At 40.7% G+C, this 120,121-nt stretch overlaps 14 protein-coding genes and 1 long non-coding RNA gene across 22 annotated transcripts; 6 read left to right on the top strand and 9 right to left on the bottom strand.

Annotated features, from left to right (window-relative positions):
• Positions 1-316: 316 nt before the first annotated feature.
• Positions 317-13,495, top strand: polr2a (RNA polymerase II subunit A). Its single transcript, XM_020629237.2, has 29 exons — positions 317-657; positions 1,482-1,614; positions 1,718-1,854; positions 1,963-2,136; positions 2,249-2,530; positions 2,614-2,775; positions 2,956-3,176; positions 3,263-3,395; positions 3,501-3,625; positions 3,891-4,101; positions 4,210-4,419; positions 4,511-4,679; positions 4,777-4,871; positions 4,994-5,197; positions 5,287-5,509; positions 5,635-5,818; positions 5,956-6,127; positions 6,230-6,335; positions 6,921-7,126; positions 7,210-7,473; positions 7,619-7,826; positions 7,907-8,007; positions 8,092-8,196; positions 8,287-8,469; positions 8,551-8,754; positions 8,847-9,033; positions 9,128-9,241; positions 9,333-9,482; positions 9,889-13,495. Exons 1-29 carry the CDS (start codon positions 571-573, stop codon positions 11,034-11,036), a joined length of 5,898 nt encoding a protein of 1,965 aa, XP_020484893.1. The 5' UTR covers positions 317-570; the 3' UTR covers positions 11,037-13,495.
• Positions 13,496-15,315: 1,820 nt separating this feature from the next.
• On the top strand, positions 15,316-25,099 carry capgb (capping protein (actin filament), gelsolin-like b). The gene is made up of 9 exons (XM_020629144.3): positions 15,316-15,471; positions 20,308-20,501; positions 22,023-22,177; positions 23,053-23,211; positions 23,304-23,453; positions 23,757-23,840; positions 23,941-24,073; positions 24,448-24,539; positions 24,745-25,099. Exons 2-9 carry the CDS (start codon positions 20,309-20,311, stop codon positions 24,808-24,810), a joined length of 1,032 nt encoding a protein of 343 aa, XP_020484800.1. The 5' UTR covers positions 15,316-15,471; position 20,308; the 3' UTR covers positions 24,811-25,099.
• A 1,792-nt stretch (positions 25,100-26,891) lies between these two features.
• Positions 26,892-31,751, top strand: si:dkey-219e21.2 (butyrophilin subfamily 3 member A1). Its single transcript, XM_020629135.2, has 10 exons — positions 26,892-26,992; positions 27,715-27,772; positions 27,957-28,108; positions 28,234-28,332; positions 29,000-29,131; positions 29,296-29,415; positions 29,536-29,664; positions 30,348-30,426; positions 30,521-30,547; positions 30,662-31,751. The coding sequence occupies exons 2-10, from the start codon at positions 27,739-27,741 to the stop codon at positions 31,192-31,194; spliced, it is 1,305 nt and encodes a 434-aa protein (XP_020484791.2). The 5' UTR covers positions 26,892-26,992; positions 27,715-27,738; the 3' UTR covers positions 31,195-31,751.
• LOC109980671 (CD209 antigen-like protein E) lies at positions 31,517-32,813 on the bottom strand. The gene is made up of 4 exons (XM_020629137.3): positions 32,697-32,813; positions 32,451-32,611; positions 32,212-32,336; positions 31,517-31,995 (listed from the first exon to the last, which is right to left on the bottom strand). Exons 1-4 carry the CDS (start codon positions 32,716-32,718, stop codon positions 31,878-31,880), a joined length of 426 nt encoding a protein of 141 aa, XP_020484793.2. The 5' UTR covers positions 32,719-32,813; the 3' UTR covers positions 31,517-31,877.
• Positions 32,704-45,993, bottom strand: LOC109980682 (receptor-type tyrosine-protein phosphatase eta). Its single transcript, XM_020629147.3, has 12 exons — positions 45,709-45,993; positions 44,260-44,348; positions 42,663-43,449; positions 40,813-41,061; positions 39,923-40,171; positions 39,515-39,635; positions 38,492-38,631; positions 38,104-38,358; positions 37,033-37,299; positions 35,815-35,912; positions 33,721-35,726; positions 32,704-32,828 (listed from the first exon to the last, which is right to left on the bottom strand). Exons 1-11 carry the CDS (start codon positions 45,755-45,757, stop codon positions 35,655-35,657), a joined length of 2,376 nt encoding a protein of 791 aa, XP_020484803.2. The 5' UTR covers positions 45,758-45,993; the 3' UTR covers positions 32,704-32,828; positions 33,721-35,654.
• Positions 45,994-46,123: 130 nt separating this feature from the next.
• tp53 (tumor protein p53) lies at positions 46,124-51,646 on the bottom strand. Its single transcript, XM_020629140.3, has 11 exons — positions 51,494-51,646; positions 50,506-50,634; positions 50,381-50,429; positions 50,098-50,280; positions 48,775-48,967; positions 48,568-48,680; positions 48,269-48,378; positions 48,012-48,136; positions 47,830-47,921; positions 47,673-47,743; positions 46,124-46,973 (listed from the first exon to the last, which is right to left on the bottom strand). Exons 2-11 carry the CDS (start codon positions 50,595-50,597, stop codon positions 46,877-46,879), a joined length of 1,125 nt encoding a protein of 374 aa, XP_020484796.1. The 5' UTR covers positions 50,598-50,634; positions 51,494-51,646; the 3' UTR covers positions 46,124-46,876.
• A 5,157-nt stretch (positions 51,647-56,803) lies between these two features.
• On the top strand, positions 56,804-68,114 carry LOC109980674 (solute carrier family 2, facilitated glucose transporter member 4). Its single transcript, XM_020629139.3, has 11 exons — positions 56,804-57,169; positions 59,124-59,219; positions 61,184-61,344; positions 63,486-63,610; positions 63,721-63,836; positions 64,147-64,309; positions 65,092-65,279; positions 65,391-65,495; positions 65,989-66,090; positions 66,171-66,374; positions 66,521-68,114. Exons 1-11 carry the CDS (start codon positions 57,137-57,139, stop codon positions 66,743-66,745), a joined length of 1,518 nt encoding a protein of 505 aa, XP_020484795.2. The 5' UTR covers positions 56,804-57,136; the 3' UTR covers positions 66,746-68,114.
• Positions 58,525-65,298, bottom strand: LOC136177381 (uncharacterized). 2 transcript variants are annotated; one of them, XR_010664998.1, is made up of 6 exons: positions 65,069-65,298; positions 64,124-64,373; positions 63,940-64,026; positions 62,929-63,025; positions 61,255-61,336; positions 58,525-58,874 (listed from the first exon to the last, which is right to left on the bottom strand). It is a non-coding gene; the product is annotated as an uncharacterized lncRNA (long non-coding RNA). The 2 variants fall into 2 exon arrangements; XR_010664999.1 differs by having other exon boundaries at positions 65,076-65,298.
• A 402-nt stretch (positions 68,115-68,516) lies between the features above and the next one.
• LOC109980676 (Y-box-binding protein 2-B) lies at positions 68,517-73,018 on the bottom strand. 2 transcript variants are annotated; one of them, XM_020629142.3, is made up of 10 exons: positions 72,845-73,011; positions 71,836-71,899; positions 71,685-71,718; positions 71,517-71,606; positions 71,184-71,420; positions 70,872-70,951; positions 70,531-70,780; positions 69,650-69,793; positions 69,470-69,546; positions 68,517-69,159 (listed from the first exon to the last, which is right to left on the bottom strand). In XM_020629142.3, exons 1-9 carry the CDS (start codon positions 72,921-72,923, stop codon positions 69,508-69,510), a joined length of 1,017 nt encoding a protein of 338 aa, XP_020484798.2. In that variant the 5' UTR covers positions 72,924-73,011; the 3' UTR covers positions 68,517-69,159; positions 69,470-69,507. The 2 variants fall into 2 exon arrangements, with proteins under 2 accessions (XP_020484798.2, XP_065806564.1); XM_065950492.1 differs by lacking the exons at positions 69,470-69,546; positions 69,650-69,793 and having other exon boundaries at positions 72,845-73,018.
• A 3,095-nt stretch (positions 73,019-76,113) lies between these two features.
• LOC109980705 (eukaryotic translation initiation factor 5A-1) lies at positions 76,114-84,165 on the top strand. 3 transcript variants are annotated; one of them, XM_065950154.1, is made up of 6 exons: positions 76,114-76,512; positions 78,329-78,498; positions 78,995-79,099; positions 80,726-80,857; positions 82,426-82,498; positions 83,399-84,165. In XM_065950154.1, exons 2-5 carry the CDS (start codon positions 78,331-78,333, stop codon positions 82,486-82,488), a joined length of 468 nt encoding a protein of 155 aa, XP_065806226.1. In that variant the 5' UTR covers positions 76,114-76,512; positions 78,329-78,330; the 3' UTR covers positions 82,489-82,498; positions 83,399-84,165. The 3 variants fall into 3 exon arrangements, with proteins under 3 accessions (XP_065806226.1, XP_020484845.1, XP_020484844.1); XM_020629189.3 differs by lacking the exon at positions 83,399-84,165 and adding an exon at positions 82,715-83,322 and having other exon boundaries at positions 78,326-78,498; XM_020629188.3 differs by having other exon boundaries at positions 76,117-76,512; positions 78,326-78,498.
• gps2 (G protein pathway suppressor 2) lies at positions 84,161-90,073 on the bottom strand. 4 transcript variants are annotated; one of them, XM_020629184.3, is made up of 11 exons: positions 89,902-90,072; positions 89,400-89,517; positions 87,856-87,965; positions 87,589-87,704; positions 87,397-87,476; positions 87,207-87,286; positions 86,928-87,099; positions 86,680-86,763; positions 86,494-86,570; positions 85,519-85,614; positions 84,161-84,907 (listed from the first exon to the last, which is right to left on the bottom strand). In XM_020629184.3, exons 2-11 carry the CDS (start codon positions 89,491-89,493, stop codon positions 84,815-84,817), a joined length of 1,002 nt encoding a protein of 333 aa, XP_020484840.1. In that variant the 5' UTR covers positions 89,494-89,517; positions 89,902-90,072; the 3' UTR covers positions 84,161-84,814. The 4 variants fall into 4 exon arrangements, with proteins under 4 accessions (XP_020484840.1, XP_020484841.1, XP_020484842.1 ...); XM_020629185.3 differs by having other exon boundaries at positions 87,592-87,704; positions 89,902-90,071; XM_020629187.3 differs by having other exon boundaries at positions 84,768-84,907; positions 85,519-85,565.
• A 902-nt stretch (positions 90,074-90,975) lies between these two features.
• gabarapa (GABA(A) receptor-associated protein a) lies at positions 90,976-93,817 on the bottom strand. The gene is made up of 4 exons (XM_020629230.2): positions 93,568-93,817; positions 92,342-92,420; positions 92,132-92,250; positions 90,976-91,971 (listed from the first exon to the last, which is right to left on the bottom strand). Exons 1-4 carry the CDS (start codon positions 93,655-93,657, stop codon positions 91,891-91,893), a joined length of 369 nt encoding a protein of 122 aa, XP_020484886.1. The 5' UTR covers positions 93,658-93,817; the 3' UTR covers positions 90,976-91,890.
• Positions 93,818-96,202: 2,385 nt separating this feature from the next.
• On the bottom strand, positions 96,203-107,499 carry LOC109980665 (CTD nuclear envelope phosphatase 1A). The gene is made up of 8 exons (XM_020629129.3): positions 106,741-107,499; positions 103,739-103,805; positions 99,449-99,567; positions 99,277-99,348; positions 98,928-99,044; positions 98,705-98,816; positions 97,777-97,861; positions 96,203-97,502 (listed from the first exon to the last, which is right to left on the bottom strand). Exons 1-8 carry the CDS (start codon positions 106,843-106,845, stop codon positions 97,442-97,444), a joined length of 738 nt encoding a protein of 245 aa, XP_020484785.1. The 5' UTR covers positions 106,846-107,499; the 3' UTR covers positions 96,203-97,441.
• A 1,260-nt stretch (positions 107,500-108,759) lies between these two features.
• elp5 (elongator acetyltransferase complex subunit 5) lies at positions 108,760-110,952 on the bottom strand. Its single transcript, XM_020629203.3, has 8 exons — positions 110,645-110,952; positions 110,475-110,535; positions 110,275-110,355; positions 109,922-110,133; positions 109,563-109,738; positions 109,389-109,475; positions 109,180-109,280; positions 108,760-109,089 (listed from the first exon to the last, which is right to left on the bottom strand). The coding sequence occupies exons 1-8, from the start codon at positions 110,697-110,699 to the stop codon at positions 108,981-108,983; spliced, it is 882 nt and encodes a 293-aa protein (XP_020484859.1). The 5' UTR covers positions 110,700-110,952; the 3' UTR covers positions 108,760-108,980.
• A 167-nt stretch (positions 110,953-111,119) lies between these two features.
• phf23b (PHD finger protein 23b) lies at positions 111,120-114,728 on the top strand. Its single transcript, XM_020629202.3, has 5 exons — positions 111,120-111,667; positions 113,136-113,167; positions 113,280-113,372; positions 113,488-114,103; positions 114,264-114,728. The coding sequence occupies exons 1-5, from the start codon at positions 111,640-111,642 to the stop codon at positions 114,455-114,457; spliced, it is 963 nt and encodes a 320-aa protein (XP_020484858.1). The 5' UTR covers positions 111,120-111,639; the 3' UTR covers positions 114,458-114,728.
• The last annotated feature ends 5,393 nt before the right edge of the window (positions 114,729-120,121 follow it).

Genomic DNA, 120,121 nt, shown 5'->3' with positions numbered 1-120,121 from the left:
AATTGAATATTCAAACAGCGCATGCAAAGTATACATCGAACCGCCTACTCTGTTTTAATACTACCAATCAGGATGGGTTAAGATAGAATCAATGCCCACCTTACGTTTTGATTTGTTACCATTTTAAACGTCCTCTCTGATTGGCTGTACGTTCCATTCAATCACTTGTTCGTTTAACTGTCTTGAATGGCCAATGAGCGTTTTACTACAGAGCTTCATGTCCCTCCTCCCAGAGAAACAGCCCGTGACTTTTTGAGTGTGTAACCCCGTAGTCAGCAGTCAGTCTATATAACCAGCCGTTGAGCCAGTACACGCTCAGAAGCGCTCAGAGCGCTCCACGGTGTAGATCAGGAAAAGGGAGGGGAACAGTCGGTAGCCATCTTACTTAGTACCAAAACATAAATTAAAAGGCTATAGAGGCAACCGACCGCAGAGTTCCGTGGGATATTGCCTTCGGAGACTTTCCGGTCACCGTTGGCGGCCTGACCAGAATCGTGGGGGCAATTTGAAGGCTGTTCCTGCTCACAAAGCGGCGTGCCGAGGAAGGACGCGTCTCTTTGAATAGACAGGATGCACGGACCGCCCTCCGGCGACAGCGCATGCCCATTGCGCACGATCAAGAGAGTTCAATTCGGCATCATCAGCCCAGATGAACTTGTAGGTTTTCCTTCTGGGGGAGTGGGGTATTTAATTATCTACCTGAAAGATCACATATCACTCTTACAGCTGCTTGAATTAGTGTGTAGTTTTATCGATTTGGCAGAGACATGGCATTGTTTACAACGGAAAGTGCTCGCTGTTAGCCTAGCCTAGCTAGCTGTGTCAGGCTGGTGAAGCTTGTGCTAACTAGCATGTAGCAGGAAGTTTGAAAAACTTTAAGCACAACATTGTCTAAAAGGATCCATGCTGTTACATGAATTAAACCCCCATTATATTCATGCGATGTACCCTGCAGACCCATTATTGAGTAGATATTTTGTTTCATGATAGCGAATTGTTATGAAACAGCTTGTTTGGTTTTTGCCATCGATCGCTTTCGTCTGGTCACGTACATAACTAATAAATAAATAAAGGGGTATTTAAAAAAAGTCAGACATGCATGTTTTCTTTTACTTGGGATTGGACGTATGAAGTTTGAATGATTAATGAATAAAATATTTTGTATTTTTATGCCATGGCAAAGGGATTTCTTATTGCAGTACATGATTATGATTTTCTTACAACATACAGCCAACCTTTGATTTATCTAAACCATTTAACATTTATTGATGCCATTTATCACCCTACATATTGGATGTAGGTGTGAATACATTAAGAATCTGTCACTGATATGGCGAAATGGTTGAGAAAAAACTGAATTCTTAAGATGTTCATTTAGACAACTCACTGATTTTAAACACTTTTAATATGCTGCTGCTTAATGTTGCATTGAGTGCTTTGTTTTAATGAAACTTATATAAAACTATGTTTTTCTTCTCTAGAAACGGATGTCCGTTACAGAAGGGGGAATCAAATACCCCGAAACAACAGAAGGAGGACGTCCTAAACTTGGTGGCCTTATGGACCCAAGACAAGGGGTCATAGAGCGAAGTGGAAGATGTCAGACATGTGCAGGTACGCTGTCATGTAATCAGAAATGTTCAAATATATTGACCGTCAGCGCTGTCCCTGTCTTATCTTATAACTTAATTTTGTGGCTTTTTTTTTTTTACTTCAGGCAACATGACAGAATGTCCGGGCCACTTTGGACACATAGAACTGGCAAAGCCGGTTTTCCATGTTGGCTTTGTATCAAAGATAATGAAGGTCCTTCGATGTGTCTGCTTCTTTTGCTCTAAGCTATTAGTGGATTCTGTAAGTATTTTTCAGCATCTTACAGTACATAACATTTCAACTCAGCTGATGTCTTGTTCTGAGGTTTTGCTGTTTTATATAAACTCCCAATCATTCTGTTTCCTTTAGAACAACCCAAAGATCAAAGACATCCTGATAAAATCTAAAGGGCAACCAAGGAAACGTTTGACACATGTGTATGAGTTGTGCAAAGGAAAAAATATCTGTGAAGGAGGAGAGGAGATGGACAACAAATTTGGAATGGAGCAGCAGGAGACTGAGGAGGACATTACCAAGGAAAAGGTAATTTTTGGTCTTTTTTTGTCATGGCTAATGAACCTTTCCACTCTCAAAATTCAAGGCAATAATGAAAGTTATTTACTGTTTCCAACTCTTCCTCCTGCTCCTCTCGCAGGGCCATGGTGGCTGCGGGCGCTACCAACCGCGCATAAGACGCTCTGGCTTGGAGCTGTTTGCTGAGTGGAAGCACGTTAACGAGGATTCACAGGAAAAGAAAATCCTCCTGAGTCCTGAGCGTGTGCACGAGATCTTCAAGCGCATCTCTGATGAGGAGGACGTCATTTTGGGGATGGATCCAAAGTTTTCCAGGCCAGAGTGGATGATTGTGACAGTGTTGCCCGTTCCTCCGCTGGCCGTCAGGCCCGCTGTAGTCATGCAGGGCTCTGCTCGCAACCAGGTAACAAAATATGATCGCGTACTAAACGTGTGGTTGTGAGACTGCCTTGTTCCTGACCTAACCAATTTACTTCTGTTTTAAAGGACGATTTGACCCACAAACTTGCTGACATCGTCAAAATCAACAACCAGCTGAGAAGAAATGAGCAGAGCGGTGCTGCGGCTCACGTCATAGCTGAAGACGTCAAACTGCTTCAATTCCACGTGGCCACCATGGTGGACAACGAGCTGCCTGGCCTTCCTAGGGTATTTTTGCGCTTCTTCAGCGCCTCTGATATACCGTTTGATTTCTACTAAGCACATGAGTCACTAAGGTTCAGTCAGAAATACAGTCTAATTTCATTTTTTTAATCATAGTTTTCTCTACCACAATTTTGCAAACTATAATGACAGTTTTGAAATTAAGATTAATGTCTCCTTTCACAGGCAATGCAAAAGTCCGGCCGTCCTCTTAAATCAGTCAAACAGCGCCTAAAAGGGAAAGAGGGGCGAGTCCGAGGTAACCTGATGGGAAAGCGTGTGGACTTCTCCGCTCGAACTGTCATCACCCCAGACCCCAACCTGCAAATCGACCAAGTTGGCGTACCGCGATCGATCGCAGCCAACATGACCTTCCCAGAAATAGTCACACCCTTTAACATCGACAGGTGCGTGTTCAACACCACATGATGTGTGAAACCATTCCTTTTTAAAATCATGGCGTCAACTCATTCTCTTGTAACGACCATCCTAGACTACAAGAGCTCGTGAGAAGAGGCAACAGCCAGTACCCAGGAGCCAAATATATCATCCGAGACAATGGAGACAGAATTGACCTGCGATTCCACCCAAAACCAAGCGACCTTCACCTGCAGATTGGCTACAAGGCAAGCCCAAAATGAACACAAGACCTAAACGTATATCTTTTTGAGATGACACTGCATAGTATATTTTATTCTCACTATAATTGTTTTTTTTTTTTTTCTACATAGGTGGAGAGACACATGTGTGATGGAGACATCGTCATCTTCAACAGACAACCTACACTACATAAAATGTCCATGATGGGGCACAGAGTCCGGATTCTGCCATGGTCCACTTTCCGTCTCAACCTCAGGTACTAAATCAAGACGAGACCCTTCCTGAATTTATTTCATTAAGAATGTGTGGTAGCTTTTTATGGAAATAATAAAAACCAATAATTTAGTGTATTCTTCAGTTTCCTTTAAGAATAATTACATTCTGAATTCATTGCGCTGTCTTAAATTCAAACGCGGCGTGACGTCATGATGACTTTCAGTCTGTATAATTTTCCGGTACAGTCTTGATTTAATCCATGTCTGAAATAAAATCTTACCTCCTGTCCTCTTGCCTCCGTGCAGTGTAACCACCCCATACAACGCTGACTTTGACGGGGATGAGATGAATCTCCACCTGCCTCAGTCGCTGGAGACGAGGGCAGAGATCCAGGAGCTGGCCATGGTTCCCCGTATGATCGTCACACCCCAGTCCAATAGACCCGTTATGGGTATTGTGCAGGACACACTCACAGCTGTCCGCAAATTCACCAAACGAGATGTCTTCTTAGAGAGGGTAGGTCGATTTTGCAGTGATCACAATCTGCTGCTTTTTTTTTTTTTTTTTTTTTTTTTTTTTTACTTGCTGTGAAAGACTTTTAACCCACCTTTTTCTTCACCACAGGGTGAAGTGATGAACCTCCTCATGTTCCTCTCCACATGGGACGGGAAAGTGCCTCAGCCGGCCATCCTTAAGCCACGTCCTCTGTGGACAGGGAAGCAGATCTTCAGCTTAATCATTCCTGGACACATTAACGTGATCCGCACACACAGCACCCACCCTGATGATGAAGACAGCGGCCCCTACAAACACATCTCCCCCGGGGACACCAAGGTGAATTCCCTGGTTAACCTTTCATCGTTTAAATGTAGAGACAAATACACAGACGATGAAAGTAACCAAATGCTTCATTCGTAATTCACAGGTCATCGTGGAGAACGGCGAGTTGATCATGGGAATCCTGTGCAAGAAATCTCTGGGAACGTCGGCCGGCTCCCTCGTCCACATCTCCTACCTTGAGATGGGCCACGACATCACCAGGCTTTTTTACTCCAACATTCAGACGGTGGTCAACAACTGGCTGCTCATCGAGGGTAATAAAACGTTCAAAGTCAACCATGAAATGTTTGAGGTTTTTTTGGAATCTCTTTCTCTTGATATTTACAAGTGAACTCGCGCTGTTTTCTCCAGGTCATTCCATTGGTATCGGTGACTCCATTGCTGACGCCAAGACCTACCTTGACATTCAGAACACAATCAAGAAAGCCAAACAGGATGTGATAGAAGTAAGCACACATTATCTTCATCGTAAACATCTTACCTAAAACTCATAGAATCATTTTTATGCCGTAGTTTCACAGTTTTTAAGTGGAGTCAGTGTATAGACAAAGTTTCCTTTGTCAACCAGGTCATTGAGAAAGCCCACAACAACGAGCTGGAGCCGACCCCAGGTAACACCCTGAGGCAGACCTTTGAGAACCAGGTGAATCGTATCCTCAATGATGCTCGAGACAAAACGGGATCCTCAGCCCAGAAGTCGCTGTCTGAGTACAACAACTTCAAGTCCATGGTGGTGGCTGGTTCCAAGGGTTCAAAGATTAACATCTCACAGGTAAAGAGCTCAATCCGACTGTTGTGAATGGATTGAAGACATATGCTGTGTTGGTGTTGTCTTTGACGTCATGTTCTCTCTGTATTCAGGTCATTGCCGTGGTGGGGCAGCAGAACGTGGAGGGTAAACGTATCCCCTTCGGCTTCAAACACCGCACGCTGCCTCACTTCATTAAAGATGACTACGGCCCTGAGAGCAGAGGCTTTGTGGAGAACTCCTACCTGGCCGGTTTGACGCCGACAGAGTTCTTCTTCCACGCTATGGGAGGCAGAGAGGGTCTCATCGACACAGCTGTCAAGACTGCTGAGACTGGTAAGTCCAGGGAGGGTGACGGGAGAAGTAAATTAGACATCATGTTAGGCACCCAGGTCAAAAAAAAAAAAGAAGAGTTTTGATGGATTATGTTTTAATTTGGTGTGTCTGGTCTTCCTCACCAGGTTATATCCAGCGTCGTCTGATCAAATCCATGGAGTCTGTGATGGTGAAGTACGACGGGACGGTGCGTAACTCCATCAACCAGGTGGTTCAGCTGCGTTATGGAGAGGACGGCCTCGCAGGAGAGAACGTGGAGTTTCAGAACGTGGCTACGCTCAAACCCTCACACAAGGCCTTTGAAAAGAAGTAAGTCACACAACAACGTCAGGATATTTAAACTTGGTTTCTTATAGCATTGTGTGAAATAAGAAGCTGGTTTCTGAGGTGTGATTAGTCTTATATCACTGGCTTAATTTTTCCTTTTTTTTTTTCTTTTCTTCTAGGTTCAAGTTTGACTGCACCAACGAGCGTGCACTGAGGCGGATGCTGCAGGAAGATGTCGTAAAAGACGTCCTGACAAACGCCCATGTGCAGAGTGCTTTGGAGAGGGAGTTTGAGAAGATGAAGGAGGACAGGGATGTCCTCAGAGCCATCTTCCCCACTGGGGACAGCAAGGTGTGCAATGGTCACATTTTCACACACACCTCTTCCCTTTCATAGTTCCTAAAAAAGAAAAAAAAGAATACTCATTCTCACATTTTGTCCGCTCACCTGCAGGTGGTTCTGCCATGCAACCTGGCCAGAATGATTTGGAACGCCCAGAAGATCTTCCGCATCAACATTCGAACTCCAACCGACCTCAATCCTCTGAGAGTGGTCGAAGGTAAGCTGAGGGTTTCTGAACCGTGTGGAAGAGTGTCTGTCTTAGTATTAGAGCAAAGGAGGTCATGGCCTGACCTCAGGTGCGCCTTAAAGCTTCATAAATCCACCTCGGGAGTCATTGGAATTTTCAGTACAAGTACAGTTCAAGTCAGATCCCTTGGCTTTGCTAGAGAGGGAAAAGACTTACTTGAAGCATAAATAACGTAACAGTATAGTGGACCCATTCCCAAATATAACACCCCATAACCTAAGAAATGTTCATTACCATGAAATGATCATTCCAGCAAGATGTTAAAATGTATAAATCAGCAAAACAATTGCCAGGAGTACGGTATATTTTTTAATCGAAAATTTAAAAAAAAAACTCTAGTAGCCCAATTACAGTACCTCAGCAGCACAGAAGGGGGCCACTAGAGGAGTCACTAGTAAAGAGGATCACTTACTGTGTACATCAAACATACAAGTATACAGTAGGGAAAAGGTTTCAAAAGAAGTTAATAGTAGATTGAAGATTTGAATTAAACTGAAAATGTCTAACGTCTATCTGTGCGAATATTCATCCTTGGCTGTTGTTTTGTATCTCTAGGTCTTCAGGACCTGAGTAAGAAGCTGGTGATTGTGAATGGTGAAGACCCACTCAGCAGACAGGCCCAGCAAAACGCCACTCTGCTCTTCAACATCCACCTGCGCTCCACGCTTTGCTCCAAACGCATGACGGAGGAGTTCCGCCTTTCCACCGAGGCTTACGACTGGCTGCTTGGAGAGATCGAGACCAAATTCAACCAATCCATTGTAAGTTAGGAGTCTTTTCCTTGTCATTTTCTTGTAGTAGTCAGATTTATTTCCCAACAAATCATCATCATTTCCCTCTGCAGGCCCATCCAGGGGAGATGGTCGGTGCTCTGGCCGCTCAGTCGCTGGGAGAACCAGCCACCCAGATGACCCTGAACACTTTCCATTACGCTGGTGTGTCCGCCAAGAACGTAACACTCGGTGTGCCTCGTCTGAAGGAGTTGATCAACATCTCCAAGAGGCCCAAAACGCCCTCTCTGACCGTGTTCCTGCTGGGTCAGGCTGCACGTGACGCAGAGAGGGCCAAGGACATCCTCTGTCGACTGGAGCACACTACACTAAGAAAGGTGGGATGAAGAAACAACTTAAGCAGCCACTCCTGCTTTCATTTCAATTCATAATCGCTCTAACTGTGCCACCTCAAATCCAATAATGGCGATAAAGAGAGAGACTCTGTAACGTTTAAGATGTGACTCTTTTCTTTTTCCATAGGTTACAGCCAACACTGCCATCTACTACGACCCAAATCCTCAGAACACAGTGGTGGCTGAGGATCAGGAGTGGGTGAATGTCTACTATGAGATGCCCGACTTCGATGTCACTCGAATTTCACCGTGGCTGCTGCGCATCGAGCTTGACCGCAAACATATGACTGACCGCAAGCTGACCATGGAGCAGATTGCAGAGAAGATCAATGCAGGTAGGTTTAGAACACATGTACTTTCAAAGACAGGTCTTTTGAAAAGAAACAGGAAGATGACAATTTGATTTTTCTGCAAGGATTCGGAGACGACCTGAACTGTATTTTCAATGACGACAATGCCGAGAAACTGGTCCTGCGAATCAGAATCATGAACAGCGACGAGAACAAGTTCCAAGAGGTAAGCTGTGGCTTTAAATGTATTCGATTAAAGGATCTTTGTGAATTTCTATATTAATCGATACTTAACTTTTGTTGTGTTCAGGATGAGGAGGTGGTGGATAAAATGGACGACGATGTGTTCTTGAGGTGCATAGAGTCCAACATGCTCACAGACATGACGCTGCAGGGCATTGAGCAGATCAGCAAGGTAACGAATGAAAACAAACACACCAGTACTCGTTTCAAGGCATAAACTCCACTGCAGCTGTAAGTCTAAGGGGACACTCTTCTCCTTCAGGTGTACATGCACTTGCCCCAGACGGACAACAAGAAGAAGATCATCATCACAGAGGACGGTGAGTTCAAGGCCCTGCAGGAGTGGATCCTGGAGACGGACGGAGTGAGCCTCATGAGGGTCCTCAGTGAGAAAGACGTGGACCCCGTCAGGACCACCTCCAATGACATTGTGGAGATCTTCACGGTATGAAAGCACAAACAATTGTTTATTGTCTTATCTGTAGAATAAACTTCGATATTAAAACAAATGTCCTCTTTAACAAAGGTGCTGGGTATTGAAGCGGTGCGAAAGGCACTTGAGAGGGAGTTGTACCACGTCATTTCCTTTGACGGCTCCTACGTCAACTACCGTCACTTGGCTCTGCTTTGTGACACCATGACATGTCGCGGTCACCTGATGGCCATCACACGTCACGGCATAAACCGTCAAGACACAGGACCACTCATGAAGTGTTCCTTTGAGGAGACGGTAAGAAGACATTCAATCAACTTACGTTTGAGGCTATGTTACCAGGGAAACAAGGATTCATTTTCCATGTCTTGTTGGATTTCCTTCTCCAGGTTGATGTGTTGATGGAGGCGTCATCCCATGCTGAGAGTGACCCCATGAAGGGCGTATCAGAGAACATTATGCTCGGCCAGCTCGCTCCCGCTGGTACAGGCTGCTTTGACCTGCTGTTGGATGCTGAGAAGTGTAAATATGGCATGGAGATTCCTACGAACATACCTGGCATCAGCGTGGCAGGACGTAAGTGGGGAGATGTTCGGGCGCAGAGTTTATTCTATTGCAGATATATTATGAGCAATGTTATATTCATGTTCTGTATGTATCCTATTCACAGCCACTGGTATGTTCTTTGGCACGGTGCCAAGTCCCATGAGTGGTATGTCTCCTGCCATGACCCCCTGGAACACCGGAGCGACACCAGCTTACGGTGCCTGGTCCCCCAGTGTTGGTGAGTGTATACCCACGATGCTTTGGCATGACAGCTTTGAATGCTTTTCAAGTTTTAAGCGAAATATTTTCTTTCCTCATTGTGTCTGCAGGGAGCGGAATGACTCCTGGAGCGGCAGGTTTCTCTCCCAGTGCAGCATCAGATGCAAGCGGTTTCTCTCCGGGCTACTCCCCAGCCTGGTCCCCAACTCCAGGGTCTCCAGGATCTCCAGGCCCTGCAAGCCCATACATCCCATCTCCAGGTAAAACACTGCTGAAATGAAAATATTACATGAAATAAATGAAAAAGAATGAATAACACAGATCAAGTTACTTTCTAAATTGAATATATATATATATATATATAACTTATTAAAATAAAAATACAGTGATCAAATAGTAAAGAGTTCATTAGGAAAAAAAAACAGCAATCTGCTTATTCAATAACTTTGGTTGTACCGATATATAGGAAACAGCCAACTGTCTTAGCTGTGTCAGCTTCTTTATTAAATGACTCATAAATTAAATTATGGCAGTTATATATTATGGTAGAATCTATATTTCAAACTGTTTTGGAATGAAATGTGAAATATAATTGTCCAAGAATGGATCCCTGAGGTACTCCAATTTTTCTGCAGCCTTTAATAGTTTTTCTTTTTTTATTCTTAGGTGGAGCAATGTCACCAAACTACTCCCCCACCTCCCCCGCCTACGAGCCCCGTTCTCCTGGAGGCTACACCCCACAGAGCCCCGGCTACTCCCCAACGTCTCCCTCCTACTCCCCCACTTCTCCTTCTTACTCCCCCACCAGCCCCAACTACAGCCCGACATCTCCTTCCTACTCACCCACCTCCCCGAGTTACTCCCCGACCTCCCCGTCCTATTCGCCAACTTCTCCATCTTATTCCCCAACGTCTCCCTCTTACTCCCCCACCTCCCCATCCTACTCACCCACATCCCCATCCTACTCTCCAACCTCGCCGAGCTACAGCCCAACATCGCCAAGCTACAGCCCGACGTCACCCAGCTACTCCCCCACCTCGCCGTCTTATTCACCCACATCCCCCTCCTATTCTCCAACATCTCCCTCTTACTCCCCGACATCTCCCTCCTACTCCCCCACTTCTCCCTCCTACTCGCCCACCAGCCCGAGCTACAGCCCCACATCACCAAACTACACGCCCACTTCACCAAGTTACTCCCCCACCTCTCCCTCCTATTCTCCAACATCGCCCTCCTACTCGCCAACCTCCCCCAACTACACCCCAACCAGCCCCAACTACTCCCCCACTTCCCCCTCTTACTCCCCCACCTCTCCTTCCTACTCGCCCTCCAGTCCACGTTACACCCCGCAGTCGCCCACCTACACCCCAAGCTCCCCTTCATACAGCCCCAGCTCCCCCTCTTACTCCCCCACCTCCCCCAAATACACCCCGACTTCACCCTCATACAGTCCCAGCTCCCCGGAGTACACTCCCACCTCCCCCAAATACTCCCCCACCTCGCCAAAGTACTCCCCAACGTCCCCGAAGTACTCGCCTACTTCTCCCACCTACTCCCCAACAACTCCAAAATACAGCCCCACTTCTCCAACCTACTCCCCAACCTCCCCCACCTACACCCCTACAAGCCCCAAATACTCCCCTACTTCTCCTACTTACTCCCCAACTTCCCCCAAGTACTCACCTACATCTCCTACTTACTCGCCAACTAGTCCTAAAGGCTCCACGTACAGCCCAACTTCACCGGGATACAGCCCCACCTCCCCCACCTACAGCCCTGCCATCAGCCCCGACGACAGCGATGAGGAGAACTAAAGAGCAGCGGAGGAGAAGGGGAGGCGGCTGAAGAAACCTTGTCACCTCACCTGAAGGACAGCACCTTTTAGCCAGCTGGAGGTGGCTGTGCTTCTAGCCACAGAGGTCCCATTTGTGATTCTTTTCTTTCTTTTTTGGGACCTCTGTTTTGCTCCAATCCGTCACCAACCCGAGCCCTCCATCCCCTTTACAACAAGACCTTGTTGAAGCGATGATGTGAAAGAACTTGAACTGCTTTGCCTGAAGGAGGAAAAGAAAAAAAAAAAAAAAAGGCTGCCTTTTTGAAATAGTTTTTTTTAATTTTCACATGGGGTGTCGGAGCAAAAACTGCATATCCCACCAGGGGAATTAAAAAGAGAGGAAGATGTGGTGAACACATGACAGGGGAAGAAAATGTCCCTTTTTAACTTTATAGTGTACTGCATCCAGTCTCTCTCTCATTCTTTAAACGTTGGGTGTATAGTCGTGGAAAGCGTACATATTGCCAAAAGCCTTTGGAGAAGTGGATTGTATTCATCACTAACGTCTAAAGAAAATCAAGGAGTTAAGGTTTAGACTTTGTTTACTGCATATTTCACCAAGGTGTATCTTGTTAGACCTTCTGCTGCTTATGTTCAAACTACAGTTGCCGCCAGTTTGAGGGCATTTAGTGGATCAAAGATGGAGAAAGAGGAGTGTTGGATTAACGGCAGATAAACCTACATGATAGGAGAGAGGCACTGGCTTGCTTGAAGGAGATGTCCCTCTACAACATGATTGAATTCATAGGTTTATGTACCCATCGCCCTCTTCTTCCTTCACACCCCAAAGACAAACAAACCTGAAAGATGTCATGAAAACACCCACCAGCATCCTCTTGTCCTCTGACCATTTTTGGATACTTGTGCATCTAAAGGAACAAAAAAAAGAAAAAACACTTTTCCAGATGAAATTATTTCCATTACTCTGGGAATTAAAAGATTTATATGAAAAAGAAGTAATAATCAGAAGGATTATTGTCTTTAATTTTGATTCTAGGAGGAAATGGAGCAGATATTGTCGAGGGATACTAGTTTGACGTTGCTGCTTTTGTCATAGTTTGCATGAGTGGCACATCTTAACACATTTAATCAAGCTTTAGGTTGACATTTTTTCAAATCCCTCCCATTTGTTGCCGATCTTTGTTCCATTTCTGATAGCTGACGTGTACACAAGTTAATTTGGACTACACCATTTATTTAAGAAAGAACGTTAACTGCTATTCTGTGCGAATATGAATAGAGGAAAATTAAGAATGTTGTTATTTTTTATTTTTTGTTGCTTTTCTCTAGTTTGCTTCTGGTGACTTTGTGAAGCTGTTTGCAGGAGGCTCATGTTCATAAACTGTGGATGAAGGGGCAGAGGATCCCCCCCCCCCCTCCCCTCCGAGTTATTTCAAAGCTGGTGACTGCTCTCTTACAGTTGCAGTAAACACATTGTTGCACGCTGTCACCACAATGTGACATTGCATTAGTTGAAGTTAGAAGGACCAAACATACAGTCCTTAGTTCAATCCAGTAAGTTTGTTATGACACAATACATCTTTTTCCCCAGTCCGCCTTTTCCTTCACTGCAGCTTGGAACATTTTCTTTGAAGTAGAGATTGTCCAAAGAAACAGAACTTTAGGGCCTCTCTACTTAAAAAAAAAAACCTTACCCACTACATTAGTGTGACCTTTTTTCAAATATGGGTGCTTTTTTTGTTCTTCAAACATGACTCAACCTAGTTTGACTCTGTAAGAAATCCATCGGTACAGCTGACGGCAACAAAACAAAAAAGTTTTCTTTCCCTTCGCGTTCCTGATCTCAACATTGTGTCTGAATTTGAAGCTGGGTCCCCTCCCTCTTCATCCATGAGTGATCCTCATTTCAAATCAGTGTTTGTTTTCTTTTTCTACCAGTGTATGTATCTTTGATGTTGGGGAATCATGGGGAGGGGGGCGGGGTGTATTTGATCAGGCTGGGAGTCCTGAAGAGAGAAAAACAAAAAAAATGTGTTCAAATGAATTCTAAACTTTTTTTTGGAACATTGACTCCAACACGATCTTGAGTTGAAAGGACTGCATCTTCTGGCCTTTGAGATAAAGCAGGTTTTGATAATTGCACTTAGTAAATATTGTGGTGGACCTAGGCCCAAGACATTGTGATATTTTGTCCACTCTGCTTGCATCAAATCCTGTTGTCTTAATTTAGTGCTGTCCAGTCAACTCAGAAAACACCAGGACTCCCGGGTGGTGTGAATGTGTGCGAGTGTGCAGGAAAATGTGCGTCTGAGGGCGAGACAGGGTTCCAAACTGAGGAAAGACTTCACATGTCTGGGCAAAGGAAGGTTCAACTTGAAATTGCCACTGTATAGAAATCAATCCATTATCTCATTCTCTGTATCTTTGTTCTGTTTGTTTTTTTGACTTGGGAAAAAAATGAATAAAAGTTTTACTACATGTCTTGACACTTTTTTTCTACATGACTGAAGCATGATGAAAAGGTCACTGCAGGCTCTGTGAAATAACAGATGCTCTAATATACTGCATTATGTAGTTATTAGGGTAAATACCTGTTTTTTTTCAATGTTTGAACAGTTGTGGAAAATGTATTACATTAATAAGTTATAGTACTTTTAATGAAGACCATTTTTTAACTCCATTTTAACCAATTATTCAAATGTATTCCAAACCTTGGAAAACAAATCCACTTGAATATATACTGTATGTTTATGTATATAAAAAAATTCTGATGAGAAAAACTGAGGCAACACAAGAAGCCTTGATGATTCGGAACACCTGATAAGATAAAACAAGATAAAACACTCCTGCCTCTTGGGGACGCTCTCATCTAACATTGAGCTCACCTGCTCACTGAAACAATAGTAGACTACACACCTGAAAGGAAGTGAAAATATAATTAAAGGCTACTAAACAAAGAGAAACAGCTACGAACATATTGAATAATAGAACTTTAAATCAATAATGTTTTGACCAGAAGAGGATAGGTTTTCTGTATTCATATTTGGATACATGACACAATGCCATTTTTAAAGAACCTTGATTTACAGGTAGAATGTTTTTGTTTTTTTGCTATAATTACATTCCCATTCCCCTATACCCCAACACCACAAACCTTACAATTATAATAATATATAGATAGCTAAAGATAGACAACTATATCTCAGAACCTAAAGATGTAATGGCTTAAGTAAATATTATCACGTAGAGTGGCAAAACTAGGTTTTTTTTAAGTAAGATGGACACAAAAATGGAGGATTAAATTGTTTTAGGTCATTTAGGTGAAGAATGAAAAAGTAGGTTATGCACTATAGTCAGCTGGACCGATATATCTATGTGTGCTCTCTGTTTTACTCCCTAAAACAGCACATCAGAGAAATGCAGATCATAATAATTGTAGGAGCTTCTCTTCTCATCTGTGCCTTCTTCTCACTCTCTGGCCAGCAGGTGGAGTGAGGGCTCACCCATGGGAGTCTGCTTCAGACCACAATGATTAAGAGCTCCCTTTGACGAGTATACCCTCATACAGAAGAGAGCATTCATAATACATAGGTGAGGCTTTTTTTTTTATTTAGATAAGCCAATATGATCTAGATGATATCAGCTGAATCAGTAAATTGTTCAATTGGGCCAGATTTAAAATAAGTACCTTTTTAATTATGAATACCTATTTCTTCTTCACACAAAAAAACAACAGAAAACATTGAAAACAAAGATTCGTATTTGAAGGCCAACATTCAGTGAAATGACTTGATTTAAAAGCAAACCTTGTACCTGTTCACACCTGATGACTCATCAGTTTTTGTCTGACTCCTGTGCATGACTTGTATAATGATGTGTGTCTGCATGCCGTGTATCAGTGGGGGAATCCATATATGACTGGAAGTGTGTTTGGATCTGTTGCTATGGCAATATTTACCAGCTGTGGAGACCTTGATGTGAATCATTCTTGCAGACACGTTCAAAGGTGATTTGACATTGTAGGTGGAATAATTTAAACATTTTGTGACAGTCAAAGCTGAACGATGAATTTAGTTTGTTGTCATTTTTGCATCATCCATACAGAGACTAATCAAATAGTTTCAAAGTGCTGGTTAAAAACATTAGCTATTGCATCACTTCAACAATATATACACCATTTGGAAAACAAAGTGTGACCAGATTTGATTTGAATTCTTTCTCCACTCTCCGTCCTGATTCTGTCAAGTTTCTTTTTGCTTCCTTTGTGTTTGAGTCAGAGGGCCGGGCTAAGTTTACCCCAGACAGAGGCAGGAAATCTCTCGCGTGTGTGTGTGTGTGTGTAAGGGGGGGACATATTTGTCTGTCTAGAGACGTGTTTCACCTCGCACCACTGCTTCTCTCTTCACTCTCTCTGCTCACACGTGTTGTCTACCACCACTTACTCTCTATCCAAGGTAAGTTTGGAAAAACTTTTTGCACTTTTCTTTTTGCTTCACAATCCGACTCTAAATGTGTTCTGTATCTCTCTTACTTTTTTCCATTTCTTTGTCTTTCACAAGAAACATTTTCTGTTTTTCTCTCCCTGCTCACTCAGCACATTCCTGCTCCTGAAATCATCCTGAAATCAGACAAAGGGTCTTTAGTTTAAATTTGTGCGACTTGACTACATCCATGTATTAATTTAAACCCTGAAATTATTCTTTTCTTTTTTTTGCCCAATCAGTCTGTCTCTGTCTGACTTCCTACACATCATCCCGATCTTATTTCCTGCTCTTTCACAACTTCCTCAAGGTTAGGGTGGGGTTTTAAAGCGGTATCAGCCTCAGATCTTGTGACTATAGTTCAGAAACTTAGCTTGCTATTCGAAACTATTTTTGTGCCAGCTTGAAAGTGTCAGTCAATCATCATCTTATAATGAAGTTCTTTATTTTAGTCTTGTTTGTTTGTGCGCTCGTCTCTATTTCTCGTCTTCATCACTGTCTTGATTTCAGACTTCTGATCTCTTAAATATACAGAGCCACCACACAGACACATTTGCGCACTGTATACACTCACCCTCGGATCACACATTGTTTTCAGATCCCTCCTCAACACCTACATATTGTCTGCTCTCATATTTCTGTCTGCTTCAGAGTGCATGAATGGTTGATGTAGTCAGTGACCTGTGTAGCCTAGCTGTGACCTTTTGTCTCCACCTGAACACCTCCATCCTTCTATTCTCTCTCTTTTTTTTTTTTCTGCCTTCCCTTCCAGCTCTACATCTCTTGGCCAAAATCGCGAGTTTCATCCTCGAAAGTCTCAAAAAGTCTCAAAAAGTCTCGTTACTGACTTCACTCCTCTCTACAACTCAGTAGGATGACAGATATTCATGAGAATGATTGTCATTTTTTCAGATTAACTACACAGAACAATGATAAAAGAAAAAGAGCACACTCCAGATTGAAGAATCAATGCACAGCAAACGACAATTTCTTAAATTTACATTTTCATCCATTGACTTGTACGCTAATAATTTATACTGACTATGAAGAGCAAAGCAATAGATTATACTAAATGCCAAGCTTTTGTCTTGTATGAAATGTTTGAGGTTTAAAATGTGAGAGTGAGAAAGCAGACTCTGAAGACACGTGGGGGAGGGGTCTCTTCCATTTTTGATGTCATGAAGGGAAAATCTCCAAACGGCCTGTTCAAGCACTTTTTTTGTAAAGTGAAGCGGGCAAAAAGACGGAGAGGATTTCCTTTTCTCGTCATTGGGGGGTTTGTAGACAGACTAGTGAAACAATAGTGTTAAATAAAACATGGTTAAATGTATTTTTTCACAATATGTGACCTTTAAAGGCAGCATGGGGTTGATAGAGGTGGGTGTTCAGGGTCTCCTCCTGATCATGTTTTGAGGGATTATGATTCCTAGACGTTTGACTGTCTGTGCAGAGGGAGGTTATGCAGGATCAGGGTAAGAGTGGAGGAAGAGCTGGAGTCGGGGGAGGAGTAGAAGAGAGGAAAAGATGGAGGAGCCAGCAGCTTGCTCTCCCAGTAATTATCCTCTTGGTTTTTAGCTTTAGCCAGGAACCAGGAACCCGACTCTTACCTCCCCCCAACAGGCCGCAGGTAGGCTTTCATCACACCGGCTCCAGTTACCTCCCACATATAAGCTAACCAGGCCAGGTGAGCGCAAACACTCCTCCACGCCAGACCTCTCGATTCCTTACAACCTCACACACACATACACACACACACACACACACACACACACACACACACACTTCAGTGGACACACAGAATGGAGCCGGAGTCAGACAGCATGCTGGAGGTACCAGTCGAGATCATACAGTTAAGTGGAACGGGTCTTTTTCTCTGCGTCTTTACTCACTCCTAAAGCGGCTGTCCAAGCATTGTAACTTTAACCCCTAGGGCCTTTGCATGAGCCTCCTCGGGCTCTTCCTCCTTCTTTCCTCGCTCCCTCACCTCCTCTACTCCTCTAATCTACCATTTGAATACTTTCAAATACCAAGACCTGCATTTACTACATCTTAATCTGTCTGCAGAAAAATCTAGTCATTGATTAGAGCTAGCCAGAACGTTGTAGAGTTAAACATCAGAAAAGTTGAGTGATTGAGTCATCACTCTGTCTTTCAAACTAAAAAAAAACCCCACAAAAAACAAAAAGGGGGCGGAGCTGCTGCTGACATCTTGTTTAACTGACTACAACACTGACAATATGTGTTAAAAGTTTTAGCTTTTCTGCTGACTAATGAGAGATTTTCAACACAGGATGTAGGAGAGTTTGAGAGATATAGGAGAGTTTGAGAGATATAGGAGAGTTTGCAGTAATATCTTATATGTGGCATCAGAGTTTTCTTTTTTCATATCTCAGTCACGGGAAGTGAAACTGCTTACTTGTGTAAGAGTCTTTCAAGAAAGTGTAGCAAATGCATCGCCTGAATCATTTTCATATTTATGGTAACAATATTATATTTCTATGGAAGTGTCATGCTGCCCGGGATTAATAAGAAGATGTCACAACAAATCATAAATCTGCTGCTGCTCGGTAGAAACAACATTTAGATAAGGTTCAAATGCTGTGCGATGCCGTCCAGGGAAAGCTGTTTGATTTTTCTCTCGAAGCTAAAAAACTCCAAAAATATCACACATGGTTCAACTTTGACCAGAAAAGGAACTTCGAGCAAAATTAACAAATACTGCTCCGGTCTATCACAGTGAGCAGCTTCTTTTGTTCTCTAGAGCTTAAGAAAATGATCCTGTTTTTACAAGAAAAAAAGGATTGTTGTCTGGAGACAATAAGATACATGAATCCATAATAATAAGAAAGCAAGCTTTTTTTTATCAAGAGAAAACTTGGGGCTTCCGTATTAGGTTCATTTTTGATTATTGTAACTTTCTTTTGTAACCTAAAACTTTAGTTTCAACTTGATGTGTTTTTCTGGAGCTTTCATCTGCCTTAGTGAAATTTAGCTGAGTTAATTATACAACCACAGTGATGTAGCATACTCCAGGAGCTTAAGTGGCCTATTACATTTAAAAAAAAGAGATGCTATCTTCATCTGTAGAGGAAACCATGAGCTATGACTGAAAGTTACATTTCAGGAGAACGTTTTTTCGTGGATACTGACTTCAGAATTTAACTTTAAGCTATGATAAAACTGGGTTGATTTCTCTGATTTATCCAAGACAAAAACTGAACCAGTCTGTTCCCCTTCCTTCATATTTGATGTATAAGGTTGGTTCTCTAAGTTGTTCGAAGGACAGAGGCGACATACTGTATGGACCACATGTGGGCTTCAGAAAAAACGGTTGTTCACATTTTCATTATCTCTACTCATTACTATCTAAACAAACACCTAGTTGCTGTATTATATGGGACACATAGACTATTATCTAATGCAACAAGTGTGCAATAAATGCTGCCTTCAGGTAGCTTTTGAATGTCTGGTTGTTGACAGAAATCATAGGCTGTGGCTCAGTTGGTAGAGTAGGTCTTCTCTCAACCAGAAAGTCAGGGGTTCAATCCCCAGCTCCTGCAGCCACATGTCCGATGTGTCCTTGGGCATGACCCTTAACCCCAAGTCACCCTGCTTGGTCGGTGGGAACTTTGTGAACGGGAGATGGACACCTAACATGGCATGCTATCAGTGTGAGTGTGTAAGTGTGGCCGACGGTGTAAAAGTACTTTGAGTAGTCAGAAGACTAGAAAAACACCTAACAAGCTCAAGTCCATTTAGCACTCACTAAACCTTCCTGTTGAACTGTTTCATTCAAATATATCAGAGCAGACGTCTGCATTTCATTTTGATCACAGTAGCAGCTGTTCTTACGCAGCAAAATGAATCAGGATGGTCTCTTCTTTGACATCTTTCCATTTCTCTAAGTATTTCTAGAAGTGTATTTATGAAGCTTTGAAGATGCTTTTATCTTTAATCCAAGCTGAAAGTCATTGCATTACATTTTTGATTAAAGGAGTCAGACATTTAATGGTGAATGTATCTCAATGTTGGCACCAACCACAGTGTGAGGCGATCGTGAGAGAAAAGGGAAGAAGCAAGTTTCTCTGGCTTGTTGATGTTCTAACCTCACTTTCTCTCAGCCCCGCAGTCACGATAAGCTTGAGACAACAGGAAGGTGTGGTTGTGTTACTTGTTTATTTCAAGCTGCAAAACCGCCTTTTTTTTCTCTCTTCTTCTTCCTGTGTGGCAGGATGTAGAAACTCTGTTAAAAGAAGAGAGGAAGAGATGCATGTCAGAGTGAGTCATCCTGGCTCGTCCTCACCTGTGACATGATCCAGCTCGCTCCCTGGCCCCGCCTGGTTCTGTGCAGCGACACTAGTGTAGCGGCCTGCTCGGTGTTGTGTTGCATAAAGTGATGTAATGTAGCCTGTGGTTGTTGAGCAGCAACAAAACCCTTCATTTTGTGTTAAGGATGAGTGTTATAGCGCCCATCACACCAACCACCCCTTCAGTTTCTGTCATTACAGACACACATCTCTAAAATCCACCTGTTTGTCAGCAACTTTAAAGAAGAGTGTGGAAAAAGAAGTGCACCCTCTTCTTCTGAGGAAGATTGTGTGCGTCAATTGTCAGCCACTTTTGGGTTAGACTTCTGCTTTTACTTCTCCTTCTTCAAACCAAATATGACCATCTCGTCCCACAATGGAGACAGTGACACATCTCCACGTATTTTACGTTCCGCTTTCAGCAATCGTCTCCCCCTTCTATCGCGCCGTGAAATCTTCTTCCTCCCTCCTTGTCTCACTTCTCCCTCTCTTCTCCCCGCAGTATGCTCCCCTTCAAGGCAGCTCCGGGTCAGTTTGGTCCCGAGGTCCGGGAGCTGGGTCTTCGAGTGTGGAGGGTGGAGAAGATGAAAGCGGTGCCGCTGGATGCCTCCGAGTTAGGAGCTTTTTACAATGGAGACTCCTACCTGGTGCTGAGTAACCACGGTCCAGGAGAAGTCCAAATCCACATCTGGTTAGGTGAGAGACCGGCAAAACACAGGAGGAGCATCTATAAACTAACCATGGGTTTTTTTTTTTTTTTTGGTGTTTATTTTTGAAAAACAGAATCTCAGTTTGAGCAACACAGCTCAAAATGTTTGGCAGCATATTCATCTTCAAACAAAGCGATGACACGGTCGGGTTGTGCAGACTAAAGTTTGTTTACTATGTTGGACTCTCATGAAAGTGTCAAATCAATGTACGGGTGACAGTTCTAATCATTGTCCGGTAAACATCTTCTCCTGGTGCTGTGCTGCACTTTGAAAGCTAGTAACCCTCCCACTAATGATGATGATGACACATGAGACACAGCACTGACCGGCAGCATCTTTGTTTAGAGAGAGAGAGAGAGAGAGAGAGAGAGGGAAGGAGGGATGATCGAGGAGAGATAGAGGTCCCGAGGGAAACTGGGATGGCCTTTAAAAATGCAGGAGGACTGTTACAGTACTCAAATGTGGCTGTTGTTTCCAGCATGTATCCGGCTCTTAGGTAACACTAAGCTGATTGTCACAGGTCGCAGAGGGCTCTCTGTGCTCAGGCATGCATCACCCTCAGGCCTCACTTCCTCCTCCACCTGTTTCAGATGGGTGACCCCTGTTTCTCCTGTTTGATGTGACGACCCATGCCTTCTCTTCAGGGCCTGTTTTGTTATTTAAAACTGTGTTATTTTACCCTTTCAGACATCTAACTGCTGCCTTTCATTTATTTTTATTTTACGTCTCGAGCTTCTTTAACATAGTCCAGTGAGCGAAGGCTGCTGAGGCTTTATTTTTAAGTTTTGTTCGTCAGAAGTTATTTTGACTTTAAGGTCCACCTTCTACCTTTTTTTTTTTGACTTTTTGGTTGAATTTGGAAGTTCATAAAGCCTTACAGTATATCATCCAGGGGCAGACACCAGGATTTCTTTCAGGGCAGGGGCAAAACAAAATATGAAAAAAGAATGCAGAAAGTCGTGATGCTTTTATATTGAAACTCTTCCAAACTGAATAGAATCAATAAAGTTTTTTTTGCTTCGTTCAGTAAACAAACCTCTGTGATAAGAACACTGAAAAACATTTTTGATTTTGGCCAATATCGTCTGATACCGCTGCATCCCAAGATCATTGCTGGGTCTCTGTGAATAATGTAACAGAGAGTGCTGCTCTTTTTGTTAATTGTGTTGAGATAACGTTTGTTATGAATGAACATTAGTTATTCAACTTAAAATGTAATGAAAAAGTTGTTTGACAAAACAGTCAAGACTGCAGAAGAGCTTTTAAAACTCTCTGAAAGATTTAATCAATCAACATATACAAAATGCACATTTCTGAACTTGTCTTAAAAAAAATAATTCATGTAAAGTGAAAAAAATAAAGTCGATCAAATCAAACACGGAATGAAATGAAATCATCAAACAGATATTCAACAGAGAAGGAAATACAATGAGTTTCATCATTCATTGTTTTAAATATCCTCAAAGTTTCTCTCATTGACACATACCTCGTCCTCTCTGTGTTGTAGGCGAGAAGTCGTCTCGGGATGAGCAGGTGACGTGCTGCGTGCTCGCCACGCAGCTCGACAACTTCCTGGGCGGTGAACCGATTCAGCACAGAGAGGTTCAGGGCAACGAGTCCATGGAGTTCATGTCTCTGTTTCCCAGAGGGGTCAGCTACAAGGTGAGGAGGGGGGGAGGACACACACACGAGATCCTGGATGTAAAGATGCTTTAAACAGGAGAGGAAATAAAATGACTGAAATCTCTTGAGTAAAGCAAAAACATTTTTATCATCTGCTGCTCAGATAATGTTTTAAGTCCTACTTTATTTACAGCTCCAGAGTTTGTGAATACTTTTGTTTATTATTCCTTTATGTATTGGTGCTATTATATAATAAGAGTAAAGTTCTTATTTTGAAAGACAAAGTGCACGACGACAAGAAAGAGAATGAACAGCACACATTTGAAAAACACAAAATTGTATAAAAAGGAAAAAAAATAACAGAGCACCAGTATAAAATATATATTTTTAGATTTGGCATGAATGGACCTTCACATGAACTCGCTTCTCATTTTTTAGTTTCTGATTTTTTCTCCAGAAAGTGTCTTATTTTGAAATTTCAGAAGCTGAACCAGCTATAACAAAAAAATAGATATTTAAGACACTAATAAGACACTGAAGCTTTTCATCGATCACCAATAATACATATCAAAGATTCAACTGTTTCTTTAATTCACTGGCAGCATCAACTGTCAGGTTAACTGAAATGATTTCTAAAGTTACGAGTGAAAGATGAGGTACTGAGTGCTATTGCGATGTTCTCATGTTGTCTAGCTTTTTTTCTATTTCCCGATAAATCCCCTCTCAGTTTTTACAGCTCTGGATGTTATGGCGTCAGTGACAAAGCGTGGTCATATCACTCTGTTTGCACGGCCTCCAATTGGAGCTTGTGAAACAGCCCAGGAAGTTAAACTTGAACCCTCTGTGATCTCTCTGCAGCAGAACAACAAACGTAATAAATTCAAAAATGCAAAATAAATGTTTTGAATCAACAGGAGGGTGGCGTGGAGTCGGGCTTCAGGAGGCCTCAGGGCTGCGGGACGGTTCAGAGGTTGTACCAGGTCAAAGGCAAACGAAACATCCGTGCCAAAGAAGTGGAGCTGAGCTGGAGCAGCTTCAACAAAGGAGACTGCTTCATCCTCGACCTCGGGGAGGTGAGCTATGAATCCAAATCAAACTGATTCTTGCACGGATCAGCAGTTCTACCCTTGCTGTGATTTGACGACGCTTACTCCTCGCCCTGTAGACCATCGTGTCGTGGATCGGGTCGCAGGCCAACATCTTCGAGAAGCAGAAAGTGCGCGAGATCGCCTCTCTGATCCGTGACGCAGACAGACACGGGAAAGCCCGAATCGTTGACACCAACGAGGGGGAGGAGCCAGAGGAGATGCTCAAGGTTAACAAAAAGATATTAAACAACCAACATGTTCGAATGATTATTATTTTGAGTTTTAAACAGCCAGAAGACGAAACATGTCAATGACCACTTCAGAGGGGTTCGAAGGTGGAGTTAAGTTAAGCTAAGCCACCGTCATGAGGACTATAGCCTCCATACATGGGCAGCACTTCATCACCCTGTCTTTTTACCCAACATTTTCTTTAACTATTGTTGCCATGTTTGCTACCATTAATGTAAAACACGTTAGGTGATATTGATGAAGTTGTGTTTCCTGAGCTTCTTGTTGTGTGGTGTGAACAGGTCTTAGGAAAGATGCCTGAGCTGTCAGAGAGCACAGAGGAAGACACCAAAGCAGACGCATCAAACTCTGCCTCCCTCTTCAAGGTGACTTCATCTGCAAAGCCTTTAAAACTCCTCCATTAAATTATTTTAAAAAAAATACCATTAACAATAAAGCCTAATGTACCTGTTTGCATCTCCACAGGTGTCCAATGCGACAGGTTCCATGACGACGACCAAAGTGTCGGAGAAGAGCCCGTTCGACAAAGAGCTGCTGGTTCGGGACGACTGCTTCATTCTGGACAACGGCGCCAACGGGAAGATCTTCGTCTGGAAAGGTGAGGGAACGCCACGTGACCATGAAACAGCACCACATCAGAGCGGCAACGTCCAGTGTTGAAAATGAAGAGGATGCAGAAGTGGGAAAAAAAAATCTGCAGTTCCTCAAATGTCCACTTGAGGCTGGCTGCAATAGTCAAGGATACCCAAGAGGTCTCGTGGTTAAAAGCCCTTTTTTTTATATCCTGGTACAATAAACAGTCCTGGTCCCCTACAGCTAATTTCTTTATTAGTTAAAACTGTACCAAGTAGAATATTTATAGGTATTACGGCTAAGTGTTTAAGATAAGTTGGCAACATTAAGCGGCGTGCGTACAGCATGCTTCTTTTCTTAAACTTCTGATTCTAATGTGATTCATTAATCGTCTGTCAGGTAACGGAGCGAACGCCGAGGAGAAGCAGGTGGCCCTTCAGATGGCGGACAATTTCATCGACCAAATGCAGTACAACCGGATGAAGACCCAGGTACTAACCATGACTCTTACTAAAATCTGAAAGTGTCACACATACAGTAAATGTCATTATCTGAGAGTAAATCAGCTGCTCTGGGTCCTGCTGACTTTACAGCAGCGTGTGATGATTTTGAAGGGTCATTATGGCCTCCCAGCACATTTACTGTAACCCTGCCTGTGTGCGCTAAGCAGTAAAATGTAATGTGTCTGTGCTGCAGGTGGAGATTCTGCCTCAGGGGAAGGAGACGATCATCTTCAAGCAGTTCTTCAAGAGTTGGAACTAAACGTTTGAGGGCAACATTTGATCTGCCCTGGAGGAGAAAATGAAAATCTGACAAACATTTTTTTATATGAATTGAGCGGCTATGTACATATTTGTTAGGTACTGACACAAGCTTGTTTGGACTTGGTAGAATCAGAAATGTTACTTTTATATACAAAGTGTCATGGTTGAAAAAACACAGATATAAAGAGCTTTAAAAAAATCGTAAAGGTATTTTTTTTTTTTTTACATTTGTTTTGGTGTCACATTTGTCTGCATTAGAAAATAAATCTGAAGTTGTGACTTGTAAAGGGAGTCCTCTGATTTTTTTTTTTCCCTCCAGCACACGTTGACATGTGAGAGATGAAACGTGACGAGACTTTCAGCCACACCTCGGCTTATAACCGGTATATAACCTGGCACAGTAAGCAAGTTCAATAAGGTTCATGGTTCTCTGTTATCAGTGATGGAATTTATCAACGTGGATTTACTTTAAGGTGCTCTTATGTAAGCATTTGCAATCCTCTTCCATACATCTCAGAAAGGCTTTTCATCTGAAAACAAAGAGACATTCTTAATCCTCAAATAAAACGTGCACTACTCAGCTCACACTCAATAATAAAGTCTAAGTAAAGGGCAAATTTAACCCTCACAGGGATTTTTTTCTGCATCATTACAACTTTTATTTTATAATTACAAACTTTTTAAATTAGAAAATCTGCACTTTTACTTTGAAAACAATATTTCACACTGAAATTAATTCCTTCTACATTTTAAATCAGAAGTTTTTCCTTTTGTATCAGCTCTGTGATACATGTGGACATTACTTTTATATTTTCTTGATTGATTTGTTCAACCTTTTAGCTCATAACCTGTTACAGTTACTCATGTATTTGTAAGTTTTGAGACGATCGAAACCATGATGAAGTGAAACTGAACTTTCAGGCTGGTTATGAAAGAGACTGCAATGAATGAAGACCTCTCAAACTGAGCTTCAAAGGTAAACAAGATTAACTTTTTCCTGAGCACAGTCTTGATGAACAAAACATTTGACTCTTAAATGAAAGCAGGAAGAGAAAAAAACAGGATATAAACCATCAAAGGAATAAAACAAATCTCCCACTTTGTCCACAGGGTTGCAAAAATCTACCAAAATAAAGTACCTCACTGGAGCTTTGACACATAACGCAAACAGCCGATTTAATCCAGCAGATTATTGGTTCAAATAAAGTTTGATTCTTTAAATAAATGTGAAGCCATAGACTTCTTTTTATGTGAGTCTCTAAAACATTTCTGATTTCCTATCCCTGTTATGAAATACATGTTGGACTACATCGTACATTTACTGTAAGTCAAGATGAACTGAGCCCAGTGCTCTCGTGACAGCAGAGTGCTGGTGTATACAGGGTAGGACATTGATGTCTTTAACTCTTCTTCCAGGAAGTGGAAGAGTAACTGTCGTCAAAATTGCAACATTATTTTAGCCGAATCATATATCGTGCAGTGTGAGTTTGTCATTTAAAGCAGAGGGCATTTTAAGGAGAGGGTTTCTGTTTGATTGAATTTGACCTTTAAGAGGTCAGGAGCTCTTTTCTCTGGAAGCACTGATTATTAAACTTCTGACATATAAGGGAAATGAAAAGGAGAGAAATGAAGTATTAAAGAGGGAGAATACAAATGGATTATAAAGAAGATATTATTGGTATGTTCAGTAAATATTGCCAAGAAGGCTCAAGAGTTAAAGTTGTTCTTTTTTTTGGTCAAATTATTTATCTGGCTTGTTGAATCAGATCTAAGTCACAACAGGTGATGTGTAATCAATGATTATATCATCTAAAGACTCTCACACTCTGATGATACCTCAGCTCCCCTCCTATAAAACATATTAACTATAGCAGGTGTGTAAATGAGTGTAGCTACACCACCCCACAGCCATCCTGTGTGTCACTCTGGATGATATCCTCATGCTTATCTCTGCTATTAAAAAAAAAAGAAAAAAAAAAGGTACCTTTTACCCTCATGGCAACATGCCAGCAGCTGCCCGGACGCTGAGAGGGTTTGGTGCAGAGAAGGAGCCTCAGAGGTCATAAAAGAGTCCAAAGATCAGACAGACGTAGAAAGGAACAAATAGGTTGACAGGAGAGCGGTTACCTTCCAGTCGTCTCCACCAGCAGAGCAGCACCACCGCTCCCTCAGACAAACAGGTAGGACACAAGGAACTCTGGGAATATCAGCATGGGTTTAATACAATGTAGTGTCTGTAGTAATCATTAATAATAAAAAAAATCTATTTTATAGTTTTCTATACAACCTCAGCAGTGAGTCACTTCTGAACTGTGTATCTCTTGCATTATAATGTTGCATTTTTAAATGTAAGATTAAGTATTTGAGTCTCATTTCAAAAGAGAGACAGTTCATTTTTAAATATTCTATTTTTCTGTAAAATCAAACTTTCAGCTTGTTGAATTGTTTAAGTTAGCTGAAATACACCTTAATGCATCAGTCCATTTATAAAATCGAGATTTAACCACTCACTAGTATTATTTATCTCAATTATGAATGAGTTTGATAAATATAGAACATGTGTGTAAGTGTCTGTGGAGTTCTCAGTCATCTGAGCTTGGTTGAAGATCTTGAAGATGTTTCCCCTCTCCTCTATAAGGCTTCTTCACTTCTAAACTTTCTGGTGGACGGAGTTAGAAATGTAAGCCTTTGTGGATCTTAAGCATGCTACAGAAGCCTTTAGGAGGAGAGGTGAAACTCTTCAAGGTCTTCAACCAAGTCCAGTTGTCTTTAGATCAAGCTTTGAATTTGGGTAAATGCATCTGGACTAGCCTACAACTATTTACGTAGTTTGTTGTATTTTCTTTTCTTCTTCAAACACTTAATTTGACCAAACATTTTCGTTTTCTCCTTGTTGTCTTAGCTCCCTAGGAGTGAGGACATCACCATGGAGATGAAAAGCATCCTGAAAACTGGAAAGAGTATGTATAAAAACAATGTAATTCGATCACTGCTGATGAAAGACACTTGTCTTCTCTGTTCACATATCATAGCTCACCACCTTTGCCCACTGTGGAGTTATTGTGTTATTCAGCTCACATTAGTTAACTTGTAAATGTTCACATTAAAATGAGGTCGTTTTCAATTAATTTGTCCCCGCTGCAGGAGTGAGCATCCTGACGGAGGATCACAACACCACTCAGAGCAGCTCCATCGGGCCTGTGCGCTGGACGTCTGCGCCTGTGGAGAGCACCCAGGCTCACAACTCGGCACCCAGCGGCACCACAAACAACAGTAGCCTCACACAAAACTCACAGGTACAAAAACATTCATTTTTACTCTGTGTTTTCTGGTACTTTGACGTTTAGGATGCATGAGTTCCCCATTTTGGCTTTTTAATGTCATAATAACCTCTTGTTATTTGACCTTTGTTTTTCTGCAGGAGCACCCTCGTCAGACGGGTCTGAAGAACCTCCGCAGCCTGCAGGAGTGTGTGCAGTTCATCCATCACTGGAAGGAGCAAGTGGACCAAGTGTGCAAGGTAGGACATGCGAGGCAGAAGGAAATATATAAGGGGTCAGTGGCTCAGCATTTATTTTTTAAGATTAATTTTTGGGCTTTTTATGCTCTTATGTAGAGACAGGACAGTGGATAGAGAAATATTAGAGAGTGAGAGAGTGAGAAAGAGAGAGAGGGGAATGGGCCACCCACTTCAAGGACTTCAGCCTCTGTACAGGGGCGCCCGCACTAACCACTAGGCCACCTGCCTCCAGCGTGGAGCGTCTTTATCTGCTTCATTTAGTTGAGAAGATAACAGGCCTTATTAAGTAGGTAATAAGGCCATGCTCGTGTATATGCAACAGATTGGACAAACATTGCTGTGACAAACTGTTACATGTCTTTTTATAGAAAAGGTGATGAGCAGGTTAATTGGTGGTTCATGCTTGGTTACGTGTTTAAAGGCTCTTTTACAGCCTGGTTGCATGAGCTTCTGCTGTGTAGGCCTGACTGACATCTGTGAACTGAGAACTTTCCCTCTTTGTGACCCATTAAAGGCTGATAAGAACCGTAAATCAGCTGTTTAAAAAGAAAAAAAAAAAATCAGAGCCAAATATTCCTGACTTGTCCTTGAACCGTATCAGCACGTGGTGGATGTCAAATGACTTGAGTTTATGGTTTTTAGAGCGTCTTTGTCTGTGTTTCTGCAGGGAAGTGTTGATACCAAGGAGGGCACCAGTAAGAAAGAAGCCCAAAGTACAGACCGGAGAACCGAGCACAGTCTGGAGGAGAGCAGAAAACTGATCCTGGAGTGGGCTGATGAACTCCATCATGTCGACAAGGTGAGTGCATGCACCGGTTAATGTGTGATTGAACACTGTGGCCCTTAAAAAGAGGAAACTACAGCTGGCAATAACACATCGAACGTACATTTCTTGAACCAGCTTTGGTAGAAAAAGAAAGCTTATATTCGCTCATAAATAACTTACTGATTTTGTGTCCTAAGCTCCTGAAGAATACCTCCTGGGCTGAGAGTCAAGAAAAGGGAAAGAAAGATAAAGATCAGAAAGAGGAAGCTCAACTGAGGATCATGGAGTGGGCGAAGGAGCTGCAGGAGGCGACCGAGGTGAGGAGTCCCAAAACGCAGTACTGAAAGTCCCCAAAAACAATCTTGTATCAAAATATGATTGGAGATTGTGCCATTTTTTTTTTTTTAAAGCACTTCAATAAGTATTTGTGTTTGCAGAGTTGTGGTGTGCAAAGTGAAGAGCTGGGGAAAGTGTTGCGCCTGCTCGGTTTGAAGAAGAAACGACTCGTCAACCTGCTGCCTCTGATGGAGTTCATCACCTGGTCTCTGCTCAAAGAAGACAGCGCGGTGAGAAACAGCTGACAAATAAATATTTTTAATAGATCCACTTTATTTTACAATCTTGTGAATCCAGAAAAAACGACAGGAACAGTTACTGAGCAACATTAAAATAATTGTATCTAAAAAACCGGTGAGATGGAATTTTTTCTTTAAAAATGTGTCAAAATGATGTACCTCAGAATGCAAAATTAAATAAGAAAACATTTAAAGTCACTTAAAATCAAAGACTCACATTTGAATAGCACTAAAAGGGCACAAATGATCCACACAGAATAGATTCAAAACTCAAAACCTCAACAGAGCCAGTTCTCATGTTGGATGTCACACAATTCAGACACGAGGTGTTATGAAAGCTGTTATGTAAAGTGTGATTAGAGTGAACTCTGCCCACTAAGTGATGGCATCAACAAACGAACTCTGACTTTCAGTTCATATGACCCTAATCAACCTTCGTCTGATAAACTGTAACAATAAACACCTTTGATAACTGGTAATACAGACTCTATGTTTGAATTATCATCACGTACGCAGATGGTGTTATGTTATAATCGTGAAGTGGTATCTCTTCATCATAAAAGTCACAACAACACCATAAAAACACTTCTTGGAAATTCCATGCAGGCCTGTGCTTTTATCTTAAAATTCTGCTCCTATGTATTTCTATTTCATGTTTATTTGTTTCTTTTCAGATGATAGTTTCACAGCTGTGGTTACTGGCAAAGCAAAGGACTTGGAAAGCAGGAACTCCGAGATACATCCCAAACTCAGGTATATATAGATTTGAATTACCGATCCATGTACATAAACACAACTGTTATTTATCCACTGAAACGTAACCTCTATCTGTGTCTTTCTTTTTTAGTTTGGAGTTGGATTTGCAGCGCAGCAGGTAAGATCAAGCGCCACTTTCTCTTAATTTTACCTACAAGGAAAAAAATAAAAATAAACACCATATTCAGTTACAATTAGCTCATTTGTGCCCCCTTCTTTTTTTTCTACACAGCTGATGTGATCCTCGACCCACAGACCAACAACCCCTGGCTGCTGCTGTCAGAAGACCAGCGTAGGGTCCAGGAGGCCCTCTCAGAGGCGGATTTACCTTACAGCCCTCAACGCTTTGACAGCTGGCCCGGTGTTCTGGGCTGGGAGGGCTACGACAGCGGCCGCCACTACTGGGAGGTTGACATAGCCCACAACGGCTACTGGCGCGTTGGCTTGACCACTGCAGATTCCAAACGTGAAGGCCATTTCCCCATGACCCCGAAGCAGGGCTTCTGGACCCTGTGGCGCAGCACACAGAAGTTCTATGCCTGTACCAAGCCAGAGACCCTGCTGCCCAACGCCCTCGTGGCTCGACGGATTGGAATCTACTTAGACTACGAAGAGGGCCAGCTCTCCTTCTACAACGCAGAAACAAAGACCCACATCTACACCTTCACTGGGAGCTTCAGAGGGAAGCTGTATCCTCTGTTTGCACCGTTGGATGGTCGCACACTCATGACGATTATTCCACCTAACAAAATCTCCACACACTGAGAGAGATGAATCTTAACTCTTGGACACGATGAGGACTCTCATGGGCTGAAATGAAAATTTAGCTTTCAGAAGCCACAAAAATATCGGGGATTTCCCTAATTGTTACTCGTAATCTTTCGATTATGTCATATTACAGATTTGAACAATTTCCCTCCTTCAACTGAATTTAGAGTTTCTAAAGTAGTCACAACTTGTTAAAGAGTCTTTGACACTTAAAGACTACTGAACCAAGTGCTGCTGATATTGTTAATAGGTGTATCTGTTCAAAGCAATAAAAAAGAATCCACATTTCTGCAATGTTGATCACACTTGGACAAAAACCTTTTGGTGAATGTAAAAATATTTATTTTCAGAATATGCTATTTTGAAGAAGAGGAAGAGTTTGGTTGAGTTTGTTTAAGTAAGAAGCTTTAAATGTTGAAAGATGTCACAGTCACAATTATGTCTCGATTATATTATGACACTGGGCTTGACAAGATTATGTGTGAACTCATTCTGCATTTAAATATAGCATGAACCGCACAATGCGCTTTTACATAATAAATATTTCAAAAACACATGAAGTCCTCTTTTTTACCCCACACAGTCTGACAAGAAAATTCACATATTACATAAGTGTAATGCATTAATCAAAATCCTTTGAGGGTGTGTGTGTGTGTGTGTGTAGAGCTGTTTGCTGCCTGTCAGGAGTCCTTTTTACAAGTCCAGGGTCCATACGACTCACAGTTAGCTGCAAAGAGAGTCCCACCTCCCCTAAGGTCTGCACAGTCCCTGTGGTCAGAGTCCCACTCCACAGTCAGCCTGCAACACACACAACAAACACAAGACATTTCATCATTGGCGTCTACACTGATCATAGATGGATTCAGATATTTACTGTTAATTTGTTTCCGTCTGACGTGTTAAAGATTATCAAGTTAAACTGCTTTTACTGCATTTTTCCATTGTTACACTTTAGACTTCTGAGTCAGTTTCCAATATTATTGTGTAAATGTGCTCCAGTCAATCTGAACCTACGGCATGTAGTGCTGGATGTCTGTGCCGTCCCACCACAGCCAGCTACCCTCCTGCTTGGTGTCCGTCAGCCCAACCCACAGGAAGGGATACTTAGGGAATGACCTCATCACACCTTGGATAAAGTCCTGAGGAGGAGGAAGCAACATTCACAGATCTTGACTGTATATTCATCAGGGGCTGTTTCTCTGTTGAGAAAATAGGAGCCCCACACACTAAAGTAAAACTTCTTCAGTAATTACCATCTCTGCATAGTCTTTGATGACAATCAGGCTGCTGTTGTGTCGCCTGCAGAACTCAGCACTCTCGTTCCATCGGAGATGTTCCTGCAGTCCCACTGAAAAGAAATAGCAGTGACTTCTCCACCACAGCCAGCCTTCAGGACACAAACTGCACCTGGAGTCTACACACAAGAGCAAATGAACACCACACAATGTACATTTGTGTGAAGTCTACAAATGTCTGCATTTCAAAACGTTATTAATCACCTTGAGTGGCAGCATGGAGCATCAGGGTCAGATCCTGATGCTCTCTTTGGCACTGCTGCAGGAGATCCGTCAGCTGATTAACTGAAGTTTGGGGGGTTTGACGATTCTCTTCTGGGGCTTTCGTACACCAGACTGACAGATAAACAGGAAGTGCATTTAGGAACTTGACAACTTAATGTGCATTTGACTTTAAGACTGCAGGTTCTTTTAGAAGGTTTGGAGAAAATAAGTGGACAAATACAGCAGTGGTGACTTTAAAAATGCCCTCCACCATCACACATGCTGCAGTACTTTAAGTCCAATATTTTAAAGGGACATATTGCACCTTTTTCCCCACTAAATTCACTTACCTGCTGTAGTTAGGATAGAGACTGAATTTTTAAGTACAAAAAATATGATCATGTTATACAACATGATGCATTGTTAAAGATTAAAGCACCCTTCAAAGGTGTGAGTCTCTGCTGGGATGAATCAGATCAAACTGAAATGTGAATATCTCTGTAGTGAAACTAGCAGGGAGCAGACGAAGACCCCAAAATAACGTTTTTTTTATTATCATTTTGCACAACCCTTAAAATAGCTCCTGTGAGGAGTTTGTAGCTGGTCATGAAACAGACTGATATAAATACTGATGCCTCTATATGAGCTGCAATGACACTGATTATATTTCTATATAGTTATTAAAGTGCCTGAAACTGCTGCCACGAGGTACAAGGAAAATCAGCAGAGTTATATGAATTCTTTGTCCACAAGGGGGTGCCAAAATCAACAGAAACTTAAAGTTCTTAACAGGAGCTTTAAACACTTGTTGATGTCCTCTTACTACTTTGGTAGAGTACTGACAGAGTTTATGTGAACTGTGGTATTGTTGCTTTTACTGTAGTTAAGATTTCATTCTTGTTTTTCCTGGGTGACAAGGATTAGAAATGAATTTAGGAAAATGATTTTTGGGATAAGTCTGGATTCAATATTTTTCTAACTTCATTTACAAATGTCAAGTGTATGATCTAATATTAATACTCACCAAAGAATATCAAACACCAAAGCAGCCCCATGACAAGGACTGTAGTTGCTATAACAACAGCCACACACGCAGTCATCTTATATTTTTGACAGCATCCTGCTTCTGTTGAATCAGAAAATATAATCATTCACTGAATCATTGGGACCCTTTGTGAGGAAATATTCACTTCAATTGACTTCATTCAATCATCTTTTTAAAACATGGACATCTGAAATGATCTCAGATGAGATCTGAGAAGGTGTTAACCCGGGTCTCAAAGGACATCCACCTTTTGACCCTCGTTAAGATAACTGCCACTTTCAGAGAAAAAAGTTAACAAGGACTTTGCAACCAGACAATAACTGTGGCTGTCATTGTTCCCTGGAAACGGCAACATCAGTTGAGGATTTTGGGCGGTACACAAAGTAAGGACAAGGTCAGCAGTATATGTATGTAACACTGATAAGCTTTATATGTAATCATTTTGACGTTAGGTTTGGGATCTTTTTTACTAACCTGCAGGTGTTTCCCTCTCTGCATTGTCCTCCTCGTGTGTCTGATCCATTCAGCTGTTAGAACGTCTTTGTCCTTTTACCCAGATGTTCCCACCAGCCTGCTTACTAATGTTCATAAAATGTGACCGTTGTGCTTCTTTTGAAAGCTGCGCTCTGTAACCTGGGAGCCTAAAATAGGGCCTCAAGTGTAACAGAGGAAGTTGGCAGGATGGTTATTAATTACACCAAACCCAAGTCAGCCCTTTGAGGTGTTATATGTACCGATATTTGCACCAAAAGTGAACTGAAACTTCAACATATATTTGAATACTTCTGTTTTTCTGCTGATCTGATGGATCTGATTACTTACAGAATATCATTTTTTTATACAGTATATTTATATTCATCTATACCTGTGAATCTAAAGATAAGGTAATGCTATTCAATAAAAAGTTTTATTTTTTGTAGATAAAAAAATGCAGATTTGTACATTTACTGAAACTGATGTGGATAAGGAACGACAATGCTAACGAAGGTTAAGACTGTTCACTTCTTAAATTTTCTTTAGCTGATAGTTGGTATTGTCTTTTTCAGAGAACTAGGAAAACACTCTAAAACACTATGCTATTTGTATAATTATCAAAATGAAGTCATGGGATTTGAAGTCAGCTGAAAAACTTTTTTGAGTTGGTGAAAATTTTTAATGTTTTTATTATTTTACATACAAAATAATGTGAGATAATTACTTCAGATATTCATCTTATTCGATTAAAACATCACACAAGGGGTGTGTCCGGGGGGGGGGGGGGCAGGGGTGGCATGGACCCCCTAGAAATCTGATTGGCCAACCCAGGTGCCACCCCAAAAATCCTAAACTGTGATTGGCTATTTACCTTGTCAGAGGCGGGACTTATGATAAAGCCAACAACTAGGTTGTTGTTTTTTTCCAAAGACTTTTAGTAGTTTCTTTAAATATAAATGTAGCATATTTTCCTTTATTTGTACTTGAACTAAAAAGTAAATAAAGACTTTGAATGAGGTGCTATTTATAATTTGTGTCATTAAAAAATTAAGCGAATGTTTCAATTATCTTGTGTTATAAAGGAGATCTGATTAGTGCAGAGAGAAAGGGTAAATCATTGATATTTATTTGTGTGACTGTGCACACATCACACCTCAGGCCACCCCTGCAGAACTCAGTGCCCCCCCCCCCATTTAAAAGTCTGGACATGCCCCTGTATCACACTAACATAGGGAAGCCAACATTTGAACCTGACAACTAAAATACTAATTGAAATACACACTCATTCACTTGTTTTCGTTTTGCTTACTCAGTAAAAAGTTATTTCTTGATTTTGTCTAACAATTCAGATTAACTGCAACAAAGTTTTTCACACGATACTTAATATTTGACTTCTTGAACAACAGAATCATTCAAATGCTTTTACACAATTATTGAATTCATTCAATTTCCGGCTTCACCAATTCCCAGAAAACATCGTCCCCCAACTCTTTCTTGAAATGGGCCTCCAACTGAAAAACAAAATACACAGGAGTGAAAATACAAAAGCTGTGAATGAATGAACTTCTGTGTGTGTGGCTCATGTGCTGACTGATTTACCTGATCTAAAACCCTTTCCCTCACGTTGGTTTGGTTACAGAGCAGAGATTCTGCTGACGAGCACATCATGGACAGACTGATCTCCCTTGTTTCTGCCACTGAGAAACAAACAGAGAGGGTTTCAAGAGGAAGATAGAACAAAGACTCTCTTCATGCTGTAAAAATTGGCATGAGTTTAAAAATATAAAATGCTTGGCTTTTGTGGGTCTTAAAGAGACACCAGTATTCATTCTAGTATGTCAAATAACCAGCTAAAATGTCCTCACAGAAGCTTCAAAGGTAGAGTCAGTAGAAATGGTCATTGCTTCTTGTAAACACAAACAGGGCCCCTCCACCTGGGCTCAATGCCACTAGAATTGAACCCCCACTGTAGGGTTAGCATGTCCGTTTACTGCTTGTACCTACACTGCAGCTACCTGAGAATACCACATTTGTTGTAATGGGAAAGCCGTTAATTGAGCAAGCCAAGCCAACCACTGATGTGAAAACAGAAGAATCCACGTCAGCGGGTGAAAGCCAACCCAAGGTTAACACTCGTTTTGGTACAAACATTATCCGCTTATTGCCTCGCCTCACTATGATCATATTTTCTCTTCTTTGCCACCAAGTCTGCATCCTAAATATTCCCTGGTTTGAAAGGCGTCCTATTGCTGAATTTTATCGCCTCATAAACTGACCTGCGCGCTGAAGTTGGCTTGGGGAAACAAACCAGCTCCCTACCCAGAAAAGTCCTGAGTCGACCAAAAATGTAAATACACTCAGAGAGCAGACTGTGCAGACAGTCACCACACATGTATAAAGGCCAACAAGTAACGATTGACTGGCATCACTTTTGTATAAGTTTGTATTTTATTATTCTTTTTCGGAAAAATCTTCTGACTACCTTTAAGTTCTTGTGTTGACAACTACTGCGCGCGTGTTTCTATTCAAACACATTATCAGTCAGTGTTTTAAAAAGCTCCAAAATCACAAGATTTAAGAGTTGCTACCATTTTAAACAATAATCAGCTTTTTTTTTATGTTTGCCTATTGATGGTCTGAAACTATTTGGAAAGGCCTCATAGTGTGTCTGTGCGCAACATTAAATGTTTTAACCTCCCTCCAGGGACAACGGGGGTCCCCTGTTGTTAGCACCGTTATTTTGGGGGTTGGGGGCTGAAAAGTTTGGGAACCTCTGTGCTAACCAACTGATGTTGCATCTGGGCCTGGAATTCTCACCTGTGAAATGTGACACAGTCACTGGGGGACTCGATTTCTGACCGGCAACTGTTTGCACTTCAATCTTGTATCTCGTCCCAGATTTCAAGCCATCAAAGGTGTAGCTGGTTTGGTCTTGGGTCATATTGGAGAAACTGTGTTTCCAAAAGCTGGAGCTGATTTTTACAATGTACTTGACCGATGCTGTGTTGTCGGGAGCCTTCCATTGGAACGTGATTTTGTTTTTGTAGGACTTAGTCACTGTCAGATTTTGAGGGCGCGCCGGAGCTAAAATTAAGAGAGAGCAAAAAAAAGTTTGTTTGTCATATTCAGTAAAATGCTACAATGACATTGTCATGCATGTAGTTCAATTAAAAAAAGGCTATTTCCAAGCTAACTGTAATGTTAGCAAGAAATTGGCTGATTATCAACATTAGCTGTAGTCTGATGATGTAAAGTGTTTTGTGTGTTTTATAGATGAATGCCTTTCCTATCATATCATATAATACTCTTGTAAAGTCCATGTTAGCATTGGGCTCATTTTTATCAAATGTCTATAAAAGGTAACTAAATGCTAACATTAGCTTCCTCTGATTTAAGCTAATCTGTTATCAAACATGCTGATTCAAATGTCAATACAACTCAATGTAACACCAGATCTTGACTGTTTATTGTCCTTTAAGATTTGATCCACCAAGATGCATTGAAATGACAATGACTTTTAAATTCACGACATACTGTTGATGCAATGTTTACTCTTCACTTTGCCAACCAATCAGTTCCTGTTTCACAATAAAAGTATTCAACTAGTGGCTTTTATTGTGAAGCAGTCACAAGGAACACACAATATTGGTTGCAGAGGTTAGCACTGTCCTTAAAAACAAACAAACAACTATAAACAACTATAAAAAACTGTTTTGACATTTTTATAACAGCATGAAATTGTTTGGCTGCAGCTTAAAAAACATACACCAGCTCTTTGGCACAATATAGAAATCAGACTTTCTGTTTGCAGGAGCCAATACCTTTTGTCTTGTTTTATAAATTAAAACGTCCAAAAGAGGAAATACAACTGGTGACAAAGTGACTCACTGGTGGATACGGATCCCATCACCGGCGCGCTGCTGAGATGTCCACTAACAGCACTGACGATCACTACGTAAGTGGCGGTGCTCTTCAGGTTCTCAAACTCCCAATATGGTTTTTGGCTGATTTCGTTTGCAACAAACCTGTCATCGAGCTGGAGCTTGATGCTGAAAGATGAATAATTACCCTCCGGAGGGCTCCAGGTGGCATTGATGGAGTAATCAAGGGGGGTCAACATCAGGTTTGAAATCTGTCCTGGAGCTATGAAGGAGCCACAACATCATGTTAGTGACACTCAATGCAGCAGGAGAGAGGTTGTTTAGTTTCTGAAATCATTCATTTCTTAAAGTCCAACAACTAGGAGTAAACTGAGAAATGTTTCTCCCTGAGTTACCAGTGTAGTTGGAGATGGTCACTTCATCTCCCTCCAGAGAGCCATTAATCAAAGCTCTCACACTCAAAGTGATCTTGGTGCCCATCGGCAGCCCCGTCACTCTGAACTCAGTCTTTTTCACCTTTTCAGTAACTGCTGAACTGTTAAAAAGACACACACACGATTCAAAATCATACTCGCAGAGGCAACTGTCGATTTTCCACTTGTTAGAACATTAGAAAACTATTATCTCCAAATCCTCTGACAGCCGTTTTTGTTATTATTTATTCCTGAGAACAAAATTTCTATACTAACAGAGTTTCATGTCAGTTTGAGTTATGTACTGTAAGTGGGCACCTTTTTATTTTGTTGCCTTTCTATGTCTATTAGACTCTTTTCTTGTGGTGGTCGACTGTCTGGTGTTAGATCATTTACAGTCTATGTGATAGACATGAACGTTTGGATACAAATTAACAACAAAGTGAAATAAGGATAAACAGAGTTATAGATAAAAATGAGTCATTCTGATACGTGAGGTTGACGGGATTGTCAATGGTTGTAATACTTGTGAGCTAAGTTTTAAAGAAATCATCAGATTCTTTGAAGTAATTGAAATATCAAATATCAACCTGAAGGCAGCGTTGAGAAAGAGTCAGCTGAAAAACACACACCACTTTTAAATATATCTTAATTTAAAGCTCCTGTGAGAAACGTTTGTTTATGTGAAAACAAAGCGGTTCATCCTATCTTATCTTGCGTCATTAATCAAAGACATTAATAATAACTATATTTAAAAAAGAACAGTCTTCATTCTGATGGTCCTGTTTGCTTTTCAGGTCATATAGACCCTGTGGCAGCAGATTCAGGTATTTAAATAACTATGTAGAAATATCATCAGTCTCGTTGCTGATGGTCTTGTTTGGTTTTGCAGGTCATATCGAGGCATTGTTATTAACTTCAGTGTGTTTCATATCCAGTACTAAAATCCTCACAGGAGCTTTAAATAAGGTCATAAATATTGAACTGTCTATCTCTAATAAATACCTATTACTGTGTTTCACAGTCACAGAGTAACCTGAGGTCTTTCCCTCAGGTGGACTCCAGGTTAGCAGCAGTGAGGTGTTTGTGTTCTCAGACACCTCCAGATCGGACACCTTCCCGGGCTCTGAAAAAGATGAAGGACAGGTAGAAATAAACCAGAGCCTCTGTGTACAGACAGATGTGGCTGTGATTACAGTTAGACTGGACATAAACCTCTTCCTCATAACACCCAAACAAGCCTTTCATTAGTGTACTTTCTATCCATTTCTTCTATTAAAGTAAGAAAAAAAGAAAATATATATACATAAAATAGTGAAAAGTCTATAAAGCAAAGTGACCAAATGTGTTACATGCAGCTGCTTCAGTCCTATCAGAACATTATAAATGCTGTTTTTGTAAAGTTGTACTCACTGGTGTATTTTGTGATCGTGGATTCTTCGCTCTGCGTGGACCTGTCGCTGGCCCCCGAGAAGACAGTGAATGTGTAAAGATGTCCAGGTTTCAAACCATAGACCACTATGCCCTCTGTTTTACTTTCATTCTGCTTATTCTGATAATTTATCAAATAGATATCCACGTTTCCATCTGGTTTGTCCCAGCTCAGGGAGATGGATGTCTCCGTCACGTTGAAAGCATTCAGGTTGTCGACTTTGTTTGGTGCTGGAAGAAAAAGACGAGATTTAAATGGGGATACAAACAAAATGTTTGTATGACTAACAGACTTTTGTTTCTAAATATATCAGCGTAGTTTCTTAATTATAAAACATGGCTGGTGATGTGAAAGAAGAATCGAGGTGAAAAGAAACATATTTATTTGTCTATGTTTGCCTTTTACACCTTGTACTTGCTTTTAATAGTTTCCAGCTGCTGTCAACAGAAGCATCTTCTGAACTCTATGAACCCTAATTACCATTAAAGCTGTGATCAGTTACCGCAGGAATGCCGTTTCCCTATCAGCAGATAATGTTGCTGATTTTAAACTTTTTAAGTAAGGCCAGGTTTGCTTTAGCTTTGGGAAAACTTTTTTTGAAGATTGTGACTAATTTGTTAAGACAAATTAAATCAAACATAAAGATTTCACGTCCACCTGCTCATTTTTTTAATTGAAGAATATTTGCTGAAGTGTTTAACTGATATTTTATCAGAACATAAGCTATTTTAACTTAGTGAAAACTGTGTGAAGTCCTTGTATCCTACAATGAAGTTCACAGCTTTAAAAGCACCATCTGAACCCGCTAACAGGGATTAAAAAAAACAACACAACATTGTCTGAAATGGGCCTTAAAGGAAGCCACACTCACTGGTGTAGAACGCCACCTCCTGTGGGCTGAGGTCTCGGACACACTTAACGGCAAACACCTGCACTGAGTAGTAGGTTCCTGCTGTCAGCTTCAAAAGGTCATAGGTCAGACTATTATGTATCTTCACTGGCGCTGCTTGACCTTTGACCTCCACGCGGTAATGGTTGATGTTACCGGGCGCTCGCAGCCACGTGAGGGTGGCGCTGCTGGTGGTTACGTTGGTCACGTTGGCTTGGCCAAAAAAGCGATCTGAAATTCAAAACAAGACTGACTATGGGTAAAGAAGCTGAGAGTGAGGTAGAGCAAAGGGAGTACAGGTGGGATATATCATTTTCAAAAGACCAGAGTGCAAATCAGACAGAATACCTCATGTCTCGTTTCTTGATATCTGGAGTATGAATGATTTTTGTTAAATAAACTGTATAAGAAAAAGTGATGGCTTAATTCACAAAGGTGATGCACAGCTTTAGCAGTCACTTAATCAAATGCAGACGAAGTGAAAAAAATGTGAAAGGCTCCCAAGAACTAATTCAAAGCAAGAACCCCCTTGGTTCCTAGTTGCTGTTTGCACAGATTAAAATGAGGTCGTAGATCTGGATATACTGGAAACAGAAATCAAATGTATATGCAAATTAATCCTTTTTGAAAAAAATGTCCAATTCAGAGCGAAAATATCCAAGTCATCTGAGCGCTTTAAAAGACTTCCTAAAACTCATTGTTATGATCTCTGTTTAAAGGCACTACATAAAAATTCTACATCTGTAGGCGTAGAACCGGACCTTGATACCCGAAATGTTTCGACCTCAGTTAAGAGCATCTTCTTCTAGCTTTTCAGCTTTGTATAGAAGAACACTGGGTGTGGACAGTGAATCTACTGTCCTGGATTAAACTAAACCCTAAAACAGATTTAGGTTTGATAAATGTCTATAATCTGCCTGCAAATCCACCCTTTGACATCGTTTCTCTCAACACCAATTCTTAGCTCTCAAGTTTCCAGTCAGACTGTGAACGAAGACCAACAAGCTCTAAAGGAAACCTTGGCCGTAGTCTCTTTAAAAGCTAACAGCTAGATACACCAGAAGCATCAAACACTTGGTTATCGCTTTCAGAGGCTGTGAATTCTTCACACAGCAGTCATTTGGGTCTCAGACTGTAATTATTAACATAAATAAATAGGAATTATCCTCTATTGAGATAAAGACCTGAAAAAGTTTCTTTATCTTTTGAAAATATTTAAAAATATAACCCTGTGTTGAATTTAACGTTGCCTTAAAAAAAAGTGTAACTTCCTTTAAACCTGATCAGGCTGTTCTATGAAGCCCTAATAAAGTGGTTAAGATTCATAGCAAGGCACATCAAATTTGATCTCAATGAGTGGGATACAGCTGTGGAGGTCACATATTATACTCTTTTTCAAGTTTTAATACATCTCAGAGGTCCCTAAAACATGTCTGTGAAGTTTCTTATTCTAAATCCACTCTGAAGACGGAGAAGATGGCCTTTTCTCATAATTGGGGGATTTGTAGACAGACTAGGGGGACACATATTAGTGTTAGCAAATCATGGTAAAGTTTATTTTGCATAATATGTGACCTTTGATTATAAGTATTATTTGAATATAAAAATGCCAATAACATAAATAAAACATTTGTTCTGAGCAATGAACTGTACTTTAACAAAATGTATTGAGTTTTTTTAGTTAAAGGAGACATATCTGAAACTGTGGAACATTGAAATAGAGAATAAATGTGAATGAACTAAGGCTACCTTTTTGGTTTAACCTTACAGTTTACATGTGTAGAAGTTTTTAAGGGAGGAAAAATCACAGAAACAAAAACAAAGAGTCTTACCATCGTAACATATAAAAGTCAGAAGCTCGAAGCAGTGCTTTTCTACCCAGGCCCCGAAGCTGAGCATGGCCACACAAGAGTCCTCGATGTAGTTCTCCTCAGTCTCTGGGACATCCGGCGTCAGCATGGGTGACTTCGCGCACTCTGCTTCTAGCGGAAGCATTGAGGTCGCTAGGGGAGGAGTTGCGCTGAACAACGGGGGGCTTTGGGTTGAGACGTTCATGGTGTCACTGGAACTTGTGTTTTCTGAGGACTCAAATAAAGTAAATGATGTGGCATTTTCAGTGTTGAATTCCATGAACCCAGAAACATCCGTCATGTTTTGGTCAGTGAAGTGACCTATACCGGTTGTATTTTCTGTGTCGTCTTGTCCACTGAAGCTCGTCACATCTTGGGCTGTAAAGTCAGTGAAAGGGGCGGCGGTTGGTGCTCTCCATCTTGGGGTTGTTGTTGTCGCTGGGCACGTGCAGGAGCAGCTGCAGCAGTCTATTTTTGGGAAGGGGGATTTGAACTTGGGCCAACCAGGGTACCAGTTCTGGAAGGACAGGGGGTCCCCATTAGCCCAGCGGGACCAGGGTAAACTGGCGTTGCTGGTGGCATTGATGGCGTAGTCACTGAAGTCATCGCTGGTGAAGTTACTGGTGGCGTTGCCTGTGTAGTTGTCGGTGGCATTGGTGGTGGTGTTGTAGAAGGTCTTTCGGAGGCCGATCCAGGTGTCAGATGAGAGTTTCCCGGCAAAGGTTTGGATGTTTTCAGGAGTCATGGTCATCAGGTCTTTGAAACAGAGCTGACAAGAAGTAAACAAGAAGTTACAGACAATCTTTTGCCTTTTACTTTACCTTGTGAAAAAGGAGACCTCTTATTAGTCCTGTTGTCAAAATATGTAGCACAATGGTGGGGGGGGGGGGGGGAGTCATCCTGCCACTGGGCCGGCAACGACATTTATTTTTATTTTTATCAGAGGCCTCACAGAGGTGATATGACGTCACTTTGAAAACATCAACGCCAACAAAGACTGTGTGTGTGCACGCATGAGGGCAAAGTCATCGAATCGCAAATCCGTCCTCATAGAGTCCTTGTTGTTCCATCGTTAAAAACAGCAGGCTTGGAAAGGGCCTAGTGTGTGTGTATGCAAAGCACCAGCTGTTTGCTTACACCACCCGCCTCTCGCGTTTCTGTATCGCTATGGTGATGTTTAAAATGGGGGATCAATGTGAAAGAGAAAAGGCAGTTAAGAGTGAGGGCAGAGCTCCATACAGCGCTGCACCAGAATCTCAATTCAAAATATTTTCTTTGACAGCAGGCATCAAACTCAAAGGTAATCATGAGACTATGGTTCTTAAGTCTACAGTTAGGTCTGATGAGTGTTCTCTGTTCTTATGAAAACTTAAAATGTTTGATTTTATCATCAGACATCCATTAATGAACAGCCGCTGATAATAAACCCTAATGTTGGCATTGAAGTCCTGAAACGCCCTTCTTTTATTCTGAAAATGTTATCAACCGTGCTTTAAACACACAGGCCTCTCTGATGAAAACAAACAGTCCAGGGTTTTTTGTGATAGAACACATTCAGTCAGTTAGGATCACGTCGTACCTGGCAGTGGCTCCTGGCTTCATCCCAGGTGAGAGTCCTCGATTGGTAGAAGTACTCGCTCTCTGCAGAGCTGTACGTCCACATCAGAGCTGAGGAGAAACAAAGACAGCAGAAATCGGTCTAAACTGCCCCCTACCTAAGAGCAGTCCACAGGCTGGTGTTTGAATATATGACTTTATTTATCACAGCTGACCATAAACGCCTTACCTCATGATGACTTGGGTATAAATAAACTAAATAAGTAAGTTGAACAGATAGTGCTCACTGGTATTTTATCTATACGCAATATTAGCAGATGACATTAAAGAGGACATATTGTTCCCTTTTTCAAACCCCTGTGGTCTAAATGAAACATCTGTGCTGTGCTTTGGTCAAAATATAACATGAGTCAAGCAGCAGAGGAGGTTTGTGACCCTGTATAAACCAGCTCTCAGAACGCTCCGTTTTGGTGTGTGTGTCTTTAAATGCAATGAGCAATGATTGGCATAATATGTCCCCTTTAAGTTTACATGCTAGAACAGGCATCAAGAGTTACCAGATCCGTTTCATTCCTACATCCTTTATTTAACCAGGGACTAACCTGGCTCAGTAATTATTCTATAAAAAAAATGATATTTACCGTACTGAGTGCTGCAACCCACATTTACAGAAAGATATCTAAGATTGAACTATGTGAACTGTTTAGTCGACTAAAGATATCTAAGAAAATAAAATTAAACAAGCCAAAAAACTTGACAGAACATTAAGTTTAATTATATGCTTATGATTTATTGTCATATCCCCAGAATACGTACCCTTGCATTATATTACAACATGACTTTCACTAACTTCCTGGGGAAAAGATGGGTGAGATTTTTCCTGTCAATCCTGTTACATTATTAAAGTCCTGCTGTTCCTGTCCTGTCATAAACGGACTCCATCCCTCTTAGTTATAGACAAACGATCTGATAGAGGGACACTTCGCTCATACTTTTAAACCCCCTCTACTTTAACCAATCTATGAACAAACTTTGCTTTTTGTTGCATCATAATTAAGTTATCGAGTGTATTTAAATAAGGTACCACCTTGTAGCTACAAGGACTTTTTACACAAAGCTCTTCCCCAGTGGCTGGCTCGACCTCATTCTTTATTATTTTGTTTTCTCTATACCGTAAGAGTTTTAGTTAACTTGTACTCAAAGAGGGAGCGCTGTCTGGGTGCAGATGGAGGCTGAAACCCACCAACCAAAATGAGAGAAAGTAACTGTCTAAAGCAGCATTTTTAAATTGCTTGTATCGTCAAACCAACAGACTATAACTGTGATTTTCTTTGATATTTTAGTGAACGTTTAATACTTTTGTTGCAGGAGTTCACACATTTGACATTTTATGGCTTCACTAATAAAATATTACCTGGCATATTAATCAGTTACATATAAGTCAGATGAATATCAATGAGAAAATACTTACCCAAAACAATAAAATAAATGACTTTATCCTTGAGAAGTAACTTTCCCATGTTGAGATTCCTACTGCTCCGTGATTTAATTTTCACCAACAGGCAGCTGCCGCAGTATTTCAAGATGCAAAAGAAGAATGTTAAATACAGCTGAAGTCACTTCATTTTGTTTAAGTATTCACCCAGACTGAAGATTCATTCAGCAAGGCGTTCTCTGAGCATGAGCTGTTCATCCAGTGGAAAACAAAAAGCCTCTCTGACACCTCGATGGAGGGTCAACAGGTTGTAAAAAGGCACATTTGCCTTTTAAACACAAGGCTCCAACCCAGGATGGATGAACAGTTTTGCATCCACCGTCTAGAGATGCAAAGTATTAACTGGAAAATGGAGAGTGAAGTCATATTGAGCCATCGAACACAAACACAGTTCTGCATTTTATGACGGGCTTTATTCAGTATTAGGCTGTGTAACAAAAAAATGCAAATTAGTAAAAATAAGAGACGTGAAAACATGATGACAGTGAAAAATAAAGATAATCCTCGTACAAAACTACGTTCCAAAAATAATCTATGAAGATAAGAAATAAAACAAAGATACGCACTTAAGTATATATATATATAGGTTTTTTTTTGGCAGTGTGAAAAAAGTGGTTTTATGGATTGGTCAAAACAAACATCAAACTGAAGTGCTGGTTAATCAACAAATGGCGTGCTCTGTGGCCAACTATGAAACGGACAATTTGATTTGGAAGCTGAACCGGCCAGCTCCTCATTTACCAAATCCAGTGATGGTCTAAATGTCGATCATGTGATACATGCTCTGTACAGTCTCAAGATTTCAGTGGAGATATACGACACCCTCCTCATTGATATCAACACACTCCTATTTTTGTCTGATTTGTTTTGTCTGATTGGACCAATTCAAATCATTGTCTTATTTGACGAATATCAAAAAGAGAAATGTAATTGAAAGACCAATAATTAACCTCTTCAGTTCATCCGCTATCAAGACAAGAAACAATGCATATAAATGACGACTTGGCAGACACATTATTCAAAACGGAATCATAAAAACGTCATGATGCCAATGCAAAAAGAGCGTCGAGGAGCCCTGATGGTATTCTGACCTAGGAGCTGATTTGGATTAAGACATGTTCTCAATATCTAATCAAAATGCGGCTCAATCACTGTCGCTCCTTTCCTCTTTGCGCAGGAGTCTTTTTCCTGAAGATGGGAGTGGGACTTCTTGCTTCATGCAAACTTTTGTCTTTGCTTTGCTGTGGAGAGAAAGTAGAACAAAACTGAGTGATCGTTCTGGAGCTTCAGAGGAAACTGGAGCTCATTTGGACACAAGAGCACAGAAAAAGCCACAGAAACCTTACTTTGAAAAACTACTGCCCCAAATGACTGAGAGGCTGATTTGGACGGGATTACTTTTTTTAGAGTATTTTTTCTTGTTTGCTGAAAAATGGAAGGTAATTTGCCCTAGATTTAACTTTTACAAATTAAGGACACGGTTCATTTGCATAAAATTGAAAACACGGACATCCTCCACAATCATTGCACATTACCAGAGCCAACCAGGTAATATTTATCACGTGTGAATAGGGCTACAGATCATAAATGTCTCAACACAATACAGTTCGTATTGCTAGTTTTTTGTAGTAGCTGTTTGTCTTCTTTTCATGTCAATACCCGTTATGATGCTGTGCCAACAGATAGTGCAAGTATGATACAACCCTGAACATGGCCGATCTTAAAGCTTTGCCTCTCTCACGATCTATTAAGGATTATCTTTTCTACTTCAACATCAATCATGGGATACTACAACGATATTTCAATAAGTTACACAAAATGAGGTCAATCATGTTGATTCATCAATGCTGACCTACTCTACAAAACACCATGAAGATTGAAAATGATCAAACTAAGTGATTGAGGTGTGTTGATGTAAAAACACAGGAAGCATCTCTCACCCCTCTTTGTCCAGCAGCTCCAAGCCGTCGTTGATTTTTTTCAGCATTTCATAGCGTTCCCTCCCCCGGACCTGCAGCAGAGATTGAACATAAATGAGTTGAACAGCAAACTCTTATAAAGACCTCCAGCTTTAAAGCAGTATGGATCTTTACTTACATGTAGGACGAAACACTCCCTGTCCTCCTCGTCTGTGCCTGACCCCGACTTTGGCTTCTTTGTGGAAGTGGAATCAGGTGAAGGCACGCTCTCTGAAGAAAAGACAAAAAAAACGGGTGGTTAGTGAAGGATCAGCATGTGAGGGTCACAATATTGAAACTGAAGTGAGAACTTAGACGTACTTCTTTTTTTAGTTTCTTTTGTGCTGTTCTGCATTTTGGTGCTGTTCTCCTCCTCAGTTTTGCGGTCCCTGCCTGGACATGCACAGATCCGGACTTCAAAGCACTGCCTACCCAGCACATGCCCCCTGAGAGAAAGAGGAACAGAAATAAGAGTCCAAAAAACATCATCAAGACCTAATGGGAACAGTAATGTAGAACATCATTTGGTCAACACTCAACAGCCCAACCATGTCTGTTAAATAAGAAGCAGGACTTACTCGGGGGTCTCGAGGGTCAGTATTGTGAGGATTGGACGTCGGTTCATTCCCCCCATGCAGGAACTGTTGCACATAAATCTTAGGAGGACGGTTGACATCTCGGAGCCCAACTGGGACAAGAGAGAGACACTAGTAAGTGTGTGAGTTCACCCAGATATTTACTGGTCACTTGTTTTCGGGGTTAAAAAGATGCAGCCTATCATTCAGAAGACAAGACAACTTCCTGATTGTTTCAGAATTACAATGAAGAAACATAGATCTGTTCCCCGCAGACAGAATGAAGGGGGGGGCACTGTTACCTGTGGAGCCTCGTAGGGGACTGTGACACTCTGCCTCTTTGTGTTCACGTCCTCAAAATATTGAGCTCTCTCACTTCCCTCCACCCGGATCAGATGACTGCTGTTCTCTGCAGCTGAATGGAAAACAAAGTAGACCCAATTAAAATCCCTTCACTTCTATCATAGTAACAATATGATTGAATCTAGTTCATGATATGCACTTTTTACCTGACGGATTGTCCTTACGGTCCTCGTTCTGGTGATGGGGACATCTGCGGACAACTTCAGCCACATGCTCCGTCTTCTTGTAGACTGCAGTTGCCCTGATCATCGCTCCCGCAGGAGGCTCCCTGCTCACCAGAATTTCGATGGGGTTGGTTTTGGCGAGTTGGCAGTATAACTTGTTGAGGAGCTCGGAATACTGTGAGAAAGCATGGAGAGAGGACATTTTACCACCCGTGGAGCAGCAGAACGAGTAAATGTCAAATATCAGCCTGATATCTGAATTAGAAGGAAATAACTCAAAGAAAAGAAAACTAAAAACTTTTCATCTAACTTCAAAATCAAACAACAGAAACCTTCAAATAAGTAAATCCAGGTGCATTAAATTATAATGCTTTCTACCTTTCTTCTTCTTTTTTATTAACCCTTTCTGTGCTGGAGGAAGACCGTGCAGGAACATGTCCCGTCATGTCAGAGCTCTGCTCTACAACCACAGCCTGAACCTTGCCCACAGACCAGAGCACAAGTCGCAGAGGAGGCGGGGGTTTTAGGGGCAGATCACACTAACTTCAACTAAACTGGCCAACTGCAGAGCGCTGCTGGGAGAGTCACCGTGGAAGCTTAAAAACCATTGGCTGTTCAAACGTAGTGGCTGACTCTAGGCTTCGAAATTTAGCGAATCGCCACAATGAATACGACTCCACATGAACGCCACCACAAGAGATACCAAAGAATGGATTTTTATCAAGCGCTAAGGTAAGACATTTCATACTTTCATACAAAAAGTTTTTAAGAAAATCAAAAAATGTTGAAGGTGATCAAAACTTAAGAGACCGTGAGTGAGTTTTCTTCGTAAAATCTTATAAATTTATCCCAAAAAAAAGTGAAAATGAATTGATGTTGAGTTTGATTTCGGAAATAAAACAAAAACAGACAGGAGCAGATTTTCTGAGTATAAAGAAATGTACAAACTAAACATAGTGGAACACTGAATGGCGGCTCAGAAGTGAGCAGCTGCTGAGATTTCTTTTGTTCTCTGTGAGGACTCAGGCAGGAAACTTCTTCTCTTGCCATGTTGTATCGCTGTATAATCTGACGAACTTTTAAATAAATTGCCTATCATTAACTTTCTGTTCATTTCTGTTATATTAACACACACGGCACAGTTACTTCAGATTGCTGCTGCTTTTGTTGGCAGTTCACTCTCATATTGAAAAAAGACAGATGGATGTTTTCAGGTGAATGTACACTTCAATTTGTCTCCAACACAATCATCAACAAAACCACTTTCGTTTAGGAGCTTTACATTTTTGTCTAAGCATTACTTACTGTAGATGTGACGGATTTGGCTGTGCCAGACTTCCGAAAGCGGAGCTGGAAGTCGAAGTCCCCAGGATAATCGCTCGTGACAGGGACAGTGGATGCAGGGGGAGTCACTGTTTCTTTAGTGGACATCTCGGGTAAGTTAAAAAGAGTTTCATCGAATCCAGTGAGCTCATGCTCATTCATAAGCTACAAAAAGAGGGGAATTAAAGAGTGTCAGTCTGACTTCCATAGATGAACAGGTTTAAACCAGATTTAAGTGACAATTATGTAAAGAAAAAAAACTTACCAGCATATCCATTCCTCTGACCCCATCCTCTGCCACCCCATCAGTTAGACTGCAAACAAAGAAAAACAGATTAGTCTGCTTTTCTGAAGTTGTAAAATGTTACCTAATGTCACATAACAACTTACACATTCCACAGCTGGTGAAATGAACCCTGGCTCAGCGGCAGGGTCTGGCTCAGGGAGATATTGTCCAAGCTCGAGGCGGCGTCCTCCATCATGATGATACTCTGCAGACACAGCGCCGCTGCAGGGGGTCTGTGGGAACACAACAGGAAGAGAGAAAATGCACTTAGACCTATGAGTTAGGAAGCAACTTGATCTTAATCAATCTTACTTGGCGGGTTGCCTGCAGTATAGAACATCAGCTCCTAGTTGTTTATTATTCTGCTTTATTTAATAGTCATTCTACATAACATATTATAAATAATCAAAATGGTGTTTTCAAATGTTTGACTTACACTAGATTTAAAAGTTGTAAGAGTCTGATAAAAGTGTGCATATGAATGATAAAAAAAAAAACCCATTAACTGTGATTTCTGCCACACAGGAAACGCGGGTTGAGAACATGCAGGCCCTCAGAGATTTGAAATGCTGACTAACGATGAAGTTACTCAGTAAAATCCGCTTAATCCAACATTTTATTACAAATGAAGCCTCATTTATCAGAAAGAAATTAACATGTTAAACTCGTTTGACTTGCTTACAGAAACAAATCCCCCTCCCCACAACAAACAGGACAGGACCATTCAGCTTCGGAACTTTAGAGATCGTCCATTTTCTGTGGAGCGGACAGGCCTCAAAATCTGAATGAAGCTAACAGCACTGATACACCGATCACTTCAAAACATGTTTATATATATCAACTCTCTCAATGAAAACTACTGATTATAGTTGTCACGTAAGCATTTATGTAGGAAAAGCAATGGGTCATCTCGTAGATGTTCCGCGTACACGTTGTTTTTTTTGTTTTGCAAGCCGCGTTAGCTTAATTAGCTAACACGTTGACTTTACGTTCAGGAATCCGACGAGCACAAACTACAGGAAAAAACTTTCTCTGTCGGACGAATGATGTGTAAACTCATGTCGGACGAGCTGTGGTTGAAGACACTGTTACCTTGTTTTTCTGGCACTGCGTGTGGTTAGTCACGGGCGACGCGGTGAGTGTGAAGACGGTCGAGAAAACAGTCAAAATATTTTGGGGGGTAGCGAACAGCACGCTGCTGTTGTTGTACGGGGATTCCCACTGAAGTAAAGGGGGAGGGGCAGCGTCCAATCACAGCGCACCCTGCTCTCATGACGCGTATCGTGTAAAGACGCATTTAAGACTACCCGGACTTATTCGCGCCAAAGAACGACTGAACAACGAGGTAGCTCCGTATAATTTAGCAGTATATTTGTTCAAGAAATCCCTCCACCGGGGTGACAGTGATTTGTGTTTAGTCCTGCTTCGTCAATACGGCTAAGTTGTTATTCTCGTTTTATACTTTTTTTTTTTTTTTTTTGAAACATACACAAAACAATAAGAGTAGTATTCGCATACGTATTTAATTAACACCGAGTTTCTCAACGTGTCAGGCTCAGGGATGCCATGAAAGCTCACTGCAATATGTGAAAATAGATTGTTTGTAACGGGACTTGATATTTTAAAAAGTATCGCAAAACGAGTGGTGGACTGCAGAAAAAACAGGCATCTCCTGAACACCTGAAGGCAACGTGACGTTATTATGACGCACAGTAAACAAGTGTCGCCTATTGCGTGGTGATTTCAACTTCACAGTCTATGATATCAACTTGAAAGACCACACAGGCCTACTTAGTTTAAAGATGACTACATTACCTTGATTAAGAGATCACATCATTAAGACACAAAAGCAAATGAGTTAATACTGTTCATACAATTTCTCTTTTTTTTATTATTATTATTTTGCTTTTACAAACTCCAGTACATCTTCATTAGTATTCACCTTGTTGTTTTTTGGTGGTCCAGTTGAGAATATATTTCTTCCAGTTAAATACTATACTTATATATATATTTTTTTTTACTGATAAACCCCCCGCTGTAAAACCAGAAACGTTTGCAAACTTTGAGCCTGATATATTCTAAAGTATTCCTAAGTATCTATAAATGCACAGTTGAATGAGGTAACACCCGAGAGATGTAAATTAGTTACAATAAAATAAGATAAACCTTTGCTGATCCCACAGCGATGAAAATTTCCAGTTAATAGCAGCAAAAGAAACTATGAAGCAAAGCAGGAATCACACAGCGCGCACAGTTTAGAGATAATCAAAAAGTGAAAGAAAAACTGTTACTATAAAGTTGCATACAGTGCAAAAAATGGGTTGGGCAATTTATTGCACATTCCAAATGTTTTTTTGCACATTAGTATTGAAAGCTTTATACATATTTCACATACATGATAGCAGTAAGTTTATTTTCTTGCTTGTGTGTGTTCTTTAATGTTCTACTTGGAGCCGGTTTGGTTGGAAAGTCTGACAGCCGTTGGAAGGAGCTGGTGAAGCAGCCTGTCACTGAAAGAGCTGCACTGTTACTGTGCCATGCAAGATGTGAAAAATGTTGTAAATGAGAGAAGAAAGCTTTGCTGTTATCCGCCTGTTTCCCACCACCACCACCACCACCACCACAGGGTCGAGGGGGCCGCCCTATATCAGTCTTTTCCTGTCTGTAGCAGTGATGCTGCTGCTCGAGCAGACCACTCAATAAAGGGTGACTGATAGCACAGATTCAAAAAATAAAAGGTCCTTAGGAATGGTCCTTGCAATCTGAGGGACCTGAGTCTCCTCAGCAGATGCTGAGATGATTAATGTTGAGTGCACCTGTGTTATTAGACCAGCGCAGTTAACTGTTGAGGTGAACCCCCAGGTACTTACAAGACTTTCTGTATTGCTCTGTTTAAGAGGAGATCCCACACTGTGCTCCTGCCTCTGAAGTGCCCGCCAATCTGAAAAGACTGAATGCATGATTGTTTACCCCCAGCGGGAGGCAGCATTGGCTGTGCTTAATGCTGCCCAGGACCCATGAGCATTTACACTAAACCAATCTTGATAAATGTGTGCCAGACCACCTCCGTATGTGCTCCACACAGGATGGACGTTATAATGCGTAAGTGTAAACATGGCCTCTGTTCCAGTCCACACTTAATTTCGTTATTTTTTACTTTTTAACAATGTTTGATGATGTCATAGTCTGCTCTAACAGACGTAAGGATATAAACCACGAGGGAGAGCTGCAGGGAATCATAGGTGTCTTCAGCCATGTCAGGCCAGACAGCCACAGTGCTGGCATCTTGTCTTGAACTGACATGAGTCCTGTCTAAAGACCATGCAATGAATGTTGGTACTCGTCTGCCTCTCTGCGTACATAGCAGTTATTAGTTCCACTTTGAGGCTTGGTGGTTGTCTGACCTTTGAGTGAATGTGGTGATGGTGCCAGCAGGTCCACTTCAAACATGATCCCACTGGCACTGCACATACATACAATAATGAGGTGTTACAGAACAGGACAAGGACAGAGAAAGAGGGAATTTGTAGGATTATAATAATTTGATATATTTATTTCATATTTTATATTTTTAGTGCATGTTATAAAGATAGACAGGTACAGCTGAATGAATGAGTATCCCTTTATAATGCTTTCCGGTTGTTACTACGTTGTCTGAGAGTAAGCACACAGCAAAGACCTTCACACATTTATGAGAACTCATTTTCTGATTGAATTGCATACTGTCGAAACATGCACTTCCTGTTTAGTGAGTTTTATTGTAATGTAGTGGTCATTAGGTGCATTATTTTGGAGCTACATACAAATGTAGGCCTTTCATCGTGTTAAAGATCGGAATCAGAATCAGAAATACTTTATTAATCCCAGAGGGAAATTCGGTCGTTACAGTTGCTCCAAAATAAACAATATAGCAGTAGAAATATGGTAATAAAAATATTAATCAAATAGAATAGGAATGTAAGTTTCAATAATAGGTACAATAAATATTTACACGAATAAGAGTAAGGTGGAATATATACACACATTTTCAAGATTACTGCACTGTTTTCTTCAATATTGCACTTTGTTATCATGTTTATGGCCTGCTTTATTTGTTGTATAATTAGCCTAATTGACAAACCTTACATCCTTTTTTAAATATTGGCTTTTATGCCATGGATAATATTTATTTCAATGTGGAGCTCCTGTGGATATTTCTCTATCTAAGAACTTTTGTACAGCATTAAAATGACATCTTACATGTAACAATGCATAAAACAAATGGCACACCTGTCACTGTTATTAAAGAAATGTTCAAACAGTTGATTCTCTATTTGTTTTTTTTTTCTCCACCACTCAGGTTCAGGAAAAAGTGTAAACTGTTTTGTGGCCTTTTGGCATTAACTAAAAGACTAGTTTTCTTTTTTAGGAGTTACATTGATTTTATTTCCTGCCAAGAGTGAGACAAGTAGATTGATACCACACACACACACGTTTGTAACGTAAATATGAAGCTGCAGTTAGCTGCTGCTTAGCTTAGCTTAGCATCACAACTGGAAACAGCACCTTAGATGTTTTTGTACTGAATAATTAGATTATATAACTGATTTAATAGCAAACTTTAGATGTGCTGGTAGGCGTATTTTACTACCTTTTATGTCAAGCTAAGCAAAACATATCATGGCCGTAGCCTTTTACTGAATAATCACAAATGACGGTTTGTAGCAATTTTCTCACCAAACTCCCAGGAACATGCAAATGAGTGGCTTTCTCTAACCCAAAATATATATCTTAGTGTCCGTATTGGATTCAGTGTGTTGCCTGTAACACGCTGAAACTTACCACACTGTAGACCTGCCATCCATCACGCGACTCATTTTACAGTAACATGATTTTGAACCAGCTGACCCTACCAACCACTCACACACACAAACTCATACACACACACACATGTGACAAGAAGGAACAGTATTTACATGAGCTATTTATCTGCATCAGTTTGGTCAGTAAGGAAGGGCAGTCACATGTTGTGCATTTTGTGTTTTAGACAACAGTATGACTCACAGTCGCTGGCATCTCCAGCTTGGGGACAACACAGGTGACATTTCACACTGTAAAAATATTGCTGAACGGGTGTTTTTAGATAAATATACTAGCTGCTATGCTTTTTGTTTTGTCTGGAGGTTGTGAGTATTCGCTTAACTTTACATACTTGTAGTTATATCATTGTTCTTGGCTCTCTCTGTATGAATTCATGTGATACTTTTTGGAAATGTAGCTCTGGCTCTGGTTGCAGACATGAACCCTCAAACTATGTCGCAGGGGGCTCTAAGGCACTGTCTTGATGGTGTAAAGTTTCTCTACATTTAGTCAGAGCCACACACATGACAGTGCTGGGGGGCCACTGGCTTTAGATGAGGGGTGTCAGGTTCTTCTTCCCTTTCTCAATGTGCATGGGGGGGAGGGGGGGCAACAGCGGTGAGCTCCAAGAAGAGAGTGGCGTGAGGTTGGAGGTGTGTCTGCAAAAGGGGAAGGCTTGAATCAGCTGATAGAGAGATCTCGAGCAGATATTTTTCCAATGAGCTCTTTGGTAGATCTGTACTTTTCCCGCCCAGTGCAACCCTCTCATTACATATCCCCTTTTATCCCCGCCTCGGACACACCACCACTCAGTCGCCAAATTTCCCCTAACCACACTTTCGCTGCTAACTCAGGTAGTACAGGCCAGATTTAGGGTCCACCTGTTGTCTTCCCCAGGACGATTAAGCTTTGTTGTGTGCAACAGAGGGGGAGGGGTTTGTGGAAAAGGGCAGGCTTTGGTTTGTGACCTCTTTGGCATGTGCTCTAAAATAGAAAGGGATTTATGGCTGTTGGGACGACAGACAATGGCAACCACAGTGGTGAAGTCGAGCCCCTCTTTGCTTCCCTGCAGAAATGTTGAGTCATAGCCGGCAGCTGTTTCATTCAGACTCAAGTTCCCCTGAGGACCAACACCTGTGCAGCCATATTACCTCATCTCTCATACATTCTGCAGGTGATACTTCAAATAATTAATGGTCAAAATGTGATCATTTAACCTGATATGTCAAATGTTGCACCACATAAGCAAAGTGAGGAGAAAGATGCTCCACAGGTTTCCTCTTCTGTAGCTACATAAGAGTTAATTACTTTTTAAAGGTCAGTTTCATTGTGCAACAGGCTGCAAAAGGGAGCCCTAAAACTAAATTTGGCTCTGGAATCTCGAAACTTAGCTTCTTTTTAACTTTGCCGAATCTTTTGCCCACCATAATACAAAAACAGATCCCATTCTTGTCACATTACTCCAGTTTTCTTCTTCCTCCTCCTGTCACCATCAGCCAATAGTACTTAAGGGCAAAGGAGCTTCCTGCCAAGACTCGACCTCTGCTGCAGGACCTCAAGATCAGCCTACTTGGACTAGAGTACCGTGACCCTCTCTCCACTTCCCCTCCCCTACACAGAGAGGCGTGCATGTGGGTGTGCGGGTGTCACTCTATCCCAGCTGAGCGGACACAACACAAAGTTCAAAGAAGAGAGGACACACTGCAGGACAGGACGCACCAGGATCATCGTTTTGGGTGTTTCTTCTGGATTTTACTTTCGCCGGCGTTTGGTGCCAAAATTTTGAGAAGTTTAAGTCGGGGCTTGTTGTCCTTTTGAGGAAGTTTCACGTGTCTTTATTTGGCACCAGACGCACCTGTCATCGACTAGTACTGGGTGCCTGGAGCTGCCACAGTCATGCCGGCCGGGTTTCAGCAACTCGGAGGGGAGGTAATTTTTTCCTTGAGAGTTCTTCATAACTTAAAAATAAAGGGTTTTTTGTTACTAGAAGTTATGTTTCATGAAAATGTTTCACATGCTGTGCAGGTATTTTGGTTGTTCTTTTGGAGAGGGGCGTCATTTTATTTGGTGAGCTTTTACGCAGTGGTACACAAAGACTGTAAAAGAACATGCTTTGCTATACTGAATTGCTATGAGCCTCATTTAATACAATAAATAAGTGTTAACACAATGATTTGTTGTAAAAACAATATGAGAACTAATAAATATATCAATTAAGATTCTGAATTTGTCATGAATCAAGGGTCCATATTCTTTTTTTACTTAAGGGCCAATATATAAATAAACAATAAAATAATGAATTGTTTACAACAACCAAAAGAATAAATGTGTCAGTTTCAGCAGGCAGGAAAACTATCATCAGCTCTGATCAGAGCGAGCTCTGGCCCTTATTTAGTCCTGAGCAGTGACCTTGTCCTACCAAATATCCAAGTTTACAGGTCAGATCTCTCAGTGTCTGGGTTTGTTATAGGCCACCTAGTTTAACTGGTTCCTTTTCACCACCCTCATCAACAACAGCTGTGTTGTTATGCTCCCTCCAGCTCTGTTTGAGAAATGTTTCTAGGTTAGCTGCATGTTTCAACCATTTTAGGTCTTTTTGGAAAGTACAATATCTCTTTAAGTGCAACACAGAGTGATGTCAATGAAGACAACAACTCCTAAAGCTTCTAAATCATCAGATTTGCAGATTTGTCAGCAATTTCAGCAATATGGGAGAGTGATGCTGCAGGAATATGGGAACTTCTATCAGCCTCAAAGTTTTGGCTTCAATGTTACATAAATCCTTTAAGCATTCAACTTAAAACTGAGGAAAAATGTTTGTCCTTTTAATTACTGAGGCATCACAACATCTGTTTTATACTGAAACGTTATGTACAGATCCAATCATTGTTTGTAAAAAAAGAAAAAAGGGGGTGGGGAAACTACTGAGCCTTCAACTATGTCGGGACATTTTCAATGAAATACACTTAACTTTAAGTGTAATAGAGCATAACTGGCTGCCTCAGGTGCTTACCTTTTCTTCTGTTGCAAGGACACACACACACACATACACACACACACACACACACACACACACGCACACACACACGCACACACACACACACGCACACACACACACACACGCACACACCTTTGTTTGGGTCATGAATACTAAACAGCACTTATTTAGAGACTCACCACAGAGAGGGGGAGAAACAGTGTAATAGAAGTATTTCATACATATTAAAAAAGATAGTTTGTAATACTACATATAAAAGAGTAAATAATCCAGAATACGCTCCAAATCAATTTGAATTATCTCAATATTTAGTTATAATAAAGTTGTGAACATTTAAAAGGTAAGTGTATTTCCACACACTAAAGCATTACATCCACAAAAGCAAACATCACCAAAAAGCCAAAGTTTGAGGTAATGTTATGAGTAATTATGATCGCTTTTATCAAGCAGGTCTCAGGACTAACAGCTCATTATAAAATTCACAATTTTTTGTCTGCTTTAGACATTGAGCTGCTAACTAATGTTTCAGTTGTAGTGTGTGAAACTGTTCTGCCAGGCCAATAGACACTTTGTCGGGGGGAAGACCTCATCTCCCCAAGGACGTCCCGTCAGTCACCATAGACAGGTGCCAGCCGCCTGACGGGAAAGTGAAGTTAAAGTTCAGGCGTCATCAGTGAAGAACATGCTGCAGAGATTGTATCTCATTAGAATCACAGTTATATATAGTAGATGTGAGTGAATTAGGGCTGGAAGCTTAAGATCTCTTATTATCTGCCATTATTATGTTTAAAGCCTTTCAGCCTTCCCTCTATTCTGAAAATGATCTTGTTTTAAATATGTTGCTTAACTCATTTTATGTTTCCTTTTTGTGTGTCTTTACTCCAGACGGTGACTGGAACCTTTGTTCTCTCAGTCTTCACTGCCGTCCTGGGATCTCTGGAGTTTGGATACAACATTGGCGTCATCAATGCACCTCAGAAGGTAAAAAAGAATCGAAAGATGGTGTTCGAAAGTAGCCAAGAAAAAACCTTAAAATTGGTTCAGATATAGTTACGATATTGAAGTGTTATAGAAGTTCCAATGGTGACATTTAACTAGAAGTCTTCTCTGCTGATGCTTGTATTTGTGGTATTACAAGGTGTTTGATGACACAATACCTGGCAGATATAGTAGTGATGATGTTTAGAAAATAAACTCTGAGAGACAGAAACAATTCCAATCACGTGAAACTGAAGCAAACAAAAGGGAAGCACATGAACACCTAATGTGAAAGAAGGGCTCAAGCACAGGCGGGTTAGTTGTGTAAATACAGCACGCTCTTATGAAAACAGAACAAAACACCCCATTAAGAGCAGCCGCTTTCCTTTTGCTAATGGCGGGACGTTATAATGGGTTGATTCTGGGTTGAAAGAATTTGAAATCATAATAATTTCACAGATCCAGATTCATCAGCATAAAAAAGACAAAATACAGTGACATCGCGGGACATCGGACCCTAGTTCTACAACTCTACAATTCACTTAGCAGACGCTTTTATCCAAGCAATGCGGGGTTCAATGTGTTGCCCAAGTACACATCGGACATGTTGCTCAGCTGGGGATCAAACCCTCGACCCTCCAGTTGAGAGGTGACGACTCTATCAACTGAGCCACAGCCATAGTTTCTTGTTATATAACATAACTGATTAAATTTGAGCTATTTAAATACAACAGCTAGCTAGAATTCAATCATTTCCAATCTACACAACTGTTTCAAAGTGTTAAACTAAAACTCTGCAGTTATAAATGTGAAACTGCAGTTTCTTGCACTTCCGCAAGAAGGTTGCCGCCTCCATTACAGCCTTATTAAACCTTTAAGGTTTAGGAATTAATGCCTTTACTATTTTATCATTTAATACTTGAAAATGGTTATTTAAGCTTGAAAGTGGCTATAGCCTGACATTATTGGTGTGTCTTAATTTAGCTTATATAGTTTAGTATATACTGTACAGTAGTATGTATTTGGTTTCATGTGTATGTATAAACATAGAAAATCAAACTTTCTCTGGACTTGCTCGTGTTGAAGTCACATTTGGTGTTCCAGCGTGAGGCACGCTTCAGTACTGAATGTGAGAAATGTAGTGTGTGATTCACGACGGCCTATATTTAGTATGTATCCTGCTCCATATGCAGGTCAATCAAGAAACACATTGCAGATGATGGAAATTCTTCCACTGCATTCATCATTAATCTGTCACGTTAGACCGAACAGTAGAGTGTCATCGGCATGTTGTAACACATTCAGAGTCAATCAGAGGGAATTAATGGCCGCAAAGAACTCGCAAAGAACTCGTCAGGTGAGGGCCTTCAGACACGACTGCTGGTGCAGTCAGTGTCAAAGAGACTCGAGAACAAAAGCTGTTTTTATGTGCCTGTGATAATTGAATGGAAAATTGTTGGCTATTACAAAATGAATAGTTTTTAGATGTTACTACCTACGTAGGTTGTTTTAATGCGCTCAATAAATCACATTACCATCTGATGAAAATCCCTTGATTTATAGATGACTAATTATTATTATCTTTTAAATAAGGCTTTGGGTTTCTGCACTGTGTCTCCTTGAAATAGATAGCTTTGTGTTTTTGTGTTTTTTTAGATGAAGCCTTCATATGAATCTATTTTATTCAGATGAAATCTTCCTCTGATGAAGAATGTTATCTCTTTTTTGCGGGAGGGTTCCTTATTTTATATTTTAAGGCTTTCTTTATCTGTTGTATCTTGTTCTTTCTCTTCGTTTTTTGTCTGTTTATAAAGGCTAAATGTAATTCCAGTTGTTGTGTTACTTCAATTATGATAAAAATAAGTTTAGTGCCTAGAGATCTTTTTTTCTTGTGCATTTAAACTGATATCACCTGCTGTTAAACAAGTATTTCTTTGGTTCTCCTGTCACCTCTGTGTCCTGATCAGATGATTGAGAAGGATTATAATGCAACATGGATTGAACGGTATGGAGAGCCCATCCCCACGGGGACCCTCACCTCCCTCTGGTCTCTGTCTGTCGCTATCTTCTCCATTGGTGGCATGCTGTCCTCCTTCTGCGTGGGCTTCGTCTCTGAGTGGCTGGGCAGGTAGGGGAAACACATACACATGCAATCAAGATCAGAGTTTTCCAGCGCACACCACGATTGTTCACATGGACTTAAAAGTGTAATAAAACATTGGAGCGAACAACGTGTTTCATAATGTGGCGTCTTCAGGTTCAATCTCCATACATAAACATGCAGTTTTTGTTTCAGGTGCCTATGTTAGCGGTGTTGAAACTTTTCTAAAAATTACTCAAAAAATAATAATAATTTGCAGTCTATGACACAGCAAAACATTTTAGAAGTGGTACCATCCCAGGGAGTTACAAATACATCTCAAAAGAAACAAAAAAGAGTTGGAAAATAAGATTTAAATTAACAGAACGTCCTATATCCTACAATATATATTTATTGTAGTTCTAACACACTTTATAAATTCCCTTAAATCCACACCCTCGTACACTGTTAGGTAATCTGTGGGATATTTCAGCTTGTCATGCTACATCAGTGTCTCCATTTCTACATGGATCACAGATCTAAAGAAACGCCTCATCATTCAATGGAAACTTTGCCCAGGAAGTAATCCTCTGCAACCTTAGCTGTGATGCGAACAGGACTGTAAACCGGGCAGCCCACAGCTCCCACTGACTGTTGAGGATTGGCAGCGCTGGGTCACGGAGGGCTGAGCGGCGGAATGGGGGTATTGGTGTAGTGTTCAGCTTGGGTGCATTCAGGACAAGGTCCTCTTAAAAAAGCGGCGGACACAGTGTGTCTCAACTGAGCTGCAGCGCCGTGACCTCTGAGGTCAAAATGATTCACATGCAAGTGATGTCTCGAATGTGCAGCCAGTGTTCATTTTAAACGGTAGATCTTATTGTTTCGGTGGCTGACAGAGAAAGTAACAGACACTGTTAGTGGTCTACTAGTTTTTTGAAGAAGAAGAAATAAGGTTTCACAGACTATTTTATATTCATTTGTTAAGTTATGTGTCCGTTTCTGAATGTATGAGCTTTACTATTCACTGTCTAAAGAAGAATCTGTCCAAAAAGAGACATATGATCTATTGCTTAAATCAGGGTTTAATTATGTTCCCGATTGATTTTTATCTAAATCACAAGTGCCAAAATACACTTTTCTTTTATACAGAAGTGGTGTGGAAAGCTGCACCCTAATGCACATAATCTAAGGATGCACTTCACATGTATTTAGAAAACACTGTATGTCTTGGGAGTCAAACGTCTGAAAAATAGACTGGATGTTTTTAAGATGAGTAGATGTACTTTGAAAAATGTAAAATGAGGTAACGTTCTTGCTGTGGAACAATTGTCAGTTTCAAGCTGTCATTATAAACATATTCTAAGTCTAACACCATGCGCTGAGAGGATATGTACTAAGTATTGGTAAGTGTTGAGTTTATTAATACAGGTAGTCTAGAGTTTGAGTCCCTATCTATGCTGTATTCAATGTGTTTCTCAGGTAAACAACTTAAATTATTAAATTGTAAAATTGAAAGTTTAAGTAAATAACTTAAAACATCAAAATTGTTGTAAATATGCGAGGTTAATGTGTTATTAAGACTGTTAGGGCTAATTGTCGAATAATAATGGATCGCTGAATGAAGCAACTTACTCAATGTTTTTGGTATGACACTGCTCTCTAGAGGTGAAAGTTTTAGTGGATTTCCTCAGTGATAAACATCCAGGCAACAGTTTCAGTAACCTTCAATCTGTGAAGGGAATTATTAGAAATAAAATGTTATTTTCAGATATCCTCACCTTCAATATATTCACTATAACATTCTTATCCATGCACAGTATATATGATGTGTCTATACTGTGTCAACTACATCAGTGGTTCACAAAGTGGGGGTCGCTAGCCACCAAGACGGGGGTCACATGATGCCTTCCAAAATAACCTTAAAAAATGTTTGAATCATTTAGATTTTAATTTTGTCAATCTTTAACAACATTAAGGTTGTTTACAGAAGCAACAGTCATTTGTATGTTCATCAAAAGGTGCTTAAAGCTGAGTTAATATGGGCTCTAAATGACTCGTCTCAAGTGGCTGGAATCTCTTTTGATAAAATAGGTCAAATTCAAATCACCGTATATTGGATTTAAAGTCACAATGTTCCATTTGGAAACTGAATAACTGAAAAAAAAGTATCTTGTCTGTGTATTTCCCAGGAGGAAAGCCATGCTCGTAAACAACGTGTTCGCCTTCCTTGGCGGGAGTCTAATGGGGATGTCCAAGCTGTGCAGCTCCTTCGAAATGATGATCCTCGGACGCTTTATTATTGGGGCCTACTGTGGTGAGCGATCCACTTTTTTTACTTTCTCTCTTCTGTATTCTAAAATCACAAGAAATTCAAAGAGTATTAAAAAGTTTCTCTCTCCTAACCTATTTTTCCTATATGTCCAGGGTTGGCATCAGGTTTGACACCGATGTACGTGGGTGAGATATCTCCAACAAGTCTGCGAGGGGCCCTCGGCACGCTGCACCAACTGGCTATAGTCACTGGTATTCTCATAGCACAGGTTTGAAACCACACTACTATACTGATGAAGATGTGGAAATCATAGACGCTTTTAAATTTAGAATTTGACTCAATAAATGCAGATTAAAAGAATTATCCTTCACCTCTCAAAAGCACCTTCTCCTCTTCATTATAGTCCTTGAAGCTTCATTCCACTTTTCATCCATTCGTCTCTTTGTCTCTCGTATATGCTGCAATATCAACAAAGATGGATGTTTTGTAGTCGTAGTTTGGAAAGCCTTTTTCTGAATGCTTTTTTTAATTTTATGTAAAATCTTGTGTACTCACACTGGGTCCGTCTCCTGGTGCAGGTCCTGGGTCTGGAGGTGTTACTGGGCAGTGAGCACTTGTGGCCTGTCCTGATGGGTTTAACAGTCGTGCCAACTGTCCTTCAGATGGCTCTTCTGCCGTTCTGCCCTGAGAGCCCCCGTTTTCTCTACATCGTCCGCTGCCAGGAGCACCACGCCAAGAGAGGTGAAGGGGGCTGGAGTGCTGCAGACTGGATTTAACCTTTGAATATGCTTTATTTATCGTACGCCTGGATAACAAAAACTTAATTTATCATCCGTTTTTTGTTAAATCTTTACACAGATCAATCTTAAACCCTGATATTATATTTATGTCAACATCATCAACAGTCAGTATAGGAGCAGTATACTCCTATACGCTTTTATGGCAGTACATTTTAATGATATCTTTGATATTAATAAGCTTATGCAGAATTTTGCAGGCCCACTTGTATGAAAAAGGCACTTTCCTGACTGGTTTCTGTAAGCGTGGCTACAGTAATCAAATCATGCTGTGCAACAAATAATTTATTTTACATTTTGTGTATTTTTGTGCACAATGCAGAAGGGAATTTGGATTAGTAAGGCTACTATTTGTATTTGTTGGTCCCAGAAAACCCAGATGAAATTAACCAGAAGATAGAGCAGTAAGGGTACATTTATTTACCCTTAAGTTTCATCTGTCGTCTCAAAGTGTAGCTAAGGGACATCGTTGTGAAGACTGAACGGAAAAAAAGTTCTTGTGCTGTTTCCTAAACTGTGTTGTCATATGCAGTACTGTAAAAGTTAGAGCAACTTCAACTACAGTGCTAAAATGTCCCCTTATGTGACATTTATGGGGCTGAATGTACAAGAACAAGTTTCTCTAAGAAGCATTTAAGATCTTTAAAAGACCTAAAGCTTTGGTATTTTCATAGTGACAGGAACTTTTATATAACACGCTCACTTCTCACTTCTTCCTTCGTGCAGGCCTGAGGAGGTTAACGGGCAAACAGGAGGTGGGCGACATGCTGGCAGAGATGAAGGAGGAGAAGAGAAAGATGGACATGGAGAGGAAGGTGTCCATCCTGGAGCTCTTCCGCTCTCCTCTCTATCGGCAGCCCATCATCATCTCCATCCTGCTGCAGCTCTCACAGCAGCTCTCTGGAGTCAATGCAGTGAGTCAGGGGGTTCCATTTACACCTGAAAGAGAAACATTGAAGCTCTTTATAGATAAACTGAATCACTGCAGAACAATATTGATTCAATCTGTTTACCCCTCTGGACAGATTTTCTACTACTCCACCAGTATCTTCATGAAGGCCGGAGTCCAGAGTCCGGTGTATGCCACCATAGGAGCAGGCGTGGTCAACTGTGCCTTCACTGTGGTCTCGGTCAGTCCTACAGTTCGTCGTCTTGGCTTTGAGTGTGCTCCTCCTCCCTGTTAAGAGAATCTAGTTCAATCTGTTTCTAAATTAAGATCAGTTAAGAGTTCAGTCCTGTTTAGTATCAAAGGGTGCATTTATGACTGTTTAACATTGTTATCAAAGAGCAAATAAGATAACATGTCTTTTTTTTTCATGTGTCCTCCTGTCAAACATTTGTGCATCAAAAATGGGTGAAGTTTGGTTAGGCAGGTCAAGATGTTTCAGTGTTACTAAATCGGATAAAAGGTGGGATTTTTTTCTAAGCCTTGCTAGCAGCGAGGCTATTGGGAGACAAAAATGGCTGTATCTCTAATTTATCATAAAAAATATGAATGGGTTGCAGTAAAATTCCTCTATTCCTCTTGGTTAAAGCTTTTAAAGAAAGTATTGCCATAACTATCAACATGCAACCTCTCAGTTTCTACATTTTCTTACTTCTTATTCTCCATATTAACAACAGCTCTTCCTGATCGAGAGGATGGGTCGGCGGACGCTACACATGCTTGGACTTGGTGGGATGTGCATCTGTGCCATCATAATGACCACGGCTCTTGCTTTGTTGGTAAGACCTCCAAATATTCAAGTAACCTCCGATGTGGATACTTTTGTGTATGTGACTATTAACTCTTTCATCTCTCATAGGAAAGTGTTCCTTGGATGAGCTACATCAGTATGCTGTCCATATTTGGCTTTGTGGCTTTCTTTGAGATTGGACCAGGTCCCATTCCCTGGTTCTTTGTGGCCGAGCTGTTCTCTCAGGGTCCAAGGCCGGCTGCCATGGCTGTGGCCGGCTTTTCCAACTGGACCGCCAACTTCATCGTTGGCATGTGTTTCCAATATGTTGCTGTAAGTATATTTGACTTTCAGTGGATATCACACATCTCCCAGGAAAGTCTTTTTCTACCTCAACCAAGTGAGGCAAAAGTATTTTCTTCAAATGTTCTTTGTCTACACCTCCTCATGTTATCTTATCTGAATCTGTTTCTTTCCAGGAACTTCTGGGACCATATGTCTTCCTGATCTTTGCTGCACTCCTCCTCTTCTTCCTCATCTTCACATTCTTCCGAGTGCCAGAGACGCGGGGCAAGACCTTTGACCAGATCGCGGCTAATTTCCAGCATCACTCAGCGGGAGGAATGATGGACATGGACCTCGACATGGACCTGGACAAGCCTAGCACCGAGTTGGACTACTTGGGAGATGAAAGCATCAACTGAAGAGGAACGGGACAGAGAACAGCTTGGGTTTAACTGACTCCAAACTTATATTTTCAGATATGTATATTGAGGTCAAGTATTGTATTCATATATTGTGGTGCCAAAGCAGTGTTAAAGAATCAACAATTTGGGTGTTTTGGAATTGTCCGTTGCTGGCACCACTACAATATGAAGTCAACTGTTTCGATTTGAGCTTTGAAGAAGGTCAAATACTTGTGGATTAAGAGTTGACTATTGTTTGAGGGGAAAAGGTCTGGACTGTTGGGGGCATTGACTGCCAATATGGTAAGATTATATTCCATGGTGATGCATTCAGTTGCAATATTGACAGATTGAGGTGGAGAGACTTTGGAATTCCTGCACTTTAACTAGAGCGAAAAAAACACAAGGACATACTTTATATGCCAGCATTATGTTAAGTATTCTTGCCTTTTTGTACCTAAGCTGGGAGCACTCTGGATGTGGAAACCCGACTGAATTTAACATTTAGCTGGAACAGTTTAAATACAGGATTATGGAAAGCTGTGGAAGATCCATCTTTTAATAGTTTTAATTGTTGGATTGGATAAAACTTAGCTTTTGGCTGGGTATAAATAAATTCTACATACTTAATATCTCATGAACTCTTATCCTGTTTACTTCCTTGAACAGTTTCATTAAAAAAAGACTACTTTTCTTTTAATTCAGTGAAGCATTTTGGAGGGAAAACCATTATTTTTAAAAATTTTAGTATCATAAAGTATGAAGTCGGAAACTCCAGTACTTAAAATCAGTGCAGAATACCAGACAATATTCAGTCCCAATGAGATCTGTTGATGTTCCTCAAACTTTCCTGGAGAAAAACACCTTCATGCCAAACTGGGTCTTCCATCCTGTTCTGTTCCCAGCTTAATCTCGTGCAAAGTGCTGTCACTGAATATTTTTGTGATCATGACACTCCGCACGTCCTGCAGAAATGCTACATTCAAAGAAACATCTATTTTAGTACTTTGTGTGTACATACAGCCTTTTTTGGGGGTGTTTGACATTAAGGGTATGAGGTTTAAGAGTATCAATTCTTTATGCACTCCAGTATGTGTTTTGTTTCGTAAACAAAAGCCTGAAACATAAGAGAAAGAGGTGCAATCAAATGGGCTTACTGTAAAATAGAATATCATGTTGATTCATTTTTTAAGGTCAAGCATCGGGGTTGTGTGATTTCTTGCCATTTGTAATGTTTGTTGTTTGCGGTCTACTCTTTATTGGTGTGTAGTATCACCACCCTCTGATGATTTATATTGAGGTCATTTGCATAGAGACATTACTGATGATGTGGTCATGTTGTGACTAAAATCATTTAAGTACTGTAAATAATAAGACTTTAAACACCTGTGAATGCCTTCTTTAATTTCCAATTCATACTCTTAACCAGTGCTTCCCAACTGGTCTAGCCTCAGAAACCACCACAAGCTCCTTAATGAAAAACCACGACCCAAAGATCAGATCAGTTCAATAAATAAAATTGTGCCATTTGGACCTTAGACAGTAAAAACATGACAGAACAAATAAACAAAACAAAACAAACATTTTGGAAAAGCGCTTCATAGACATTTTCGACACTGTTTTTTTCCAGGCACACATTAGCAACCCACTGAAAATGGCTCTGCGACCCACTTTTGGGTCCCGAACCACCAGTTGAGAAACACTGCTCTAAACTGTGTACCATGCAATATTATTCAAAAGCAAATACACGGCTGATTTAACTACAAGTGAAGAAATAAGGACCGAAACCTGAGGTTTGCACACATGATTTATTATTTAGCATTTAAGTTCTGACATTGCACATAATCCCCTCCAAAGAAAAGCACACACATAAAAGTACAACAAAAATATAACGTTTCTTCTTATTTATCCTCAACTGAGAACATGAAGGGAGTAGTAGATTTAAGACTTAAGGTGGTAACGGAACTAAACTGACTCCCATAATGCACCACCAACTTCACACCTGCTTGGGTTTCCCCTCTTCAACCAAATTAAAACAAGTTAAATAAAAAACAAGGCTGGTTCCTCTTTAAACTTCTCTAAGTGTCCCGTAATTAGGCAACTAAAGAAAAATACATTTAAAGGGGGGTTGGAATAACTGGGCTACCAAGCAGATTGTCCTTTCTTTCCCATTTTTCTTTTTTTAAAGATGTACTTTCAAATGTCTAAATATGCACCCACCTCCCACCTGTATGCATCCCCCCCTTTATCCCAGCCTCAACCCTCTCCAAATGTCAGTGTCTAGACAGACAACACAAAACAAAAATGAGAGGGGCGGGAGAGGGGATGAGGGACGACAGCCAGACAGAGTGGGTTGGAGGATGGGGAGGGGGTGCAGGGAGGGGAGAGCAGTGCACGTGTTCTTAAATAGTCCAGTCCTCCAACCCCAAGACCTACGAAGACAAAGACAACAAATAAAGAAACACAAAAAGGTGACGCAGAGAGAAGACGTTTAAGAAACCAACACAAAAAGACTCTTCTAAAAGTTGAGAATGAAGATTAAATTAAAAGCATCTGCTCTGCATAAAATTCCTGCTATCCCTTTAATGCTGTCATTCCACCTTAATAGCCCTTACAAGGAACATTACTACAGAGCTGCTAATGTCTGTCATCCTGCTCCCTGTGAGAGATAGTGCAACCTTACACCCTAACATCTCCCACCCTGCCTGACCCAGACCTGACCCACTAGTGTGGGGTCCCCACCTCTTGCCAAGGGTCACGTGACTGTCCTCTTGCAGGCATCACTCTGTCGGTGCTGGGACTGTTGATGCAGCTTCCGGCTGAGGGTAGGGAGACGCGGACAAACATTTGTGTGTTGAATTATCAAACATTGAACAAATTCAGGGAAATGAGTATCAATACATTGCAGGTTAGGAATCTCACCTCAGTTGTTTTTGTCGTTTTAGGAGAGGTTTTTGGAGAGGATTTTGGAGAGACCTTTGGAGATTTTGTTGTGGATTTGAGGTCAGCTGGTTTTGAGGTCTGTGGGGGCGTACCAGGGTCTGATGCAGACTTCTCTGTGTCATTCTGCAATGTGAGAGTAAGAAGACTCGAGTATAACATAGTTAAACAAGGAGAACTTTCAGGAGAGTTCTTAAAACCCCTAGTTAATATCAGGGGTGACCCAAAATAGTCGAATCCTTTACAACTCGCTCGAAAGGGCCTCAGTCCAATACCTGCTCATCGATTTATCTGTATTCACAAAACAAATCATGACTCATACACTATCTGGGTATAAATATCAACTTATTAATATTTTTAAGCTGCATTGACTCTTTTTTTAAAACAGAATAAAGACTTTGGTAAAAATGTCATCAAATTTGAACTTTTTTTTGTTGTTCCGTGTTTTCATACTGGTCAAGCTCCTCTTGTCTGTCAAACAGTTTGAGAGCAGTTACACATCACTCTCTGCCCACCACAGCTTTGCACTGCAATGCATGATGGTAGATGATGCTTGGCAAGTGACCATCGACTGTACACTACTTTTCACGGTGCATTGCGGGATACAATGAGTCCATTATAATGTGGTGTGATTATGCTCACTCATAATTTGGACACAACTTCAAAATGACATATTCCCCATATAGTGATGTGTGGTCTGACTTTAGCTGGACAGCTTCTTTGTAAATGGTCTGTATTCAGACAGACAATTAAAAAAAACAAACACCAAAAAGCATATTTATTAAATCACTGCAGATATTTGTGTATTTAGAAAACAACCGAAGAAGCTCATCTGTCAGTTCATCAACAATAAACATACTCACTTTGGAGGTAGAGGACTCTGAGTTCCTTTGCCTGCGGCGTCTAGTCTGGCGGCGTTGTTGTTTCTGGCCCTCCGCTGTTTCTCCGTTGGTGTGGGGGGCCTCAGAGACCTCCGTCTGCTTCACCTGGCCTTGCTCCACCTGGCCTTGCCCCACCTGGCCTTGCTCCACCTGGCCTTGCTCCTGGCTCTCTTCTGGTGCAGCCTGCTGGCTGTCTGTAGCATGATCAGGAGGTGGGCGGGGGCGGAACGGCCTGTCAATCAAAAAGAATCAGTCAATCTGAGCATTTGTGTGAAGTGAAGGCAGAAATCAAAACGCCAATTGCATGCGATTTGTCAGGTCACCTGCGGTATGGTCGCCAGAATCTACGCTGTTGCGGTCGCTGTGTTTGTTCCCCATCTCCGTTTTGTTCTTCAGCTTCACCCTGAGGGAGAATAGGGCTAAATCAATCTTAACTTCAACCTTCATGATCCTTACAACTTTTATAAACCACCTCAAACTTAAATTATAAAATCAACTCACCTTATATAAAATATTGGTTCTCCTATCAAAGTTAATCACAAGACATGAAAGCTCTACCAGTGAAAACCTCCCTTTGAGTTCTTAGTCACACTGGTTGTGATTTCCCCATAACCAGTTATTCTGCTTCAGCTTACATCTTCAGGTCGTGGTCTGCGAGGCCTCCGCCGGCGCTGCTGAGGTCTCGGTACCCCGTTCTCCCCCGATCCCTCACCTTCGCCATTGGGGGCTTGGCCATCAGCCGGTTTGCTCTGGTCATCAGGCGGAGGGCTGCGTGGGAAGAATCGACGACGGAAACGGCGTTTGTTGGGAGCATAGCGGCTGCCTTTGACTGGAACACCTCCTGGACCAGTTACATTGGCGGCTTCAGAGCCCTGTGGGACACCAAAGAGGGAAAAGGATTATAAAATGAAGATCACAGTACACCAGTTTTGGTACTGCCAAAATTAGCAGCATTCACAAAGTCCTACCTTGGCTGCTTCAATAACATCAAACTCTACGACCTCCCCATCCCCCACACTGCGGAGGAATTTCCTAGGATTGTTCTTCTTTATGGCAGTCTGAGGACAAATATAAGCATCATATAAGGGTTCAATCAAATCATAAAACATTCAGTCAAGAAATGCACCTCGCCTTACCTGATGAACAAACACATCTTCTTTGGTATCATTTCTAAGAGGGGGGGGGGGGGGGGGGGAACAAAAAAACCTTTTAGCAAAGTTAGTTCTTACTTGTAAAATTAAATCAAACTGCTGTGATTTAAAACTGTGATTGCAGATGAAACATTACCGGTTTATGAAGCCATATCCATTTCTCACGTTGAACCATTTCACTGTGCCTTGGACCAATGTGGCTACAAAAACCGGAAACGCATGATTAAATGTTCATCCCAGAAACATATCACACACCATGACTTGTCATATGCCCACTCAGAGGACATAATAAAAAGGTTACTGTTATCTTGCTTGAATCAGTGGCGGCCTTGGTTACAACAGGCAGTGGGAGCTCTGTGTGTCAATCATTAACAGTAAGACTTTGAAACCAGGGCAAGAGGGCCTGAGGCTGCTTAACAACAAGGAAACACGTTATTTCACTTTAGAAAATGTTGGAAACACAAGACAGGAATGTATTCACAACCCTAACGAGGACACGTAGCTGTTGCTTTCGCTTGGGAAATCGTTTAAACGCATTTAATTAGCACGGTGGTTTCCCAACCAATCAATTAGCACCTGTGATGGCCCGCGCGCACGACGACCAACAAAAAACTAAAATTAAAAGTAAATTATTTACACCCGAAAACAAACAAACAAACACCCGAAACACTAAGGACTGCTTCTCTCAGTACATGGACAACAATCATTTTTGACATGTTTAACGATAATATTGTAAATGTAAACGCAGCAAGAAACCATCCAGGTTAGTTCACTGACCTACTTAATTTTTTTAAACCATCCTACACATTTTACGTTTTCATTTCCTCACCAATAGCCTGTAACGTTTTATATAAGCGGTATTTGGTGTCATAGTGGAGATGTTACTAATTTATTTATTTGTGTTAAAATGTGTAAATTCAGGACACGTGTTGCGACAAAAAAAAAAAGAAACTAAATAGTTGTTTCCGAGAGTTTGCGATGTTCGGCCGTCACACATTCTAAGCAAAAAGTTTGGCACATGAAAATTGCCAAATTTATTTATTTATTTTTTTTTTTACACTGAGTTTATTCTCACTTACATTGTCAACATACATTTCTAAAACCTAACCTAACCCATTTATGACTTTTATTTCTACAACACCCACCTATGACTTTCCTCTCTGGCTGCGGCTTGTCTTCTTCAGGAGCCGATGGAGGAGCGCTCTGCACCTCGGTGTCGGTCATGCTCGCTTATCGGATTACTACACTTTCGCGGCGGCGTCCCCTCCCTCCCGATCTTCCCGAAACTTTTCTTCTTCTTCTTCTTCTTCTACTTTGAGGGTTTGTGGTGGTTGGCATACTTGACGTCACGTAACTGCCCCCTCTTGGACAAAGGCTGGTCCTACTCGATGTTCTCAAATGAGTCTATGATCTTCAATGCACTGCAACTACATATTTTGAAGTCATGCACTCCCATACCTTTTGCTATGTGATTCCCAGTCCAACCTTAACTGTTTTGTCTCTTTCCCATCATTTCGACATCACCCTTATTGTCCTTCCAGCACTACCTCCCTGGAGCATCCACTTCATTCTATTCAGTTCTGTTTGATAGAAACCTTGTTTCACTCCACTGGAAAAGGAAGAACTAGGAGTATTTTATTATCCTACAACAATGTTAATGTAACCGTCTCCGATATAAGTTAAAGCCCAGCCTTCAAAACACAGTTATGGTGAGCTATATGAACTTAAGGTACGCCTACAGGTATTTAAAGTAAAGGTAGACTACTTGGCCCCTGCCAATGATAAACTTACAAGTTAAACTATAAACTTCATTGCATCAGTTGATATGTTTAAAACAGCTATCCAGTTATCTTCTTTGAACAATGTTAGACTATAGTCACACATTTAATGCATGACATGTCACAAGATGAATCTGATCATATTCACTTCTTAAGACTGTTTTCAGGCTGTGCTTGTTTAGTACGTTCAGCTGACAGGTTTTGGTTCCAGCCACTAGGGAGAACTAGAGACAAACATTTGTTGAGTTGATGAGCATAGTAAGTATAGTTTAGATGCAAGTCTGTCAAGGGATTGGGAAATTTATTGTATTATGACGGGCCATTTTCCTGTTAGGGGGGAAAGGGGACATTATACTTTAACAAAACTGTGTTATATTGTTTCGTAAGGTTGATATTGCATTAGTGTCACACTGGTTTTCTGCTCTGTAGAAGATCCTCAAAAAGTCTGATCGACATGCCATGATCCTTTTAGTCTTTGTTGTTTTGTTAGAAGAGCTCAGTGTGTTGGCTTTGGTGTTCAGGACTTCAGAGTTGCGTTATTTGACACATGAAATTCAGGATTGAGGGAGGAAAAACTAAAAATGCACTCATATTATAGTATCTGTGTCTTTAACTACAGCCCTCTGCACATAGGTCAGTGGATTCGAGTTTCACTGCACTAAATTTAACCCGGCATAACTAAGAACTGCCAAGTTCAATGAAACCATTTGCTGTGCAGAAGCTATTGGTCTCTGGACAGAAAGGGGGCTCTAATGAGAAGTCTGATTATTAGTAGCAAAGTGAATTATACACTGACAGGATGGCAGCACTGTACTGTGGATTAATAAAAAGTTTTTAATGATGCAGTGTTAATAATAAAAAACCTGGACTTTGTTCATTGAACGCGTTTTTAAAAGAGAGACAAGTCCTGTACACACTCTGATTTCAGTGCACTGACTGTGAGGTGTGTAGCGCATGTGCAGTAAGGGCTCCCTGCAAAGTGAAATACTCCACAAGAGCCGTGTGGTCCATGCTGCACTAGAAAGAAAGATTTGCGCATGCGCACAATATGCCAAATTGCTGAGGTTTGTTTCATGGGAAGTCAGATGAAAGCAACATCAACCCCAGTGAAGTTAGTCAAGAGAAGACCGGAAAAGTTTGAACTTTCAAAGTAAAAGCACCAAACTGTAGCCTATAAATGCTACACAACATGAAACACAACGTATCCTCTACATGAACGACATCATATTTTAGTTTCTGAAACGCATTAATATCTACATTCTGGAAAGCTCAATAGGATTTCACTCCTTTAAATTGTTCTGTACATTCTGAAAACAATGTAACGCAGACTCTTTCTTAAACAGATAAACAGTTTAACATCTAAAGTCAAGAACATTGAAGACATTTTATTGCAGTAAACTGTATAACATATCCTAAAATACATTGTATTATCTTGATTCTAGACTAAATAGCAGACATTGCATTGCAGTAAGATGCATTATAAATGATCAAATGTAATACCTACATGATTCCAGTATTCTTTGCTGACATATAGCAGTAAACTGTATTCAAGCTACATCACACTAAGGTCACCACACATCAGCTGCTATGTCAAATGCAGATTCGCTTATTACTTTGTAATTTGTCTTGTAACCAGTAAAATATGAGTCTGCTGTGTGATTCAGAGGTACCAGCACTGATACTTAAAAGCTTAAACAATCTACTGTTATTTAGATAGATAGATAGATACTTTATTGATCCCAAGGGAAATTCAAAAACATCCAGTAGCAGGTTACAAAGACGTACATGACATGAAACATTTGTTACAAAATTAAACCGCAAAACCGACCAATTAATATATATTAACCCCAAAAAAAGATTTAAAGAATACCCCTAGATGAAACAAACTTAAACTGTGCAATTAAAAATAGACTTTACTTATATTATTTGAACTGCATTAAGATCACCTGCCTGGAATTATATTTACAAAGTCACAGTGATGTTGTGTTTTATATCAGCGTTAATGGAATACATCTTTGGCAATCAGATAGCGCCTTTCAAGATAGATAGACAGAATCTTTATTATCTTTGTATCCAAGGACACAACGAAACTTCGTTAGCAGCAATCCTAAACAGCAGCGTTTACAAAAACAACAACAAAAATATATTTGTGGTGACATGAGAGAGAAGTATGCAAAAAAGTGGCCGGAGCAATTGCTGTTCAGTGAATGAATGATAATAATAATAAATAAATAGATAGTTGTGTTGACTGAAAGAATATATACAGTTATTATTTTTGCAGTGACTGATTAATTAAACAAATATAAACATAGAGATAAAGTGCAAATAAGTGAAGTTATGGTGCAGTGACAGAGTATACACAGTTATTATTGTGCAGTGACTGGATGAGGACACTTAAAAATGTTTACACAGAGGATAATATTTATAATTAATAAATATTTATTTTATACATATTTTTATACTCTTAGAAGTTGTGAGTTCTTGGTGGGCTGACATGGCTCTGTAACAATGTTATGACAGCATAGTAGAGGGTATTTTATTGTGAAGGTTCCTACGGGAAGTGGTCTGTCATCTTTTCTTCATGTTGTGTCAGTGGTGAGAGGAGCTGGATGAGGGAGAGAGAGAGAGAGAGAGAGAGAGAGAGAGAGAGAGAGAAGGTGGAGGCTACAGACTGTACTTACTAAGCGGGGTTCTGGGATCTGGTTCTTCTCGGCCCGGCGGCTGACTTGTGCACCTCTGTCGGAGGTCACTGCAATCTGGATTTAAATATATATACATATATATATATATATATATATAGAAAGGGAAGAGAGGTCAGCAGGAACGACAGGAATGAGAGAGGAATAAAGAGATAGCTGATAGAAACAGGGAGCGACATCGCGGACGAGCCACCGAGAAGGAGACGAAACCCCCCCCACCCTCTCCCCCCCGGCCAGACGACCCTTTAGCACGGATACAGGGAGGCATAGAGGAGGGGGAACTAACGGGAGACAGACTGATAAATAACACCAGACAGGAAAGCCATCATCACTAGGGTAAGTTCCTTATCTGAACATCCAATAGACGGGGCGTTTTTGCGCCTGGGCAGAGAAGTTCTCCCTTGCACATGTCTTGTCTGGGGCTGTATTCAGACAAATTCCCTTTAAACGACCCCCACATGAAGTCATAATAGCAGGATGTGTGAGGAGAGGACCGCCGGCACATTCAGCTTCTGACTTAAATACCCGATGACGCGTTCGCATTTTCTTTCCATTGTAGAAAGTTGGCGAGTCCTCCATTTAATTTGTCTCATATTCAACATTTGACAGTTCTAATAACTTTTTTTTTTAACACTGCAGATATTTTCTACCTCTTAACTTCGCACACAGCCACGACAAAACCCCCGCTGATACAGCCTGCCCTGTGCGCTGGTGCACGCCGTAGCCATCACGCGTATTAGCTTAGTCATTACTGTACATAAGCGGGCCAACATTGAATGAATTTAATGTCTGTGGAGTTGCTGGCGGCTAGAAGGGGTTCAAGAGAATTCGCGTCGTTGTTAGGGAGGTCTGCAATTACATGTCGACTGGTTAAGGTGTCTTGAAGTGTTTATCAGAAAGGGCCTCGGTGTGCACGGATTCGGGGAGCCGAGCAGCGGCGGGCCGTGGGCACGTCCTTTACGCACTAGGCCTCAGTCCGCTGCAGACAGCCCGATGCACACCCCCCCCCCCCCCCCCCCTCCTCCTCCCCTCCTCCTGGATGTGACCTACCGATACATTTCTGCCCCCTTCTGTGCTCATTTTACGACACCGTGGAAGTTAAATAAATCACGGCTCGGGACAACCGCCTTGAAATGTGATTTATGGGTCATTAGGGCGGATTAGCGGAACAGCCGCCCTAATTGTCAACGGAAGCCCATTAATGATGTAGGCCCATTTAAGTCGCTTTATTGAATCATAACCTCAAGGCACTTGTTTATTCCTTTAAAAAATATTGCGAGTTAGTTTCTTAACTTTTGGCAGGGTGTCTCAGTTTTTATTTTTTTTATTCTAGCCTCCTCGTGAACTTTAAAGTTCAGCTCAGCAAAGTTTGCCACACAAGCATGAATAAAAACGAGCTGCGGTGCATTTCTAATTCCATTTGTCACATTTAATTTCTTGTACCGTTAAAGTCTACTTTTTTACAGCAAGACCGGCTAACAGGTGCCGTGTTTCTGCTTCTTTATTTAGCCCTGTCTGGTTTGCACCCCCATGTTTTCATCACCAGCCAACTCTCACATTTCCACCTTGTTCCGCTCTCTGTATCTTCACTGCTCGACCCCTCAATGAACGAATTTAAACTAACACTATTGTACGCATGAATGCAAGTTCACATCCAGTATGTAAGCGTACATTGCAATAAAGTTTGGTCTGACCTGAAAGTAAATGTTTGCCTTTTAACACCACAGTCAAAATGAAATGTGTTGAACGATATTTAGTGTGGGCTGTCATCTCAGTGTTTTACTTGAAGTAGTTTGTAATGGGTGTAAATGAATGTGGATATGATAGTCAAACAAGGATATATAACTCCATTTGACACAGTGCAGCCTAACAGAAATGATATCTAGATACCTCTTTTCGGATGAGTAGTTCACCTGGTACATTTTGCAATGTTCGTGTTTAGACTGCAATTAAAGTTTCAGAATGTTGGCTTCTTATTTTGATATGTTGTTTTTAGCAGTAGAAATATAAATATAAAGAATTGTTTTTCCATAGTGCCAAAGGGAAGGTCTCACAGCCACACTAGTGTCAAAGTCTTGGTGAATTTATCAGTAATGAACATATTTTATATTCATGTCTTGGTCCTGTGTTTTTCTTTGGTTCTCTACAGCAGGCATGGCAGATGCAGACCTGGACTTCCAGACAGGTGATGCTGGGGCATCCGCCACCTACCCCATGCAGTGCTCTGCCCTGCGTAAAAACGGCTTTGTAGTCCTGAAGAACCGACCCTGCAAGATCGTTGAGATGTCCACCTCCAAGACTGGGAAGCACGGCCACGCTAAGGTCAGAAAATCCTGAAGTGATGTCAAATTATGACAAGAAAGCTATTTTTAAACTTATAAAGCTCATGGTAGTTTTTTTTTATACATGTTGTTACATGGGAGTAAACACATAGTGGACTCAGGAGGGACAGTGCAGAGAGAGGGAGAGGGAGAGTGAATGATCACTCCACTATCTATCCATTAATCTCTGCAATAAGCACAGGGTCACCATCATTAATATTAATGCACATTAATGGAACCTTCAGCCTGTGGAAGAGCACTAATGTGTCCTTGATGGGTTTCAGTTTCCATTTTTTTTAAATAGTTTAAAATGACATGTTTCACAACTTGACACTCCTGGTTCACAGTGTCAGGACGAACTACCTTTTTAATGCAAAGTTGAGACTAAAAACACACGGCATAGTGTAGCTTATGTGGTTTTGGACACATTGACGATCATTTTGGACACTTTTAAAGTTAGAAAGCTGAGCCTTTCTGTGTGTCTTGTGCTTGTGCAGGTCCACATGGTCGGCATTGACATCTTCTCTGGTAAGAAATATGAAGATATCTGTCCCTCCACCCACAACATGGACGTCCCCAACATCAAGAGAATGGACTATCAGGTGAGACAGCTGGAGGACCGGAGGGTTATCTGTTGGTCTACAATGCTGTGACGGCAGCTTGTTATCCGGAATGTGTTGGTTCAAATAAATTACACCACTCTGTGTCTTACTTCTCTGGCCAGATAAACAGTCATGGAAAACTCAAGAAGACCAGTAAATACCTGAAACTCAAGTATGACGCAAATGACCTACACATTTTTAAGTTTAAAGTAAACGTAGCTGTCTCCTTTGAGCCTTTGACAAGTGATTTCTGTAATGGCTGAGCGATGGGGAAAGAATGGAGTGAACAGTCATGTGTTGTAATATTCACTGATCTGCATTGGTTTTTAACAAGTACGAGATCTTTAGATGCATTTCTACACGTGCGCTAGTTAGACGACCATTTGAGGAAGCTCAGTGATTAACAGTCTCTTCAGAGTTTGTTCATTTAGAAGAGCTTTTGAAGACAAAGAAAGAAAGAGGCATGTTAGGGGAATTGATCGTCCTTTAAAGAAATTATACTCTTAATAAAACAAAACTGTAGGAAAATTGACTGAAATCAATCTCATTCATATGATGTGCTCTCTCTCTCTCTCTCTCTCTCTCTCTCTCTCTCTCTCTCTCTCTCTCTATCTCTCTATGTATTTATTGTTAAAAATCAACTAGTAACTAATATTTTTTACCTTTGAGGTAATATGACACATGGCCGTGTTTAGTGAGCAGGTAAACAGCTGATTGATTTCTGAAACATGCCAACAAGGTGCACCAAGTGAAGTTTTTATTCATCACAAACTAAATGCTGATAAATGACGGCGTCTGTAGGTTTAGAAACCCTCAAAGACTGTCACCAAACTCTGCAATGTTTGGGTCTCATGCACTCTATACTGCTGTCCCTGAACCACTGAGACTGAACATGTTAAGACACTAGCTTATGATCACAGATACGCTTTACGAAGGTATACAGTTCAATAATGAGCGAGCTTTTAGTCGACTCACAAAATCAAGAACGAAGGATAAAAATGATTACAGATTATTCTTTTTCAAAATGTCGTAGTCTGCCTGCTGCTCATCCTTTTGATTACGCTCTATTGTGGCTACAAATTAAGACATAAAGTCAAAAAAAAAAACAGCCACTGATGCACCGTTCCAGTGAGGCCAGTCTGGAATATCATGTTCCTTCATTTAATTTAGACATACAAACATCCCATTGACCTGTCTCATTGACATGTGGTAAAAAAAAAAAAAAAAAAACCTGTGTCCCTTCCTGGTGCAGCACCCAACAGTGACACACCTGGAACATTTAAAGGGTTCCTAATCGACCCATGTGCTTGGCAAGGTGCCCACTGCCCCCTGGTGTTCACAGACAACAAAAACAAACGCAAAACAACAAATAACCAGCAAATGGCTGCTACACACTCTGTTTGTAAAAGCCTGAAATGTTACTGAAGAGTTTAGTTACCCCTGATCAGACTGGTATTTACACCCATTTCTTTTCACACACCTCGGCAAACTGTTAAGCACAAAGTGTAGGGTTACCTGTGGAGACAAAAGCATTCAAGTCTCCCACTACTGGAGACAACAACAAAAAAAATCCCACACCTGCACGACTTTTAATCCCGTGCCTGCTTACGTTTCTCTCTCTCTCAGCTGATTGGGATCCAAGATGGCTACCTGTCCCTGCTCCAGGACAGTGGTGAGGTGAGAGAGGACCTGAAGATCCCAGAGGGAGACCTCGGCAAAGAGATAGAGATCAAGCACGAAGCCGGAGAGGAGATCATGGTCAGTGTTCTCTCTTCTTCACCTCAGGATATATATATATTTCTTTATTTTTTTACTGTGTTTCTCTGCTTGAAACGAGGCGGGAGTAAATGTTGTGCAGATCTATTATAAATTCTTCTGAATATTGTCACAGGCTGTAGTCGAGGTTCGTTTGGTTACCTTGCTTCAGGTAGCCTATAAAATAGAGTGTCATATTCCACAAGCAAAACTGGGATACAAGTTAGAGAAATGAAACACAGACTGTAACCAACATGAAGGAACTGGGAGTAAAAGAAAAATCTCAGATTGTTAAAAAGCAAATTTAGGCGAACACAATAATATCAGTGTCCATCATGAGTCTACAATAGATCTGACTATAATACCTCTTGGTTCTTCCCTTTAATTCATTAGTTGCACAGATTTGATAGTTTTAGACGTAATATTTTTAGCTGCAGCCCTCACACTAACAAACAGGGCTGTACTGGACTAATAAAAAAAAAAAAAAAAAAAATACAATTTATAAGGACAACAACTACAAGGCTCGGGTGTTTTTTTCACTCTCTGTTGATATCAGTAAAGCACAAATAAAAACACTTATTATACTCATATGTAAAATCACAGTCAGCTCACAGAGCTCCACAATCAGGAGATCCGATTGGTCAGTGAGCGTTTCTTTCTCCAAACTGACCTCTTATCCCCAACATAACCTCCCCCAGAGCACGTTAGGTGTTCAGCGTTAAGTGACCGTGGTGATGTACCCTGGTGAGAAGTGAACCACCTTCGTAGTCTTGAGAATCCTTCTTCACATTACAGGCCCCTTGTTTAAACTGCAGCTAGCTGACGGATAGAAGAGATGTCGCCACAAGATTTACCGTCTGATCATTGAGCTCTACTGATGACCACATTAGCACAGCAGATGTGCAATGGTTATTAGGGAAGCCACTTAATAGTTTTCTGATTGATTTATACGCAGATTACCTCTCAGATGGATAGTGTCATCTGTGTGCTGCTTGTTTATTTATGTTCAAACCATAAATATTAAAGATTTCAAAGCGAGAGGACAGCAAGCCCTGATTCTGCGGCACTAACGGCAGAAACAGAATAAATGAAGCAGCTCAGGCTCTTAGCTGTGTGTAAAATGGGACTTCTCTCATTGCCCTTTTCAAAGTTGTTTAGGAAACATTTCAACTGTTTACACTTTGAAGCTTCTGTTCCCGTGTAAATAGCGCTTGGCTCTGAAATAAAAGGACACATATTTTGTATTACTTCTCTGTAAAAAAAAAGGTCTGCGCTCTACCTGATCTTTGGGTTGAGAACGCTGCATTTTGTTGTCAGGGCAGTGTATCAGGATGTCGGCAATGTGTTCGGAAAATTTCAGCTCGTTATTGGTAGATATATATATATTTTTTTTTGCTTGGAAAACAAAATGAACATCTGAAGTGTAATCGTTCATCGGGTCAGATCTTGTTGCTCAGTCGTTTGTTGCTCGGTAGTTTAAAAAAAACCTCCTGAAGCTATCAAAGCTCACGTTCAACAACATAGCAGCAGTCTTAAGCTAATCTCCCTTAAACTCCTGTGTGCTCCTGCAGATCACCGTTCTAAATGCAATGGATGAAGAAGCGGCCATTGGCATCAAAGCCCTGGCTAAATAAGCCACCGCAGGTAAATACAGAGCTACAGCTGTACGGATATGCAGCTGCTTTCCATCCCCACCCCACCCCAAGCATCGACTGACCCAGCCTGACTGAAGAGGAGTGTGTGTGTGTGTGTGTGTGTGTGTGTGTGTGTGTGTGTGTGTGTGTGTTTGGTTGTTGCGCAACAAGTCAACAGCATGTGCCATGCTAATGCAAGTCTGTGTGATATCATGTCTCTGTACAGTTTCTTGTTCATCACTGGACCAAGGAGAAGGCAACTCCAGTCAGCAATATGTGAGGCTGTTTGGACTCTAACCTTGGTGTACTAGGACAAAAACAACAACTTTATTTATAGTTATGCATAGAGACAATACTGGAAATATTCATGTTTGCCACATCATTACATTATGTCAGCACTTTTTGTGTATATATTGAGATATGAGCGTAAATTTAAAGACGGGTGTCACTCTGGATTTGCCTCCCCCTTTTGTACGTGCTTTCTCTGTCATGTAACACTATTATGAGCATGTGTATCATTTCTAAGTAGCACTTTCAAATAGAAATGAAGCGTATAGGTCACGTTGTATATTTTGAAGCGGTGTTTTTGCTGTTGTTTTCTGTTAGTAGCACTTTATTTCACAGCCTTAACGCACCTTCCGCTTGCTGTATGTTCCTAAGGAAAGCGCTTCCCGCTTTGTTGTGATGTCGGGTCGACTTGTTTTCACGCACTTTCATTCATCATGGCGGGCTGTTAGATTAAAGTGTCCACCGAGGTTGAAACGGCTATGTTTACTCCACAGAGGCTTTTTAAACACTGTCTGGTACATTAAAATATATTTGTTTTGATTTTTACTTTTCCCTTCAGAATCTTCCTTTTCTCACTTTTCTTTCCTTTTTTTCTTCTTCTTCCTTCATAATTCTGTTTCAGGGGTAAACGAGATGCACTGGACCTGGGGGGAAAAGGAGGGATTATTGCCTCGTCAATGCTTTTCTCCCTCTTTCTTTTTTTCTCTCTTCTCGTCTTGGTTTTTCATACTCTCTCTCTCTCTCTCTCACTTTGTTTTCTGACCCCTCTGTGGGTCCGTTTAGAAAATAACTAATTGGAAATGTCAAACATTCTCTATGTGAACGCACTCATGATAAAAAAAATCCACACGTCTGGACTTTGGAGGTTTAATAAGGTCACGGAGGAGTTCAAATATTCAGTAGCTTCCTATCATCAGGAGAAAGAAAAGGTGGTGCTACTCAAACATGGGTTTTATTTTTTATACATGTCCCACCCTGTTTTCTGAAGGGCTTCAACTCTACATCTGCATTGTTCTGTTGAGGCTTGTTCAGCCTGTGTGCCATACATGACGTTTTTCTGTGTGGCGCTGTTATTTCAGCAAGTCATCTGAACAAGCCCCTCCCTCCTGCTGTTGATTTGATCACCTGAAACTTTGTCTATTAACACACACCGAGGTTCAGTATCCTTTTTGTCTCAAGGAGTTAGAAGTGATTAAAGGATGCAAAAAGTCATGAAGAACACTAACATTTCATTCGCCGAGGCCGTCAGTCGGCCTCCGCTTAACTCAGAGCTCGTTTGGAGAAACGTCTGAAATATGATTTGGTATACGATAAACATGAGCAACAATCCAGGAGGCCGATGCGTTGTGTTTGTCTCCGAACAAATAAAGGTTGACACAAACTGTTGAACGTGGCATTTGTGTTTTTTGTTTATTAAACAACATGAAAGACTGGAACAGCAGAGGATGTACAAATGTTTGTAAAATGAAAACATCAAAACAAGATTCCTCTATCAATCTGTTAAGCAAGTATAATGGCTCCATTGTGATCAACCAGAATTCAGCTGCACAATGAATCACTGTCTTTCATTAAGTCAATGGGTTTCATATTCAGTGCTGAGATATCCATTTACTCCATGTGATCCAATATTAAACCACTGCTGAGCAGTTCCACTTACTGTGGATCTGCTGCTTTTAGTCAAGCACTGCTCATGTCTTTATAAAGCACATTAGTATCCAAAGAATGAGCTGCTTTATACAACCTATTCACATCTGAGTTAGTGTGTATGTACATACAGCACCACCAGAACGGCTTTACAGTGTAGGTAAAATAATCTGCTTTACAATTTGACATTATTTGAAGTCAATAAAAATCAATTAAAAAGGACTTCAGGTTTCTGTTAATGAAGTCAAATGGAAATGTTGTACAGGGGGGAAAAAACCAAACACCAATCTCAACAGAGAAGTCGATTCATGACTCGCTCCAAAAGGTTCTCTCCCGGCGTTCTTGAGTTGAGCTGTGACGTCTCAGCGACGATGAAGGTGACATTGGTGAGGATTTATTTGCCGTGGTGATAGAACCTCTGTCCGCTCTGGCTGTGGGGGAGGAAGCCGTGACGGGGAGCACCCTGAGGAGAGCTCTGGAACGGGGACTGGTGATGGAAACATGAGAGGAACATGATGAAATCAGGACGGTCAATAAGAGGGATAAAAATACTTCCTCAACCATCATGACAGGTTTGATGACAAGAGAGAGTAGGTGTTTAAATAAGAATACCCTTGGATGAAGAAAGTACTTTTCCCATTCTGCCATAATTAAGGCCTCAGGGTGGCGCCAGAGGAACAACTTTGATGCTGAGTAAAAACATGCCACCTCTCATCGCAATGATGCCCCTATGCCCTACTGTTACATAACCTACCCTATTGCCCACAGCAATGCCACATTCAACAGACACAGGCTCCGTTTATTTTAGCTGAACCAGGTAGTGCAAACCATCTACCCTTCTGCATGGCCCCTTCTGGCCCCAGCAACTCAACCGTGTAGACTGATGGGCAGCCAGAGCCAGGAGATCACCGGGGGTTGCCAAGTGGGAACCTCCCTTTGCCGGTGTTTTGTCCGCCTAGTCCCACGACACCTCAGGAAGGCCGGACAGTTAGCTCAGGTCATCCCAGAGCCAAACATCTCCATGCTAGCTCTCACCGCACCCCACCATACCCACACAGACCGAGCAGTGTGTTAAGTGTGTGTGCTTCGGGGCTTCACCTTTGCAGTGGGGATCTGGACAGTCATCGATGGCGTGGGAAGAAGACCTGGAGCAGAAGGATGCATGGTTGGTGGATGCATCGGCCTTAAAGCTCCCTGTTGGAACACCAACAAGCAAGACGACGAAAGAAAAAAAAAAAAAAAAAAAAAAAAGATCAGATCATAAGTGATCAGAATCAGTTTTATTGACCATGTATGCTTAGACACACACAATCTTTAAAGAGCCCATATTATTCCCTTTTTGGGGTTCGTATATTTAATCTATGTACCTACTTTTGTACGTTCACAATAGCTAAAGTCTGAAAAAAGTGTCTGTTTTCATGTACTGCTCCTCCTTGCTCCCTCCCGCTCTGAGTCCGTCAGCTACGCTCTGTTGAGCCCACACTGTTAGACCCCACGTGGGCCAAGTCTGCTCTGATTGGTCTACCGATCCGCTCTGTCGTTATTGGTCAGTTGCTCAGCACGTGTCTCGGAAATTGCAACATGAGCTGCAGGGTTTGCCACAACGAGCCAATGGGCTTAGATCAGTGATCTCACACTGACAATGACGCCGCACTGACAAATGTTTATCAAGGGGGGCTAGAACCGAGCGTTACACGCGGCTAATGCTACAGCTAACAGGAGGACGTAGGAGAAGCTGCGTTTCCGCGGACTTTGAATTTTTGCACATAGATGTGCCTAAACATGCACAGGACACTTGGAAAACACACGAAAGAGCATATAAAACCAGAAAAAGCATAATATGGGACTTTTAAGTACAGTGACGGACTTCACCATTTGAAACTAGATCCAATTTTATATACTGTAATCAAATTAAATAATTCAACTGTATTGTGTATCAAACTGATAAACGTATAAAAGATAAAAAAAATGGAGCAAAAATTCTTTAGATACTTTTTTTTCCCCCAGTTGAAACATTTCGATTATGAATGATTATTTTGTTGTTGAAAGAATACACGTTTGAAATGTTCTTACTGCGTCTGTAAAGCCTGACTGTTGGTTGGCGTGTTCCAGCTGCTTCTGGAGGGGGATTCCTGCTCCAGGGATGTATCCTGATGAGAGACAGAGATTATGTATTCATAATCAAACAATTATTGACATCAAATCTCCTGCAGTTGATTTTGGCCATGGTGACTGCAATCAATAGTCATAAAAACTGACCTGGCTGGGAGGTGAAATGACTGTGGACGGGGTATCCAGGCTGCTGGTGGGGGAGGTACTGCATGGCCTGGAACGCAGACGCACCTGTAGGAGAACAAGGCTTTGTTTGTCATCTTCCAAACACTAAATCCCATTCTGTCATGGTTACATTTTTGAGCTTAGTATGCCACTAAAAGCATCGATAATCATTTTTTCCTAAACGGCTTAAGTTACTTCAGTGAGCACACAAATGTACGCATGTTTATCACCTCTGATTTGAGAGCTGCTAGCGAAGCTGACAGGTACAGATGGTCCAGGGGCGTAGGTAGAAGGGTGTTGGGCCTGAGCCACCCCGTAAGACTCATGGACCCCCTGGCTCCCGCTGAACTGTCCGTGCTCTGCTGAGCTTGAGCCGAACCCGGGCGTCTGATAGTGACGAGCCTAAAGAGAATTTTTTTTTAAATAATTAGAATAACAGTCTAGATAAAAGGTGTTTTACAAATCATGAAGTAAGAGGAAGTTTTATGAATGGACACTCCTTTACTCACAGGGATAACGGAGGCTGGGAACAGCTGTTTGCTACGTTCACCGAGGAGCGCACCGGGTCGACTGTGGCTGACCGGACTACCTGAAAGAAGAAGAAAAAAAAACATCAGCTGCCTTAGAATAATAAAAGGAGAATTTTCAAAATACACAACAAGAGGTTAGAGGATACACTATAGTTTAGTACAGCCTTACCTTGAATGCTGAGGAGGTGCTGCCCTGCGTGCATGGGCAGGCTGGATTGGTAGCTGGCTGAGGTCAATGTGGTGATATCGCTGTAAAATATAAGGCAAGAAATGTAACTGAATACCAAAACTACTTATTTAAAAAAATCTGTAGATCTTGAGAGTACCCAAAAGGGAGAAGCAAAAACCGTGTTTTCCTTACTACCTCTGCTCCTTCCTGCGCCGCTTCTCCTCCTCATGAAGCACTTTCTTGAGCTGTAGGAAAAGCTGGTGCTTCTCTTCTTGGAGTCCCTGAAGCTTTTCTCCCATCTTCATCACCTTCATTTGAAATTGAAGATTGGAATCAGAGCGTTAAAAACAAACTGTCTTATGAATTTGGTCTCAACCCAGGGTAATACTGCAAGAGCCACATGGAGCTTAGACAGGAAACACATTTCATTTGTGCTTTTTTTTTTTCCATTTTTCCTACCTGTTCTTTGGTTTCTTCCAAAGACATCCTCTCCTCTATTTCTTTTGTCCTCTTCCTCTCTTCCTCCTCCTTCATCTTCTGCTCCATCATTTTGTCCACCTCTTCCTCCTCTGGAAAAATATTTTCATGTTATTTGGAGAAAAAAAACCCTGTTTGAATTCCTTACTTTAAAAAACAGAAGACAACATTGATATGCACAGTGGATGCTCATACAAGATAATATGTAGTTAAGGATAAGTTATACTCATTCTGATTGGCCCTCACATTTGAAGGGTAACCTTCTGATATTCATATTTGTAACATTAATGTTCCACAAATAGAAATGTAATGTAATCCAAATCAATGCCTATAATGAATCATGAGTTTGCAATGCGTATGGGTTCTTTTTTACTTTTGTTTTGTGTATTTTGAGTTCAACTATTATGTTAACAATATTTAAATAACTTCTAAATAATGAAGTGAGTTATATTGAAAGTGGATTCTGGTGCTCTGCCCTGAAATGTCAATGTTTATAACTATCATGTAGGATTTTCTGAAATCAGTTAGAAGAAATGTTGCTCACTGCTTGACTTTATGGTGTCGTTACATCCTGAAAATGAATGAATATGGAAAAATGTTGTGGAGTTTTCTGCAACATTGCACAAAGACAACATAGATAGAACATGTCACACAAAATGAAATAGGCACAGTGTGCAGGCTGAACAGAGAAACTCCATATTTTGAAGGGAAATAAATACATGGTTGTGTATGCTGCCCTAACAAAGGCAAAAGGCAGAAACTTCATTTTTTTTTTTTTTTCAAAAATGAGTTTTTGTCATTTTTGGAACATTACAGATGTGCTTTATCATGTGGTCAAATATCTTGAGTCAATTGTGTTTTTTTTAATTTCCAAAAGCCCTCGAGAAACCAAGGCAGAGTGCTGGAACTTCACTCATCAGGGTCTTTGTCTTTGTACTGCAGCATTCTGTAATACTCAAACTGAGTCAAGGTCTTCTGCCTTTGTTTTGCTGCGGATCAAAGTGAAGTTACTGTTAAGGTGTTATGCCTTTGTTTTAATATCTGTCATCAAGCGCTTCTGACACACACGGTAGCTTGACTAAAGCGTAGCAAAGAAATAGTGTTGGTTGTGTTATTTTAACAATGCAACCAAGTGAAACACAGTAACAAATGGAAGTGAATGCCTTTTGCCTCGGCATGACCTCTTAATATTGTACAGGTAATGCAAAGGCAGAGTACCTTAACTTCCAAATAAGGGTCAGAGGTCATGTTTGAGCTTTTATGTACTTTAATAACCTCATTAAAAAGACAAAGGATTGCCACATTTCCAATATTCTGCCTGCAACTTTAAAGTCACGTCTCTCAGTTCTACACTGTGGTGAGTTCAGGTCTTTGCAGGGCAGAGTACCCTCCAGCTGAAATGCAGATTCATGCTGTTGTCTAACTCGTTACGGATTTAATACCAAAATGGGGCCTGATCTATGAACTTTCTACGTTTGAATCAGTTTGAACAGGACTTTAGAGGAACAGGTGAATTGAGTGTGCACCTTGTCTCTTGCGCTCTCTCTCCCTCATGATGTGTTTGTGGAGGGCTCGGGCCATCGCGTTGGACAGCTTCGGTCTCTCCAGCAGAGCGGGCATGGTGACAGGCAGTGGAGGGGCCAGCTGGGTGGGAGATAATGTCAACAATTGTAAAAAGAAAAAAAGAAAGAAAAGAACATCCTTAAAACGTCACCTTTTATCCCTGTTATCCCGCTTAGAAATACCGGAGCGGCCTAGCTGCTTTACGGCTAACAGCTAAGGTAGCATCTTTAACTTCAGCAGACGGGAACTTAAGATGTATTTCGTTATAACACATTAAAAGGCTAGAGTAAAAATGCATGGAAAAGAATAATGTAAACTAGCTAAAACATATAAGTTCTTACACACACCCGTGGTAAAATGTTAACTAGATAGCTAGTAATCTTAGCACTACCGTAAACGATTTTATGACATCTTTTTTTACTTTGTGGCAATACTTTTACCCCCAAACCCCACCGAATATCTTACTTTTGTTGCTTTGTTTGTCGCTTAGGAAGAATATTATTGTCTTGTGGATTTTGAAATGAGCCGACTTGACTGTTAAAGAAGCCCAAATCAGAAGTTCAACACTGAATATAAACAGAGAGGTTTTCAGCCCGGGTGATGAGAGTTGCGCTTCCGGTGCCAACGATGACTTGTTTTTTTTTTGTTTTTTTCTTCTTCTCCCGAACTGCATTGTGGGAAAAGTAGTTTTTCCAGTCTTTTTTTATTTATTTGAAAAAAAAGACTCAAATTGCCAGTCTAAGTAATCAAACATTTCCTAAAACATCTTTATTTATATCATGTTTTGTCTACTTGTAATAATATACTAATATTAGTGGTAAGTAGATGTTATGAGGAACAGTGTCCCCTTATTAAGTCTTTTTGTTTTAATACATTAGATCGTCACTCAATGGTTACAAACCAAACATGTTCATATAATTTCCAAAAGTCCTAAAGCAGACATTCCTATGTTTTCAAATCTAACAATGTTTCAGTTGAATTGACAATGATCAGTTTCAGATATGCCAAAAGCTTTTCCTTTCACATAGATGTTGACATTGCTTGTATGCTTGTAACATTAATTTATTATTCCTCTGTACATGTATTTCATCTGTTTTCCTTAAAATTATGCACCTCTCTGTAAATCATTTTCATAATGCTATACATTAGTTGATGAAAGAAACAATAGGTTTTAAATGTTTCATTAGATCTGTCTCTCAAAGTCAACATAAGATGCCTGAGTCATCTTGCACACATATTTAGGCAGTCAAGGTAGTTGATATGATAAGGCACTCTTGGAAAAACAGGAGCAAAGGTCATATTTGATCATAAATATAGGATGTTTGTTAATAGAGTTTAATGCCTTCCAAGATAAATGTTGTTATGTGATACAAATATAACAAACTGGCCGATGTTTCTGTCATCTCAGGAGAAGTTTGTTCTTTTTGGTTTCTTTCAAATCCATACCGAAGATTTGCGCTAAGATGACTTTGCATTTTTTTTGTTTGCAACCCTTTAATAAATACAATAAAAAACATTCAATAAAGACAAGAAAACCAGTTAGCTTTTTATCACATTTTATCATGTATGGTCATGAGTGGAGAGAGGGAGCCAGTAATGCAGCTGTATACAGAGTTCAAATCTTAATTTCTTTTTTAAAAAAAGGAGACAAACTTAAAAAAAAAAGAGAAAATTGCACTCAGCTTTACAATACCTTTAGAAATTAAGCCATCTAAAATTAACAACAACAACAATAACCATAGTAGCAGTCAACATAATAGTCTTACCACTGAAAGCAGGGGATGATTGTTTAGTCTGAATTCTATTTTACTCCTTGCTTGAATCTGATACCGGATAGTACACTGCTGTTATTCAAAGACTGCGTTACCTGGTGAGTTTGAAAAAAAAACAACAAAGAAAAACTTAAGGGTTTTTTTTAGGACAAGAACTGCTGCAAAACAGTTATCCTTTACTCTGCCAGATACACAAAGAAACCTGCCTTCAATGGGTAAAATATATTTATCTCCTGCCCTATACTCAAAACACACTTTCCTCAAGAAAGCCAACAAAAGCAGACAACCAAAAACGATCTTCGTTGTCCATAAGAGGTGATTCAAACGCACATACTTTGCCCTTCTTCCCTTAACCCTGGGGTAGCTAAAATCACAGCCTATTCTAATGACTATTTATCATTTCTCAGTGTTTTCAGTTAAGCATGATCACAACACTAGAAAAATAACTGGCCAGAGACCACTTTGACCTACTGTAAAGAAAAGCAGAGGCAAATACAATTCAGACTGCAGATTAATAAAGACATAAATGGATAGGAGAGAGGGTAATGTATGGTGAAAGTGCATTCAACATATTTACTCTGGGAACTCTAGGCTGCTGAGCTGGATTTAATATTTAAATGAATGAATGGTGGAGGTCTCAGGGAGATGGGTAGTGGTTGGAGGGGGGGGGATGGTAGTGGGATCAGATTTCCCTTTGGCTGCTCCCATACACACTCTCATCACTGTAGGCAATGTAGAGGAAAAAGTCCTCTTCGTGATGCTCCTGGAAGAGACAGAACGAAAAAAAACAAGATGTCAGAAGGACATTAAAGATTAAAGAGGCTCACTTTGAATATAAGAAGGCAAAAAACGTAACGCAATACATTGACAAATACGCAGTCAGAGCACAGATTAGTGAGGTAGAAAATGAGTAAGACGCTTGCCTGGTACAACTGTCCCATGGTAGCTGAGGTGGGTGGAATGACGTTGTTTACAAAGAAGAAGAGAGCGTCCTCAGCCCGCAAGTGGATTCTTTTCCGGATGAGGAAATAAAACTGGCCCACTAATTTAAAAAAAAAGTAGACAATATATCAGTTGTTAACGTAACCTTCGACACTTCTTCATCGTTGTCTGGAAACTTATAAAATATTTACCTGTCAGGTCGGAGGGGACAAGATACTTCTTCTTGTCCAGGTCTCCTATTCTGGCTTTGGGAGCTTTCTCCACAATAACCTGAAAAGATAAAGAAGAATTACACAACATAACCTAAAAAAAAAAAAAAGGAAACACATTGTTTGCAACACAAAGGCATTCTGTGTTCAGTGGTTAAGTAGTGAAAGTGTGTCACCTTTTGAAGAATAGGGATGTGAGAATGCACTCGTTCATCAGTCAAGTGAGACGGGTCATTTATTCAACCTAGGTATGTTGATTTATTAAATACATCCAAGCATGTATAGTATATGACCATGTATATATTATGCACAAAGAACTTAGACCTATCTAAAATAAAACTACTTTAATGCGTCTTATCTTCGGTCTAAAAATAGGACTTCAAAAATCCTACCTGCCAACACACCCTGAAGTAGCAAATCATGAAAACTATCATAAATCAGCAAAAATATTTGACTAGTTATTGTATTTTTTAGGGCAAAGTGATTGGATGTAAGCTCCTACACTTGGAATATTTTCTAGTGTCCTTTGTCTTAAACCTAAAAGTGAAAAGGCAAAGCAAGACACTTAAGTTTGAAGAAAAGAAAATATTTTTTTTATTTATTTTTTTAATAGAAAAATTAAACCAATGTTTTTTTTTTTGCAATTTAAGGATTAATCAATAATTAAACTGTTTAGTTAAAAATACATTTAGAGTTAAACACAACATAAGACTAAGATAAATTGTTAATTATCCATTGTAAAGAAAATACAATCCAAAACGACGTAAACAAGTGTCCTGGTTGTTGACACATACTATTTTAAGGATCACTGCTGATGGCGTTACAACACACATTATGTCTTCCATCACAGTCTTGTTATATTCCTATCCGTATGATTTGGCAATAACAGCGAACAATTGCCTAAAATAAACAGAAGAAGAATTACATGAAGGTAAAACTAGGTGGCCTCTTCAAGTGCGGCCGAAATCCTTCTCGGTTCACCTCCAGCTACCTCTGAAGCTAACTGCTGTCCTGTTTACTAACGTGGCAGTCAACACTAAATGATACTTATCTGTAACTGCAACGCAACAATATAACCGCAGATACATTTCCATAAGCGAATTCTTAAAATCAATACATCGAGCTAAATCCGAAGTGAATCTTCGTACCCGTCAAATGGCTAACAACACGGACCGTGCTGCGAAGCTAGAAAACCCTCAGCTACTTACAGGCACCCTGTCCGGATACTTCTTCCTTATTTTCTCGCCTTCGGACCGCCTTTTCTCAAAGGGATGCTCCTCTTTGTATTGAAACTTCATCTTTAAGAGAGATGACAGACAACACGTCGGTCACTCCGGGGTCGTGAGAAAGGCGGTTTTGTTCAGGGAAGGGCTCGAATCGCTGACACACACACGACAAAAACAAACGATGCTAACTAGCGCTTAGCTCGCCACAGCTGTTTTCCTAGTGCGACTGCGGCGGAGGGATACAATAACAATATGACGTAGCGGGGAGTGTAGTTCGATAGGCAGTCTTCACGTTATCCTTGACTGCGGTTGGCAAAGTCGTTAAGATACAATCAGCCTTGATTTAAGTTAAATGTCCTACTGTGAATGGAGGATTTAAGAAAAGGTTGAGACGACATGATGCAATTTTCTTTGGAACTATATTATTTTGATCATCCGCTGCGCATAACGACGTAGGGCAGGGCAGTGACGAGGCAGCTGTCCTTGTCATATGACCGAGGCCCAGCAGCTAGCAGCAAGAGAGAGGAAGCCCGGAAACATGTCGGGAATAAACTGATTATTTGTCTTTAAAGATCAAGGCTTCTGTTAATCTAGGCACAAAGGCATTCAGCTGGTCCGAAGTAAAATGTGAAAAGCTATAAATATTACATAGCCTAGCTGTTTACTTCTTAACAGAGCACACTGCTTCAGTGGGTTAATTGGCTGGAAGTTTATCAATTTTCCACTGTTGCCACAAGATCAAAGAATTGATTACAAGGGACCAGATAACCCGTTTTATGGGCGAACCAAGGGGGAAGACCCACCCTTGATGTGTCATTGGCTAAGAAACCCTCCTAGCTTCAACATTTAGTATAAAAGCTGGCATCCTTTTAAGTATAAGTCCCCTCATTGTATGCTTGTAAAGGGTAAAGGCCCCTTTAGTCCTTGGGCGGTTGGCTTCTTTTACTGGTAATCCAGCATGGCCTTTTTGGCTTTCTGATCCATTAACCCCATTATTATTACTCCCTATCGTAAGATAGTTTCACATCTAAACTACTGAATGAATACCCTTTCCTAGAAATAAAAGGGTCTCTATTTTATTTGATAATAGAAGTAACATAACATATCTCAAAAGAGATACATTTTGTTGTAGGTGACTGCTTTTGTTTCCTTTGAAATAACTAACAGTTTAGGGATTTATGTTGACTGAATCTAGTGATTGTATCTCAAAATCACTTTTTTATTCAGAGAGAATTTTTTTTTTTTAAATAACAAAAAGTAAAAGTGTGTATCTCCTAACATATCGTACAATACATTCATGATGTTGATTAGGCCAGAGAGTTACCGTTTGTCATGTGTGTGCACACCCTCGTGAAACACTTATTGAAGTTACTAACCTGTCTATTGCGCAACAGACCCACAGCAGTGACTCAGTCAGCTTACTTTGCTCATGTGATATCTGCTCCTAAATTCCCCTTCAGACTTCAAAGTCTTAAGGTGGTTTATACCTAATATCATATGTAGAGATACTGCATGCATATAAATTGTCTCTCATTCAGGCCTCAAACCAAACTGTACTCTTGTTCCCCTTTCGTTAGCAGTAGATTTCAACAGAAGTTTGAGTTTGTAGAGATTGTAGTTATTCTGCTTTAGAAAAGAGTCAATAAAATGTGCTGAGTCATCTGAGGACTGAATTGTGTTCCGCTTCTTTTGTCCGAGCACTACTTTAGAAGAAGAGTCATATTACCATTGTGGGAATAAATGATTCCTCTTCATTATCGTGGGTGACATAGCTCAAATAAAGTCTGCCTCTCCCACCACAAACTAGAATGTGATCATTAAAATCACACAAGGACAGCTCAGCAGCTTCAACTCAGTCCTGCCTCGTCAGAGACTGGTCAGACAGGTCCACAGTAACTTCTGGGGAGTCTTTTATTGCTTCACCCATGACACTTGGGATACAAGCACTTGTTTGCAAATGGTTGGAAGCTAACAGTAAGATGAATTTAATAAAAAATCAAGCACTAAGTATCAAGCTGTCAGTTTCACTTATAATTTTTAGAAGGATGCAGATATGTTGTGAATTAACAGCTATATATACTATATTAAAGGGATATTTAAATACAGAAATAAAGCTTCTACATGCAACAATGTGCACGAAGATTCGCAATCACAATTTTTTATGTTCTGAAACTTACCTTTATGCTTTGACACAGATATGCAGATAATATTTTGCGTTTAAATAATGTTATGTGTTAGAGCCGACAGCTTGCCTATTTCTCCTCTCCCTGTCTCCCTCTCAAAGCAAAACTCTAAAAGCGCCAGCATTACAAAATACACAACTACTGTATGTTTTCTTAAGGAGCATTTTCATTTCAGAAACGGGTAGTTTATTTTAATGTCTATTTTCATGTAAATGTTGACTTTGTGCAGATGCATTTTTATCTTTCAACAGGATACCGAGCGGACCAATGTAGTTTCCTGTCAGCCCACAAGATGGCAGCAGACTGTTAGGGAAAAGAAAAAAAGTGTGAATCCATTCAGGCTCCTTCTCTTGAGTGAAGGAAGTCATGTGAACAACTGCAAAAAGTGATGCAGTATGATTGCACTTTAAAAAAAAAAAAAACATGAAGCCAGATCATAACTGGTCGATACTGACAAGTGTTTTATTAGTAACACAGACCTGGAGACAGAGCCAATAAGAAGCCGCTGTGAGCCTTGACGAGACTGACATTGTTCAGAAGGCATTTAAAGAAGGAGGGTCTAATAGTTGAACCCTTACAGGAAGCGGAGCAGGTAAAAACCGAAGGGTGGGGAAGGCTGCAAATTTGAATCAAATACAAAACCAACTGCAACAAAAACAGAAGGGGAAAAATTAAGTGCAATTCCTATTTGATGAAATCAGAACGGCATCAAATGGCGAAGGGAGAGAATGAAATGTTGTGGTATGCAGAATTCGTACTATCATATATTATAAGAGAGAAACAATCAGATATGGAAAGGCGGCACGACAGTCCACGTATTGTTACAACCTTTTTTTTTTTTTTTTAATCTCATTTCTTTTCAGCCGTCTTTATCACTGAGTCCCATGAGGAGCTATGGGGAAAGAGTGACAGAGAAAAAATACATCAGGCCGGGCAGATTTGAGTCCAGAAATACGCCTGTGGATGGTATGATGCAAGCAGAAGTCCATCATTACACCGTAAAGTTGATCCGATCTTGTTCAAGGGGGGGGGAAATGTACCTCAGGAATTAATGAATCACCGTCGAGCTGTGAGGTCGATCTAAAAAGGGGGCAGTTCTTTATTTTCCCCTGCTCAGATGCTCCGAGCGGCTATGACAGGAAACTGATGAGTTGTCTGCTTAAGTGCAAAGTCCGGTAGCGATGGAGGAGAAGAAGAAATAATAATGTAATATTGTCTTTGTTGCTTTGCTGATTCTCCTCTTGCCCCCCCCCATCCCAATTGTCAAAAAGTTTAAAAAGGACTAACGAAGTCAGCAAGCATTCTCCCGACTCACTTACACAAGCTCACCTTCATACGAACACAGTCAGTATCAGGAGCGATAAGGCAGAGAGGCTCCGTTTTGTTTTGGAAAAAAAAAAAATACAAAGAAAGATTCAAGAAGAGAAAAAAAAAACAAAAAAAAAAAACAAGCTGGCTCCCCCTCCCCTCCTCAGTAGTTTTTTTGGGTTCTAATGATCCCGTACTGTTCTTCCCATGTTAGGCGGTTGCCCCAACCCCCGTGTCCTCAGGATGCGCCCCCAGAGGCTCGCCAGAGGGCTGGTGGGTTGTCTGTGTGGGTACGGAGGGCAGGAAGGAAGCCGGCGGAGAGGAAGGGGCTGGTCAACAAGCCCTGCCCCTCCCGGTTCAGCCAATCACCAGAGCCGGTGCTGGTGGAGGTTTCGACTGAGGACGGAGCGGACATCAGCGGTGAACCTGGGAAATAGAGAGTGAGAGAGGGGCGATCAAACATGTTGAAATTGTAAATTTGACTCTACAAATGTAGAATCTGTACACAGATTATTACCAGTAATCAAATAAATACAAGAACAAAACGATAGGTGATCAAATGGACTTAAATCATGTTCTCCGGTTATAGCCATTAGCTTGCACCTCTTAATTAACCACATCTCATTTGAAGACAGTGTTTATATGACTAAGTGTTTGCATAGTCTATTTGCACTCATTCCAACTTCAGTATTCTTTTTACCTTAGTGCATCCAGCATAGGCAGCAAATTAAGAAGTGCTGTGTCACTAGGGTCGCTGAACCAGGACTTGATAGGTATTGCATTGTCTGGAGGGCAGAAAGTCAGTCGTGTCAGAGAAATGGACATGCTTGGGATTTTATTCTGCTGCGCTAAAAGAGTCCAGTGTACTGATACTGCATTTACAATACAAGCCTTCTATTGAGAATTAGACGCTCAGTTAGTCTACCCTCATCAAAGGCTCGACATGTACAAGATAAAAACTGGTTTCAGTTAGTTTGTTAAAGATTCATGTGCAGATACAAGCAGCTGATCAGACTTCAAACTTATTAACAACTGATATACACATTGATGCTTTCATCCTTTTCACCACAACAGTAGCCAAGAACTTGTAATGCTACAATGTCATCTTTCTGTTGGTAAGTTACTGCCCTGCTCACGTATGGCCCTGGGACCTGAAATTGCCTGTTCATTTAATTACCCACATACAGGACAGAAATTGTAGAGCGTTAGTTGTCCTGGAAAGTTTAGCCTGTAGCATGCAGCTCAACTTTGTCTAGCTCTATGGGTAGCATTAGGGTCAAACTTTGTGCCAACATAGTGCAACTGAAGCTAGTTCTGTATGCAAGAACTATTCAAAGTGTAATTAATGGTGGTTTACTTTTCTTCTTGACAGCATGCTTATATTTGAGCTAGTGCTACAGCGAACAATTAAACAATTAGAAGTGGAAAATTCTCATTTGTATTTGCCAGATTCCATGCAACAAACTACACATTTTCTTTGAATAACAATAAGCTCTCAACCTTTAACTGTATAATTTATGTGTCATGACACCCCTTCAGCCCAATAGAATTCTTTATGACTGTTCCTGTTGTAAATGTGGAGGCTATGTGGATGACAGAGACACAGGGAGTCAGGCTTTGAGTCTTACCTGGATGGCTTCGATAAGCACCAGGCGAGTTGTCCAGGATGACGATACTAGACAGGTCATCGTGTACTACAGACAAGTCTTTAATATAACTACCTAGATCCAATGTACAATGCTGGCAGGAGAGAAACAAACACAAAGTCACTGACACCATCAGGAAGAGGACAAAGAGCCCGAGCAGTATGAGCGTCAATGAATGCTATTCAAACAGACTTTATGATAGTACCTGTCTGTAGTATCTGCGTTTCAGGATGTTCCTGTTGTTGTCCAGCTTGTCCGCCACTGCTGAGCCGTAGATCTCCATACTGGCTGTGAAAACCACCAGCTCATACCACTGGCTCACCTGTTCTCACACACACACACACAGTATAGATGAACACAATAGTATGAGTTACAAAGGATCATTATCCAAAGCAAATAAAGCTCGATGACATCAGCTAGTGCAAGAGCGCGATACAATAGAGGATAATACGTGATCCCAACAAGAGTCAAGTTAACAGCATGCTTCTGTTTCTTTTCATAATGATCTGGGATATAAACACACACACACACAGTGACACTGATCGCAGACTCACCACTTCTAAAAAGAAGTCGACGTGTGGCCTTTTATGTACGAAGAATCTGACTGGGTGTTTGTCAATGACGACCTGCGCAGATAAAAGAAACAGAAGCACCCAGCTCATTTAGACAGAACGCTTCAAACGTACATGTGTTCAAATGTTCATACGTGCGTCTCAGAACCCGTACTTTAAGGATGAAGTCTGGCGGTGTGCCAGGTCTCACTGTGGGTCTGAGGACCCCATCGTGGTGAGAGTGGATCAGCGTTTCATCCAGGTCCAGAACCAGAATCTTCCTCTTTACTGCATCTAGAGTTCATCAGAAAATATAGACACCTGTAAAACTAGAGTCAGTACACCAACATGCACACAATAAACCAGGTTAGTGGCAGGCAGACAGGATGTAACATAGGAAATGTGTTTACATACCCTGTAATAACATGGTTACAGTAAAATCTACATGTATATGAAGCAGCTCAGGGATAAGACTTTTCATCACACCTTAACTTTCTTTAGACCATAATTGGTTTTCACGAGTATGAAGATGACAACAACTTATACAGGAATTACTGCAACACTAAGAAAGCTGCTGTTTGCCTAGTATTCTAGAAAAACATTCATAGTACTAATCATACTACTCTGTGCTAATGTTCAAAATCTGAGCTACAAAAGCAACATTCATGCAATTAGAACAGTTGGAACTGATTCTGTTTTTATTAAAGGGCATCATAGTTTGTACAGTCTGAGCAAGGAAACGATCATCACTGAATTCAGTTTGAAAAAAAAAGAATAAATACAGCAGCGCAAAATATAAGATTACACTCAGGTGTACACATCTCTCCTCACTCCCCTACAAAAGACTGCATTCACTCTTCCATGAAAAGAAGAGAAAACGCTCCTAAATTGTACAGACTGCTGAACGCCAGTCTCGCCGTAAGACTTCATGTTAAAATAACTTTTTATAACAAACTGAATGGAAAGGAATCTGTCGACTCCTTAGAATGGACCTTGATCTCCATCTGAGGTCAGCGTAGTGAGATTTAAGTAAGGTGGAACTGAAATGCAATCCCTCCTCTAAGTCAAGAGTGTGATTTTCAATGAGCTCTCTATGAGCAGGAGAAAAGCTCAGTCAGCTTGAACACACACACACATATATATACACACACAGCGGACCATGCTGGTATGTGTGTGCTGCCTGCAAAGCTTTACATTTCCTCTCCACTTCCACAACATGAAAGCATGTCACAACACGCAACATTGAAGAGTCAGAGCAGGAAACTCTTTATTGGTACCATGTTGAGCTGATTCTGACATTTTCCTGTAACCTTAATTTTTTTTGTTCTCAGTTCCTTTTTCGGGGGTTGAAAGCTGTTTATAAAGCTCTGTGGCTAACAGTCTGAGGCCAAATTAGCCAGTCTTTTAATTCTAGCCTTCTGGTTACGGTCTTGAGCAACAGTTTGGTTTGTATAATGGCTTTTTTTTTTTTTAGAAAAGGCTTGCTGCGTAGTTTAATCTAAAAGGTTAAATATAATTTATATTTTGACGTTTATACCACATTCCCTGTTTAATTTTTTTAAATCAAAATCTAGCCTGAATGTTGCAGATGTGGCTCTGGAGGTGTTTGACTTTGTTGCATCATTCAACAACTATAACAGTCTGACACTTCACTTTACTCGTTTTATCAGCCATCATGGACCAATCACAGATATAATAAGGTGTGCTAGGGTTTGAGGATATTGGCTGATTAGGTCTGTGGCATATGAGAAAAATATGCAAAGTGTGATAGCATTGTTCAATATTGAGATATGATCAAAAGTAAAGAGTGCATGTTAGTTATAACCAACAGTTTATGTGTCCATCTGCTGTTCTTAATGTTCTACATAATAACTGTGTTTGCAACATGTTTCTCCTGAATCCTAAATACATTTAAACACAAGTGTTTTTTTTCCAGAACTACATTTGCACCCATTAATCTAAGGCAGGGGTGTCACACTCATATTGGTTCACAAGAGACCCCCTGAGGGCCGGACTATTTTTGTCAATGTCAATATGTCTGAACATATGGATGTAAAGACTTCTATATGATTTATTTTTATCGAAAGATCCATTTTAAATTTGAATGGTTTCTGATGACTTTATAAATCTGCAGAGATAGAACAGAATAGCTCTGCGTGTTGGCACATGAAATAATAAATATGTACAACAGTAAGGGATCAACACATCACCTGTAACAAGTGTCCCTGTAAGTGTTCTTATCTTCTCCACACATCTCTCTTTTAAATTTATTTTTGGGCTTTTTGTGCCTTTAATGGAGAGATAGGACAGTGGATAGGGTCGGAAATCAGAGAGAGAGAGGAATGACATGCGGGAAATGAGCCACAGGCTGGATTTGAACCTGGGCTGCCCGCTTGGAAGACTTCAGCCTCCATACATGGGGTACGCGCACTAACCACTGCGCCACCAGCGCCCCTCCACACAACTCTTAACAATATATTTGGTATTCAAACTACTTTGTGATTACTCACTGACATTTCAACATTGCTGTTTAAGGCTATAAAACAGTAACCCATTTTACAGAATGTCTGAACTGACATCGGGGTTATTCTACCTGCCCAGTGCTTTGACAATCGTAGTTAACGTGTACATTTTAATTGCTGGTCGAAACCTGATACTTGTTTTGCATTTACCAGTCTGTCTACAGCAGGGACTGGTTTCTAAGCAGTTGTGTTTTAATCTAAATTTAAGATCTCTCTGTGCGTCTGCCGACAACTCAGTTCTGACTTGTTAAACTTCATCACTCAGAAAGCCTGCCTGCATTGATATGTTGTCACAAACATACAGAGTGTCTTTGATGCAAACATTGTCATCATCAAGTTATTCAGTGTCACAAACCAATGTGAATTTATCTTTCTGCGCTCTGCAGTCTGATCAGCTTCGTGCAGACTTTCAGGTCTTTCTGTAGCTGAGTGAACTCAGTAAATCAACATTTAAACTTGGGTTTGAGCCCTAACAGTACGTTCCTTCAACATGTCCATACTATCAAGATCCAACTCTGTCACTGACTTTCTTTTATGTGCCATGAATCTGTGCCATCTCCTTGCATAATTCAAGAAAGTTTCCTCTGTGTGATCAGACAGCCTGTGCATTATATCCTGTTGATTAGAATTTAATGTCCAGTTATAATTGGGTCTTTTTTTAACCGTTGGATAAGAGCTGGTGGTAAATATGCAACTGTGATTATAATTGATGTCATGCTAATACTTTTTTGTGATCAGGACAACAATTTCACCTCGGAATGACCTGAAATAGTGAATCTGTAAATAAAGTATATTAATACTGATTAAACATCACTGTTTTCATAATAATCAATGGTTAAATCTGTTGGAAACGGCAGAGGCTTGACCCTGAGAAGCATACATTTTGTCTGCATGTGTGCGGACGGTTCGTAACGCAGGATGGATAAGTGTTTTTTTTTTTTTTTAACTGTACAAGCTTCTCTTCGTGGCGCACTCCAGGAATAAAACTCTGTTTTAACCAGCGATACATGTCTCACATTGGTTAGGACTAGCAAGAAAGTCATAGGAAGTGTGGACAGAATTGAACTCCATAAGAAAGAGGGCGCTGGGTGCAACGGTTTGCCGGTGGTTAGGTCCTGATAAAATCATGTAACTTGCAACTTGTGAGCAAATAAGACTAAAGAAATACCGCTCCTTCCATCTCTCTTGAAAAACTCTGCATCCTGTGTTCACCTCTCTCTTTTTGGACATCGCGTTTGCTGAGCTAACGTAATGCAGCAGCAGCACAGTGTTCGCGGCAGCTTGTCTTTTTCAAGGATCAAGGACGTGTTACGGCGGATTCTCATATTACACTAACGATGAAAATGTGTTTAACTACCTGCAGCACATGTAGCAGAGCACGGTCCGCACTACAATTGGTTTGAATGTAAGATGATTTTAAACATTCTTTCATTATGACTTTGACTTAAGAGAACAGAATTCTGAGTTGTTTTGTCATAGCAGCGCTGCACATTTTATAAAAAAGATGCCTATTATAATTGTTAGTCATAAACTCCATACATCAGCTGCCATGTCTTTAATCATAAGTGCCGTTGCTTTCTGACGGATGTTCAAGTATACTGGCAGCAAATGACAGACAAAAAGTTCACTGATATAAGGCTACATTTAATTTGTAGCCAGTCATCTAATCCACATTACAAAATATATACAGCCATGTGTCTAAATTTCCAGAAATACTCGATAAGGAAAGTCCCTAGAATGGAATCAGGCTGAATGTGTGTTTGTTATGTTGCTGAACACTTCTTCCTTGACAGACTGGTTTAACTCAAATCTACATCACAAAAATCTTATTGTAATGTCTCCTTTCTGATTAGTATCATAAAAAAACATGCCCATGTAGAAGAATACATTAGGAAAGAACAGCATTTGCTTTACAGCCAACAAACATGCCATCATGTACTCACTGAGTCTGTTTCTGGAGATAGGTGACAGGGGCAAAGTGTCGTATCGCACCGTCTGATACTGGATTATCTGCAGATGAAGGAAGCAAATGACACAGTTAGAACACATCAGGACGCTGTTTATCACACTGAAAATACAACACATGGAGCCATAATGAACACAATGGAAAGGTTTCAAACATATTGTTTCTTTTGTTCTTAACTTGGAGTACATATGGAAATAGAGAGATACATTTTTGATAAAATGTGCATCTCTAATATAGCATATTACGTACAAAGGCCAGTGTTAGTGTTATGATAGCTTTACAAGCATAAAGGAAATCATTTTTCATGCCTTTATTTAAGAGATAGGACTGTGGATAGAGTCAGAAATCGGGGAGAGAGGGGGGAATGACCTGCAGGAAAGGTTTCAAACCCAGACGGCTGCTTGGAGGACCATAGCCTCCGTACATGGGGCACGCTTCACTGACCGCTAGGTTGTATGTGCCCCCCAGCTAAGGACGATGTAGACCAGAAGTACAGCTTCTAAAACGTATATTTGAGTCTTCTCCGAGAGGACCAAGAAGGACACCGCACTGAATAACTCAAAGAAACTCAGTCCATCCCATGACTTCCTTGCTTTGCTCAGAGACAATCTTTTCCAGTCCTGCTCTCGCCCGGGGGCTCTGCACTTTTCTTCACAGGGCTATTTTTATCCCCCCAGCTGTCGGTGGGTGTCAGTGGAGCATGGGGCACACATAGAAAGGGAGACTTGCAGGGTGACTTTGACTGAGCCTTGGCTGCCTACTACCTTAGCCTCAGACAGGGGCCTCCCCTCTGTGTCCTCTCCAACCACTGCCTGGCAGGGTGAGCTCGGGGGAATCCTATTGGTGCAAGCAGCTGCAGGGCACCACAGGGGAAACCTCACCCTCAAGGCAGAACTCTGCACCTCCAAGAGCGTCCATCTGGACCTCAGGCCTAAACTCAGACTGACTCATTTTCCTTCTGATTAGTGCTATTTCAGTTATTCTGCTGCTTTTACCCAAGCAACAGATGAAATGTTTCTCCCTAAATGCAAAGGATACTGCACCCCAAGGTGTCCTCGATTAGGAACTAATGGATGCTGTTGAGGCCAGAGCCATCTAAACCTCCATACATTCCTCAACATAGGTTCAAAAAGTCACTTTTGTTTTAGGTAAGATGTTCACCTGATGCTAAATTTTGCAACAAATGGTAAAAAGAGGCTTTGAAAGCATCCCTGTCGCTATCTTTCCTTCTTTTAGTACAGGGTTTACCGTGGAGCAAATACTTTAATTTAGATTGCTGAACAGACAGCTTCTAAAAGAACTACTGCTATTAGGAAGGTGTCCATTGTCAGGAAATAATGTACCCCCTGCAGCTAATCAGAATGTGGTATTCACCCAGGCCAAGGTTTAATTATGGGACAAAGCAAGCGAGTTCTAGTTCTACAGACGCTTTAACAAGATGTGAAGGCTGCAAGATTTTAACCTCGAAAGAAAATAAGTTTGTTTTGCACAGGTTTCCCCATCAGTACAGAATAAATATATTATAGTTCATAATATCACAAAAATAACTGCAGATGTTCAACACTTAGAGGGAGTCATCAAACATTCTGAAGATTTGGCAGTTAGGAGAGTAACTAAATGGGTAATTATTATTATTTATTTTTTTTAAATGGCGCTCTCAACATTTAAATTATTATTTTTTTTTAGTTTTCACCAAATCACCTGTCATGATTTACGATCATCTACACTCCACTGCTCTAGCCATAAGAAACTGCAACGTCATAATATTGTTCTCTTACATCAAATAAAGTAAACAACAGTGCTAAACTGTTAGTGAGAATGAAAGAAACAAGAGAGAGGGAGAGAGAGAACAGTACACTCTCTGTGCTGATATAATCCCTCTCACTTCGGCCACAACATGGACTGGACAACTCACTCTCAGGCCCCGCTCACAACCAACAAGTGTTGCTGCCACACAATAAACTGCAGACAAATGCCGATCAGTGGGTTCATTACAACACGCAAGGCACTCCTCCAAGCTTTGTCAGCTTGATACGGTACTTGAGTCAAAGTCCACCCATATAACAACACGTATGTCTATTATCATCGAGCAGCACCTGCGTGTGTTACTTGAGAAGTGAGAAGCAGGTGGCTTTGGTTTAATGTATGCGAGTATTTGTCAGCAATCTTTAAGGTGACCTATGATTTTTTTTTAGGCTGTGTTAGGATGAGGACGGTTTCCTCTTTGTTTCTGTGAAATGAGACATTCATTCACACGATCAATATCTAATCACGCAAAAATAAACACCTGGATTGATAATAATTAATTATGACCGAGGTGTAACAAATAGTATGTTGTGTTAAACTAGTTGACAAACATACCAACTAATTTGCAACTATTTGAATGCTTTTTTTTTTGTATTTAGGTCAGCTATCAAGTTAAATGCAAAAGTTTATATCGCTTAAGATAAAAGATGTGATGAGCAGGTTGCTCTATTTTCTAATTTACTAAATTGAAAGTATTTTAAAATGGCCATTAGACTTTGGCAATATATCAGACTGGTATTCTGAAAAATCACTTTCACTTCTTGAGACAATTTCTGTTTGAGTAACAACACATTGATCTCCTTTGTTATCTCCTTAATGATCAACTTAAAGCAGATACTCTTTGCAATTAAAGACACATGCTTTGACACTCTTAGCCATAATATATGGTGAATATAAAGCCAATAAAATGGACACTAATGATATTTCATTTAAATGAGAGGTTGAGGTTAAAACTTACTTATACAATTAGATATCACGTCAAGATTAATAGTTTAAAAAAGAAAAAGAAATGGATGGATGCACACTAAGAGGGAAATGAACCACACAAGGTGATCTGAGCATCTCTGTCAGTGAATATGATGTAAAAGAAATACTAAGGTTAGGCACAGGTAAACCATGGAAACGTGGAGACTTGCTCACACAACAAGGATCAAACATCAAACCTCTCCTCACCGTTCGTAGGTGCTTCCTGAGGATGTACATGATGAAGCCCCATAATCTCGACGTTACGCCGAGAAAAGTGCGGATGCCAAGTAAACATTGCCGGGTCTTCAGCATGTTGATGAGCCCGCAAAGACCCCACAGCAACCCAACTTCAATTATCTCTTAGTAGCACGCTTTAGCCCCAAGTGTTTGGCTCACTTACTGAGGGAACTTGCTTGCTAGTGATGTTTTAAAATCAGTCTTTAGCCACAGCCGCCAAACTAGCAATTCAAATGAACCACAGGCCAAGCAAACGTGTGAGTACCTCGCTCTGCACACTTGTGGCACAATTAGCATTAAGTTAAGTTCATTCGCATTGTAGCTACAAAAGATAAATGTGGACGTGGTCAAAAAGGAAAGCTGCTGCACGACGTGCTGCTGCTGTGTGGACCTTAGCACGCAGCTCGTTGACAAGCTAGCTCATGAGCTAGCTGTGCACCGACTAACGTTAGCTAGTAGCAACCGAGCTACCGCTAGCCGCTCGACAGGGTGACCACCTTGAACCTTAGGACAAAAATACCCCCCAAAAAAACTGTGGGTACGCCGCTTGTCAGGCACCGGTTCAATGTGACTTCGTTCTGTGCGGCGTAAAAAGAGAGGCGGCTTTACAAAAGTTCCTCAAAGTCCAACCGGCCCCGGTTAAATTCAGTTTGTAGTCCAGTGGAAATCCGGAATGGAACTGCGAGCCGCCATCGCCGCTTTGCCGTCACTTCCGGGAGGAGTCTGTGGGGCGCGCGCAGCACGTCCACGTGGATGGAAAATAAACAGACGTGGACGAGCAGAAGAAGAAGAAGAAGACTGATTAGTTTGTTTGAATTAACTTTGTTCAATATTTATTCAGATACTTTCGTGGTGGTTGGGGCGCAGTTACATGCTCTAGGTTAAATATTTGAGTTGTGCTTTTGTTGGTGTCAATAAACCTTTTGATGCAGCTGTGGTGTTAAGTTGTAAAACAATACAATATGGAAACGTAAGCAGGTTGTTGTAAACTTGTTTTATTTGCACTGTATATTTTTAAAATAATTGGCCTTTTAAGGAATTAGTTAAACAAAAACCCCCCACACCACTTAACATGAAAACAGTGGTGATGTATGGGTAATAGTATTATCAATCAATTAATCAATACATTTTTATTTAACAAGTGTTATCTCGAGAAACTTTACAAAAAGCAGGTAAAATACCTTACTTATTGCTATATTACAAAGATCCGGCCTATCCATTATGAGCACTTTAGCAAAGCAGCAAATAAGCTCATATTGTTTTACTGCTGGCTGACCCACTTTTCCCAAAGTCACCAGGAATATAACATAAAAATATATAATATCGACTTCATTGTTATCAATAGCCTCTTTTAAAATCAATACGTTATTCGTGTCCTTGCCTTTATACATTTTATTTGATTTTTCCCAATAACTGTCAATTCAGTTAAGTGTTACACATGGGCGGTTCTAGGCAGGGGCCGACAGGGGCCAGTGTTCCTGTAACAGTGAGCTTGGTCCCCCCTGTGGCCACCCCTCCAAAAGGAAGAGCCCTCCTCATAATACATACACAGTATATGACTCAACAACCGGACTCACAATCTAGTATTAAATACTCTTACTGAAACAAATTTTAATCATGGTATTTTATGTTGTGGTATTTAATGATGTGTGGTATTATTTGGCATAATATATATGTTTTAAAGTGATCATCTTTGTCTACTTTTCACCTGGGTTTAATGCTCCCCTCTGACAAAACAACTGGCCCCAGTTTGGCCCCCTCAGTAAAAGTGGTCTAGAACCACCACTGGTGTTACAGCATGCGTTTCATAGGTTAAAAAATGTGTTTATTGTATTTCCTGTGAATTTAAAAACATCACTATATAATGGCTTCACAATACAATAACTGCAACAAAAAAAAAAATTCAAAATCAAAAAGTATGCTATTACTGCATATTCATACATGTAAAACATCACAAATTTGTCAATTAAAAAAACACAAAGCAAAGAGTGGATTATAGCGTATACATTTATTCAATAAGATACAAAAACAGATATATCTTGGCTGCTCAAAGAAATAATGAAAACCCTCTTTATAGTAAACATGATACAGATTTCTTACAGATATCATTCTGTATTTTTAAAGCTCTATAAGGTGGGGTTAAGGCTTTGAATCTTGGAGTCCAGAATTGGAAGGACATTAAAATATCCAGTGGATTTTATAACAAAATGCTACACATCAAGATCATCATCAGGGTCCTCCTGATCATAGTCGTCGTTGGAATCAGGCTCGTAAAGAATCCTTCCAGAACCTGGCCCGGAGTGGAGCAGAGCAGTTTTCCTGTGAGAGAAAAAGGTTACACCATTAAAGGTGTTTGTAAAAGAGAAACAACAAAAAAAAATATATGAAAAGTGTGGAAAAGTTTCTCACTTCTCTTTGCTGAAGACAAAGGGAAGTGCAAGTTTCTCCTTGGCCTTGCGCTCAGTATCTGACAGTCGAAGATTGAAGGTCAAGTTTGCTGTTGGATCCACCTATGGAAACACAAAAAAAAAAGACTATTTTCAGTCCTGCAAGTCTAATAATAATAATGATATTGGTCAGATTATGGTGCAGCTCTATTCATTTGGGTTATATTGCACCTCCTTTTCCTCTGTGGGAGTGTTTTTAGGTCCGAGCTTGCTCTGTACTATGACTGTAAAATCCTCATTGATGTTAAAAATCTCCTCCTATGGACAAAAACAAAACAAAGTCATCAATCCTTAAAACAGTGCAGGCAGCACAGAACAGCAATCTTAACATAAAAATCTGCGTACATCTTGCATAACTTTCCCAGATTTTGAGCGCTTGGTTATCTTAGCCACTGCCTGGTCTCCATTCATCCCAGGTGCTATGGTGATGACTGAAGTAGCTAAGTGGCATACACTTCCCTCAGTCCCCTTCTGATGCATATCAGCATGGAGCAGAGCGATAATGGCTCTTACAGCTCCCCCTAATGAAAACAAAGAAAAGAGCCTTCCTCAGAAAAATTACTGCAAAGGTTTAAAATTCTACCTCACTCTTAAATAAGGCTGCCAAATGATTTAAGTTGACAATACGAGTCTGATCCTATAAAAACGTGTCGGTAACATTTGCTTGTCAAGATGTCAAATCAGAATGATTGATTTTTTATCACCTTTCCTAAGTTGGTGAAGAGTCTTGCAGACAGCAGTCGGGCTGCGGTGTCTCAAGATCCATGAAAGAGAATCGATCACTAAGGTAGCAGGTCTTGAGTGTGATGATTGCTTAACCAGATGTGTAAGTTCCTCCAAACAGAACTGGTGAACTGTAAAAGCTGGGTGATCAGTCCAGCCAAGGGGGTCTGTGTAAGCATTGTGAAAGTGTACCCTGAAGTGACAGAAACACAAGAGTACATTGGTTTGTGTGTATGGTTATGATCTGACTATACAAAGAAGCTAAATGACTTCAACCAATGTTTGAAGACCTTTTGCTCTTTGTTTTGGACATTGTTTCCGCACTAGTAGTTACCTATCAATGGCTGATCCTTTCACTCCATCCTTCAGCTCTTCCTCATCGACTTCAAAGCCAAGGACGTGGACAGCTTCCTCTCTGCACACATAACATAAATACACGTAATGTTCTTATATTTGTTTCTTAACATGTTCAAAAAGCATGGTTGAGAGCACGTACGTACATTACCAGTCGAAAAGACAAATTACTTTTAATACCTGTGTAATGCAGCATTGATGAAGCTCTTCAAGAGGTGTCGACCAGAACATCTAATGGAATCTACAAATGAAAAAAATAGATATCATGACTACAGTGAGCTGAACTGTGCTTCGTTTACAGGTGACATTTATTTTATAGCACTAAGATATAGTCGTTTTAAAGTATTTACCTTGAATAATGACAAACCCTCCAGCGTCAGCTCCTTGCAATAGTTCAGTCAACATGGTACTTCTATAGGTAGCTTTAGCTAGTTAGCATTACTTACTTCTGAGTTACAGCATATTCAAACGAATAAACCATAACAGAAACATGTACTTTAAACTGCAGAAGTATGACACCTCTCAAAGCACCGAATAGAGAGCACCTAATGTCACGTTAATATATATTTCACAGAACAAAAAGCTCTCTGCCTTATCCAGTGCAGCATGTTTCGGTAAATAGCGTGTTTGGGGGGGTATACTACTGAAATTACTACATTTCCCATGATGCCAGAAAAGCTCAACGGAAGAAAAAAAAACTGCGTGGGGAATGTAGTTTCCGTGTTTGCCCCTCAGGGTGAGTGACGACTCGGTGAACTACGTTACCCAGCATGCCTCACGCGTAAGCACTGCGCTGGCTGCCTCAAGAGGTTTGTGCCGCGCACCGTGCGGAATAAAGTCAAAACTCCCGTCGTTTTTGTGCTGCACACAGCGAAGAAAACGAAGCCCACTGGAGAAGTTCCCCAGTATGGACTAACATGAGATAGCATTCGCGACATTGCTGAGGGAGTTTCTGCCATTTTTTTTTTGCCCCCTACACGAATGGTTATATAAATGTAGTGACGGAGAATAGGGGGCTTTTAAGTGCACCACGTTAAGCAACAGAGGAATTAGTATTTTTGCCAGGCTAATATCGTTGGTGTGGCGACAGCTCGGGCGGTAGGTAGGCAAACACATTACCCCCTAGTAAACGGATCTACTCGGACCTGAAAGTGGACTAACTAAAAGGACGAGTTGTTGGATCTCTGCTGCTGCTGATTTTAAAAAGTTGCCCGGCGGTGAGGTGCAGCCACGCCGGGGGGGTGGGGGGGGGAAAAGGCACAGCGCGACGGCCGCTACTCTCCGGCTATAGCTCGCCTGCTGCTGCTTCTGTATCTGGACTCGAGGCCTTGTTGGTGTGGCGACAATGCTCGACATAATGTCCGAGCATCAAGGTAATGTTTCATGAGCAGAGTGTTTAAAGGAGCAGCTCCGGTGTTCATAAATGTTCCCTGTTGTTGTCCAAGATCACCAAGTTATGCATAACCTTAGTGTTGCGTATGCTGTATTAATAACACGACGTGCTCTTGACCAACTTCTGTTCTGCCTTTTAATATGTCAAAAAAAGTTATTTGAAACTGTTTTCTTCATGTGTTGCATGGTAAACATCGCTAATTTAATGTAAAGTAAGTGAAATTACCTCCCTGTTTAGTTAACGCGCGGATCCAGCCCAATACCTAACATTATCTCACAACCTTAAACTAAAAAACACCTGCGATGTGTCAGCTTCACCCACGTTTAAAACCTCACTCAGCCACATTATCTCCGTTTAATATAGACTTAAATGTGAACGCTGATCCAGGGTTGTTTGATGTAAAAACACTGCTAACGGTAAGCTAACTTTTTTTTTTTGTGCTAATCAGCCTCCCTCAGCTTCCATTTCAAAGACGGCTAGCGTGATTAGCTGGTTAGCACAAGTTCAGATCGCGATTAACCCGCTGTGTGTGCTTAGTTTAAGCGCGGATAAGATACGCAGTGAGCTATCTCAACGCACCGTGAGGAACTGATGTCAATTCAAACCCGTTTTTTCGCCTTCTTTGTTTCTGTGAACGACATAGTGTGTTGTGTTAGCGTCTCCTCTAAATGTCAGCTAACATTAGCTGGTAGCATTCAGGCAACACAATATGACTAGTTTAGACCTTTGTATTCAAATAAAAGAGCTCTGTTGGCTACATTTTTTTACGATGCGTAGTATTACTATTAACTTTAACACCAAACGACACGCGTTTATCAATACCTGAAGCTTATATATTCACATTTTGTTCTGAGTTCCGATGGTGACAAAGTGACACCGGTTGCGGTTGTTTGCAGACTTTAAAATATCCGACGACTTGACTTGCTTATTCCTCCGCTCAAATAGTTTAAATTTAACTGTCTGAACTCAACATGACTCAAATATAAGGCCACCATGCTCATTACATCAGGGATGGGCAACTTTGGTCACAGCAAGGAGCCACATTCATGTAATTCTCTCTGCCAGAGGGCCAAATTGTAGGATACAAAAACTATTATGTCTCAAATTTAACTCAACATATACCAGTGATCAAATATTATTATGGACATATTTCTGGTTTTCATGCTTTCATGGCAGATTTTGTCATGTTTTCTTCATGTTTCCAATTAATTGATGTGTAAAAATTGACCTGAGGGGGCCACGTTGAGGGTTGATGGGGGCCGCATGTTGCCCACCCCTGCTCATTACTAATAACTCAGATTAAGCCTTTGAGCAGTAAGATAGCAAGCTAACAACAGGTTTGATCCACATGTCCCATTACACCCCATATGCAAATGTGTGCTAATGAGGTTGAGGTCCTTGTAAAATGTCTAACTTTTGAATTATATGTTTGTTTTTTCTCCCAACAGATTCACTTTTGTCGTGTAAAACGGAACCTTTGGTAAGTTCTCGAAATGTTATGTTGCATTAAACATTTTGGTCGTTAATCGATTAGCTCTTTTGTGTGGATCAGCTGCATTCGCTTAAACAGAAACCTTTTGTGCTATCTGTAGCCCCCTGAGAGGAAAAAGAGGACGGTTGAGGACTTCAACAAGTTCTGCAGCTTCGTCCTGGCATATGCCGGCTACATCCCCAGTTCAAAAGAGGTAAGCTGCAACAAATGACGCCATGGATTTTTAAGAAAGGACTGTTGGTGTCTGTTAAAAGGAAAAATATATCTCAATGTTTTTTTGTTTTTTTTTGTTTTTAAATGTCTTGTAGGAAAGTTCATGGTCCCCAACATCATCAAGTTCTGCACACAGTTCAGGGTTGTCAGCTGATGGAGGTGGTGGAGGAAGCTGCTCAACAGGCAACACTTGGGCAGATGGAAGCTCTGACATCCACACCATCCACACATTTGTCCGTAAAGCCCGGGCGAATAAGGGCAAAAACATCCGCCGTATGCACTCTGATAGCACTCTACTGGACAAGATGCGCCTTAAAGACTCCTTATACGAGAGCCAGGCAAGCAGTAAGGCAGAGCGGAAGAAGGACAAAAAACTTAAAAAGTTGTCGCTGGGTTCTGCCATGACAGCGGTAGATAGTGGCAGCAGCGAAGGCGAGAAAAGAGCACGCATTAAACGCAGCAAAAACTCAAAACAGCCCAAACCTAAGAAGCTCAAAAGTTCAACTGCTCAAAGCGAGACAGACTCTGAGGCACGGCACTCGCATGCAGAGGTACGACCTGGTAGAGACGAGCTGATGGGACACGGGGGCTCCAACTCAAGCGTGCGGGGGTTGGGGAAGATGCAGCCGGATGAGTCGATGAGGGAAGCAGACATGAGCTCCAGTGAGGGTGAGACATGGATCGCAGATGAAGACATTATGGTGGAGTCAGGTATGACTGCTTTTGTCCTTTTTAAAGTCATTTATTAAGAGGTGTCTGCAGCACACATTGACATTTTTATGACCAAATTCTTGGATTGTTTTGTGCACCGCCGGCAATTTATTATAATACACATCATTTCTTAACACTGTTTTCTATTCTATCCACACAGGGGATGATTCATGGGACTTGATCACCTGTTACTGTGGGAAGCCCTTCGCAGGACGACCGATGATCGAATGCAACCAGTGCGGCATATGGGTGCACTTATCATGCGCCAAGATCAAGAAATCCAACGTTCCAGACATCTTTTACTGCCACAAGTGCAGGGACACGAGGCGGTCGGGAAACAAAAAAGACACTTAGATATGAAGAGGATGGGAGGGACATTTCGCACTCCCCCAGTTTTTGCTGTCCTCCTGACACTTGTTTTCTTTGATGCCTACAGCCAAAACAGCCTAAATTATCACCTGGATGACGACTGTATTGTCACTTGTTAGGATTTCTTTTTGACAATCAACCATTCTTATTTATCCCTCACTTTCTTCTTACTTTTCTTTGGCTACAGAGAAGAACTGGACACAAGGCAGCAGTGGCGATGATTTCTTTTTAATAATAAATACCTTCAATAATTGGCTTTCTTGTCTTAGATTGTGCTGTTAAGGTGAATTCTGGCTCATTATTTCTTGAGGATAGCGACTAATCAGTTACTATTTTTTCTTTCTAGTGACTCAAGGAATTCCATTTTCAGTTTGACTTTAAATCAATGCAAGTTGTCAAAATATACAGTCGAAGAGCGGGAAAATGTCACTCTTGTTATTTGTTTAGAGGTTTGTCATGATGCTAGGTGGGCAGCTCGTCTGATTTCTATTGTATTTTTGTCTGAGTTTGCATTTTTCTTTTGGTCGTCAGTGATGATCACTGAACTTAAAATGTAGAGATACTCTAGAGTAAGTGATCTTTGAGTTTATCTAATCTGTCTAAATTGATTGTTAAGCATCTAAACTGCTGCATTTCAAATTGCACACAGACAATTCTTTGGGCAGTGCACTTTAAAAAAAAAAAAAAAAGAAGAAAAAAAAAACCCTATTACCATTCCCGGTGCGTTAACGGATGGTACTTCTCAGAAGTAGAGCTGCGGCTAATTAAATCTGAACTTGGTTAGCATGTCGCTGTATACTTTCATGATTGAGCGCTTAATGTTTCTGCCTGTCTGGCTTGTTTAATCAATCATTGATAGCCATTTTGTTTTTACCATGAACAACATTTACATTGTTTATTTTTGTTTCATGTGTTTTTTGTTTTCCATGTTCATCTTAAATGAGGGGGTAATGTTGCTGTAAGACTTGAGGTTCAGCAGTGCTTTACACGATCACAGTGGCTCTGAGGCTTGTTTATGAATGGTTGTACAAAAAAGTATTTGTTTTTCTGTTTCATGTAAACGTTTATTTCTTAGCTTTCTGAGAGGCGGGATTAGAGATGCGCCTGCATAAGAGAATGGACGTAAGATTGTCTCACCTTGAGAACAAAGTTTGTAGTGTACAGAAAAGAAGTTGAAACCGTGTAGGTTTGCGGCATTTGTTTATGTTGTTTGGTTTTACCATGTGCTTTTTCTTTTTTTTTTTTTTTTTTGTTGGTGGGAGTGTCGGTAAGTCTCCAGTAGCAGTTGCACTCTCTCTATGACTTTAATTCTGTGTACATATCTTGTTCTTTGACAACTGTACATATGTGAAAGTGAAGAGAGAAAATACCCGAGCAAAATCTATATTTTCTGCAGTCTGATATTGTTTTCTTTAACTGTAGCTTGAAAAATAAAAGTCTTTGGGAACATAACAAGTGTAGATAGACCCAATTAATTTTGTAGAAAGAAAAAAAACAACAACCCACAAACATTTATTTTGTAACCTTTATTGAAAACTTTGCACACAGCAAGTGCTTGTCATGTTTATCTTCCACCACTAGAGGGAGTTGGTCAACAGGCATCTCACTTGTTAGCGGCAGTGAGTTAAATATGAGTTCATGAATAAATATAATGAACATGAAACAAGGATTAACACTGAGGAAATGTGTAGTATTCAGTTGTTGTCTTGTTATCTATTCTCTGAATTCTTCCCAGTCTACGTCCGGTTCATCCTGGAACAACAAAAACACAAATGCTCAGTTTTTCATTTGTCACCATAACTACTTAGCCTTTAGTTCTCATTCACTCTGTACTGTTACACTACTCTTTTAGAGCGATATGTTTAGATTATAATAATTGATTTGCTTAGGAACAGGTTTTAGAAGGGTACATTTCTCCAAGAAATGTTTAAACAGTGTTAATCAGCACTTCAAAGTGGCAGTATAGCCTCTAATTTAGCTTAATCAGCAGTTTTCACACAAGATTTCCTCTTAAAGCTCACCTTTCGGTTTCGGGAACTGGACATTTGAAAGCTGCCGATGGAGTCCAGTGGAGCAACCTTCCTCCTGCAGACAAGGCGAAGGGGGAAAGAAACCTGGCGTCATTTGGATGAAGGGTTACTTTTGATGCAGTATGCACACTTCTCCATCACACTGTATTAACTTTGGATCACACATTTCATCATTAGAATCAAAAATGTAAACTTTGTATTTCATTTTTGAACTCAAAAGCAGCAACATAAACATCTTAAAAATAAGAAGAACAGATTTTAACTTGAATAACACTTCTGTCAAATTCACATCTATATTAAATTTGTTTTTGTTTTTTTTACATACTTCATAAATCCCTTAGACCAACATCCATATCGTGACTCGTACCGGGACTTGAACTGGTGACCATACGGTTCCCAACCTAAGTCCCTACAGACTCATCCACTGCTGCCTCCATGTGCCTTCAGATCTGCTTGACACAAGCTTTCCATCATTCGGGCCTCACCTCTTTTCATTTGCCTTGCGGTTGTACTGGTATTGGTGGATCTGACGCTGGGTAAAGTTTTCTGTTGGGGCCACGAAAGTCTCTGACCGAGACTTATGGACGTCCAAATCCCTGCTCATTTCCCCAGCATCACCCACAGAGAGGTCTCCCTCGTCTGAGCGATGAGGCAGGCGAGGGAACAGGTCATGGTCCAGCCAGTTCACTTCCTGATAAGGATAATCCGATTGTAAAACGTCGGACGCGCACAAAATGCTTAAAATACCTGCAGAGGATCTTTTCAGTGAGTTGAAAGGATGTATAGATGCCTACCCTTTTGTTTCTGCTTGGCAAAGCAGCAGCAGAAATTTCCTCCAGCAAAACATAAAGAGTCAGGAAAGGTAGCACACATCTGGATGAAAGCATCTGCAAAGAAAAGAAGGGTCAGTGAAAGCAACACAAGACAGTATAGATTATAGACATACACCATGCTTACCTTGAATCTTTTTCTGTTTTACAGGCCGGTTCAAAGGTTGGACCTCTTCTGATCTGTTGACCACTGTGCAGGGTAGTATATGTACCCATGCATATAGGGTGGGTTTATATCATGGGCTGGTACCAGGGGCTGTTTAGGCTGAGTGTGTGTGGGTGTGTGTGTGTGTGTGTGTGTGTGGGTGTGTGTGTGTTTGAAGGTGTGTGTGTGTTTTTGTGTGTTGGAGCATTTGTGGTCTCAGACATGCCAATTACATCTTCTGCCCTGTCTCCACACACACACACACACACACACACACGTACACATACACCCCCCCCCCCCCCCCCATTCTCTTTGCCGCCCGATTTGAGGAGAATTGGAAGTGAGATAAGGTCATTGTTGTTGTAGCTTCTGTTTACAGGCTTGCATTGGGGTGGTGCTGTACATGATTTGCAGGAAGCTGCCCCCATGACCATGTCTTTAATATCTTCTTATATGAGTTATAGGAAGTTTGACAATTTGGCTCGACAATGTTGCTCATATCATTATTTAAAAAGAAACATTGGTTGTCTGTGGAAACGCAAGCAAGTTCAGGGTTTACCGTATCAAACTGTACTGACCCAAACCAGAGTGCTTGGTGGAAACGAGGCTTTTGGTACGGTACGGTAACACTTTATTGTCCCCTCTGGGCAATTTGTCTTGGACTCAAAGTGCCAAACATTCAGCTGCTTCCACTAGAATCAATAAATAAAAACAATACAAAAACACATCCACATGTATTCAGAACGCAGGCGCATACCAATGCAAAACAAAACAAAACAACATACAGTATATTGTACATTACCCATATTGCACAAGAGCTGCAAAACCACAGCATGAGAGACAAGGTAGCAAAGGTTAGAAAATATATAAACATCACCATGATGCTGTTGCACAACCCACACATCACAGCTTTTAAACATTCTTGCCTCTCCTCAAACTATTTTTACTATCTGCCAGTGCTTTCAAAAAGATGCAACCTTTTCGTTTTATTTTGCATCATTCAGCTGATGGCTCATCTTTTTCTGAAAACATGCAATAACATTTTTACTGACGTAGTAGATCTTTTCCAAACTTTGAGATAAAATAGATATTATTAACAACCTAATGAAACATTAAACTCAAAAGAACGTGACCATTTGACATTTATGTTTCATTAATCATTCAAAATGGACTGAGACACTGAATTCAATTGCTGGATGAGTTATGACAATAATCGTTCTCTCACTAACTGAGTGTGTTTTGACAGATGGAAGTGCAGAGACAGAGGGATCGCAGATAGTATCAGAAACCCAGTGTGTGTGGTAATCTGAGAAACTTGATCACTCTGCTTCGCCCTACTACACCCACAGATTGCCATCCAATCCAGACCACACACAGCAGTCTCCACTTCACTCCTCCACCCTGCCGGCCTGCTGCTGAAATAAAACAGAGCGGAGACAGTGTAGCAGGGATGGATGGAGAGATTGGCAGAGGATGGGGTGGGCAGGGGGTCTGCTCTGAGAGTATGCACATTCAGACACGTTTTCACTTTTCCTCCTTTCCCGCCCTGTCCTAATTATTTCTATTCTGGGACTTTGAGGCCCACCAAACAGAGCTGCTGATAGATCAGACGTGTATAAATAAACCAAGGCAAGGCTGGCTTTATGTGAGCAGAGACAGAGGCCAGATAGGCTGCACTGATTAGCTTCATTATCAGAGACAGGCCTCATTAGGAGCCTCGGCTGGGCGCGTGTTTGTTTGTGTGTGTGTGTGTGTGTGTGTGTGTGTGTGTGTGTGTGTGTGTGTGTTTCGTCTTACTGTAATACACATAATTTATATCATACTTTGAAATGGTCATTTTGTATTTAGTTAGGATTAAGTTCAGAGTTCTGGCTACAGTATTAGGTTCAGGTTTAAGAAAAAGGTTATGTGAATCCCAGTTTGAGAAAAAGATTACTCAAAGTGTCATTAAAATGATATTATGTAAAAAGTGGAGGGTATGTGAAGTAGAATTTCTTGGCAATAAAATGTCCCTTAAGTAGTAGAGTTTGTGATGTGTTTTTAAACTGTATTAAATTGTGTATTACATTTACTGAACAATAAAGTATGCTCTTTAAACATTCATCCCAGGTCTCATCTATTAGCCCCTCATGTCGAATGTGATAACCTTAACTCTGGTGTAGGACCTGATAAAATCGAGTAGGAACCCCAGGTTTAACAGGATCAAATGCATTTATTTCATCCATAGACTCATGTTTGATCAGGATTTCAAAGTTAGGCAAATGCTTGTTAGTATAGTTTTTTGACATGACAATATCGTCCATTGATTGTGTTGTAAATCTCAGATTTTATATTACTGTCTGTTTCAAATAGGCCTAACCAATTAAACATTCTTACAGCTTTCATGAAAGTTTGTGCTTTAAAAATACTAGTAGCTTTCTTGTCGAAATATTTATTAAAAACAGCAACACTCAGGGTTGAGTAAATAGTTAGCTTAGCCTAGCCTAGCATAAATAGTGGAAACAGGTGAAAATGTTTAGCCCTGCTCTCTCCAAAGATAACAAACCTCCTTCTATCATGTCTTAAGCACAAGAAGTAACATGTGTTTCATATTTAATTGAAAGTGTAAAAACCTGAAGTTGTGGTTTTATGTGTTGAGGCTAAG

The sequence above is a fragment of the Labrus bergylta genome, chromosome 22, assembly GCF_963930695.1.
Source record: "Labrus bergylta chromosome 22, fLabBer1.1, whole genome shotgun sequence".
NCBI lineage: Eukaryota > Metazoa > Chordata > Actinopteri > Labriformes > Labridae > Labrus > Labrus bergylta.
Note: the sequence above shows the minus strand (reverse complement) of the source record. Positions and strands in the feature narration are given on the sequence as shown.

What these genes read in the sequence shown, in the direction of transcription:
- polr2a (XM_020629237.2), top strand. Translation starts at nt 571, where the DNA reads ATGCACGGACCGCCCTCCGGCGACAGCGCATGCCCATTGCGCACGATC. An exon ending in AAGATGTCAGACATGTGCAG is followed by an intron (nt 1,615 to 1,717) that starts GTACGCTGTCAT and finishes TTTTTACTTCAG; the next exon opens with GCAACATGACAGAATGTCCG. An exon ending in CAACTGGCTGCTCATCGAGG is followed by an intron (nt 4,680 to 4,776) that starts GTAATAAAACGT and finishes TGTTTTCTCCAG; the next exon opens with GTCATTCCATTGGTATCGGT.
- elp5 (XM_020629203.3), bottom strand. Translation starts at nt 110,699, where the DNA reads ATGTTGACTGAACTATTGCAAGGAGCTGACGCTGGAGGGTTTGTCATT. An exon ending in ATCAATGCTGCATTACACAG is followed by an intron (nt 110,356 to 110,474) that starts GTATTAAAAGTA and finishes TTATGTGTGCAG; the next exon opens with AGAGGAAGCTGTCCACGTCC. An exon ending in AAAGGATCAGCCATTGATAG is followed by an intron (nt 110,134 to 110,274) that starts GTAACTACTAGT and finishes CTGTCACTTCAG; the next exon opens with GGTACACTTTCACAATGCTT.
- gps2 (XM_020629184.3), bottom strand. Translation starts at nt 89,493, where the DNA reads ATGCCCGCTCTGCTGGAGAGACCGAAGCTGTCCAACGCGATGGCCCGA. An exon ending in AGTCAGGCTTTACAGACGCA is followed by an intron (nt 85,615 to 86,493) that starts GTAAGAACATTT and finishes GTGTTCCAACAG; the next exon opens with GGAGCTTTAAGGCCGATGCA. An exon ending in TCCAGATCCCCACTGCAAAG is followed by an intron (nt 84,908 to 85,518) that starts GTGAAGCCCCGA and finishes TTCCATCACCAG; the next exon opens with TCCCCGTTCCAGAGCTCTCC.
- LOC109980676 (XM_020629142.3), bottom strand. Translation starts at nt 72,923, where the DNA reads ATGACCGACACCGAGGTGCAGAGCGCTCCTCCATCGGCTCCTGAAGAA. An exon ending in AAGATGTGTTTGTTCATCAG is followed by an intron (nt 71,607 to 71,684) that starts GTAAGGCGAGGT and finishes ATTTGTCCTCAG; the next exon opens with ACTGCCATAAAGAAGAACAA. An exon ending in GCAGACCACGACCTGAAGAT is followed by an intron (nt 70,952 to 71,183) that starts GTAAGCTGAAGC and finishes ATTCTCCCTCAG; the next exon opens with GGTGAAGCTGAAGAACAAAA.
- capgb (XM_020629144.3), top strand. Translation starts at nt 20,309, where the DNA reads ATGCTCCCCTTCAAGGCAGCTCCGGGTCAGTTTGGTCCCGAGGTCCGG. An exon ending in CCAAATCCACATCTGGTTAG is followed by an intron (nt 20,502 to 22,022) that starts GTGAGAGACCGG and finishes TCTGTGTTGTAG; the next exon opens with GCGAGAAGTCGTCTCGGGAT. An exon ending in CCAGAGGGGTCAGCTACAAG is followed by an intron (nt 22,178 to 23,052) that starts GTGAGGAGGGGG and finishes TTGAATCAACAG; the next exon opens with GAGGGTGGCGTGGAGTCGGG.
- LOC109980665 (XM_020629129.3), bottom strand. Translation starts at nt 106,845, where the DNA reads ATGCTGAAGACCCGGCAATGTTTACTTGGCATCCGCACTTTTCTCGGC. An exon ending in TATCTCCAGAAACAGACTCA is followed by an intron (nt 99,568 to 103,738) that starts GTGAGTACATGA and finishes GATGAACTCTAG; the next exon opens with ATGCAGTAAAGAGGAAGATT. An exon ending in TGCTTATCGAAGCCATCCAG is followed by an intron (nt 97,862 to 98,704) that starts GTAAGACTCAAA and finishes TCTGCCCTCCAG; the next exon opens with ACAATGCAATACCTATCAAG.
- gabarapa (XM_020629230.2), bottom strand. Translation starts at nt 93,657, where the DNA reads ATGAAGTTTCAATACAAAGAGGAGCATCCCTTTGAGAAAAGGCGGTCC. An exon ending in TGTCCCCTCCGACCTGACAG is followed by an intron (nt 92,251 to 92,341) that starts GTAAATATTTTA and finishes TTTTTAAATTAG; the next exon opens with TGGGCCAGTTTTATTTCCTC. An exon ending in CCATGGGACAGTTGTACCAG is followed by an intron (nt 91,972 to 92,131) that starts GCAAGCGTCTTA and finishes TGTCTCTTCCAG; the next exon opens with GAGCATCACGAAGAGGACTT.
- si:dkey-219e21.2 (XM_020629135.2), top strand. Translation starts at nt 27,739, where the DNA reads ATGGAGATGAAAAGCATCCTGAAAACTGGAAAGA. An exon ending in CATCCTGAAAACTGGAAAGA is followed by an intron (nt 27,773 to 27,956) that starts GTATGTATAAAA and finishes TCCCCGCTGCAG; the next exon opens with GAGTGAGCATCCTGACGGAG. An exon ending in TGCTCAAAGAAGACAGCGCG is followed by an intron (nt 29,665 to 30,347) that starts GTGAGAAACAGC and finishes GTTTCTTTTCAG; the next exon opens with ATGATAGTTTCACAGCTGTG.
- LOC109980705 (XM_065950154.1), top strand. Translation starts at nt 78,331, where the DNA reads ATGGCAGATGCAGACCTGGACTTCCAGACAGGTGATGCTGGGGCATCC. An exon ending in GGAAGCACGGCCACGCTAAG is followed by an intron (nt 78,499 to 78,994) that starts GTCAGAAAATCC and finishes GTGCTTGTGCAG; the next exon opens with GTCCACATGGTCGGCATTGA. An exon ending in AAGCCGGAGAGGAGATCATG is followed by an intron (nt 80,858 to 82,425) that starts GTCAGTGTTCTC and finishes GTGCTCCTGCAG; the next exon opens with ATCACCGTTCTAAATGCAAT.
- LOC109980671 (XM_020629137.3), bottom strand. Translation starts at nt 32,718, where the DNA reads ATGCTCCATGCTGCCACTCAAG. An exon ending in TCAAAGACTATGCAGAGATG is followed by an intron (nt 32,337 to 32,450) that starts GTAATTACTGAA and finishes CCTCCTCCTCAG; the next exon opens with GACTTTATCCAAGGTGTGAT. An exon ending in GACATCCAGCACTACATGCC is followed by an intron (nt 31,996 to 32,211) that starts GTAGGTTCAGAT and finishes TGTGTGTTGCAG; the next exon opens with GCTGACTGTGGAGTGGGACT.
- tp53 (XM_020629140.3), bottom strand. Translation starts at nt 50,597, where the DNA reads ATGATGGAGGACGCCGCCTCGAGCTTGGACAATATCTCCCTGAGCCAG. An exon ending in CCAAATCCGTCACATCTACA is followed by an intron (nt 48,968 to 50,097) that starts GTAAGTAATGCT and finishes GCTTTCTCACAG; the next exon opens with TATTCCGAGCTCCTCAACAA. An exon ending in CCGTAAGGACAATCCGTCAG is followed by an intron (nt 48,681 to 48,774) that starts GTAAAAAGTGCA and finishes TTTTCCATTCAG; the next exon opens with CTGCAGAGAACAGCAGTCAT.
- LOC109980682 (XM_020629147.3), bottom strand. Translation starts at nt 45,757, where the DNA reads ATGGGAAAGTTACTTCTCAAGGATAAAGTCATTTATTTTATTGTTTTG. An exon ending in GGAGGTGGCGTTCTACACCA is followed by an intron (nt 40,172 to 40,812) that starts GTGAGTGTGGCT and finishes TTTTTCTTCCAG; the next exon opens with CACCAAACAAAGTCGACAAC. An exon ending in GACTGTGTCACATTTCACAG is followed by an intron (nt 35,913 to 37,032) that starts GTGAGAATTCCA and finishes TTTGTTTCTCAG; the next exon opens with TGGCAGAAACAAGGGAGATC.
- LOC109980674 (XM_020629139.3), top strand. Translation starts at nt 57,137, where the DNA reads ATGCCGGCCGGGTTTCAGCAACTCGGAGGGGAG. An exon ending in TATTATTGGGGCCTACTGTG is followed by an intron (nt 63,611 to 63,720) that starts GTGAGCGATCCA and finishes CTATATGTCCAG; the next exon opens with GGTTGGCATCAGGTTTGACA. An exon ending in GTGCCTTCACTGTGGTCTCG is followed by an intron (nt 65,496 to 65,988) that starts GTCAGTCCTACA and finishes TATTAACAACAG; the next exon opens with CTCTTCCTGATCGAGAGGAT.
- phf23b (XM_020629202.3), top strand. Translation starts at nt 111,640, where the DNA reads ATGCTCGACATAATGTCCGAGCATCAAG. An exon ending in CGTGTAAAACGGAACCTTTG is followed by an intron (nt 113,168 to 113,279) that starts GTAAGTTCTCGA and finishes TGCTATCTGTAG; the next exon opens with CCCCCTGAGAGGAAAAAGAG. An exon ending in AGACATTATGGTGGAGTCAG is followed by an intron (nt 114,104 to 114,263) that starts GTATGACTGCTT and finishes CTATCCACACAG; the next exon opens with GGGATGATTCATGGGACTTG.